The sequence below is a fragment of the Tursiops truncatus genome, chromosome 10 (assembly GCF_011762595.2).
Source record: "Tursiops truncatus isolate mTurTru1 chromosome 10, mTurTru1.mat.Y, whole genome shotgun sequence".
In the NCBI taxonomy this organism is placed as follows: domain Eukaryota; kingdom Metazoa; phylum Chordata; class Mammalia; order Artiodactyla; family Delphinidae; genus Tursiops; species Tursiops truncatus.
In genome coordinates this window covers 20,598,879-20,727,190 of record NC_047043.1, presented here as the reverse complement: position 1 = coordinate 20,727,190, position 128,312 = coordinate 20,598,879, and the positions used below count along the sequence as shown (strand labels likewise).

General features: G+C 38.7%; 2 protein-coding genes across 2 annotated transcripts; both read left to right on the top strand.

Annotated features, from left to right (window-relative positions):
• Nucleotides 1-16,974: 16,974 nt before the first annotated feature.
• On the top strand, nt 16,975-33,578 carry SLC17A3 (solute carrier family 17 member 3). Its single transcript, XM_033863908.2, is given in 14 exon segments — nt 16,975-17,086; nt 18,842-18,925; nt 21,104-21,220; nt 23,647-23,858; nt 24,059-24,292; nt 24,374-24,461; nt 27,156-27,242; nt 30,730-30,848; nt 30,972-31,133; nt 31,412-31,538; nt 31,630-31,780; nt 32,074-32,164; nt 33,079-33,215; nt 33,377-33,578. Coding segments are annotated over 13 exon segments (1,638 nt in total). The 5' UTR covers nt 16,975-17,055; the 3' UTR covers nt 33,214-33,215; nt 33,377-33,578.
• A 13,239-nt stretch (nt 33,579-46,817) lies between these two features.
• Nucleotides 46,818-117,066, top strand: SLC17A1 (solute carrier family 17 member 1). The gene is made up of 11 exons (XM_033863647.1): nt 46,818-46,924; nt 73,512-73,722; nt 83,627-83,860; nt 83,947-84,034; nt 84,376-84,462; nt 90,594-90,712; nt 90,816-90,977; nt 91,979-92,111; nt 92,198-92,345; nt 109,078-109,168; nt 116,932-117,066. The coding sequence occupies exons 1-11, from the start codon at nt 46,818-46,820 to the stop codon at nt 117,064-117,066; spliced, it is 1,515 nt and encodes a 504-aa protein (XP_033719538.1).
• Nucleotides 117,067-128,312: the final 11,246 nt, after the last annotated feature.

The window sequence follows — 128,312 nt, the reverse complement described above, 5'->3', positions numbered from 1 at the left end:
AGGACAAAATAAAAGAAGATGGAAAACAGCAAACGTTGGCAAGGTGTGGAGCAACTGGAATTCTCACACCCTATGACTGTAAGTATAAATCAGAACTCGGGGATATCTTCTTAGCAATATCTCCTAAAGCTAAATTTAGACATTCCAATGACTTGGACATTTCACTTAGAAATGTACATAGATATTTGGAAAAAGATGTACAACAATGTTCATAGGAGCACTACTTATAGTAGCCCAACAGCAAACAAATTGTCAAGAGAACAATGAATAAAAAGAAATTATGGTGTATTCATACAGCAATGAGAATAAATAGACCACAATACACAACACCATGGATGAATCTCATAAACACAATTTTAAATGAAAGAAGACAAAAAAACTTATTTAAGAAGTTTAAATAGTTTAAAAAAAAACAAAAACAGACAAAACTAATCTATCCTATTAAAAATCAAGTTAGGAATTCCCCTTGAGTAGGAGTGGAAGGGGCACTTCAAGGCTCCTGAGGTGCTGGTAATGACCTATTACTTGGGTGCTAGTCACATGGGTGTTTTTACTTTGTGAAAAGTGTATATTTATGATTCGTACGTTTTTGTGTATATAAAAAGTAAAACATTTCCTTAAATTCAGTGTTTCATCCACTTCAAAGTTTCTCCTCTCTTTTCAGCTTAGGTCTGACAAATGGAGCAGTTGGGAAGGAGGCGTGGTCTCTACTTTCATGTGCTCCCTGATCGTCTCTCGCCTCCTCCTTTGCCCGACCCTCCAGCATCAGAGCAGGAAGGAAGGCAGCAGGACAGTCTGTGTTGCCAGCTTTTGGATTAAAGTGTAAGTTCCCAAACAGCAAAATGAATGCGCTTGGGCTTCCTAAGAAACCCAGTCCCTGGAAGCATTGGTTGTCATCGGTCGTAAAGGTAAGAATGATGGCTCAGCACTTCTAGGCTTTCTGATCACCTGCTATGATCGATTCCTGACAAATAACATGTGTGTCAGAGACGCTTCAGTTATCTTTCTCCATTTGATGGTTTGAAAAAGTTACCATTCACATTTCCTAACGGCTTCAGAATAGATGCATTCTGAGTTGATAGGAAGCATCTCTAACCCATCTCCCCCATCCTAAAGAGTTGTTTCTGATTTAACAATTCTTTTCTAACATTCATTTCTAACATTAATGTGAGTTAGTTCGCTTTTCTTGAATAGCTTATTGACATCTATTGAACAATGAGATGATCTGCTTTTTCTCTTTTGACTGTTAAATATTATGAGTTATATTAATATAGTTCTTAATGTTGAGCAGACTCTTCCTTGAGTATCCTTTCGATAAGCCAGAGGATTTGATTCACTGATAGTTTATTTAGGACTTTGGCTGCTGTATTGGTATATGACACTGGCTCTGTATGTGTGCGTGTCATATCTAGATATGGGGCTTATGCTGATTTCAAAAAAAGAAAGGGAAACTTTCCTTATTCCCCAGTACTCTGAAAAAATTAACTAGAACAGAAATTTTATCATTGTTATTATTATCTGAAGGATTGAAAGCATTGGTTTGTAAACTTATGCAGGCTTAAAGCTACTTTGAGGAAAGTTCTTTGATAAGGTTCTTAATTTACTCATTGGTATGGGCCTGTTAAGGGGTTCTGTATTTTCTTCCATCAGTTTTGACAACGTAAGGTATCTTGGAAGACCATCCATTTTATACACAATTTAAATTATATTTGCAAAATATAATTATCAATTATGTTTTATCAATTATCTTTTTACAATATATTCATTTTTTCTGTAGCTGAGGTTTGAGCTTCTTTTGTACCTCTAACATGATTCATGTGCTTTTTTCTGCTTCTTCATTAGACCACTTATGATTTATTTATTTCTAAGAGATCTTGTCTTTTATTTTCTAATATATTAGCTTTATCTTTTGTCATTCTTACTTCCTATTTCCCTTTGTTTTACTTCCTGTAAATTTTGTTTTGAATATTGAGTTCATTTATTTTTATTTAATTATGAAAGAATTTAAAGCGTAGAGGAAGAATTCTGCTCCAAGTCCTCTTGTGTGGGAAGATTACATTTTACTGTTTTGTGACCCCAAATTTATTGTTTTCTAAACGCATTATTTCTTAAGTTAATAACCTGTGGAGTAAAAGAGCAATTGTTGACTCCTACCTTACATACAATGAGGAAACTAGTTCACTGAGACATCCGAATATCTCACCTAAGTACAGTCCCTTGTTTTCATTGCTGTTCTCTGAAATTTTGCTCTAACTTGTTGCAGTTAATGTATTAGTGTTGCATTAAGTACTTTGCATACAAGAACTGCATTCTATCGGCATCATAATTGTCACTGTTACTTGGATATAATTCAAGGGTCAGTAGGGTGAGGCAAGCCAGGTGCCCAGGGAGGCACTCTTCCTCAGGCTCATTTCGTGCAAGCACAAGATTGGCACATGAGAGTGAGTATCTCCTTAATTTTGCACCGTGGACACCTCTCGCTTACCTTAGCCTAGCCCTAGCCACTGACACTTCTTTTCATGAACACCCCCTCCCACTTCTCAAAATATTTCAGTGGAGATTGTTTTGGAACTTGGTACTTGGATGAATCCCATAATAGTGGAGAATTTCTTTTTTCATATGCCATATTATCATTATGGGGCCTTAATACATTAAAATATTAACTTAGCCAGTATTGACTTCCTGCAAGTCTTTTCTGGTGTCTAACATAATAAGGAAGTCTGGTTAGCCAGCTAACTTTTGTAGGAGAGATATATTTAGGCTCAGTGGTACAGGATTCGCTGTTTAACCTGGAATTCCATACTTTCCCCAAAATGTTGTAAAGTGTAAATTACTTTCAACTAATGTTGCCTTGAACATTATGAATAATTTGCTTTTCAGCTAGTGGTCTTAAGAGTTTCTTTCCTTGTATCTTTTTTTCTTTTCTTTTCTTTTACTTTGCTTTCTTCATGGACTTCTCAGTGCTGAAAGCACATGAACACATTTCCCAAGGTCTTCCCCGACTTCCATAAGTTCCAACTTATTTCCTAAAATTGCCTGAAAATATGCCTATGTTCGCACTATCCCTCTTTCCATTGAAGAAGAAAAAGGCATCCACACTTTATTGTGGAACAGTACCTAGAATGTAAACAAATGGTTTCCAAATATTGGTTTGGGGATTACCTATTAATGATTAATATTCATCTGGCTTTTGGTTTTCCTGCCTTTCCTTGTCTGCTGTGTGTGCTCTTATTAGAGATTGGCCAGAGTTGGAATGTTCTGAGTTCAGAACAACTGAAACAAGGCAGGTTAGGGAACTGGTTCTTTCAAATGAAGTTGGAATCTTTTCCTAAAGTACAAAGTTTCAAGATATATTCGATAAAATCTTCAGACAAAAAAGTTATGTGATTTCTTCTAGATTTGCTATAAATTATACAATAAGATGGTTAAAACATTTTTATTAAAACCAAATCATGTCATGAAATATTTATTCTAATTGTAGTCATTCCTCATTTTATGTTTTATATTTTCTTTTATTTACAAAGCAAGTCATTTCTGTTTTTGATGAAAAGTTTTAGATGTCAAGTTTAAAATATTCAAGGGAGTACCTGAAGTTTTCAAAATTCTTTTATGTGGTACACAATCAAAAGAGTTTGAAAACCACTTCTCTGTACAAATTGTCTATTTTTAAGCAGTAACCATTCTGATATTTACTATTTCCAGTTTGCTTTAAAAATTTGCCATAGCATTATTTGTTAATTAAAATCTTTCTTCAATACTATCAGTTTCTTTTTCCTCTCAGCGAGTATCATATTTTAATTTTTATAACTTGCCTCAGACAGTACATATTTGTTCTGAGTTATTTAAAAAAGTTTTAGGAATTTACTTACTTCCTTGAGAAAAATCTCAAGAAAAATGTGCCCATCATCTATACCCCATGATGGTGATTTCCTTTTTCTCATATTGAGAATTTTTAAGAAATGTTTTCATCAATGAGGCTGGATTGTTTAAGCCATAGTGGATTTACTCAAAGAAATTGAAGGAGGGGCTGCTCCAAGAAACCTGAAGCGAAACCTCAAGAAGGAGGCAGCCTCAAAAGGTCTGAGCTACAGCAGCTCACTCCATTGTTAAAATATATGGTTTACCCTATGTTCTCCATTCTCCTGTCCCTCTCCTCAATAGTTAAGGTCTCAGGAGAGAATTTAATGGGTGGAATTTAGGTAAAGTGCTCACTCCTTGGCTTTAACAGAGCCTGGAAAGCTGATGAGCAGAGTCTTAACTGACCCTTTCAGCTTCCAGAAGGAGATCAGAGCACCATGATTCACTATCACAATATGGTTACACACAACGGGCAAGAGATAGTTCCCCCAAACAAAGTTGTGATGCAAGTGAGAAGGAGTAAGAAATATTGGAAATAGATTTATATAAAATCTATTTTTTTTCCTTTTTATTATTGTGGAATAGAACTAGTTCTACCTAAGCCAGCTGTTTGCCCAACTAAAGTGGGGATGGTTTCTCCTTGGGAACCCCCCTTGCTGCTCCAACCGCCACTACGATTCTTAAGACCTGAGCTCTTTGCCAAGTGATATCAGTTTATATGATGCACAATTCATTTAAATGACTCAGTTGTGCCAAGGGAGCAGAGGCGTGGACATCCCCAGCAGGTGAATGTAACGGCTTCCCTTAGTTTGTGTTGAGACCACTTTCAGAGTGGTCATGTCCTGTTGTTTTTCTTAAACCAGGGGAGTGCCCACTCCCTGTTTATATGTAATTCTTTGGTTCCAGAAAGCACTCCCTAGTTTTAAGGGTGAATTATCCCCAATGGTCCAGCCCTACATACCCATCTCCACCTCTAATCCTGGCCCCTAGGGAACCAGAAGAGAAATTGGGTACCCTAGACATAGTCTCAGTAAAGCAGAGAGGCTGAACATCACTGAGATTAGTGGACAGTAGCCGTACTTACAACTCTGTTATCACCCAGGAGCTTGAGAATTCCAGCCATTTTGGCAACTGAAGCTATAAATTTTGTTGAGGTTCTTGGAACCAATCCTGAGGATGAGCTGTTTAGCCATTTCAGGGTATGGTGTATGTTGATGCTGCCATCCAGAAGTTGTATGTAAAGGGGTCTTTGGCCTCACATACAGGTATAGGGAAGAACCAAAATGTGTCAAACAGGTTCAGATTGGTGGCCTAGAATATTATTTACATGTGAGGTACAATAAAATTGAGGAACTCTTTCTTTTCATGCAGGTATCATCATTATTCATATATTTCTTCAAAGTCAATTTTTATCAATCTTTATGAGTTCTTTAACTCTTTCAGTAATTCAATAGTTTCTTCTCAAGATTAGTCTTTAGTCTTAAGGTTGAACCTCTCCATGTTAGTTCATAAAACAATTGGTTGCTCATGATGTATCCTGGCCTCCAGATGGGATTCTCCTGTTTTGTTGTTCATTTATCTATGCTTTGAGCCACTTCTGGGTGACTGGTGGTGAGGTGCTGGAGGTACAGTGATAAGTGATGCCATTGTTGTTCTCACCACAGAAGTCAACATCCTAAATGAGGGCTTATACCCCAGTTCCAAAAATACACGTCACATGCCTGCCATGTAACCTACTTGGGCGAAAGTAGTGACAGGGACAGACACACAGTCCCTATCCATGTGAAATGGAGGAAGACATTAAATAAACTGCATATTGTATACAAGTGATAAATGCTAAGGAGAAAAACTTAAACAGGGAAGCAGGACTCATTAAAAAGGTGACATTTGGGTAAAGTCCTAAAGAGGGGAAGGGAAGGAGGGGAATTGGCTTTGGGGGAAGAGCACTCCAGGCAGAAGGTTAAACAGTGGATTCTAAATCAATCACATATTACAATTAGGGTGAGAACTAAGGGAATGTGATGAAGAAGAATTAAAAAGATTGGAGGGAGAAGAGGGTGGCCAAGGAAGACCTCACTGAGAAAGTGATCGTTGAGTTGAGCTGAGCTCTGAAAGTTAGTGAGAATTACTAGATAAAGGAAAACGGTAAGTACGTTCCAGGTAAAAGAACCAGCATGAATAAGAAGAAAAATGATAAAAATAATAGTACAATAGCCAGCATTTTTGGAGTGCTTGTTATGTGTCAGTTAATTCTTACAACAATCCAACAGGTAGGTAGGATTTTTACCCTCATTTTTTAATGAGGCAACAGAGGCAAATAAGATATTACATAACGGGATTTAGAATCCTGGCAGTCAGGTTGGATCTTAATGATCAAGAAAATTTGGAAGATATGAAATGGTTCGTTTCAGAAACTGAGGATAACAATGATTTTGAATAAGTTGACACCCTTCTGGAGGTTACTGGTTTATGATACTATGCAGGGTGCTGAGAGCCTTCTTAGTGTGTAACCAGTGTCTTAAGACACCTTGTAGAGAAATAGCAAACAGTTGGGAGAAAATTTAATCCAACTTTAAGCCTTGCTTTAGTTAAAATGGCTCCACTTAACAAGACAGAAGGTTATTATCTGGCATTTGACTTCCAGTGAAGGCTAATAAGACTAATTAACGAAAAGCTTTCAGAACACAACAGAGTACAAAGAAACCAGAACTTCTATGGTGTGCATAATAGTTCTGCACCCCACAGTGTGCAGAACTCCACGTGTTCATGCGTGGTGTGCACAGAGGCAGCCTGAGGTTAACACCTGCTTATCTTGTAGGTTGCCCATTTCTCTCCTAAAATCAATGTTCCCAGCTGATCAGCTTATCAAGAGCCCTAACTAAACACAGCAGCAACAGTGGGAAGGGGTTGCTTTTGGTAGGCGGTTGCCTGACTATGCTGTGTGGTGAACATGCTCTACCTGGATCCATCATGTCCAGGTCTCCTGGTTCTCCAGTGTTCCTGGTGCCTGGAAGGGACCCCGGTACCCTCATAAGCTGAGTGGGTTCTCCTGTCTGCTTTACTATTGAAAACTCTTCTCTAGGTCTGGGCTTTTGTCCACTTCTATTTGATTTGTTTTCCAGCACATGATTTGGCACTGGATATGTCACTGCTGCTAGCTCAGCAATGCCAGGGTCATTGCCCCATTGCCCCATAAAAGGATTTCATAGCATCTGCCAGCCTCCTCCTTCTTTATACTTAGATTTCAGCATTGCCATTTCTCCCCTCAGGTGTTACAGCTCTCTTTTCCCCCTCCCCATGTGTTATTGGCTTTCCACTAACTCCTCCTTTCCCTAGATTTGTGTTTTCCTTGCTCGTAATCATCTCACCTATCCAGAAGCACCTGCAAACTTTAATTCTTTGGAGGCATCAAACCCTAAGACTCTCCACTAGTCATAATATAGACTTCCCAATTCCCAAGCCAGCACAGTCTTTTATATATATTCTCCATTGTACATGCTTTCCCACCTGGAAAACTCTTATGCCAACACTCCTTCCCCTAGGAAGTCTTTTAAAATATTCCCAAGCAGTCAGTCACCCTATTTGGTCCTTTTCATATCTCATTTTAAAGCTCTGCACTTTTATTTGTTCTATTTGAATGAAATCTCCTGGAGGGTGGTAATCATCTTTTTCTTTTCAGCTTTTAACAAATAGCCTGATACAAAATTGATGTGTGATAATAACATTTTGAATGGTAGGTACATAATTGAATGAATATTTCAAGATTCCCTGGTGCTCTCAATGTTTTGTAATATAACAGAAAAAGAAACATCTTGAAGTACTTGTCTTAAATTTTATCTACACTGTGATTTCCAACCAAATGAAAAAATAAGTAGAGGTAAAAAAAAACCAACAAGGAAAATACATATAACTGAAATTTAGGGGTAGGGGTGAGGATGATGAATCTTGGGCACTTTTCCTGTTTCCCAAATTTATTTGAAATAGTATTAAAGTTTTTTTAATGTATACTAATTTATTTTAAAAGAGGTAACCTGTCATCCTTTCTGTTAACAAGAAAAAAATATGTTAAAAAATTGTCTCTGGAAGGATACGAGGAAACATTACTCTGGTTTTTTTCAAGAGGGAAATGAAGGATTGGAAAACATCGCTAAGCAGAGTTTTTTAATTTGTTTTAATTTTGTTTGCTTGCTTTTTATTATCTTATTTTATAGGTTTAAATTTCAAACCAAATGAATGTGTTACATGTTCAAAATAATGTTATGTTTCAGGTAGAACTTTTGAGAGTTCCCTGGTGGCCTAGTGGTTGGGATTCAAAGCTTTCACTGCCAAGGCCCAGGTTCAATCCCTGGGTAGGGAACTAAGATCCTGCAAGGCACATGGTGCGGCCAAAAAAAAAAAAACTTTTGTTTCAAAATACGCAATATTTAGTACTAAATAATTCTGAATTTTAGAGTTAAAAGTACTTAGGGGACAGTTAATAACAATGATCTCATTTTAAATGATTTTTACTGAAGGATCATTTATAACAGGAAAGTTACACATATCAACAAGCTAAATTTTCACAAAGGACAGGCTCATATAATTAGTTCCCAGATTAAGAAGAAAACCACTACTACCATCTAATAAGACCCTTCAGGCTCCATTCCAGTCCCTAGGCCTCTCAAGGTGACCCTTATCCTGACTTAAATTAGCATACAATTTTTTATTTTGGAGTAATTTTAATTTTCAGAAAAGTTGCAAAGATAGTACAGAGAGTTCCCATATACTTCTCACCCAGTTTCCCCCCTCGTTAGCATTTTACACTATTGTGGTACATTTGTCAAAAATAAGAAACTAACACTAATACATTAATATTCACTAAACTCCAGAGTTTATTTAGATTTTATCACTTTTTCATCAATATTTTCTTTCTGTCCCAGGGTCCAATCCAGAGTACCACATTGCATTTAGTTGTCATATTTCTTTAGCCTTTCTTGTTTTTCAGAACCTTAGCAGTACTGAAGAGTCCTAGCTAGGTACCTTGTAGAATGTTCCCCAGTCTGGGTTTGTTTGTTTTTCTTATGATTGGAAACAAGTTATGGATTTTTTGAAATAATACCAGGGAAGTGAAGTGCCCTTCTCATTTCATGATATCAGAGAGTAGATAATATTCACATGACATCATCGTGATGTCAACCTTCATCACCTGGTTGAGGTGATATTTGCCAGGTTTCTCCCCTGTAAAATTATTATCTTCCTTTTCCTCACTCTATTCTTTGAAAGTGAGTCACTAAATCTAGCCCAGCCTCAGCTTATCAATTTTTTCCCCCATGGATCATGCTTTTGGTATTATAGCTAAAACTGTGTGCCAAATCTCAAACTATAGCTAAAACTGTATGCCAAATCTCAAACCATACATATTTTCTCCTATATTTTACTTTAAAAGTGTGATGTTATGTATTACATTTAGGTCTATGATCTATTTTTAGTTAGTTTTTGTGTAAAGTGTGAGGAATGTCTCTAGGTTCTTTTATTGGCATATGCACATCCAACAGTTCCAGCACCATTTGTTGGAAAGATTATCCTCTCTCCATGTCATTCCCTATGATCCTTTGTCAAAAATCAGTTGATAATATTTGTGGAGGATTATTGACTCCAAATTGCCAAAGCAGTCTTGATTTAAAAACACAAAACTGGAGGTATCATGCTCCCTGACTTCAGACTATACTACAAAGCTATAGTAATCAAAACAGCATGGTACTGGCACAAAAACAGACACATAGATCAATGGAACAGAATAGAGCGCCCAGAAATAAAGCCACGCACCTATGGTCAATTAATTTATGACAAAGGAGGCAAGAATATACAATGGAGAAAAGACAGTGTCTTCAACAAGTGGTGCTGGGAAAACTGGACAGCTACATATAAAAGAATGAGATTAGAACATTTCCTCACACCGTATACAAAAATAAACTCAAAATGAATTAAAGACCTAAATGTAAGACCTAAGACCATAAAACTCCTACAAGAGAATATAGGCAGGATGCTCTTTGACATAAATCATAGCAATATTATTTTGGATCTCTATCCTAAGGCAAAAGAGATAAAAGCAAAATAAACAAATGGGACCTAATTAAACTTAAAAGCTTTTGAACAGCAAAGGAAACCATGGACAAAATGAAAAGACAACCTAAGGAATGGGAGAAAATACTTGCACATGATAAGACTGAAAAAGAGTTAATTTTCTAAGTATATTTACAGCTTATACAACTCAATATTTAAAAAAAAATCAGAAAACGGGCAGAAGACCTGAACAGACATTTTTCCAAGGAAGATATACAGATGGCCAAAAGGCACATGAAATTATGCTCAACATTGCTAATCATCAAAGCAATGCAAATCAAAACCAAAATGAGATATCACCTCACACTTGTCAGAATGTCTATCATCAAAAAATCTACAAATAACAAATGCAGGCAAAGATGTGGAGAAAAGGGAAACCTATTACACTGGTGGTGGGAGTATAAATTGGTGCAGTCACTATGGAAAATTGTATGGCAGTTCCTCAAAAATCTATCAACCATATGATAGAATTCAGCAAGATGGCCAAATACAATATTACAGCACAAATTATCAGTAGCATTCCAACACAGAAAAGCAATGAAAAATATAATGGAAAAATTCTTTATTATATTTCCACCCAGATAAGTTAATTTTATATCAGATAAGGTAACAGATATTTTAAATAGAAAGGATACGAGTTTACAAAGAATGTCAACTTTACAGGACCCTGGACAATTCACAAAGAGGTAACACAGATACTTATATTAGAAATATAAATTTATTGTGATAACTATTAAATGAAAATGTTGATGGCTCTGAAAAGTGCTTTTGTCTTATGCTGTTTAAATCCTCCTAACAGCAGCTTATTTGGGTAGAACTGGTGTACTTGATGATGGCCTTGATATCATCAGATACAGCATGCTTAGTCAATTCCCTGGGCAGGAGCAGGCTCACAGACAATCGGATCTCCCTGGATGGTCCAGAACCTGTAACAAGGAGCCAGGTAGGAAGCACCTCCTACTAAGTGCTTGAAGGTATCTTTGGCAAAATACTTCTCAATACACTTGGATGAAATGCTCATGTTGGGGTATACCTATTTCAAAAGGTTAATAAGGTAGATGGACATCTACTTGTCTCTAAGCCATCTCTCCTGCAAATCTGAGTTTTGGTAAAAGTTTTCTTAGAGTCGCTTTTAGAGACAGCAATTTTTCTTAGAATCATCTATGGAGATAGCAAAATCCTTAAGGGAAGACCCAGGTATAATATATCCAACCTTCCACTACTTCAAGGTAAAGAAAATGGCAGTTGGGACAAAGTGGGACCTATTTACAATTGCTGTAGTCAAATGAGGTGTTGGGGCAACCCAATCTTTGATTGGATGAAAAGTAGAAAAAAGAATACATGTAAATGAGCTGCTTGAAGTTCACCCTGGTTGGATAGTATTAATACTTGGCATCAACCACTCAGGAAGCAAAGTCAACCAGACAGCCTAGTAGCTGACTGTGGCCTCTACCAAGAGCACTTTGAAATGATTCTCTCTACAGCACCTACATTTTGTAGATTTCAGTTTCAACCACTTGAGAGAGACTGACCCCCTTAATCTAAATCCATGAGGAATACTGTTGGCCTACTTTGGGTCATATATCCACCCACCCACAATCAACTGTTGTTAGACTGGACAACCCCTAGCTTTAGCAAGAACTATTTGACCTGGGGGAGGAGAATGATCTTAGAAAACATGGCACCTGGGCGGAGGCCACAGTGTCTCCAGGACTGACTGAAAACCTCAGTAAGTTGGAAATATACTAAACAATTTATAGAGAAGGAGTTGGATTAGCATATTAGGTAACAGATTAAATCAAGGCACCATCAAAGATTGAGAACATTATGAAGATGGTATTTAAACACTGAAGAAAAGCTTTAAACATGGCATGAAATGACATTTAAAGCCTCTAATCAAAAAGTAAAAGATGGAGGATATCATTTCATAACTGGTACATCAGAGCACATGCACACAGTACTATACCACCTTGGAAACAAGAAACTGCAAAAGACCTATTTTATTCATAAGGAAAGGTGTCAATGCTGAGAGAAAGATTAAACTGCCTTTTTCCCCTGCCGTGTTAACTTACTAGTTGACTGGGTGATTCACAACCAATGAATTATTAGCAAAAACACACGCTAACTAGAACTTTAATGTTAAAAGCTAAGCTGGCTCTTAACAATGTCTTTGGTTTATGATATTCAATTCTGGTTAAAAACAACTCGCCGCTGGTGTAATTGTTGACGGCTTTGGCCCCTCAGACACAGTGTGCTTGACCACTTCTCCAGGCAGTAGGATTCATAAATGTCTGCACATGTGGTAGAAGTTAGTCTAACACTTGCTTTTATTAAACCTAACGCTAGACTACCTTAAGCTTCTTTAACAGCTGCCATTGTCTGACAACCAGAACGTAAGGTCAGTTCCCAGACTGGACTGTGGAATAGAGTCTGATCTGGAGTGAAGAATGAGGCACACCTGCAAACCTTTGACCTTGGAGTTCAGAGGAGAAGTGGGTGTATATTGTCATTAATCTCTGTAGAGTAATGAAAAGTGATTATGTGATTAAGCAATCATTTTCTTTTCTTTTTTTTCCTGTGGAACATCAAAAGCACAAATTGTAATTTATTATCCTAATTGTAATAGAATTTCCTGTGTTTTGGTCTTTTCTTTCCTATGACTGCTATCTTCAATAGCATAAGATTTTGCAGTTTGAGTTAGGCATTCCTGTTACTGTAGTTGCAGAAGTAAGGGGCATTGAAACTAGAAAGTAGAGTAAAAGAAAGCCATATCTAAGGACAAAAGCAAGGAGTATTTGCAGTATGGCAATCTAGCACGTACTTGAATGTGTTGTGTAGATAACAAAAGACATGCCATTCTGATCAGCTGATGAAAGTCAGAATAATAGAGATGGTCTTCCAATATGAGCTTGATGACCGGATTGACCCCATTTGTTCATAGCGATGGTGAGGCAAACAGGAGTTTGACTTGAACTTGGAGAAAAAAGGATTTGCCAGTACCATGATGCGGACTTTAGATTCTGAGCAGACATGACACATCATTTGGGTTCATGGTTTCCGACCTTTCGAGTGTGTGTGAAAAAGCAGCCAAGCTCCAGAGAGTGACCGTTACCATTTAGTCAAGTCATTTCAGGATTCAGATTCATCCGATGTGATTTCTCGACAGCTGCCCCTGAATCACTGCTAGACATTATGAGGGTTGGGGCAGAGTGTGCACATGAGAGGTGCTTCCTCTGCCGGAGCCTCCTAGACTAGGAACAGCAGGCTCTCTGTGATTACAACAGGACTGTACACTGGTGCCCTCTGAAACAGCAGCCAGAATCAGAGCGCACATCTTACCGAGCTGTCAAGTCTAATCATTTTTTATACCTTATTTTTTTAAAATAAATTTATTTGTTTATTTATTTTTGGCTGCGTCGGGTCTTCGTTGCTGCACGTGGGCTTTCTCTAGCTGCAGTGAGCAGGGGCTACTCTTTGTTGCGGTTCATGGTCTTATTGCAGTGGCTTCTCTTGTTGCGGAGCACGGGCTCTAGGTGCACGGGCTTCAGTAGTTGTGGCACTCAGGCTCAGTAGTTGTGGCTCATGGGCTCTAGAGTGCAGGCTCAGTAGTTGTGGTGCATGGGCTTAGTTGCTCCGCAGCATGTGGGATCTTCCCGGACCAGGGCTCGAACCCGTGTCCCCTGCATTGGCAGGTGCATTCTTTTATTTATTTATTTTGTGGTACGCAGGCCTCTCACTGTTGTGGCCTCTCCCGTTGCGGAGCACAGGCTCCGGATGCGCAGGCTCAGCAGCCATGGCTCACGGGCCTAGCCGCTCCGTGGCATGTGGGATCCTCCCAGACCGGGGCACGAACCCGTGTCCCCTGCATCAGCAGGCGGACTCTCAACCACTGCGCCACCAGGGAAGCCCGGCAGGTGCATTCTTAACCACTGTGCCACCAGGGAAGTCCCCGTGTGTCTAATTATTAATGACAGTTGTTCACAGTCTTATGAAAACAGCTCTGAGGATAACTTCAACAGTTACCACAGGAGAAATGTGCACCCTGTCCTTTCTAATAATTCTAGTGACTAAAAGAAAGCAATTTAAAAACCAACCCTTTTCAAAAGGAAAACATAAAAATTTTAAAAGGTAGATATCACAATCTAAGTCAAGATAATATTTCTATCTGTATTCAAGTGTTTGAAAATTAATTATAGAAATGAAGCAAAGTTGGATTTTTTCCCACACAGAGACAACTTACGTCTATTTCTACCAAATCAAAGCAAGTTGAATGCAAGAATGCTCCAAGTTGAGCATTTGAAGATGAAGTTAAAAATTAAATTGCAAAACCAAGTCACATTTTCTGACTTGGATAATAATTCAGGGTTAGATGTATTTGAATTCTAATGTTGTTGATTATTTATCGCAGGGTTCAGAGTCCTTCAAAAAATGACTCAGGGAAAAATCTTTTACACAGGAAGGTGAAATTTTCATCCCTTTCTTCTATATAATGGACTTAGATTATCCATGCTTAAATTCCCAAAGTGCAGATGGAACAGATTGGTTTTTTTCTCTTCTTATCTCATAATGAATATAATAAAACTTACCTGAAAGAATTGTGAGGAGGACGTATAATAAATGCTTGAAAAATAGTAGCTTGGAGGACTTCCCTGGTGGTGCAGTAGTTAAGAACCCACCTGCCAATGCAGGGGACATGGGCTTGATCCCTGGTTTAAGAAGAACTCACATGCCACGGAGCAACTAAGCCCGTGGGCCACAACTACTGAACCTGTGTGCCACAACTACTGAAGCCCGCACGGCTAGAGCCCATGCTCTGCAACAAGAGAAGCCACCACAATGAGAGGCCCAAGCACCACAACGAAGAGTAGCCCCTCCTCGCCACAACTAGAGAAAGCCCACACACAGCAATGAAGACCCAACGCAGCCAAAAAAGAAAAGAAAAATAGTAGCTTGGACTCCCCAAGACCCAGGCACCTCCTTCAGAATCCTTGATCTCAGTAATAGACTTTGCCAGGGTCCCACTCCTCCACCAGAATGCTGGGAGGGGATTTACTCTCCCATGATATAGTCCAAATAGGTATAAAGAGTCAAACTCAAAATCAAAAGGAGATCTCCTCAGGGGCCATAAACTAAGAACTAAGAAGGAACTTAAAATCAAAGTGACGAGCCAGAGCTTAAGCCAGGAGAGCTCAAAGAAATGCAGAACCAGGTTTAATTCTCCATGGCTGGAGACTGACTCTCATGCTCACATAGGGAAAGGTGTCTGGGTTGCAAGCACAGAGCGTGCAGGGAGCTGGAAATGAACTATCTACATAAAGCTGGAGATCTGAAGACACTGCTTCATCTCTGAGACAAAGACAAGCAGAACCATATGCAAACTTGGAAAGCAGTGAGGATGTTTTCAACTGCATAGGCACATAGTTAAAAAGAAGTCAACATAAACTGAGAGAGGTTGGCTTCCACTGTGCCCATGTGGGTGTTCCAAATACATGTTGCTTATTCTCCAAAGTGAGTTATAGTGTGGCCCATACCGCATGATAGCATGTACACAAATTTAGAAATGATACAAAGCATTATTTCATATAGTTTGTGAACATACCTATAGATAGTAAAAATAGAAAAATGTGGAGAAACCTCACTAAATTTATGTGAGACATATTATTGTTCGTGTGTGTGTGTGTGTGTGTGTGTGTGTGTGTGTGTGTATAAAAGAGAAAGGATCAGGGAAAGCAATAGAGTGAAGTTCAACTTTATCTGTTATAGTTCAATATTTCAAAGAAAAAATTAAAATTTCAAAGAGAAAAAAAACAACAAAGAAGGGAAAAAAGTACTAAACTGCATTTAATTATAATATTCTCTTTCTTTTTTTAACCTTTTCAAAAGAGAACTAAAGTCATCGAAGACACAGTAAAGCAAAGTAAAAACCACACGCAAATGTCTGAACTAGAGAACGCATCTGAGGTTTTGAGGAGATACACCTGAGGAGAAAGGTCGAGAATCACAGGTTGGCAGAGAAGCAGGCAGAACTGCAGAGGGGGTTCAGATTCCGAGTACTCAAGTCACACTTTTCTGAAAATTTCCCCAAAGGCCACTTGGCAAGAAGCCTTCTCATTCAACTTCTAGTTCGATGAATCTCATTAATGATTACCGAGTCAAGCCCCAGGTGGCAAAGCATCTTCAGCTGCCTGCTGGCAAAGCTGTGGAGGGAGAGAGCGTGAAGGAAGAGCAGGTTCTAAGTCGAAGTCCTTCCTCAGACACTAAGTAAGTCACTTACCTTGGTGTTGCTACGAAAGCTCTCCAAGTGTCCTTTCTGTGTAACAATTGGCAATTTTTGTATACCCCCCAAGTCGCAGGTTTTCTCATATTGACTTTTTTTAAAAAGTGAATGAAGATGTTAAAGCCTTATCTCCGTAACAAGGCAGAGAGAAGAGAGGTAGAAGCAGGAAGCTGAAGTATTGTCCCCGAAGAGCCATAAGCTTTGAGAAAATGCCAACTGTGGAAGACATTTCCAAGAAACAGGCGCCCTAGGGAAATGTTTCAAGGCTGAGTTTCGGGAGTTCAATTTTGGGGCTTGTAAGCAAACATCAACTCTTTCATTTACCAACGGGATGAGCTAGCTGAAAAGGGTCAGTAATAGCTCCATCTGGGGTTGATGTAAACTGCCTGGGTTAGTAGTTAATAACAGTAGCTATCATAATTTCTGTTGCAGCAACAGCTGGTGGGAGAAGAGCTGCAGAGTGGTTGTGAAGGAACACTTCAGATAAGAAAGCCTTGGCAGTCACAGCGTCGTCTCTTACATGAAGGTTCATTGCCCCCGCGAAGGTTGTGAGGGGCTTTTCTCCTGGGCAGATTGACAGCAGCAACAGGACTAGTGCCAGTGTCCTGAGGGACTCCATCCTTTTGTAATCAAGTTCGTGGCCTTAGTTTCCCACCCAGATCAATTAGGGTCCAGGGCTTTGACACAAGACAGGGCTGGGGGTGACTCTAGTCTAAGACAGCATCTAGAAGAATGCTGAGTAGGAACCAGTGAGATGGTGTGAAATTTAACCAAACTAAAATGGCCGGGGATAGAAGAAGAAATGTCGAGATGAGGCAATGGAACAGTCACCAGGGCCACCAGAAAACGGTAGGTGGGCTGAAGACAGTTGGAAGGAGGTGATCAGGGAGAGTCCTCAAGGCAGAGATGTAGAAGTTACAACTTTTTGATGACACTTGTGCCCTCACAGATGTATAGGGAGGGTACTATTGGTTGCACACCCCCAGCCTTTAAACCCAGTGGTCTCTGCAGGAAGGTAAACCTCAGTATAATTCCTTGTGAACACTGCTTTGAACCAGAAACATCTCAGGATGCCATATAGTCTCTGACTCAGGCAACCAGCAGCGTTTTCTGGACCAATAATGGAAAATAAGGTAGCTGTTAAAAAATATGTGTGCGTGTGTGTGTGTATACACACACATATACAAAACATATATAATATATAAATATATGTATGTAGTTTCTTTTGTATAGTCCTATCCCTTGGAGGCTAGCGGGAGTGGAATTGTATTACCCTTGCAACCTCACTGCCGGGGCATCCAGCCAGAAAACTTTCTTGAGGTCACCAGCCTTCCCTGGAATTCAGATGTTCCCTGGGCAGCCACTTGCTCTCTGAACTTTCCCTTATGTGGATCCCTGTTTGTTGCCTGTACTCAACCACCTGTTTAGCTGTGCGAGCGAATGCTTGTAAAACCTCCTGGGAGAACGATCTCTGTGTATTGAATATATGGTCACATCTGCTGGGACTGGGCACTCAGGTTTCCGAGACAAGGCATGCCTTGTTGTCTAGAACAGAGATAATAGAAAACTGGAAGTAATCTAACATTCAGAATGTTCCAGTCCAAACAGTCCCACAGCAGGGGGATGGTAAAGTCTCACAGCCACAGAGTTACATTGACTGACATCATAACAGAACGTGGAAGTGAGAATAAATATCACTTATAGGGAAAAGGTGTTAATAAAAACAACATATTCCTGTTCAGCATTGCCGGGTTGTGCAAGACAACGCAGGTGGCCACATCTTTGTCTTTAATAAAGTATCTCCCAAGCAACGTTTGCAATTCAAATCAGGGCAATTTCCCTGGGTACAAAAGGCCTAGTTTTTTCAATTGAAGTATACTTGATTTACAATGTTGTGTTAGTTTCACATTTAAAAGGCCTATTTTTGAAATGTTCTGGCCACACCAGGGAATTAGAATGCCCAGTGCCAAGATCTGAAGAGACACCTCTCCAAAGAAGATATATTGATACCAAATAAACACATGGAAAGATGCTCAACCTCATTAGAGAAATGCAAATTAAAACCATGATGAGATATTACTATGCATCTTTTAGAATGTCTAACACTAAAAAGACTGACCACATCAAATTGTTGAGTATGTAGAGGGTCTGGAACTCTCTCATACACTGTTAGTGAGAGTGTAAAATGGTACAACCACTTTGGAAAACAATTCATCATTTTCTCAAAAAGTTAAACGTATACTTACCATATGGTATTTATCCACTCCTAGGTACCACTCGTAAGTATTTATCTAAGAGAAATGAAAGCACATGTCTAAACAAAGACCTGTGCATGAATGTTCAGAGCATCTTTATTTGTAATGGCCATGAACGGCAAACAATACAATTTTCATCAAAAGATGAATGGATAAACAAATTGTGGTATAACCGTGCAATGAAATATTACTCAGCAATAAAAAGGAATGAAGTATTAATGTACACAACATAGATGAATTTCCAAATAATTATGCTGAGTGAAATAAGCCAGGAAAAAAGTGAGGACATACTATATGATTCCATTTCTATCAAATTGCTAGAAAATGCAAGCTAATCTCTTGTTTCCAGGGGTAGAAGAGCAGGATGAATGGGCAGGAGCTGGGAAATGCTTCCGAGAAGTATTACAAAAGGACAGGATGAAACTTACAGGGGGTAATGTATAAGTTACTATTCTGATTGCATTGATTGTCTCATGGGTATACATCCTTCAAAACTTATGGAATTGTACACTTTAAATAAGCATAGTTCATTGTCAGTTATACCTCAATGAAGCTGTTTAAGAAAAACAATGTATAAAAATAGAGAGGAGACATCCAAAGGCCACACTCTGAACTTGACCTGCACCCAAGTAGGATAATTATAACATGAAAAGAAAATAGAATTACATTGAAATGGAATCGTTTTAAAACCATGATTCCATAATAACTCTCTAAAAAGAAGGTATTAATGTAAGAAATGCTCATATAATAGTTACAACACAAAGAAGGATAGCATTATTAGGGATATTTTAAAAGTAAAATTTCAATATGTAGAGGGGAATAGACAGAAGTTTGCCCCATTTTTTAAAGGACATATGTCTTCCTACAAGGTTCGTTTATACAAAGGATGGTTGGATTTGGGTCCTGAAAGTAGGGCAAGCAGTTGAGGGAAAGTGGGATCAGGAATAGGAAAGACCAATCAACACTGGTAACCCCACACTCTCACAAAGTGAGACAGAGAAGCAACATTGCTGGCCGTGTGCCACCAGAGAGGGTCTAACTTTATATCCTAAGGGGGCAGCCTATGGCACGTGCAGTAATGAAACTTTTACTGCACTAATGAAACTTTTAATTTTTATAAATGCTAAGAAGCCATGCCTTAGTTTGCAACACTGCTTTTAGACCGAGTCTAGTTAAGTGCCAGTGTTTAAATGTTTAAGAGGATATTATTTATTGAACCAACAACTTTGATTTATTAGTGGCATAAATAGTTACATGTTTTGAAACTTTTCCTTTAAGAGGTTTAACATTAATAAATTGAGCACTAAACATAGCACAAATATTGTAATTCTACACACAGTACCATACAAGAATCCCCTGGGGTATTAAAGATCTTAATATTGTATGTAGGAAAGATGTTTTACTTCTCTTATAAGCAGAAAGGTCAAGATCTCGGTGTTAGTTTTTTTTATAACACTGTAGACCTATCATCAACTTGTGGCCAAAAATGATCAGGGTTAGAATTGTATCATCCTGTATATATACACAATGGCATATTATTCAGCTATGAGAAAAAAGGATATCCTGCCTTTTGCAACAGCCTGGATGGATACTGAACACATTATGCTGAATCAGATAAGCCAGACAGAGACAGACAAATACAGCATGATATCACTTATACGTGGAATCTTTAAAATGAAACATGTAAAAAAAACACAGAGAGTAAAACAGTGGTTACCAGGGGATGGAGGGTAGGGAGTAACATTGGTGGTATTTAAGGGTACAAATTTGTACCAAGTACTAAAATACCCATAGAGATTTAATGTACAGTTTATTGAACATAGGTAATAATATTGTACTAAGTATATAATGTGATAAATATCATCACAACGGCAACCGTTTTACAATATATAAATGTATCAAAGTAACACAAGATGTACACCTTAAATTTACACATTACATGTCAAATTTATCCAGTTAAAACTTGTATCATCTCATTATACAAATTTGGTCTCCAATTATCGATGACACATGTTAGCGACACTCACAGTGGGTCAAACGGGGAAGCGGTGTGGGAGTCATCAGGGGTACCAGAAGCCAGGTTCTCAGGTGCAGTAGTGGATGCCAGAAGGAGACAGCTCCGCGGTGACCCACATCTGTAGTAGCTCCAACAACGATGGCAATAAACCACATAGCAACCACTTGCTGAGCGCCCAGCACGTGCAGTCTATTGAATCCGTACAGTCCTTGATGAAGGTGCTGCTGCCGCGCTGTTGTCGTCATTGTTCTTATTAACAGCAGATGGGAAACTGAAACACACAAATTTGTTCCTGGTAGCACTCAGCACATTAGGTAAATCACAAGCCTGGATTTCAACTTAGAAATGCCTAGCTCCAAATCCAGCGCTCTCAAATTGGCACACAGTGAGTACTCCAGATCCTACATGATAAACAGTTCCACGCCGTAGGCACAGAACACCTGTTGTATTGAGCCAGGACTAGGTAATGATCCTCCTTATACCCCATCCAGATGGAACGGCCCAGCTTCTGTTTGCCTGTTGCCCACTTTTTAAATGTTTCAAAGAAGTCTCATTTCTCGTGGCTGACACCTTGGATAACATATCACCCTGTAGGTGAAAAACAGTCATCAGGAGAGAAGAACGCAATGGCCACCATGACAGAATTGAGTCCCACGGCAGGGAAGTACTCCCAAGATGTACAAGGGGATGAAAAGCTCAGTCCTGGGAAAGGTAAACTCAACCTTGACTATGTGGTTTTAGGATTTTATGGTGGATTTTTACAATATCGTAATACAAAGAAATGAATTCATGTCTTTTAAGGTGTTTAATTGTTTTTTAAAAATCAAGTACTATTAATGTACATTTCTAAAAAGGTATTTTATTTTTGATGATTACCTCCTAATCTTAGTCCATATGCACTTGCGTTCTTGACAAATGCTACCAAATCGTCTACACATAGTATTGTGTATTCTGTTTGTTATTGCATGTAATATTGTAAGCATAATTGTATTGCTTAAGTAAAGTATAAAAAATTATTTACAGAAACCTCAGAAAATCAAGATATGAAAAAAGATGTTACTAAGCTTAATGTAACCACTGTAATTTGTTTTTATTGCCTTCGTTTACATGTATATTTTATATAGTTCTGTGCTGTATATATTATGTTGTATGTTTTGGACCACACATACTTTTCAATTTGCTTTATAATACAATCATTATTCTTAAAGGATACATATTATTATTCCAATATATCCAATAGATAAAGTATTATTTACCTGAAAAATCCCTGTAGTTGGATATTTAAGTTGTGGAGTTTTGGGGGTTTTTGCTTACCTATCATACAGATAGATTAATTGATAGATATAGTTATATAGATATAACATATTGTATATGTTATATATAACATATCTATCTATCTATATATATATCTTATGATATCCTGTAATATAACACTTGTCTACATTTGGAATTATTACTTCCTCAGGGCTTTTTCCTAAGAAAAATAAAAATTTTAAGCAATGGTTATAAATACTTCATTTCCATTGGCCACTAAAGAGACCTTAGTTTTTAATCTGAAAAATAGTGTGGCCACATAGAGAATTTTGAGCAGAAAATGGCGTGATCAAATTTATGGTATGACTAGAGCACTCCAAATGCTGTAATGAGAGTAGACTGGAAGCAGGAAGTCAAGTTGAAGGCTATTGCAATAAAAGCCACTGTACACATGCAGTGCAGTGTTTAAGAGCATAGACACTTGAGCTATACTATTAGCTGACCTCTCTGCACCTGTAAAATTGGAATAGTAGTAGTAGCTGCTTCATAGGATTATTGTGAGGATTAAATGAGTTAATTCTCAGTCATCACGTTACATAACCTATCAGAAACATCTGACACACCTACTGACTCCCTCCTCCCTGTAGCCCTTTTCCCCTTGGCTTCCAGGACACCACACTTTCCTGGTTTTCTTCCCAGTTTCCATTGACAGTTTCTTCCCATTTATCCAACCTCTAAGCATTGGAGAGCCCTAGAGTCAGTCCTTGGTTTTCTTCCCTATTTATTCTCGTTTCCTAAATACCATGGCTTCAAGTATCATCTTGAATGTTATTAACTCCCAACGTTTTGCCTCAGCCTCTATTCTAAACTCTAGAGTTTTATATGCAACAATATTCTCAAATCTCTTGGGTGCTTAAAAGGCATCTTTGTCTTAACTGTCCAATAATAAGCTCTTTATCATCCCACTGCCCCCAAACCTGCTTTTTCTGCAGAACTCTCTTCCTCATTGAACAGCAACTCCATTCTTCCAGCTGTTTAGAACAAGAACCTCTCTAATGCCCTTCCCTCACCCATCTGTAAAATTGAAACCAAGATTCAGTTATTCCCCTACTGCAATCTATCTGGGATCTTATCACATCTTAGTTCCTCTACTGCTACCACCCTAGTTCACGGTTCTTCACTTCTTTTCTGGATTGTTGCAATAGTTTCTTCCTGGCAATAGCCGTCTTTCCTGGAAGTACAAAAACAGATTATTTTAATTTTGTGCTCATTTCTTTTTCTGTTATTTTTTCACTTTCACTATATTTTTTCATAGTTTGTCAGTGTCAATTTTTCTCTAATGAGAAAATCTTTCTAGAGATTTAATTTCAAAATTTAAATGAAAGTTTGCCCTCACTGACTGAGACATATGAGAAGAATAAGAAATCTATACCAATGAACAACTCCTTCAATGTTTAAAATTTACATTATATATGTATATAATATAGTACATATAATATAAATTATATAATTTAAATATGTATACTATACATATTTCATTTATACGTATATATTTACTTTTACTATATATATTCTATATATCCATATCTATATATATTTAAATATGAGTAATTTCATCAACCATAGAATACAGTAACCTAGGAATGGGAGAGACAAAATTGCAGGAAGAACAGAACACCCCAGAGCAAGTCAGGGTCTACAAAGCTGTGGTATAAAACACGCTTTGACTCAACTCAGTCATTTTCTGCTTTTGGAATCTTTCTTTCCCAAAGCCGATAGAAGTGCCACTTAAATCATCAGGTGATGCCTTTCTGTATTATAACGTGAAAAATAAATGATGGTTCAGTAAAGAAAGCACTAATATAATGTCATAATATTTCCAGCTCCAAGCTTATGTTCCACTCGCTATGGAATAGCCTTCATCACACATCTCTGCAACTTCATAATAATGGCAGAAAATATTATCATGAACATCACCATGGTAACCATGGCCAACAGCACAAACCATCAGTCCCAGCTTAACAACTCCACTGAGGGGCTGCCTGTTGACTCATTTGATGACCCAAATAATTCCCCAAAAAGTCTTCCTGCGGGGGTAAGCCATGCAAGATTTAAGTTGTGTTCTTGTTTTTGCTATTTGTTTGTTTGGATATTTTTTTCTAGAGTTTATATGTTAAGAAGTTTTAATTGAGGCAATAGTGATTTGAAAGCCAGTGGAAGATCTAAAGAGGCTTCTTAAGTTATGCAGCAGCCTTCCTGTAAATGGCTTGCCAAAGCAATCTCTGTTTCTTTAAGGCCCCTGTGTATGATTGGAGCCCTCAAATCCAGGGCATCATCTTTAGTTCTATCAACTATGGCGTGATCCTGACACTGGCTCCCAGTGGATACCTGGCTGGAAGAGTAGGAACAAAGCGAATGGTTGGTGCTGCTCTGCTTGGATCCTCATTTCTCGTTCTCTTCACCCCTCTGGCAGCTGACCTTGGACTAGGTTTCCTCATTGCAACTCGAATACTTCAGGGCGTGAGCCTGGTACCCAGATATTTTATAAATATGCGCCGGATATGAATTTCTCTATGGGACCACATATCAAGAACTCTATTTTTATTTCAGGGGTTAGGATATGGGGGTCATTTTGCACTCTGGGAAAGATGGAGTCCTCCAAATGAATGAAGCCGACTCTGCAGCATTGCTTTCTCAGGTAAAAACATATAACGGAAATGAGTCCACTACAATCCAACATTCTTTCACTGAGTTCTTCAACTTTTTTTATTGAAAGGTTCTTTGTCTTCTGCTCAATGTCAATCAAGTATTTATAAATTAGGGGGATGGGTCCTTTGTGACATGACTTTTAGTTATTTTCCCCAAGTTGTCATGTGTGATTTGACTTTGCTTATAATGCCTTTTGCCATTTTTTAAAAATACATTTTTATGTTGTCAAATTGATCATTCTTTTCTTTTATGGTTTCTGGGTTTGAGTCATAGTTAGAAATGTTACAAAAGCATCCAACCTGGCTTTTAATGAATATGTATGGTTTCATTTTTTATATTTAAATTTTTGACATATTGGAGTTTATACTAATGTTCAGTGTGAGGCATGAATCCAACTTAATTTTCTTTGGAATTGCTCTCAGTTGTCCTGAGAACTGCTTTCTGATAATGATCTGTCTGGACAGTGTACTTGGAATGAATATTCTGGAGGAAGAAAGCTTCAGTTACATTGAGTCAAAATGAAAAATGGGAAGAGTAGGGCTAACAAACTGGAAATTGCCAAAGTATGGGTGCTGGGTAAGGAGAGAAGGGTAGGAGAGCCAGGGATTCTTCAAGGCCAGAAAATGAGTCACGTGCACACACATACACACCCTGCCTGACCTTATGCCTCTCTAGAGCCCTTCACAACCCTGGACGATTAGTCTTTGTCATCTGAGCTCATGTCCACTGATAGGGGAATGGAGGCTGCAGTTTGGACTAAGGAAACTCACTTTGGTTATCAGAGCTGACTAAGGGATATCCTCAAATATAAATAAGGATTGGCTGGGCTTCCCTGGTGGCGCAGCGGTTGAGAGTACGCCTGCTGAGACAAGGGACACAGGTTCGTGCCCCGGTCTGGGAAGATCCCACATGCCGCGGAGCGGCTGGGCCCATGAGCCATGGACGCTGAGGCTGGGCGTCCAGAGCCTGTGCTCCGCAATGGGAGAGACCACAGCAGTGAGAGGCCCGTGTACCGCAAAAAAAAAAAAAAAAAAAAGGATTGGCTTTTCCAAATCCTCAAACATTTGAAGGAAATCAAGGGCATGAAAGAGAGAAATCAAGGGCATGAAAGAGAGAAACCAAACTCAAAAACTGCAAGAACTAACCCCAATGAAAAAGGAATTGAAAGCAGATTTTAAATAATTAACAAATAACATCAGAGATCCACGGGAATATGTGTAGATGATATTCATTTTAAAAGAACACACTGCTATAAAAAACAGTTGCTGAGACTTCCCTGGTGGCACAGTGGTTAAGAATCCACCTGCCAATGCAGGGGACACGGGTCCAAGCCCTGGTCTGATTTTTTTTTTTAACTGTGAGATCAGGAAAGCCCTTTTAAGCAAAGTAGTAAATCTAGAAGTCATTACAGAGGAAACTTACAGATCTGACCCCATGAAAACTCACAACTGCTAGATTACAAAAGACACCATAAACAAAGTTTAAATCGGGAGAATAGAATTGCAGCCAGCATGACAGACAGAGGGTTATTATTCACAACACATAAAGATTCTATAAATTGAGACGAAGTTAAACAAGTGAAAAAAACAAAAAAAAAAAGATTATGAACAGTTCACAAAAGAAATAAAAATGAAAAAAATGTTCAACTGCACTATAAAAAGAAAAACTTATATACTGTTTTGCATTCATATTTGGAAAACTGGGAGCTTTGAGGATGTCCAATGTTGTCAAGAGATGAGGAAAACAATCTTTGTTGGCACTTTAATTTAGTATGGCCTTTTAGCAGCATACTTCAGCTGTTCTGTCAAAAAATGCACAGTCTTTGGTTTAGCAAGCCTACTTCTGTTATTTTACTGTACAGAAATAAATTATGTTTAAGTTCAGAAGTGATAATTAAGTTTATGTTCATAAGTAACAACTAGGTAGCATCTGCAGTGACATGGAAATATTTACAAGCCCAATTGTTAAATAAAAAATAAATGTCACAGGACAATAGGTACATTATGGTCCTGCTTATTTAAAATTAAATCTCACATACATATATATAAAAGTTGACAAGTTGATGTTAATGTTCATCTGGAAAATTTAAAAAAACATAATAGTCTAGTTTTGAAGAAGTTGTAAAAGGGATATGTGCCTCAGTATATATGAGAATACTCGGTAAAGCCATGGAAATTAAAACAGTGCTATTAGCACATTAATAGGCAAATCTATCTAACTTTCTGTCTACATATTACATAAATGCATTTACCAAGAGATGCGTGTATGTATAGATATACATTATGTATGTGTGCAGAGAGGAAAATGTATGCAATTATACATCATATAATAAATTGTAGCTGTTGGTTAACATTCGAGTGGGGATGGATTGGGGGGCACGTGAGGGGAACCTTGGTTCTTTGCAGTAATTTACTTTTACAATAGCATATGTTATATGAATTGTGTAATTAAAAATTAAAATAACATAAAAGGAAGCATGGTTGTCATCTGCAATGTTACTAGGGAACTGCCAGAAAAATGAGTCCTCAGGAGAACATATGAACTCAATCACAAGTTTGAAGTCCATATATTCTACTATGCTTATCTCTTTATGGTGATACTGCTCTGTAACATGTCATCTGTCATTCTGTAGGCATCTATCAGGTGGCAGTCCAGAGCCCCACAGCTTGTTCTCTCTTTGCAGGAATGATGCTGGGAAGCTGCATTGCCATCCTCCTGGGTGGCATCATCAGTCAGGCCCTTGGGTGGCCTTTTGTCTTCTGTATCTTTGGTAAGCTGCTGTCTCCCCACTCCTAGGTTTTCATATTCAGGGAGATTCTTCTGAGTATCTATCTGTGTGTACTTTTCTGGAGGAAATGAATCGAGACAGAAAGATCCTAGTAAAAGAAAATGTCTTAATATAATAGTAGGGAAGAATTAACTTATACCATCAAAGGATTTGGAAGTCCTCCTGCCTATGATGCTGTTAACCTGCCATGATGCATTATTAACACCAAGTGATTTGGCAGAATCTGCTGCCCTAGCAGGCAGTAGGGGACAGGCTTGCAGAGTGGTGGTTTGTGAGAGACAGAAGTATCAGAGTTGAGGAGATGGAGGTAAGAGCCCTGAGAAAGTAAGGCAGGTAGAGCTCACAGGAAAGAGTGCCTAACAGGAGACAACTGCACACAGAGAAAACCCTGGCTATCTGCAGAGTCCCCCTTGATACTCACCAGAGCACTGATTAGAATACCTGTGTGGAGACATCATCTGAGGCCGGTGGGGGGCAGGGGTGTGTGTGTGCCGGAAATCATTGGAAAAATTTAAAGAATAGTGCCCAGTACTTATAGAGAATCAGGGATAGTGCCTGTTTCCACATGAAAGAATGGAAAACTGTATAATTCTTGGGCCATTGGGCAGAATCCTAATAAATGTCTTTCCTCAATAGTGAGAAATAATTAGCTCGAGAGGACACACTATTGTGGATCCCTCTAACAAATGATGATGACCAGACCCAAAGGGTCAGTGTTTCCATGTAATTTAACTGTACCCCAAACAAAGCTCAAAAATACTTATAGGAATACAAAAGTATTCAGCACCCAGCAAGATATAATTCGTAATGTCTGGCTCTAGGCATAGGTTACCAGGTATGGACAAAGGCAGGAAAACACAATCCATAATAGGGAGAATAATCAATCAATCAAAACCAGCCCAGAGCTGACACAAATGTTAGAATTAGCACACAAGGATAGTTACTATAACTATAACTTTATTTGTTCAAAATTTAAGTAGAGACATACAAAATATATTTTTAAAGACCCTAAATCAAACTTCTAGAGATAAAAACTACAATATAAGGATTGAATTAATGACAGATGATACAACAGAAGAAAAGATTAATGAAATTAAAAGTAGCAATAGAAACCATCCAGAATGACCTACACAGAGAAAAAAGTAATAATAAAATGAGAACATAAGTAAGGTGTGTAGTATCCAAAGGAGAGGAGTGGGATAGGGGAGCAGAAAGAAACCTTTGAAGAAATGATGACTGAAAGTTTTCCAAGTTTGTTGGAAACTATAAACTCACAGATCCAAAAAAGTCAATGAATCTCAAGCAAAGGAAATATGAAGAAACCTGTACCAAGTTATACCATAATAAAATGGCTCAAAACCAGTGATAAAGATGAAATCTTAAAAGCAGCCAAAGTTTAAAATTAGAGAGAGAAGAACAAAGATACGATGACTGCAGCTTTCCCATCAGAAGCAATAAAAGCAAGAAGGCAGTGGAACAACATCTTTCAAATACTGCAAGAAAAAAGAAAATAAATCTGTTAACATAGAATTCTAGAGACAAAAACAACTTTTCAAAAACAAAGGCAAAATAAGGACATTTTTAGACATACAAAAGTTGAAAGAATCAGAAATTTAAATTAAAGAGAACAGTACCATTTTCAATAGCATCAAAAAATAGATAACAGTGCTAAATTTGACAAGAGATGTGAAACATGCACTGAAAACTAAATTATCATGAAAATAAAAAGATCCTAGAATAGCCAATTTTGGAAATTAATGACAAAGTTGTAAGACTAACACAGCCTGATGTCAAGGTATATTATAAGATTACAGTCATCAAGACATTGTGGTATTGGCATAAAGACAAACAGATCACTGAAACAGAATACAGTCATAAATAGACTTACACATTAATGATAAACTGATTTTTGACAAAGATGCAAAAACAATTCAATGGAGAAAGGATAGTCTTTTTAACAGATGGTGCTCAAAAAAAAAAAAAAGAATTTTGATCCATATCTTGCACTCTATACAAAAACTCAAAACGAATGTTGGATGTAATTGTAAGATCTGAAATTATCATTCTTTTAAAAGAAAACATATGAGAAAAGCTTTGCTCTTTATTTAGGCAAAGATTTCTTAGCTATGACACCAAAGAAAATACTTGCAAAACACATATACAATAAGGACTTTTATCCAGAGTGTGTAAATAATTCTCAAAACTCAATAACAAAGCAAAAACCCAATTTAAAAATGGGCAAAGACACCTCACTAAAGAGGAGAGGGAGAGGGAAAATAAGTATGTGAAAAGGTGGTCAACTCAACATCCTTAGTCATTAGGGAAATGCAAATAAAAACAATGAGCTACCTCTGCACACCTATTAGAATGGCTAATTGTGACATAATAAGAAATATATAGATATGGTTTCTGCCACCAGTTCCTGACACAGAGCTAAAACTCTTGTAATTTTGTGGTGAGTGGTGGGGATGATAGGAGCATCTAAGCAGAGTTCCTAAATCCCTTGGAATTTCTTGAGTTATAGGAACATCTTTTGTCTAATGAGGTGACTCTTGGTATCCTCCTGGATAGCTTCAGGCTAGAGGCCACCAGAAAGACCAAGCGGTGATTAGAAGCTTGGAACTTTTAGCCCCAACTTCCATCCTCCCAGGAGGAGAGGGTGCATCAGATTGTGTTAATAATCAATTATGACGACATGATACAGCCTCCATAAAAATCCCTAAACTATGGGGTTCTAAGAGCCTCCAGGTTGGTGAACACATCCACGTGCTGGGACGGTAGCATATCCCCAACTCCACAGGGTCAGAAACTCCTGCACTCAGGACCGATCCAGACTTCACCCTATGTATCTCTTCATCTGGGTGTTCATCAGTATCCTTTATCATATTTTTGATAATAAACCAGTAAACATAAATGAATATTTCCCTGACTTTTGTGAGCTATTCCAGCAAATTAGCAGACTAAGAGGGAGTTGTGGGAACCTCTGAATTTGTAGTAAAGTTGAACAGAAGTGTGGGTAATTTGAGGACTCACTACTTGCAATTAGTATCTGAAGTAGGGGGCAGCCTGTGTGACTGAGCCCTTACTCTGTAGGGTCTGTGCTAAGGCCAGATAGTGTCAGAACTGAGCTAAACTGTAGGATGTCAGGTTGGTGTCTGTAGAGAATTAGAGAATTTCTTAGTGTGAAAACCCCACACATTTGATGTCAGAAGGGTTGTGAGCAGAGAAATCGTTTTCCTTTATTAGTATTAAAAAGGTTGAGATATCAAGTGTAGTGCCATTTTTGTGTACACAAATAATCAAGAAATCTAAAGGAATGGGTTCTAGAAAGCTGTGATATTCATGTGAGTATTTTGAGAAATGGGAAGAAGATATTAAGAGCAAGAGCTTTTCCCAGGAACCACACCAGAAAATAACCCAATGTAAAAATATTCACACAGAAGTTTACCAATTTTACCTCTGCTGGCAGGAGGTGTTGGCTGTGTCTCCTGCCTTCTCTGGTTTGTTTTGATTTATGATGACCCTGTCACTCACCCATGGATAAACATCACAGAAAAAGAATACATCATATCCTCCTTGGCCCAACAGGTACACATAAAGACTCTGACCTTCTCCAGAGATCTTGTATCAGCATCTGGATTTATCAGGGTGACTAAGAACCTGTGAGCATGTCTCAGATCTTACTATTCTAATCAGTAAATTTGTTTTCAGGTCAGCTCTTCTAAGCAGCCTCTTCCCATCAAAGCTATGGTCAGATCTCTACCCCTCTGGTCCTTGTGTTTTTGCTGTTTCAGCCATCAATGGTTAATTAACATAATGGTTGTATACACACCAACTTACATCAGCTCTGTGTTCAATGTTGATATCAGAGATGTGAGTATATTTCCCTCCACCCGTTTCTCCTGTTTGCATGACTCTCGAATTACTCTGCCTTCACAAATCATCTCATCTAGAAAAATTTATCTTTTATTACCAAGAGAAAACGTAACAGTCATGTGCGTAGCTTTTCTGAGGGTATGATGGAAGAGGCTGCTGATTTTCTTAGCAAAGTATGATTTCAGAGTTGTCGGTATGATTATTAGTGCTTTATCAATACAAGGTGTGATCTCACAGCCTTTATTATGATGGTTTACTCAAGTTTTTCCCCTCAGAGTGGCTTCCTGTCTGCCCTTCCTTTTATTTTTGCCTGGGTCGTTGGCATCCTGGGAGGTTACCTGGCAGATTTCCTTCTGACCAAGAATTTTAGGCTTGTTACAGTGAGGAAAATTGCCACAGTTCTAGTTAAGAATAGGACCAAAAGCTCTGATAATTCGTAAGGCATACAACAGCCAAAGATGTATCTTGGTAAATTCATCTGTTCCTCGTTCCATAGGAAGTCTCCCCTCTTCAGCATCCCTTGTGGTTCTGCCATACGTTGCCTCCAGCTGTATCACAGCAGTGAGCCTTCTGACGCTCTCCTGTGGACTAAGCTTGTTTAGTCAGCCAGGGATCTATATCAATGCCTTAGATATTGCTCCAAGGTAGGACTATAATTTCCACTCTCATTATCATATTTCCTGAAAAAGATTTAGCCTGCAGCCTTCCAGGAGCCCCAAACTTTGTGAAATTATAAATCATGGGCAAGGACCACTGATAGCCTGTGGCCATTTTTTCAAGTATGTGGGAGGAGGGTGTTGTTGATTTGTCTCAGTACCTTTCATTGAATATACACAGAGAGAGTCCTTTTTGACATAATTACTATATGATGGATTCATATGCTAAGCAGGGCTGAAGTGTCTATGGATCTAGCCTGGAACATTCCTGTCACCCACAGGCATTCCAGCTTTCTCATGGGAGCCTCGAGGGGGTTTGCACAGATATCTGCTATCCTGGCTCCCACTGTCAGTGGATTTCTTCTCAGTCAGGTGAAGTTTTCTTGTTAAGGATTCTTAAAACACTCTGCTGAATCCATTCATAAAGGTAATAGCATAAAAAAATGTTTTCACATTTTGGATAATAAAATTAAATTGTGGGTAACTTTGTCATGAAGATCAACTTGGCAAAGAAAAATATAAAAGGATTTCCTTCATGACCTCAATCTTTACTTATTCTGAAACCAAAGCACTCACTAGTGATCCACTGGTAATATCCAGTCTTTGAAATCACACAGCCACATAGATGTCCTGTGAGAAGATGATGAATCCATGCATATATGCAACTTGCCGTGTCTTCTGCAACACTTGGAAATTTTCATTTGCATAACCATGCAAAAGCAAAGAGATAATAAAATCAAATATGTTTAAGTGCCTGATACATGCAGGTATTATTATAGGTATTTCATATGCAGTAATCTCATTTAATTATTGATTCTCCCACCAATTATGAAAATGAAACATTATTGTCCTCATTTCCTGATGATTAAAATCTGATAGAATATGTCTTTCCACTAAGAGGGTGTAGAATTGGAATTCTCCTAACTTAGACCTATCTAGCTCCAAAGCCCTCAATCTTCTTCTTGCAAGATTCTTCTTGCACTGCAAGAAGAAATATTATCAGCATATGTATAGTCATGATTCGCACAAAAGAGAAAATGTACGGCACTTTGATAAATAGGGACAAATACAATTCTGGAGGTTAATTGCAACGGTCCTTAAGTCCATTTTATGAAGAACATTCTGAATCCATTTTGAAATTCTTTCCATCAAACTATTAAGCTGTGTTCAGGAAATGAATTTCTACATGAAAACCCACTGGTGAACATTGTCTTCTAAACTGTTAATGAGTTTCATAGAAAAAGGGATGAAAGGGGTAATATTTACTTGAAGTTTTGTCTCCTCAGGACCCCGAATTTGGATGGAGGAATGTCTTCTCCTTGTCATTTGCCATTAACACATTAGGACTGATCCTCTACCTTATATTTGGAAAAGCAGATGTCCAAGACTGGGCTAAAGAGAGGAAACTCACTCGTTTATGAAGGTAAAGAAAAATGATTTCATCTATGGTTATAACCAGAGAAGCACTATTTAATTTTTTTAAATTTTTATTTTATATTGGAGAATAGTTGATTTACAATTTTTTTAATTTTTATTTTATGTTGGAGTATTAATTTTTAATTCTATGCCATTTTTCCTTCTTAGTTACCCCACCTTGGATGGAAAATCATTAGGCACCTTATTTCATAAACGAGAAGCCTTCAGTGATGAAAATACCAACAGAAAATATTTTCTTTGCTGTAGCTCTTTTCAAATCTGAGATCAGTTCTTTATTTTACTCAGATTTCATTTTGAGAAAAATATAAGATGAATGAAAATTCAAATAAAATGATAGCCAAGAACATGTCATCTTCATAGAGTTAACAATGAATTCAGAGGAGCTGCTCTATGGGAGCCAGCAGGCTAGATTCACAGTTTTTGAATCTCTAAACAGGAAACTATGTTTTGAAACTCTTAATTGAGGGCAGTAACCTCCCTAGGGCAATGATTCCTCCTACTTGTGAAAATGAATATTAATTTATGTATTTGTTGGGCTGGATATTGTCCATGTGTTCCTCCCTTTGTGTGCTCCACTCTCCTGCATCCTGCTCGGGCCCCAGGAGGCTGACCTGAGTGGTTTGCATCCCACACTTTCTTGTCCACTGCCTCCTGCTGGATTTTCAGTGGAGGCAGACGAGTAAGGATAGGGAGCATTTATCTCTAAAGTTCCTCCTCGTGGGGACTGCAGGTGGCTGATCCTTCCTGTATAGTTCACAGCTCCTAGCAGACAGCCCTCTCCACATAGTCTGGTAATTTCTCTCTTCCCATGTCCCATCAAACCTTTTTTGGCCTTTATGTTGCAAGTTCTGGGATTCTCAAGAATTATCTTGTGGTTTCCTTCCCACCTTCCCAATCCTGTGTAAATTGTCTCATTTAACACTGTCCTCAAATTACCCAGTGTGAGTCTCTTATGTTTCTCCTTCTAGGATCCAACTAATTTCAGTAGTTAAGTCATATATAAAGCTCAAAACATGAAATGGTTCAGTATTTCTTTATAATTTGTAGGTGTCAGTGGGTCATAGCATGTTCAGAGGGGCCAAAACTATGTTCTAGGTTGCTCCCCATGGTGATCTCTACTGTGTTGAATAGAGATTATAGCCATCAAGTTATTTTGTATAGAAGTGATGTGATGGCCACTAGTTCTGAGTGTAAAATTAGGGCAAGGATATAGAAGGTCAAATTTGAATAAGCAACAACAATTACTGAGATTTTGCATAGTCTAGAATCTAGGCCCTTGGAACACTAGAGTAAATTAGACACAGTCACTATTGTCCATTCAGATGTGGCAGACACACATAATAATACATGGCAAGTGCATTGTCTTAGCTACAATAGCAGGGGGACATGCAGGTCATTACAGGAGACCAGATGAGGGGTTCCAATCCTAAGCTGAAGAGCACAGGAGAGATCTCCTTCTGCAAGTAATTCCTGAGCTAAATGTTAAAAGAGGAGTGTTATGGTAGAATTTTCCACACTGGAGCCCAACTTGTACAAAAGCATGAAAAAAAAAAAATTTCTGAAGGGAATCACTTGCCTACATGGTCAGTTAGGGAAGGGCAGAAGATTAAGTTAGGGAGGTGGGTGTGACCCTAACATGGAGGTCTTGTTCGCCATGTCAGGGAGCTACAAGCAATAGTGACATGGGCAGATTTTCTCTCTAGATAGGACACTCTGGCCCAATTCCAGAATCAGGAAGACTAGTCAGTGGTCCACACAGCAGCGGTGAGGACTGGACTAGGGCTGGAAGAGCTGAGATGGAAAGAAGAGAGATATGAGTAACGTTTAGGAGGCAGAAGTGAAAGATCATGGCATTTGGTTAGATAGATGCAGGGGAAGAGAGGAGTTAGGAGTCCTGGGCCTCTAACCTGAGATACTGAATAGAGAGTGGTCTGAATAACTAAGCCAGAGAATGCAGGAAGAGTCCTTTTCAGAGGGAAGATAATGAGTTGACTTTGGACATGTGTTAGCAGTAATACTGGGATAAACAAGTGGGTGTGTGTATTAGTTTCATGGGCTGCCATAACAAAATACCACGAGCTTGTGGCTTAAGCAATAATAATTTATTGTCTCACAATTCGAGAAGTCCAAAATCAACATGCCAGCAGAGTTGGTTCCTTCTGGGGTTTGTGAGGGAGAATCTGTCCCATGCTTCTCTGCTGGTAGCCTCAGGCATTCTTTGGCTTATAGATAGCTTTCTCTCTGTGTCTTCGTCTCATCTTCCCTCTCTACATATCTGTCTCTGTGTCAGAATTTCCCTGTTTTATAAAGACACAAGTCATATTTGATTAGGGCCCACCTTAATGACTTCACCTTAACTTGATCATCTGCAAAGACCGTATTTCCAAGTGAGGTGACATTTGGTACTGTGGGTTAGGACTTCCGCATCTTTTTGGGAGACACAGTTCAATGCATAACAGCAAGCCCAAAAAAAGCCAGACCATAAATCTGAAACTTGTAAAAAGACCTGGGATGGAGACAAAGATATAAAAGAACAGACGTTCAGTACTAAAGACATGAATATTTAATGCTCAGGAGGAGCCTGTGAATGAAAAAATACCAAGCCAAAGACAGAATGCCAACATTCAAGGAGTGGGCAGAATAAGAAATGCCCACACATAACAGAGCCAAAAGGGTCAGGCTTGTACATGCGAGGAACAATGGGAGGACACAACTCTTATAGAAACGCATGAACATGGCCTTTAAGAAAGATGACAGATCAGCAATAAGTACACTGCAATTCAATTAGATGAGGTCAGGAAAGGAACATGGTCAACTTGTGATTAGAAGTTCACTGGTGGCTTTTTCATGACACATTTAGCAGAGATATGGGTGTGCAGGTCACTTTGCAGTTTGTTGGTGAGTGAATGAGAATGAGAGAGTAGAGAAAGCAAGAAAAATATTTTCAGGAATGGATGGGAATATAGCCAGAGGAGAATAGAGAGAAAGGAAGAGTGACCTAAGTGGGAAAAGGACTGGCCCAGGGGATGCTTTGGGGAAGAAACAGTGGAGCGGGAGCGAAGATATGGAAGGACAGGGTGAAGAGATGGAGCAAGGTCTTTGAAGACACAATAAGGATTCAGGTACAGGTTTGCCTTGAACATATAGAAAGAAAATATGAAATCAAAAACATGAATTTTCTCTTTAAGAAAGGGAGTCCAGGAAACCAGCAACAAACGAAAAAGCAACCTACTTAATGGGAGAGAATATTTGAAAATCATATATTTGATAAGGGGTTGAATATTTCAATATATTGAAAATACATAAAGAACTCATACAACTCAATAACAAAAAAAAGCCAATCTGATTTAAAAATGGACAGAAGAACTGAGTAGACATTTTACAAGAGAAGACACACAAACGGTCAACAAGTACATGAAAAGGTGCTCAACATCATTCATCATCAGCGAAATGCAAATCAAAACCACGAGATATCATTTCATACCTATTAGAATGGCCATTATCCAAAAGACAAGAGATAACAAGTGTTTAGAAGGATATGGAGAAAAGGGACTCGTACAATGTTGATGAGAAGGTAGATTGGTGCAGTCACTATGGAAAACAGTATGGCGGGTCCTCAAAAAATTAAAAATAGAACTACCTCATGATCTAGCAATCCCAGTTCTGAGAATACATCTGAAGGAAATGAAAACAGTATCTCAAAGAGATAGCTATACTCCTATGTTCACTGCAGCATTATTCACAATAGCCAAGATATGGAAGCAACCCATCAATGGTAAATGAATAAAGAAGATATATATATACACACACACACACACACACACACATACATATACATATATTTCAGCCATGAGAATGAAAGACATTCTGCACATGGATGGACTTTGAAGGCATTATGCAAAGTGAAATAAATCAGATAAAGACAAATACATATTACTTATATGGGAAATCTGAGAAAGCCAAACTCATAGAAACAGAGATTAGAATGGGGGTTACTAGGGGGTGGAGGATAGGGGGGAAAGGGGAGATGTTCGTCAAAGAGTATAAACTTGCAGTTATAAGACAGATAACTTCTGGGCATCTAATGTACAGCATAGTGATTATAGTTAATAATACTGTCTTATACACTTGAATGTTGCTAAGAGGGCAACATTTTAAATCTTAAACTTTTAAATCTTAAAAGTTCTCAACACAAAAAAAGAAATGGTAATTATGTGACGTGATGGAGGTGTTAGCTAACACTGTGGTGGTAATCATTTTGCAATATAAGTGTTTCTAATCAACACAATGTATACCTTAAACTTATACAATGTTAAATGTCAATTATATCTCAATGAAGCCAGGGGGGAAAAAAAGAAAAAGAGTCCATTTTTTTCCTCAGTAAAATGCCTGCTGACTATACATGTTGAACTAAATTAAGGAGCTCCAAAGTAGATACATTTTTGTTTGATGAACCCTCTTTGTTCCCTATGATATTGATGTCCCCAAAGAAAAAGAAAATCCAGTTGGTGCTAATGAAACCTCTAAGCTCTCCCTGTTGGGCCGTATAACCTAAAGGCTCCATATGCTTGCATCAGCTGCAAGATCTTGATTATTAAATATATTAGTAAAACATTTACCTTGAAAATGAAAGATGACTTAAAATTGAATCAGTTGATTAAAATGATTCTACCTTTAGGTGTATTATTTTTTTACAAGTTACAGACTACACAGTGAAAGTTCCTAAAATTTAGGATGGCTATTTTACTCTTCCTATTGCAATCAAGTTTTTAAGAGTGATTTCTGCTGTCTTTTCTGAAATCCAGAACACATACAAAAATATTTTCCCCATCCCGTTGTTGTTTTGTTTTTTGACTCTAATCTTCCTTAAATAGAGGAGGCACACCTGTATTGCTTGACAATAAAGAAGAAGAGGTAAAAATGGGTGCAGTGATGATTATGAGAGAGGGAAGACATTGGATGGGATTATGGTGCCGCTTTGCCTTTGTGAGTGAAAGGTTGATCTGGGCACATAGCAGTTCATTCATGCAAGTCCACATGTCAGTGTCGTGGTGGGTTAGATGGGAGTCCATACGACAATATATTGGGTTATACAGGCCTGAATCACAGTACAACAAGGGTTGGTAACTCCATATGAGACGATACTGGGTATTAAAATGTCCATGTGGGAGCTTACTGATGGGTTTGTAGGTCTAGATGACTATACATTGGGTGTTGTGTGATATTGTGATTTATAATAAGAATTTTATATTTGGTCTTTGTCCCTTCCTAGCTTCCTAGCTCCTAAAAACCTCGGAATGTCCCAAGTGGAGAGGTATCTTTTGTTATGTTAACGTGGTTACTTTTGGAATGTACCAAAAGATGGGGGCTGCTTGCCAAGGGAATCCAATCTGGATTAGGGGGTGGAATTTTCAGTCGCACTCCCGTGACCTTTGGGGAGGGGAGAGAGGCTGGAAGTTGAATCAATTGCCAACGGCCAATGTTTTAACCAATCATATTTACATAACGATGCCTCCATAAAAGCTCAAAGGAGTTGAGTTCAGAGAGCTTTCGGGTTGTTGAACCAGAGCATGTCCATGTGCTGGGCTCCCAACCCCATAGGGAAGAAGCTCTTGTGTTTGGGACCCTTTCGGACCTCACCGTATGTATCTCTTCATCTGCCTGTTCCTTTGTAGCCATTAATGTCCTTTGTAATAAACCAATAATCCAGTAGATAATTGGCTTCCTGAGCTCTGTGAGCAACTCCGGCAAATTAATTGAACCAGAGGAGGGGATCGTAGGAACCTCTGATTTACAGCCAATATGTCAGAAGCACAGGTAACAACCTAGGTTTATGAGGAGCAACTGAAGTGGGGGCAGCCTTGTGGGTTTCAGCCCTTAAGCTGTGGGATCTGATGCTACCTCCAAGTAGACAGTGTCAGAATTGAGTTAGATTGTAAGACGCCTGGTCAGTGTCCATTGAGAACTGGAGAATTGCTTAGCAGTGTGTGAAAAAAGCCCACGTTGTACCTTGTGCATATGACAGCGTGCGAGAGGAAGTAAGCCCACTTGGAAGCATATCATGTGTTGATTTATTCATTTGTCAACACATCGGGTGTTGGTTGCATATGATAGCACATTATTTGACAGGGCATTATTTCAGCACAGCCATTGTAGAATTTGTGATTTCATGAGAACTGTTCATCCTCTTCCTTGGCTCTAGATGAACCCACAGGTGTGAGGACAATAGTGCAAATGGGTGTGTGTGTGCCGATCTCCAGTACAGCCCAGTATTTGCGGCAGCCTCTCTGAGTCAGAGTTTTTCAAGAAAAGGGAATTGATTTTTCTTGAGTAATAACAGTAGTGGACATTTTCTAAAAGTTGCAGAATGGTTAAGTTGCTTGTCCAGGGTCACAGCAGTGAGTAGCAGAACTGAGATCCAATCTCAGGCAGTCTGACTGAAGAGTGTGTGCCTGAAACTTCTACGCTAAACTGCCCCTTAAAAGTATATTTTGGGCTTCCCTGGTGGCGCAGTGGTTGAGAGTCCGCTTGTTGATGCAGCGGACGCGGGTTCATGCCCCGGTCCGGGAGGATCCCGCATGCCGCGGAGCGGCTGGGCCCGTGAGCCATGGCCGCTGGGCCTGCGCGTCCGGAGCCTGTGCTCCGCAACGGGAGAGGCCACAACAGTGAGAGGCCCGCGTACCGCAAAAAAAAAAAAGTGTATTTTACTTGGATCAGGAATAGCTACCAGCTATCAAAAAATTATAAAATTTAATATGAACTATTTTATTAAATCTTCACAACCTTATGGATTAAGAAATTATTTCCATTTCCTCACAGGGAAGAGATTGAAGGGCCGGAAGGTTAAATGGCTTCCTCAAATGCTATTTGCGTTAGGGGCAAGAATTTTACAGCGGCCAAAATTCCACTGTATAGATTGATATAAATGTTAATCAAGACTGATATTTCTGTTGTTCTTCAAATACATTGTTGAGGTTGCACTGAGCACTTCATCATTTTATCCTGCTGGGTTGCTATCAAAGACTGTTTACCATAAGCTATAAGTTTCATCTGCTGGTCCCCATTAGCTCAAGTCTCACCCCAGAACTAAGTGCCCATCCATCAACCTGCTGGTCCTTCTACACACACATTCCATTAGTTGCTATTTCACCACCAGAGTAAACTCTGAATCAGAAAGCAGGAAGGCCAACTTAGGTCAGCCATCGAGGTCTGACTCAACCTCACGGAGGAGGTCTCTTCTCAGACACTAGGTCTTAGAATTGTTCCAATCAAGGGCAAGAGAGTCTTACCCTTCTGCTCTTCGTATGTGCTCACCTTTATCATTTCTGAATTCTTCAATTTGGGTCATTTGGGCAGAAGTGACCAGTGTCCTCCATAAAGGCTTCAGCCATCTGGCCTCCCCATTTGAGCACAGATGTGACCAGAGATGTGCTAAGGATGGATTTTTGTTTGTATTCTGTATCCTTGCCTTCAGCCTATACACTCTGATCTCCCTTCTCATCACTCTGTGTGCAAACAATTCATTACCAGGCATACACACAGCCTCTAGTACAACATCTTTCTTATAGTAGTTTTAACGTGAATTTTTTTTTTAACGTGTATTTTTTTTTTTTTTGCGGTACACGGGCCTCTCACTGCTGTGACCTCTCCCATTGCGGAGCACAGGCTCCGGATGCCCAGCCTTAGCGTCCATGGCTCACGGGCCCAGCCGCTCCACGGCATGTGGGATCTTCCTGGACCGGGGCACGAACCCGTGTCCCCTGCATCGGCAGGCGGACTCTCAACCACTGCGCCACCAGGGAAGCCCTAACATGAATTTTTAAGTAGGCATAATTTACATGATACAAGGAGCGAGCTTTTAAGTGTAAAACTACTGAGCTACTTTATTAAGATCAGACGTTTACAGGTGATATTCAAAAAATAATGACGTGTATTGTGAAACTTGTTTTCCCAGGCAACACCAATCTGGGGCAGAAGTGGGGGGAAATGATTCACACTTACAGGGGAAAGATTGCACTGATCTGACTCCAGCCACAACCTGCTCCTACCAAGACTTCACCCTCCAATAAAGCTCAAATCTTTCTGAGAATCCCAATGAGGGACTTATTATCATGAGTTTTGTATTATCATTGCTATGTCAATATTTGGTGTCAAACCAACAAGAAATTTAAAACCATTTCCAATATGTTCATTTGATTCACTCCTTTTCATTATCTGTAATTCCCATTACACACATGAGTAGTCATCGTGGACGATATACGTATCCCAGGAAGCTGTTCCTATACCAGATTAGCTAGCAGTAATTTAACTCTATCCATTTTTGACCCAAACCACATAAATGTAGCCTAATTTTTAGCCCAAATTAAGTATATTCCCACTTAAGCTTTGCCGTAGCAATATTAAACCATTCCCTCCATTACTTCATCACCCATCACTAGGGGGAGTCCAACAGAATGGTGATGGATAGTGGCCTTACACAATTGTGGTTAAAACTGGTTAAAATTTTCAAACACCTAAGACTATGTGAACACATTTCTAGTGCCCTGTCCCCCTCCACCGGAAGCTTGGAAACAGCCCATGCAAATGACAGGTTCTTAATCTTGTCACTGAGAGTACTATATGGATATGACTGACTGCTGAAGGCCCTGACATGGCTGTACCATGCTTCTTTGAGTCTTCAAAGTAAGCACATAATGAATATCCAGTGAACTGAACTGAAGCACCAGTGTACGGTCGGGCCACTCCGGATGGCTGTTCTCTTGCTCTCTGTACATCTCCTGCTCGACCTACACCTGCTTCACCTACGCCCTACTCACAGGAACGTGCTTTCCCCCTGCCCCTTAGGCCAGAATGGCTTCACCTGCTAGTTTATGAAAGGGAAACAGCTGTCCTCAAGATGGTCGTTACCCTGAGGGGCTGTGAGGGACGTGCTCCAGCTGCTGGTTTCCCTGGTAACTGATGAGCCAACCTGACGTCATTCCCCCTATAAATGGTAGCCTCTCCACGCCCGCCCCCTCCATGGCGAAGGCTGCTGCCGCGTCCTGGAGACTGGCTGCCGCACACGGTGGGGTGCTGCTCCGGGACCTGGTTTCAGACATGTAAGATCCCCTGTCCAATAAGCCATTGACGTCTCTGTCGCTGTCGCCAAGCTATTTCTTCGGTCTTGAGGCTGGGCAACTACAAGGCTTGCAGGCCTGCGGGGTGCAGACTGGTGAGTCAGCCAGAAGGCCAGGGAAACTCCTGTGAGCGCCACGGTGTTGGAAAAAAAGGACAAGGAATGGAAAGTTGCGGGGAAAGACGTGGCTGTCCACTTGCATGTGGGGGCCTGTAGCAGCTGTCTGCCATGAGAGGTAGCTTGCTCTTTCCATTATATTGATGATATCCTGTTAACCTCAGAGTCCCTTTCTAGTTTAAAAGTAGCAGCCCTGTGCTAGTGACTCGTCTGATTGCACGGAGATGGCTGGTGAATAAGCCACTGTTTGGGGTCTAGAAGAGCTGTGTGTGAACTCTAGGACCCCCATGGACATCAGTAGTGACCAAGGGATCCACTTTGTCGGCCATGAAGTTCAGGAATGGGCCGATAAGAATGCCACACACTGGCATCTCCCCCCGCCTCACAACCCCACTGCTGCTGGGCAGTGAATGAGCTGCTTCAACAACAGCTGAGATGGGAAACCCGCTCCTTCAACGTGTGGACACATCCCAGGAGCTGAGGCCATGTTAACCCAGAGGCCGCTAGTCAACACCATTCAGGTTCAACTGTTGACCACCGAAGGACCGTTGCCAACTGCTGGCCAGGACGGTAACTCACTTTTGCCCTCGCCACAGGCTCTACCCCCAGGGGAACACATAACATGGCCCTGGGACCGGCAGGTAAGTCTCTGTGGTTTGGGTTTGCTGCCTCATGGAGAAGAGGATTAGAAAGAGAGTTAAGAGGTTTCACCTGTCTCCTACCCAGCCCCACCTAAAAGCACTAAGGTAATTAATCCGCGCCCCCGACTGGAGAAGGGCACCATTACACTAACCCTGCAGTCTGTTATATGGCCTCTCCAGTATTCGGCACTGGCTGTGGGGACTGAGGGTAGACAGGCCGTGGGGTCCTGCAGGCCAGGACAGAAACCACGGGCAGGGGTGGTGGTATCTCAATGCCGTTACTGCTTGTATTTTGCTCAATGGTCGTCATCTTCCCTGTATTGTGCCTGTTAAACACCTTACATTTCACCCCTCGTCTGAGTAGAGGGAATCTGTTCACAGACTGGGCGACAACAGTGGCTTCACTGTGAAATGAGTTTGATGGCTGGGTCTACAGGGAGACGCCGTCATGGTCCTCCTCTGGCCCCTCCATGACCCGATAAGCTCCTGACTCCATAAGTTTGCCCACCTCTTGGCCTCCTGATTCTCTTTCGCTGCTGTTGTCTGTATTGCATTTGTGGTAGCTGGTTGCAGTTTGCCTCTGTGCACCTGACCCCTCGGACCCCTCACTCCTCACAGTGTGAGGGGACAATGCGGAAGGTGGGGGGGCAAGATTGTAAGGGTCATGTGGGGTGTGTAGGGGTGGAGTATATGGAGGCTGCCCAAGATGGCTGTTCTCTTGCTCTCTGCCCATCCCCTGCTCTACCAGTGCCTGCTTCACCTCCACCCTGCTCACATGACTGACCTTCCTATGTACTTGCCCCGGCCTCAGCTAATCATTGTTCTAGCTTTAAATCAGGACGTCTCCATCATAATAAGTTATCAAAGGGGCTGTGAGGGGCATGCCCCTTTGCTGGTTCTGCTGGTAACCGATGAGCCAACCTGACATCAATTCCCCACATGAACGTGCTTTCCCCCTGCCCCTTAGGCCAGAATAGCTCCACCTGCTAGTTTATTAAAGGGAAACATCTGCCCTCGTGATGCTGTTAACCTGAGGGGCTGTGAGGAAAGTGCCCCCACTCCTGGTTTCCCCTGGTAGCTGATGAGCCAACGTGACGTCAAATCCCCTATAAATGGTCGCCTCCCCCTCCCCGTCCCCCCGCCCCCAGCGAAGACTGCTGTCATGTCCTGCCTGCCTTCCGCCCCACATGGTGCCACTGCAGGACCTTGCTTCGAACATTTAAGATTCCCTGTCCATTACACCATTGATGTCTGTCACTGACTCCAGGCTCTTTCCTCGGTCTTGAAGATGGGCAAGTACAGGGCTTGCAGGCCTGAGGGGTGCAGCCCAACCAGTGTCTTCCAAATGTCCTGTTCCACTTCATCATATGAGTTTCCAAGCAGAACTACCTTGTCCACTATGTCTTAAAGAAGTTTTGGTAAAATTGCTCCTTTAGTTTTTACCTGCAAACCCCTCGGAACCCTCTTCCCTCAAAGTCTGAGGGGCTGAACCACACTCACTTTTTCTCTCCCAGTAATCGCCTCTCTTTATTTCCTATGTAATTGTTACTGAATCAGCAATATTGAAATTGTGTGCCTCCCTGCATCATCCCTTAGGGTAAGGTTCTTTCCCCAATTTTCCTCATTCCCAGGGGCCTTTAGTCACTTATGAAGAGGTTCCCATCGGATTCCTCCATAAACCAAGCATATTAGGATTTTACTGATTATTATCAATAAGAACAGTTTAGGTTCATCCTGAGACAATCTCTACCTTAGCTGTATGTGTGATTAAAAAAACAAAATCAATGTAGAGGTTCTTTCCCATCAAAAATTAAGAAGTCTTTCAATTAGTAACTGCAGTACACATTCTCAGTTCCCTTTGCCAGAACTACCTACCAATTTGCAGTGAGCTTTCATTCCCAACACCTGGCACCTGTTTGCCTTATTGGGTTTTGGGAGCCTGTTTTGCCTGCCAGCATGAATGTGCCTGGGGATTTATGTCCTCCTGGGAACAGGAGACCAGTAATCCATCGCCACAGAGATATAAATACTCCAGCTCCCTTGCTCCTACTGGGGACGTCTCTGAGGCAAAACCTGCACTGTCTCCCAAACTCCTAAGAATTGATCTGGACCTTACTCGATATCCCTTCTAGATCTTCTCTTCTCTGCCAGTTTTTCCTGGGAATGTGTCCTAACAGATCATTTTCACAGGAATCCTCATTTCAGGATCTGGTTCTTGAGAATTTGATCTAAGACAGTTGTTTCTGCAAGGGAACCTGGGATGCAGACTCTCAGGATAGACTTCTGGAGTTAAATCACTCACAGGCCAGATGGCACAAGGACCCTCTTGATGTTAGTAAGAGCAGTGGTAATAATCCTGGCCTACTGTAGCAGTATGATTACGAAGACCGTCTCCTGTGGGACACTGGGATGGGAAATGGGGTACTGGTGAAAGGACATGCACTGGCTTGGTTAATACTTCTAGTGTTGAGAGATATGGGGAAATAGCAATTATAACAACTTCGAAGCTGGCTCTTTGATGGTCAGTACCACTGAGGGCCTCGAGCAGGAGAATTACATCAGAGCATGACATGAAAGTGAGAAAATCTCCCTGGCAGCATTTAAAGATACACGATCGCCAATAACCAGAAGGAAGACCTGTTCCGAAGATCAGACTCAGGATTTGATGGTCAGACTAGCAGAAACACAAAGACTGGATTTAAAGGCACAAAAATTATACTAAAGACAAGTTTGGGGTAAACCTGAAACTTATCCTGCAGGAGTGGCCATACCTGGTGCTGGCAGACAACAGCCTCTTTGTCTGAAGACCACATAGAAAGCACAGTTGACACAGATGCCTTGCAAGAAAAAGCTTACTTGGTCAGTTTCTGTTATAGTTTCCTCTAATATCTGACAAATAATAAACCTAATGCTAGACAAATAACTAGGTCAGGTCTTAGTATGTCCTAACTGGTATAGTACTGGTCCCACTAAGGGAGGGAAGGGATTTTTCACCAATAAAGTGTCAGGAATAAGGAGAGTGTGTCTGGAATATGGGACCAGGCTTTTGGGGCAGAATGGAAGACTGGATAAGGGAGACTTTGTCAATACGGGGATACAATGCTGTGACTCAGGACTTAACGTTATATAAGCCTAAATGGAATGCCTGAAATCGTCCATTCGTGGAAAATTAGTAACTCAAAAGCAATACTAGGGCTGCCCCGGTGGCGCAGTGGTTGAGAGTCCGCCTGCCGATGCAGGGGACACGGGTTCGTGCCCCGGTCCGGGAAGATCCCACATGCCGCAGAGCAGCTAGGCCCGTGAGCCATGGCCGCTGAGCCTGCGCGTCTGGAGCCTGTGCTCAGCAACGGGAGAGGCCACAACAGTGAGAGGCCCGCGTACCACAAAAAAAAAAAAAAAAAGGCAACACTGCATGCCAGGTGGAATGGCGGAGAGTAATGCCATTTTAAAAGATTTATAGGATGCTAGGATGATGGCCTCTATCATATTCCCATTCAACTCACCATTTTGTGGCCCCAGCAAAAATGGATTGTAACAGAAGATGAAGGATTACCATAGACTTAACCCAATGGTAGTGTTAATTGTGTGTGTTGTGCCAGATGGCGTATTTTTAATAGAACAACTTTATTTTCAGCATGTATAGAAGTCCTAGTTCCCAGAAGAGAGGAATGCTTCCAGGAACGGGCTTAGTAAGGCTTCCAATAAGCCTAAAACTATGAATGCTGACTTGTCACGTTGGGATCCTCTTGCTGGTAGACCGAGAGTGAAAGAAAGAAGTCGCCATGCTGGCCGGGAGTATTTAACCCTGATCATTATGAGACGGTTGGTTGCTACCACATAATAGGGACAGGGACAAGTATGTCCAGAGCTCAGGGAATCCCACATTTTAACTATGAAAAGGTAATTACAGCACCTACATCAAAGTTATGGCATCAAACCTTCAGAGATGAATTATTGGGTTACCCCACTCTGCAGGCAACGCAAAGCAGCAAAGGTGCTGGCCAAGAGAGGAGACCTGTAATGGGTAGATGAAGAAAGATCATGAATATCAGTTACGTCCTTGGGACTGATTACGGCAGCAGGGGTGTAAATGTTTCATTAATCTTTTCTTCCTGAAGAATCAGTGCTATGAACTTAATGTGAAGGGAGAATGGAACTGAAGAGTGTGAAGGACAACAGAAGCTGTTGGTGCTCTGCCCTTATCTCCTGGGGTCCTTTGTATTTTGGAGCACACAAATTCCCCTTGTGCCTTCACTGGCAACAGCCAGCACACCCATCACTTGGTTTGAGGGCTGCCCTTGGGCTGCTGGAACCTACTTGATCTGTGCTCACTGAAAGGTAAAATTGTCTGGGGAGTTAGGACCTCCCAGAGGCAGCCCTTAGCCTGGGATTAATGGGTGCTGGCATATACACACTCCAACTTCTTTAGCTTTGGTTAGGAAAACTCTGAGGTATGGTTAAGGCTGTGCCCACTGCTCCCTTGCAGAATGAACCCAAAATTGCCTTCCTCCAGGTTTAGCTTGTTACCACACACTTGTTTTGTCTCCTTTATTTTTCTGCCCACTTCCCTCCTTCCCTGCTGTTTTTTTTTTTTTGTTGTTGTTTTTTTGTTTTTTTTTGAACAAATTTACCATTTATTTGGGAAACATACTGTCTTGTTCAGGGCATGAATCTTATTACCGTACATTTGTCTTTGTAAACATAGTGTCAGTATATCTAAGAACAAGAAATAATTTTGTGTCCACAGCCTCAGATGAATATCACCCTCTTTTTTTTTTATTGGAGTGTAATTACTTTACAATGGTGTGTTAGTTTCTGCTTTATAACAAAGTGAATCAGTTATACATATGTTCCCATATCTCTTCCCTCTTGCGTCTCCCTGCCTCCCACCCTCCCCATCCCACCCCTCTAGGTGGTCACAAAGCACCGAGCTGATCTCCCTGTGCTATGCAGCTGCTTCCCACTAGCTATCTACCTTATGTTTGTTAGTGTATATATGTCCATGCCTCTCTCTCGCTTTGTCACAGCTTACCCTTCCCCCTCCCCATATCCTCAACTCCATTTTCCAGTAGGTCTGTGTCTTTATTCCTGTCTTACCCCTAGGTTCTTCATGACATTTTTTTCTTAAATTCCATATATATGTGTTAGCATACAGTATTTGTCTTTCTCTTTCTGACTTACTTCACTCTGTATGACAGACTCTAGGTCTATCCACCTCATTACAAATAGCTCAATTTCGTTTCTTTTTATGGCTGAGTAATATTCCATTGTATATATGTGCCACATCTTCTTTATCCATTCATCCGATGATGGGCACTTAGGTTGTTTCCATCTCAGGGCTATTGTAAATAGAGCTGCAATGAACATTTTGGTACATGACTCTTTTTGAATTATGGTTTTCTCAGGGTATATGCCCAGTAGTGGGATTGCTGGGTCATATGGTAGTTCTATTTGTAGTTTTTTAAGGAAACTCCATATCCTGCTGTTTTCATTGTTTTTCTGAAAATACTGCCTATTAAATCACTTTTACAGGAATCTTAATGTCAAGGTCTGCTTCTAGGAGAGGCAACAAATTTATTTTGGTAATAATATTAGTGTTATTTTGATGCTAATATGGGTATATTATAATAAAGCAAGAAAAGTAATTATATTAACTAAGACGTTCAACATAAGGGGAAAATGCAAGAGTATAAAATTAACGAACTTTAAAAGAAATCACTCTAACATTCAATTTGAATTGGAAATATTAGAATTTATGATTTTTCTCTTAAAAACTGTTTCCAAATTCTTCCACTGAAAAGGCCTAGGTGCAATGAGCACCCCAGTGCCCAGTGTGTGGTCTCCAAATGTTATTTCTTTCTGAAAGGAACCAGCACTCCTTAAAGTCCAGGTCTGGGAAGAGAAAATATTTGGGGACGCTGGAATATAATTTGTGCTAGAAAGGAAGCTAACCAAGATCATTAGGGTCATGTCATAATGACATAGAAGCCAGCTTGAAGGGACTCTTGCTGGCCAAAGAGGAGACAATCTGAGAATCAAAATAGAGTAAGGACTGTGATGGATTGAAACACATCAAGTTCCATGAGGTCATAATTTTACTTGGTCATCTTTGCTAAGGCACTAAATTATTATTCTGGAATTTTATAAAGTATTTATCCTGACTTTCCCATTATTTGATTAGGTATATTTTCCAAATATTTGATTAGGTATATTTCCTGTTTTGTAGAAAATTCCAGCTCATAAACGAAGGCATGACAGAATTACAAAATCACCATTTTGCAACTTCTAATGAAATAACAGTTCTAGGTAACATTAACAACAGCTAAAATCACAGGTGAAAGGTTAAGTACTTTATTAGTGAATAAGTCAGAGAATATCTGAACCCCCTGATCAGTCTTACTAAAAGTGAGACAACCTGCTATGGTGAAAGCATCCAGCACCCCTACGAAGTATTCATGTCCTGAATCTAACCAAGTCTCTCTATATACTTAGTAGTTCCCAGGATATAAGGGGATAAAGAAATATATCAAATGACACAGGAAGCAATTAGCCAAATCAATTATGAGAGTCATTCTGCAAATGACTCTTGTATTATTGTTGTTTTAAATAACAGCAAGTAGAAAACAGGGGGAGGAATTGTTAGGAAATTAAAGAGAGCCGAGAGCCATAACAATTGAGTGTCATATGTGGATCTTGTTTGGATCTTTATTTAAATAAATCAAGTATAAATGGATAACCTTGAAGCAATTAGGAAAATTTTCATAATGACTGGATATTAGATGATATTAAGGAGTTATTGTTTATTTATTAGATATGCTGATGGCATGTTACGTTTTCAAAAGTCCTAATGAACTATGTAGTCATGCTGTACTTTTTGCAGGAGTAATGACATGATATAATACAGAAAACAACCTTTGGGTATATGGAAACTCAAATGGCCAATTATTGAAAATTGTGGAAACTGGTTAAGGGGTACATGGTTATATTAGACTGGTCTACTTTTTTTTTTTTATGTTTGAAACTTTCCATAATAAAATGTTAAACTTAAAAACTTAATAAGGAAAACACAGAATCCAGATGTGGAATCCAGAAGTAATTTCAAAGGGTATGACAGAGCAGTGTAAAGCTTTGGGGCCAGCAAATAGAATGATGGTTCCCTCCTGGGTAATCAGTACCTAGAACTGGGGATATTGACACCAGATAGGAAGGTTGTTTACTTAAAACGTGGACATTAAACAGCTGCTGACCTGGGACTTTCAATCAATAAAAGGGCCCCTTCCCAGAAAATGTCAGAAGTTGCCAGCCTTCGTGTCAGACAGGACAAACAGCACAAACATCCTGGAATAGCCAGATGAAAATCAGCAGAACCTAGACTTCAGAAAAAGAAAACAAAACCCAGCTGTATATGACAAGACATCAAAGTCTCTTGGGCAAATGGGTTAAGGTTTTCAACATTTTAAAAAACTTTTTATTGGAGTCTAGTTGATTTACAATGTTGTGTTATTTTCAGGTGTACAACAAAGTGAATCAGTTATACATATACATATATCCACTTTTTTTAGATTCTTTTCCCATACAGTTCATTACAGAGTATTGAGTAGAGTTCCCCGTGCTATACAGTAGGTCCTTATTAGATATCTATGTTATATATAGTAGCGAGTATAGGTCAATCCCAATCTCCCAATTTATCCCTCGCCCCCTTACCCCCTGGTAACCATAAATTTGTTTTCTACATCTGTGACTCTACTTCTGTTTCAACATTTCTTGAGAGAGAAAATAACTTGTTTAATTTATAGAGCATCTTCTATGTGCCAAACATTTATTGGGCACTTTAAAAGCACACTAAAAAAAATTTAAAAGCTTAAGTATGTAAGAAACTATAGTGCACAATTTTTTATTTAAGGGTTTAGATGTCCCTATCTGCTCAGTAGTTTGCCTTCAAAGGGTTCCAAGGTAAAGTGCTCCCAAGTACTGCTATAGATAGGAGGCTGAACCAGCAGAACTTACAGTCAATGCAGGAGAAGCCACAAGGGAATTCATACTCTTCAGAGGACACAACTCAATAAAATGTACCTCATTCTGAGTAGCTTGAATATTAAACAGATGTGACCTTTGGAAGAGATGGCAAAAGGAGTGTGGGGGGAGGAGGGATGAGACGGAGGGAGAGGAAGGGAAGAGGAAAAGAGAGGAGCGGCAGAAGGGAAAGGAGGGAAGAAGGAAGGATGGAAAGGAGGGAGGGAAGAAGGGGGAAAAAGCCAATAGGTCATTTATAAGGCATTTAGAAAGCCATAGCATGCCTGTAAAAATAGTTCTGTACACACAGAACCATCCTCAATAGAAAAATCCTGGAAATTCTTATGGGGCAGGCAGGTTCTACTTCCTGGTAGGGACAGAGACTGGTGGTGTCTGTCTGTCATGGTCATGAAATTATTGGCAAATTTCTAGGAGGTTTCTGGTCCATTGGATGACTTTAAGACTTGCACTCCTCCCCTGAAGATTCAAGGCAAGAATGTAAGTGAAGTTAAAAATTAAGTTTTCAGCTTTGACCTAGGGAGATCAAAAGATATGAAGAATTTAAATGGCTGAAATTAGCAAATCCTGTAATTCAGTATTTTTAAAAGTTGAGAGGAAAGTCTGCACAGGGGAAGAAGGAATCGCTTTTCTGTCCTGAATCAGGTTAGTGACTATACGCTTATCTACTATTCATTAAATGAAATTTACAATTAATTAATTCCCCAGGAGGATTAATCAGGAGGGCTCCGTTGTTAGAGATCTGATCAAAGGTATTTAGCAATCTGGGGAAATCTGGGGGGAAAATATGTATTTTCGCAAGTCTTTCACAAGGGAAAGAAAAAAAATTTGTAGGGATGAATGTGAGCTGGACAGTTATGTGGATAGACAAGGAAAGAGAAGTGTGTGTTGTGGTGGATGGTGCTTGTGTATTTGTGAGTGGTGTGTATGTGGTGGAGAGTACATGTGTGTTCATGATGTATGTGATGGTGGTGGTGGTGTGTGTGTGTACTGAAAAAACAGCAGGCAGACATTCCAATGTGTAATAATGGTAGTTGACAAACTGCTCATTTAAATACACTTTGCAAATCCAATCTTAGGAATTTTAAGTGTCTTTTGAGCATCTGCTGTCATATATGCTGATATGGTCAAAACTCTTTTGTTTGATTCACCCACTTTTCTGAGCTTCCTACCAACAAAGGCAGACCTGGCAGCAGGAGTCCTTTTGTCCAAGGTAGTAGGGAGAATGATTTGCCTCTCCTTATAAGGGTGCTATTAAAAAGCAGATCTTTAACTCTATGAAGATATAAGAAAAATAAAGGAATTTATTTCACCTTTAATTCCTTTTCTGACATCTTTCCTTTCTTTTTGTACGTCCAAGTTTCTGACCTTTAGCAATCTCCTTCTGTCTGAAAACTTCTTTTCATATTCCCTGCAGGGTAGGTTTCCTGGCAATAAATTCCCTCAGGTTTTTTGTGTTTATTAGTCTTTATTTCTCTTTCACTTTTTTTTTAAAAAATTCATTCACATTCTTGCATGTAGCTCAAGTTTTTTTCCAACATCTTTATTGGAGTATAATTGCTTTACAGTGTTGTGTTAGTTTCTGCTGTATGACAAAGTGAATCAGCTATATGTATACGTATATCCCCATATCCCCTCCCTCTTGCGTCTCCCTCCCAACCTCCCTATCCCACCCCTCTAGGTGGTCACACAGCACAGAGCTGATCTTCCTTTTTTCAGAACCTTTTTTTTTTAATTTTAGATTCCATATATATGTGTTAGCATACGGTATTTTTTTTCTCTTTCTGACTTACTTCACTCTGTATGACAGACTCTAAGTCCATCCACCTCACTACAAATAATTCAATTTCATTTCTTTTTATGGCTGAGTAATATTCCATTGTATATATGTGCCACATCTTCTTCTTTTTTTAAACATCTTTATTGGAGTATAATTGCCTTACAATGGTGTGTTAGTTTCTGCGTTATAACAAAGTGAATCAGCTGTACATATACATATGTTCCCATATCTCTTCCCGCTTGCATCTCCCTCTGTCCCAACCTCCCTATCCCACCCCTCTAGGTGGTCACAAAGCACTGAACTGATCTCCCTGTGCTATGTGGCTGCTTCCCACTAGCTATCTATTTTATGTTTGGTAGTGTATATATGTCCATGCCACTCTCTCACTTTGTCACAACTTACCCTTCCCCCTCCCCATATCCTCAAGTCCATTCTCTAGTAGGTCTGTGTCTTTATTCCCGTCTTGCCCCTAGATTCTTCATGACCTTTTTTTTTCTTAATTTCCTTACATATATGTGTTAGCATACGGTATTTGTTTTTCTCTTTCTGACTTACTTCACTCTGTATGACAGACTCTAGGTCCATCTACCTCACTACAAATAATTCAACTGCATTTCTTTTTATGGCTGAGTAATATTCCATTGTATATATGTGCCACATCTTCTTTATCCATTCATCTGTTGATGGACACTTAGGTTGCTTCCATGTCCTGGCTATTGTAAATAGTGCTGCAATGAACATTGTGATACATGACTCTTTTTGAATTATGGTTTTCTCAGGGTTTATGCCCAGTAGTGGGATTTCTAGGTCATATGGTAGTTCTATTTTTAGTTTTTTAAGGAACCTCCATACTGCTCTCCATAGTGGCTATATCAATTTACATTCCCACCAACAGTGCAACAGGGTTCCCTTTGCTCCATAGTCTCTCCAGCATTGATTGTAGATTTTTTGATGATGGCCATTCTGACCACTGTGATGTGATACCTCACTGCAGTTTTGATTTGCATTTCTCTAATGATTAGTGATGTTGAGCATCCTTTCATGTGTTTGTTGGCAATCTGTATATCTTCTTTGGAGAAATGTCTATTTAGGTCTTCTGTCCATTTTTGGATTGAGTTGTTTGTTTTTTTGATATTGAGCTGCATGTTCTGCTTGTAAATTTTGGAGATTAATCCTTTGTCAGTTGCTTCATTTGAAAATATTTTCTCCCTTCTGAGGTTTTCTTTTGTCTTGTTTACAGTTTCCTTTGCTGTGCAAAAGCTTTGAAGTTTCATTAGGTCCCATTTGTTTATTTTTGTTTTTATTTCCATTCCTCTAGGAGGTGGGTCAAAAAGGATCTTGCTGTGATTTGTCATAGAATGTTCTGACTATGTTTTCCTCTAAGAGTTTTATAGTATCTGGCCTTATATCTAGATCTTTAATCCATTTTGAGTTTATTTTTGTGTATGGTGTTAGGGAGTGTTCTAATTTCATTCTTTTACATATGGCTGTCCGGTTTTCCCAGCACCACTTATTGAAGAGGCTGTCTTTTCTCCACTGTATATTCTTGCCTCCTTTATCCAAGATAAGGTGACCATATATGCGTGGGTTTATCTCTGGGCTTTCTATCCTGTTCCATTGATCTATATTTGTTTCTGTGCCAGTACCATATTCTCTTGATTACTGTAGCTTTGTAGTATAGTCTGAAGTCTGGAAGCCTGATTCCTTGAGCTCCGTTTTTCTTTCTCAAGATTGCTTTGGCTATTCAGGGTCTTTTGTGTTTCCATACAAATTGTGAAATATTTTGTTCTAGTTCTGTGAAAAATGCCATTGGTAGTTTGATAGGGATTGCATTGAATCTGTAGATTGCTTTGGGTAGTATAGTCATTTTCACAGTGTTGATTCTTCCAATCCAAGAACATGGTATATCTCTCCATCTGTTTGTATCATCTTTAATTTCTTTCATCAGTCTCTTATAGTTTTATGCATACAGGTCTTTTGTCTCCCTAGGTAGGTTTATTCCTAGGTATTTTATTGCAGTGGTAAATGGGAGTGTTTTCTTAATTTCACTTTCAGATTTTCATCATTAGTGTATAGGAATGCAAGAGATTTCTGTGCATTAATTTTGTATCCTGCTGCTTTACCAAATTCACTGATTATCTCTAGTAGTTTTCTGGTAGCAGCTTTAGGATTCTCTATGTATAGTATCATGTCATCTGCAAACAGTGACAGTTTTACTTCTTTTTCACTTTTGAGGGATATCTTCACTGGATTTAGAATTATAGTTTGGCAGGATCTGTTTGTTTTCTATAGTTTTCAGATTTTCTCTATATTTAGTAATCAACAAATATATCATAAAAATGAAATGTGAAAGCAAGAACGTGATAGAGTTGAAAGGGGTACTGGTATGACAAAGCAAATTTCCCTTGGATTAATGTTTTAAATCAGAGAGGCGTGTAGGTGGATTTTGCTCAGTTCCTCCCTGAGTTATGCTGACATCAGTGTGTTTTGCACTTGCAGTGGATAGAGAACAAACCCTTCAGCAAGAAGAGAAGCAACCGGAACACTCTTATGTAAATGGATAACCAGGTCCCTCCCAGGAAAGGTAGAAATTATTCTCTGTTCTGTCACATAGGTTTTCTCCTTCTCAAATATGACACCATAGATTCCATGTGAGAGGCTTTTGTCCATAAAAGTATGTATGGGGTCTTAGAAATGTTCAGGAAAGGAGGTGAAAGAAAAAAAAAAGAGTCCTGCTATGGTTTTCCATTAGAAAAACCCTAAATAAAAAAATCCTTGTATCTAGATTGTTTACACTTTGTTATTTTGATTCTTATACACTTGTCAGTTTATCACTTGGTGCAGAATATCAGAAAGAGGTGCACTATTTTGGTTTTATCTCAAGGAGAAAGAGACAGATCCATGGATGCAAGTGAGGCAGGATGAATGTTCTTGAGTCACTGCACCCTTGTATATCAACAGGTGGATATTTACAGAATATTTTTTTAGACTAACTGTTTATCTCAAGCAGGGCAGGGGAAAAACAATAAGGAATTACTGCTATCAGATTAGTGTTAGGTCCATGTCATAGTGGACAAAATTCTAGAAGAGAGGGTGGGCAACAGATTACATACTCTTTCAATTTATATAAATGTTAGTGGGCTATTAAATTTTATATTTCTTGTATCAATTTTGATATTTTTATATTGTTCCTTTGAATTTGAATCTATATTCAAATTTATACATGAACATATAAAAGATAGAAACATGTATAAGACATAAGCATATATACATATATATATATAATTGATTCCTGCCTTTATGCTTAACATATTCTCCCTTTTAGGTTCTTTGGGTTTGTCCCTTTGTTCATTTTCCAAGTCTTTGAGTTCTCTCTTCTTTTCTGATAAATATGTTTAGGAGTGTACAATTTGCTCTAACTTTCCATGAGTTTGACATGTAGTGTCTTACCGTTACTCGGTCCCAAGCACTTTAGAACACCCCTTGTGACTTTTTTTTTTTTACATCTTTATTGGAGTATAATTGCTTTACAGTGGTTTGATTTTTAGATTTTTAAATATTTTATTGAAGTGTAGTTGATTTACAATGTTGTGCTGATTTCTGCTGTACAGCAAAGTGACTCAATTATACACATATATATATTACACATAAATATACACATATATATATATTCCTTTTCTATATTCTTTTCTAATTTCCTATGATTTCTTTAATTCAAGACTTAGTTAGAAGTAAAGCATGTTCTTCCTGGAGCAACGTAGAGGAAAACAAAAAAAAGGGCACCCCTAAGTGACCATGACAAGCCCTCCTCCATACATGGTGAGGATTAGGTTGTTTAGAAAGCTTTGGAGCAAGTCATCTTGGTGTATGTGTGTACATGCGTGGTTTGAGATGTTTTTCAGATGACCCAAGGCCAGTGAGTTTAAAATGAAAGGAAGGGCTCGGTAATGATTAAATTTCTGAGGCATTCTTTTCTTCCTTCTGCTCAGTTCCAAGGTTCAAACAGGGCAAAAATTTTTGCCTGTCTCCCTGGAAAGTTAGGAGGCAGTGTATTTACCCTTCACTGCCTCAGTAAGTCTTTGGCATCTAAACGTTTAGGGAAGGGGTCTCTTACTAGACCTTCCCACTGCCGGGGCTTTGGTGTCTGACTCCTGTTGTCCCCATTCCCTAGGAATCCAGAAAAACCCCTGAGATCAAATGTCTTCAGGGTAAAATCTTCCTTCAACGATCAGTTTATGCCCTGAAGACTGTCTTCACAAAATCTTTGGCCTGAATATCTCATCTTTCCTGCCAGATCATCCACACTTTCAATGAAATGTTATTTTAAATATATTTTATCTAATATTCTTATCTGTTTACAAAGGGAATCAGTCCAGAAAGCTTATTTTCCGGGCACTAATGTTTCTCTTTTCACTTAATATATCTAAATAGTAACCCACATTTGTACCTAAAGAGCTTCCTCATCATTTTTTAGAGTTGCATATGAATTTGGTATGAATATATTATAATTTATTTAACTAATTATTGATTTATCTAATTTGTTTAAAATCTTTTACTGTTGCTTCAAACAATTCTTCAAAAATGGATAATGATATAAAATTCAATTCAGTGAGATTACTGAAAAAATATTTATGCAACTAAATAAAATAGCCTCAAATATATAAAAGCAAAATTAACAGTACGTTAAAAAGATACAAAAATCCTAATAAAATATTAGCAAAACAAATTGAAGAATTTATAAAAACATTTTTAAAAATCATGAACACTAAGTCCAGCTTAACATAGGAAAGGAAGAATCGTTTTATATTAGAAAGTAGATAACTGTCATTCAACACAAATTAAAGAGAAAAACTGTACGATGATCTCAATAGATATACAAAAAATATCTTTATGAAGTTAACATTTATTCCCAATGAACACTATTAGGTAACTAGGAATATGTAATGGACAGAACTCTAAGATGGCCCCTTTGCATTCTTGGGTGGAACCAAACTGCAAAGGACAAAGCAGAGAGCTCAGAGGACAGAGCCAAGAGCCACAGGGATTATCCCCAGGCCTTGAGAAAGATCCAACATTTGTCTAGCTGAACTTCAAAACTCTTATGGATCAATGACTCCTTTTTACTCTCCATTTTTACCCTTTGGAACTAGAATGTCTGTATCAGTTATTCTGTGCCTGTCCCACCACTGTACAGTGGAAGTTTTGGGGGCATGTAACTTGTGTCCTTAGTTTCACAAGTCCACAGATAGTTACTGCACCGAGGGTGGTTTACTTTTAGAAGCCTCATCCACACCTGTTTTAGATGATTTGGATCATGAGATTTTGGAAATTTGAGCTAATGAGATTTTGATGAGGCTTTGGACTTGAGTTGATGCTATAATGAGATGAGACCTTTAGGAACCTTGGGAATGGGGTATGTTTTGCATAAGGGATGAACATGGATCTTCCAGGACCAGATGGTGAACTGAAGTGGGTAGAAATCTAAGCCTGCCCACAAGATCCTGGCCCCTGGTATACATACACCTTCCTCCAGTTTTTGAAGCAAACACTAACCTAGGTGCTGCTTGAAGGGATTTTGCAGATCTAATCATGGTCCCTAATCAGCTGATCTTAAAATAGGGAAATTATCCAGGTAGGACAGATCTAATCATGAGAGCTCTTTAACTCTGTGTCTAGAGGTCAGAGAGCAGTTAGAGAGGTTCAAAGCATGAGAGGGATTCAATATAAGAGAGATTTACAGTAGCGCAGAGATGGAAACAACCTAAGTGCCCATCATCGGATGAATGGATAAAGAAGATGTGGCACATATATACAATGGAATATTACTCAGCCATAAAAAGAAACGAAATTGAGCTATTTGTAATGAGGTGGATAGACCTAGAGTCTGTCATACAGAGTGAAGTAAGTCAGAAAGAGAAAGACAAATACCGTATGCTAACACATATATATGGAATTAAAAAAAATAATGTCATGAAGAACCTAGGGGTAAGACAGGAATAAAGACACAGACCTACTGGAGAATGGACTTGAGGATATGGGGAGGGGAAGGGTGAGCTGTGACAAAGCGAGAGAGAGGCATGGACATATATACACTAACAAACGTAAGGTAGATAGCTAGTGGGAAGCAGCCGCATAGCACAGGGATATCAGCTCGGTGCTTTGTGACCGCCTGGAGGGGTGGGATAGGGAGGGTGGGGGGGAGGGAGACTCAAGAGGGAAGAGATATGGGAACATATGTATATGTATAACTGATTCACTTTGTTATAAAGCAGAAACTAACACACCATTGTAAAGCAATTATACCCCAATAAAGATGTTAAAAAAAAAAAAAGATGTGCTGTTAGTGTAAAATGCCTATCAGATTTCAAAGACTGAGTAGTAAAATAATAAAAAATTGAAAAAAATTAAAAAAAGAGAGATTCTACCCTGCTGGCTTTGGGGATGGAGTGGGCCATGTGAGAAGGAATGTACACAGCCTTTTAAAACTAGCAGCTCTTAGCTGACAGCCAGCAGGAAAATGGCAACATTTGTACTACAACCATGGAAAACTGAATTCTTCCAATAGCATGAATGAGCTTGGAAATAGATCCTTCCTTAGAACCCATGTTGGCTGATCCCTTGCTATTGGCCTTTGAGACCAGGAGTGGAATATCCAACCACATCATGCTAAAACTTCTGACCTACAGAACTATGAGCTAATAAATATGTGTTGCTTTAAGCCATCATGTTTGTGAAATTTTTTTGCACAGGAAAGCTAGCTGGGTATAACGTCAATATTTAAAAGTCAAATTTATTTCTTTATACCAACCACAGACAATTTAAAAACATAACCTTCATCGGGTTGTAACTATGTAGGTTCACTCCTCTTTTCTTTCAGCCTGGCCAACAAATGTCCTTTTGGATCTATGCCAATCTGACATGTCATCATAGTTTCTCTCTCTACACAAATGTTTTTTGGTGTGTGTGGGGCCGTTATTCTGCTTACCACACATCCCATAACAGTTATTTGAGTTATAACAAGTTCAACCCACAATAAAAAATTCTACTTAATTTAAGTTATAATTTTATTTCTAGAAATCTAATTGGCACAAACTTTTCTGGAACATATTTATAACTTAGACATTAAACCACATAATTTCCTACAGATATTTTTCTTCCTTCCTTCCTTTCTTCCCTCCTTCTGTCCTTTCTTATTTTGTACTTCCTTAACCCATTTTTTGTACCACCCCCCTCACCGCTGGCAACCACTAATCTGTTCTCTGTATATACAAACTTGATTTCTTTTTTTTTAAGATTCCATATATAAAAGAGATCATACAGTATTTGTCTTTCTCTGTCTGACCTATTTAACTTAGTGTTAATGTCCTTGAGGTCCATCCATGTTGTCCCAAATGGCAAGATTTCATTCTTTTTAAATAAAAACACTAATTCAAAAAGATACGTGTACCCAATGTTCATAGCAGCGTTATTTACAATCACAAAGATATGGAGGCAAACTAAGTGCCCATCAACAGATGAATGGATAAAGAAGATGTAGTATATATGTACAATGGAATATTATTCATCCATTAAAAACTCAAATTCTGCCATTTGTAACAACATGGATGGACCTAAAGGGTATTATGCTTAGTGAAATAAGTCAGACAAAGACAAATATTCTATATTACCACTTATATATGGAATCTAAAGAATAAAACAAATTAATGAATATAACAAAACAGAAACAGACTCACAGATAGAGAACAAACTGGTGGTTACCCAGTGGGAAGACGGAAGGGGGGAAGGGGCCAGATAGTGTTAGGAGATTAAGAGATACAAACTACCATGTATAAAATAAGCAACAAGGATATATTGTACAGTACAAGGAAGTATAGCCATTGTTTTGTAAAAACTTTAAAAGGAGTATAATTTTAAAATATTGAATTGCTGTGATGTATACCTGAAACTAAAATAATATTATAAATCAACTATACTTCAATTAAAAGAATTTTATTCTTTTTTAAGGCTTAATAATCTTCCATCATATATATAACCACATTTTCTTTATCTATTCATCCATCAGTAGATACTTAGGTTGTTTCCATATCTTGGTTATTGTAAACAATGCTGCAATATACATGGGGGTATAGATACATTTTCAAGTTAGTGTTTTCATTTTCCTTGAATAAGTACCCAGAAATGGAATTGCTGGATCATACAGTAGTTTTTTTTTCTTTTCTGTAATTTAATTTTAATATTTTTTAATTTAATTTTATTTTTTTAATACAGCAGGTTCTTATTAGTTATCTGTTTTATACATATTAGTGTATACATGTCAATCCCAATCTCCCAATTCATCCCACCACCACCACCACCCCACCTTCCATGTTCCCTCCTTGTGTCCATACATTTGTTCTCTACATCTTTGTCTCTATTTCTTCCTTGCAAACCAGTTCATCTGTACCATTTTTCTAGATTCCACACATATGTGTTAATATATGATATTTGTTATTCTCTTTCTGACTTCACTCTGTATGACAGTGTCTAGGTCCATCCACGTCTCTATAAATGACCAAATTTCATTCCTTTTTATGACTGAGTAATATTCCATTGTATATATGTAACACATCTTCTTTATCCATCTCTCTGTCAGTGGGCATTTAGGTTGCTTCCATGACCTGACTATTGTAAATAGTGCTGCGGTGAACATTGGGGTGCATGTGTCTTTTTGAATTGTGGTTTTCTCTGGGTATATACCCAGTAGTGGGATTGTTGGGTCATATGGTAATTCTATTTTTAGTTTTTTAAAGAACCTCCATACTGTTCTCCATAGTGGCTGTATCATTTACATTCCCACCGACAGTGCAAGAGGGTTCCCTTTTCTGCACACGCTCTCCAGCATTTTATTGTTTGTAGAGTTTTTGTTGATGGCCATTCTGACTGGTGTGAGGTGATACCTCATTGTAGTTTTGATTTGCATTTCTCCAATAATTAGTGATGTTGAGCAGCTTTTCATGTGCCTCTTGGTCATCTGTATGTCTTCTTTGGAGAAATGTCTATTTAGGTCTTCTGCCCGTTTTTTGACTGGGTTTTTTTTTTTAATATTGAGCTGCATGAGCTGTTTATATATTTTGGAGGTTAATCCTTTGTTGATTTGCTTGCAAGTATTTTCTCCCATTCTGAGGGTTGTCTTTTTGTCCTGTTTCTAGTTTCCTTTGCTGTACAGTAGCTTTTAGTTTCATTAGGTCCCATTTTTAAATTTTTGTTTTTATTTCCATTACTCTAGGAGGTGGATCAAAAAAGATCTTACTGTGATTTATGTCAAAGAGTGTTCTTCCCATGTTTTCCTCTAATTTTATAGTGTCCAGTCTTACATTTAGGTCTTTAATCCATTTGAGTTTATTTTTGTGTACGGTGTTACGGAGTATTCTAATTTCATTCTTTTATATTTGGCTGTCCAGTTTTCCCAGCACCACTTACTGAAGAGAGACTGTCTTTTCTCCATTGTATATCCTTGCCTCCTTTATCATAGATTAGTTGAACATAGGTGCGTGGATTTATCTCTAGGCTTTCTATCCTGTTCCATTAATCTATATTTCTGTTTTTGTGCCAGTACCATATTGTCTCGATTACTGTAGCTTTGTAGTATAGTCTGAAGTCAGGGAGTCTGATTCCTCCAGCTCCGTTTTTTCCCCGCAGGATTGCTTTGGCTATTCAGGGTCTTTTGTGTCTTCATACAAATTTTAAGATTTTTTGCTCTAGTTCTGTAAAAAAAAAAAAAAATGCCATTGGTACTTTGATAAGGATTGCGTTGAATCTTTAGATTGCTTTGGGTAGTATAATCATTTTCACAATATTGATTCTTCCAATGCAAGAACATGGTATATCTCTCCATCTGTTTCTGTCATCTGATTTCTTTCATCAGTGTCGTATAGTTTTCAGAGTACAGGTCTTTTACCTCCTTAGGTAGGTTTTTTCCTAGGTATTTTATCCTTTTTGTTGCAGTGGTGAATGGGATTGTTTTTTGTTTTCTTTTTTTTTTTTTGCGGTACGTGGGCTTCTCACTGCCGTGGCCTCTCCTGCTGCGGAGCACAGGCTCCGGACGCACAGGCCCAGCGGCCATGGCTCATGGGCCCAGCCGCTCCGCAGCACGTGGGACTCTCCCGGACCGGGGCAGGAACCCGTGTCCCCCGCATCGGCAGGGAGATTCTCAACCACTGTGCCACCAGGGAAGCCCGGGATTGTTTTCTTAATTTCACTTTCTGATCTTTCTATGTTAGTGTATAGGAATGCAAGAGATTTCTGTGCATTAATTTTGTATCTTGCAAGTTCACCAAATTCATTGATTAGCTCTAGTAGTTTTCTGGTGGCATCTTTAGGATTATCTATGTATAGATATCCTGTCATCTGCAAACAGTGTCAGTTTTACTTCTTTTCCAATTTGTATTCCTTTTATTTATTTTTAATATCTGATTGCCTGACTAGGACTTCTAAAACTATGTTGAATAAGGGTGGCAACAGTGCACATCCTTGTCTTTTTCCTGATCTTAGAGGAAATGCTTTCAGTTTTTCACCACTGAGAATGATGTTTGCTGTGCGTTTGTCATATATGGACTTTATTATGTTGAGGTAGCTTCCCTCTATGCCCACTTTCTGGTGTAATGTGTTGTTGGATTCTGTTTGCTTGTATTTTGTTGAGGATTTTTGCATCTATATTCATTTCATCAGTGATATTGGCCTGTAATTTTCTTTTTTTGTAGTATCTTTGTCTGGTTTTGGTATTGGGGTGATGGTGGCCTCGTAGAATGAGTTTGGGAGTGTTCCTCCTTTTGCAATTTTTTAGAAGAGTTTGAGAAGGATGGGTGTTACCTCTTCTCTAAATGTTTGATAGAATTCACCTGTGAAGCCATCTGGTACTAGAATTCTGTTTGTTGGAAGATTTTTAATCACAGTTTCAATTTTTTGTTTGTTCTTCTTTCTCTAGTTCCTTTAGGTGGAAGGTTAGATTGTTTATTTGAAATTCTTCTTGTTTCTTAAGGTAGGCTTGTATAGCTATAAACTTCCCTCTTAGAACTGCTTTTGCCACATCCCATAGGTTTTGGATCGTCATGTTTTCATTGTCATTTTTCTCTAGGTATTTTTTGATTTCCTCTTTGATTTCTTCAGTGATCTCTTGGTTATTTAGTAACGTATTGTTTAGCTTCCACGTGGTTGTGTTTTTTACCCTGTAATTGATTTCTAATCTCATAGCACTGTGGTCAGAAAAGACGCTTGATATGATTTCAGTTTTCTTAAATTTACTGAGGCTTGATTTTTGACCCAAGATGTGATCTATCCTGGAGAATGTTCCATGTGCACTTGAGAAGAAAGTGTAATCTGCAGTTTTTGGATGGAATGTCCTATCAATATCAGTTAAATCTATCTGGTCTATTGTGTCATTTAAAGCTTCTGTTTCCTTATTTATTTTAATTTTGGATGATCTGTCCATTGGTGTAAGTGAAGTGTTAAAGTCCCCCAGTATTATTGTGTTACTGTCAATTTCCTCTTTTAGAGCTGTTAGTATCTGCCTTATGTATTGAGGTCCTCCTATGTTGGGTGCATATATATTTATAATTGTTATATCGTCTGCTTGGACTGATCCCTTGATCACTATGTAGTGTCCTTCCTTTCCTCTTGTAACATTCTTTATTTTATAGTCTATTTTATCTGATATGAGTATTGCTACTCCAGCTTTCTTTTGATTTCCATTTGCATGGAATATCTTTTTCCATCCCCTCACTTTCAGTCTGTATGTTTCCCTAGGTCTGAAGTGGGTCTCGTGTAGACAGCATATATATGGGTCTTGTTTTTGTATCCATTCAGCCAGCCTGTGTCTTTTGGGTGGAGCATTTAATCTGTTCACATATAATGTAATTATTGATATGTATGTTCCTGTTACCATTTTCTTAATTGTTTTGGGTTTGTTTTTCTTCTCTTGTGTTTCCCACTTAGAGAAGTTCCTTTAGCATTTGTTGTAGGACTTGTTTGGTAGTGCTGAATTCTCTTAGCTTTTGCTTCTCTGTGAAGCTTTTGATTTCATAACTTTAAATATATCGTGCCACTCCCTTCTGACTTGTAGAGTTTCTGCTGAGAAATCAGCTGTTAACCTTATGGGAGGTCCCTTGTATGTTATTTGTTATTTTTCCCTTGTTGCTTTTAATAATTTTTCTTTGTCTTTAATTTTTGTCAGTTTGCTTACTATGTGTCTTGGTGTGTTTCTCCTTGGGTTTATCCTGTATGGGACTCTCTGTGCTCCCTGGACTTAGGTGGATGTTTCCCTTCCCATGTTAGGGAATTTTTCAACTATAATCTCTTCAAATATTTTCTTGGGTCCTTTCCCTCTCTCTTCTTCTGGGACCCCTACAATGCATTTAATGTTGTCCCAGAGGTCTCTTAGACTGTCTTCACTTCTTTTCATTTTTTTTCTTTATTCTGTTCCACAGCTGTGAATTCCACCATTGTGTCTTCCCGGTCACTGATCCATTTTTCTGCTTCAGTTATTCTGCTATTGATTCCTTCTACTGTATTTTTCATTTCAGTTACTGTATTGTTCATCTCTGTTTGTTTGTCCTTTAACTCTTCCAGGTGTTTGTTCTTTAATTCTTCTAGGTCTTTGTTAAACATTTCTTGCATCTTCTCGATCTTTGCCTCCATTCATATTCTGGGGTCCTGGATCATCTTCACTATCATTATTCTGAATTCTTTTTCTGGAAGGGTGCCTATCTCCACTTCATTTAGTTGTTTTTCTGGGGTTTTATCTTGTTCCTTCATCTGGTACATAGCCCTCTGCCTTTTCATCTTGTCTACCTTTCTGTGAATGTGATTTTCATTCCACAGGCTGCAGGATTGTTGTTCTTGCTTCTGCTGTCTGCCCTCTGATGGATGAGGCTATCTTTGTACGTTACTTCTATTTTTATTTTTTTAAGGAACTGCCATATTGTTTTTCAGAGTGGCTGCCACAATTTATATACCCACCAACAGTACACAGTTCCTTTTCTTCACCTCCTTTCCAACACTTATTTCTTGCCTTTTTGATAATAGCTATTTTAACAGGTATAAGTTGCTATCCCATTATGGTTTTGATTTGCCTTTCTGTAATGATGAGTGATGTTGAACATCTTTTCATGTACCTCTTGACCATATGCATGTCTTCTTCGGAAAATATCTATTCAGTTCTGCCCATTTCTTAATTGGATTTTTTCTTTGTTTTTCACTGTTTAATTGTATGAGTTTTTTTATATTTTGTGTGCAAACCCCTTATCAGATTTATGATTTGCAAATATCTTCTCCCATTCAGTAGGTTTCATTTTGTTGATAATTTCCTTTGCTCTGCAGAAGTCTTTTAGTTTGATATAGTGCTCTTTGTTTATTTTGCTTTCATTGCTTTTGCTTTTAGTGTCATATTCAAAAAATTATCGCCAAGGCATATGTCAAGGAACTTACCACCTATATTTTCTTCTAGAAGTTTTATGTTTTCATGTCTTAAGTTTGTCTTCATTTTGAGTTAATTTTTGTATATGGTGTAAGATAGTGGTTAAGTTACATTGTTGTGCATGTGACTGTCCAGTTTTCAGAACACCATTATTGAATATTTTAATATTTATTGAGGTATAATGATATAAAATAAAATATGGATCTTAGGTGTATATATAGATGTGTTTTTTTAATTTTTGAATTTTATTTTATTTATTTTTTTATACAGCAGGTTCTTATTAGTCATCAGTTTTGTACACATTGGTGTATACATGTCAATCCCAGTTGCCCAATTCAGCACACCACCATCCCCAACCCCCTGTGGCTTTCCCCCCTTGGTGTCCATACATTTGTTCTCTACATCTGTGTCTCAACTTCTGCCCTGCAAACCGGTTCATCTGTACCATTTTTCTAGGTTACACATACATGCGTTTATATAAGATATTTGTTTTTCTCTTTCTGACTTAATTCATTCTGTATGATAGTCTCTAGATGCATCCAGGTCTCAACAAGTGACTCAATTTCATTCCTTTTTATGGCTGAGTAATATTCCATTGTATATATGTACCACATCTTCTTTATCCATTAATCTGTCGATGGGTGTTTAGGTTGCTTCCATGATATGGATATTGTAAATAGTGCTGCAATGAATATTGGGGTGTATGTGTCTTTTTGAATTATGGCTTTCTCTGGGTATATGCCCAGTAGTGGGATTGCTGGATCATATGGTAATTCTATATTTAGTTTTTAAAGGAACCTCCATAATGTTCTCCATAGTGGCTGTATCAATTTACATTCCCACCAACAGTGCAACAGGGTTCCCTTTGCTCCACACTCTCTCCAACATTTGTTTTTTGTAGATTTTCTGATGATACCCATTCTAACTGGTGTGAGGTGATACCTCATTGTAGTTTTGATTTGCATTTCTTTGATAATTAGTGATGTTGAGCAGCTTTTCATGTGCTTCTTGGCCATCTGTATGTCTTCTTTGGAGATATGTCTATTTAGGTCTTCTGCCCATTTTTGGATTGGGTTGTTTGTATCTTTAATATTGAGCTGCATGAGCTGTTTATATATTTTGGAGATTAATCCTTTGTCCGTTGATTCGTTTGCAAATATTTTCTCCCATTCTAGGGTTGTCGTTTCATCTTGTTTATGGTCTCCTTTGCTGTGCAAAAGCTTTTAAGTTTCATTAGGTCCCATTTGTTTATTTTTGTTTTTATTTCCATTACTCTAGGAGGTGGATCAAAAAAGATCTTGCTGTGATTTATGTCAAAGAGTGTTCTTCCTATGTTTTCCTCTAAGAGTTTTATAGTGTCCAGTCTTACATTTAGGTCTCGAATCCATTTTGAGTCTATTTTTGTGTATGGTGTTAAGGAGTGTTCTAATTTCATTCTTTTACATGTAGCTGTCCAGTTTTCCCAGCACCACTTATTGAAGAGACTGTCTTTTCTCCATTGTATATCCTTGCCTCCTTAGTCATAGATTAGTTGACCATAGGTGTGTGGGTTTACCTCTGGGCTTTCTATCTTGTTCCATTGATCTATGTTTCTGTTTATGTGCCAGTACCCTATTGTCTTGATTACTGTAGCTTTGTAGTATAGTCTGAAGTCAGGAAGTCTGATTCTTCCAGCTCCGTTTTTTTCCCTCAAGATTGCTTTGGCTATTTGGGGTCTTCTGTGTCTCCATACAAACTTTAAGATTTTCTTGTTCTAGTTCCGTAAAAAATGCCGTTGGTAATTTCATAGGGATTGCAATGAATCTGTAGATTGCTTTGGGTAGTACAGTCATTTTCACAATATTGATTCTTCCAACCCAAGAACATGGTATATCTCTCCATCTGTTGGTATCATGTTTAATTTCTTTCATCAGTGTCTTATAGTTTTCTGCATACAGGTCTTTTGTCTCCCTAGGTAGGTTTATTCCTAGGTATTTTATTCTTTCTGTTGCAGTGGTAAATGGGAGTGTTTCCTTAATTTCTCTTTCAGATTTTTCATCATTAGTGTATAGGAATGCAAGAGATTTCTGTGCATTAATTTTGTTTCCTGCAACTTTACCAAATTCATTGATTAGGTCTAGTAGTTTTCTGGTGGCATTTTTAGATTTCTCTATAGTATCATGTCATCTGCAAACACTGACAGTTTTACTTCTTTTTTTCCAATTTGTATTCCTTTTATTTATTTTTCTTCTCTGATTGTCGTGGCTAGGACTTCCAAAACTATGTTGAATAATAGTGGTGAGAGTGGACACCTTGTCTTGTTCCTGATCTTAGAGGAAATGCTTTCAGTTTTTCACCACTGAGAATGATGGTTGCTGTGGGTTTGTCGTATACTGCCTTTATTATGTTGAAGTAGGTTCCCTCTATGCCTACTTTCTGGAGAGTTTTTATCATAAATGGGTGTTGAATTTTGTCAAAAATATACCCACCAATATGGTTTTTCTTCTTCAATTTGTTAATATGGTGTACCACATTGATTGATTTGCGTATATTGAAGAATCCTTGCATCCCTGGGATAAATCCCACTTGATCATGGTGTATGATCCTTTTAATGTGTTGTTGGATTCTGTTTGGTAGTATTTTGTTGAGGATTTTTGCATCTATATTCATCAGTGATATTGGTCTGTAATTTTCTTTTTTTGTAGTATCTTTGTCTGGTTTTGGTATCAGGGTAATAGTGGCCTCATAGAATGAGTTTGGAAGTGTTCCTTCCTCTGCAGTTTTATGGACGAGTTTGAGAAGGATGGGGGTTAGCTCTTCTCTAAATGTTTGATACAATTCACCTGTGAAGCCATCTGGTCCTGGAGTTTTGTTTGTTGGAAGATTTTTAATCACAGTTTCAATTTCATTACTTGTGATTGGTCTGTTCATATTTTCTATTTCTTCCTGGTTCAGTCTTGGACGGTTATACCTTTCTAAGAATTTGTCCATTTTTTCCGGGTTGTCCATTTTGTTGGCATAGAGTTGCTTGTAGTAGTCTCTTAGGATGCTTTGTATTTCTGCGGTGTCTGTTGTAACTTCTCCTTTTTCATTTCTAATTTTATTGATTTGAGTCCTCTCCCTCTTTTTCTTGATGAGTCTGGCTAATGGTTTATCGATTTTGTTTATCTTCTCAAAGAACCAGCTTTTAATTTTATTGATATTTGCTATTGTTTTCTTTGTTTCTATTCCATTTATTTCTGCTCTGATATTTATGATTTCTTTCCTTCTGCTAACTTTGGGTTTTGTTTGTTCTTCTTTCTCTAGTTCCTTTAGGTGGAAGGTTAGATTGTTTATTTGAGATTTTTCTTGTTTCTTGAGGTAGGCTTCTATAGCTGTAAACGTCCCTCTTAGAAGTGCTTTTGCCACATTCCATAGGTTTTGGATCGTTGTGTTTTCATTGTCATTTTTCTCTAGGTATTTTTTGATTTCCTCTTTGATTTCTTCAGTGATCTCTTGGTTATTTAGTAACATATTTTTAGCCTCCATGTGGTTGTGTTTTTTCCCTGTAATTGATTTCTAATCTCATAGTGTTGTGGTAAGAAGAGATGCTTGATATGATGTCAATTTTCTTAAATTTACTGAGGCTTGATTTATGACCCAAGATGTGATCTATCCTGGGGAAATTCCATGCACACTTGAGAAGAAAGTGTAATCTGCTGTTTTTGGATGGAATGTCTTATCAATATCAATTAAATCTATCTGGTCTATTGTGTCATTTAAAGCTTCTGTTTCCTTGTTTGTTTTCATTTTGGGTGATCTGTCCATTGGTGTAAGTGAAGTGTTAAAGTCCCCCAGTATTATTGTGTTACTGTCAATTTCCTCTTTTAGAGCTGTTAGTATCTGCCTTATGTATTGAGGTCCTCCTATGTTGGGTGCATATATATTTATAATTGTTATATCGTCTTCTTGGATTGATCCCTTGATCACTATGTAGTGTCCTTCCTTTCCTCTTGTAACATTCTTTATTTTATAGTTTATTTTATCTGATATGAGTATTGCTACTCCAGCTTTCTTTTGATTTCCATTTGCATGGGAGATCTTTTTCCATCCCCCCACTTTCAGTCTGTATGTGTCCCTTAGGTCTGAAGTGGGTCTCTTTTAGACAGCTTATATATGGGTCTTCTTTTATGTCCATTCAGCAAGCCTGTGTCTTTTGTTCGGAGCATTTAATCCATTCACCTTTGAGGTAATTATTGATATGTATATCCTATAACCATTTTCTTAATTGTTTTGGGTTTGTTTTTGTAGGTCCTTTTCTTCTCTTGTGTTTCCCACTTAAGTTCCTTTAGCATTTGTTGTAGAGCTGGTTTGGTGGTGCTGAATTCTCTTAGCTTTTGCTTGGCTGTAAAGCTTTTGATTTCTCCATTGAATCTCAATGAGATCCTTGCCAGAGTAGAGTAATCTTGCTTGTAGCTTCTTCTTTTCATTACTTTAAGTATACCATGCCACTCCCTTCTGGCTTGTAAATTTTCTGCTGAGTAATCAGCTGTTAATCTTGTGGGAGTTCCCTTGTATGTTATTTGTTGCTTTTCCCTTGCTGCTTTCAATGATTTTTCTTTGTCTTTAATTTTTGCCAATTTGATTACTGTGTGTCTTGGTGTGTTTCTCCTTGGCTTTATCTGATATGGGACTCGCTGTGCTTCCTGGACTTCAGTAGCTATTTCCTTTCCCATGTTAGGGAAGTTTTTAACTATAATCTCTTCAAATATTTTCTCTGGTCCTTTCTCTCTCTCTTCTCCTTCTGGTACCCCTATAATGCGAATGTTGTTGCGTTTATTGTTGTCCCAGTGGTCTCTTAGGCTGTCTTCATTTCTTTTTATTCTTTTTTCTTTATTCTCTTCCACAGCAGTGAATTCCACCATTCTGTCTTCCACGTCATTTATCCGTTCTTCTGCCTCAGTTATTCTGCTATTGATTTCTTCTAGTGTAGTTTTCTTTTCAGTTATTGTATTGTTCATCTCTGTTTGTTTCTTCTTTAATTCTTCCAGGTCTTTGTTAAACGTTTCTGAGTCTTCTCGATCTTTGCCTCCGTTCTTTTTCTGAGGTTCTGGATCATCTTCACTGTCATTATTCTGAATTCTTTTTCTGGAAGGTTGCCTGTCTCCACTTCATTTAGTTGTGTTTCTGGGGTTTTATTTTGTTCCTTCGTCTGGTACATAGCCCTCTGCCTTTTCATCTTCTCTATCTTTCTGTGAATGAGGTTTTTGTTCCACAGGCTGCAGGATTGTTGTTCTTCTTGCTTCTGCTGTCTGCCCTCTGGTAGATGAGGCTATCTAAGAGGCTTGTGTAAGTTTCCTGTTGGGAGGGACTTGTGGTGGGTAGAGCTGGTTGTTGCTCTGGTGGGCAGAGCTCAGTAAAACTTTAATATGCTTGACTGTCGATGTGTGGGGCTGGGTTCTCTCCCTGTTGTTCTCTCCCTGTTGATTGTTTGGCCTGAGGCAACCCAACACTGGAGCCTACCTGGGCTCTTTGGTGGGGCTAATGGCAGACTCTGGCAGGGCTCGCACCAAGGAGTACTTCCCAGAACTTCTGCTGCCAGTGTCCTTTTCCCATACGGTGAGCCACAGCCACCCCCTGCTTCTGCAGGAAACCCTCCAACACTAGCAGGTAGCTCTGGTTCATTCTTCCCTGGGGTCACTGGTACTTCCCCTGGGTCCTGAGGTGCACACTACTTTGTGTGTGCCCTCCAAGAGTGGAGTCTTTGTTTCCCCCAGTCCTGTCAAAGTCCTGCAGTCAAATCCCACTAGCCTTCAAAGTCTGATTCTCTAGGAATTCCTCCTCCCATTGCCGGACCCCCAGGTTGGGAAGCCTGACGTGGGGCTCAGAACCTTCACTCCAGTGGGTGGACTTCTGTGGTATAAGTGTTCTGCAGTGTGTGAGTCACCCACCCGGCAGTTATTGGATTTGATTTTACTGTGATTGCGCCCCTCCTACCATCTCATTGTGGCTTCTCCTTTGTCTTTGGATGTGGAGTATTTTTTTTTTGGTGAGTTCCAGTGTCTTCCTATCGATGACTGTTCAGCAACTAGTTGTGATTCTGGTGTTCTCACAAGAGGGAGTGAGAGCATGTCCTTCTACTCCACCATTTTGTTTCCTCTCCCAATGCCAGTTGTGGTTGTTGTTGTTGCTGTTGGATAATCTTAGATGTGTTTTGAAAAATGTATAAACTTACAAACAAGACTCACAGAACACTACATTAAAGTCCCTTCATGTCCTTTTGCCCTCCTCACCAAGAGGTAATTGTTATTGTAATATCTAGCCACATAAATTAATTTTGCCCACTTTTGAAATTCATAGAAATAGTATGCATAAAAATAGTATGCACTCTTTGGTGTCTAGCTTCTTCAGCTGACCATATTTTTGTTGAGATTCATCCAGATTGTTGAGTGTATCAGTGTTTCCTTACTTTGTATTTCTGAGTAATATCCATTGTATTAATTCACTATGGTATGTTCATCCATTCCAAATATCCAGCTATTTTGAATAAAGCTGCTATAAACATTTCAGTACAGCCTTTTGTAGACACATATTTTTATTTCTCTTGAGAAAGTGCCATTTGTTGAAAAGACTGTACTTGCCTCCATTGATTTGCATTAGTATATTTATTCAAAAGCATATGATTATTTATACTCCTCTCCTTCTGGACTGCCTACTTTCTCCTATTGATGAATTTGTTTGGCCTTACACCAAAACTACACTGATTACTCTAGCTTGAAACTATTTCAAATACATTACATTTTTTTAAGTGTTGTTTTTCCCTGCAATGTGCACATATGATTTTCTCAACCAAACTAATCATATAAGTTTTGAGAATAAAGCAGTTTACTTGAGGGAAGGTCTTTTTTGTTGTTCAGGGGACTTACTTCCAAGAGTAACTCAGGGTATTTGTAAATGGTCCCTTTAAAATAGACATGAGCCAAAGTCCTTCAAGGACTGGCTCAATTTTCTGGGATGTTCTATTAGGGATTATATTTTAGGGGGTATGAAATTATAAGGTCAGTCCCACATCTTCTTATTGTGTCATGAATTCTCAAAAGCCAGTTAGTACAATAAAATTTTTAATTAATATATAGGGGTCCAAATTTCTAAGTGGCACTTCCTAAAGTTAAATTATGTTTTTACCTCAGATGTGTTAATGATGAATACTTTCTGTTCTACATTCCAGTTCCAAATTTTTGTTCCATTCGTTATGGAATTGCTCTCTTACTGCTCCTCTGTAATGTTATAGTAATGTCACAGCGCGTGTGTATGAGCCTCACAATGATAGCCATGGTGAACAGCACAGAGCCACATGGTTTGTCCAACACCTCCACAAAGGAGCCACAGGAGAACATAAAGGTATATCAAAAATATTATAGACAATCATAAGTTTAAAATCCTATCTTGCTAACTGATTTGTGGAGAGGTTGAATGTTATCATAATTGATATGACAGTAATTATTAAAGAAAGAAGCTCACGTCTTGATCTGTCTTGCCAGTAGTAACCTAAATAAACATGTCCCACAACTAAAATATCTCAGTATTTGTAAAGGGCAAGAGAAGTTTGGACAAGAGAGAAAAGGAAAGCATCTTAAATGAGAAGTAGAAGTCAAGACACTTTTTCTTTCTTATTTACATTTTTAACATACAGTACATTTACATGTTTCATTAATTTCATCTATGTAAGGTAATGAGTTGATACCTTTCAGAAGATGTAGTACAGAAAAAAATGAAAATAGGTGGGAAAAATATTTTCCACTATACTCTTCCTATGTCCCTTTATGAATACACAGGCAAATAAGAAAATATTTTCTTATTATCACCTCTATTTACATTAAAAATAACACTATATGAAGTGTACTGCACCCTGATTTTTTTTAACATAAGCATCAGAACCAGGCTCAGATTTGACACATATGTAGGAATTCCTAGACAGGGAATTTAAAATAACTATAATTAATATGTCAAGGGCGCTAATGGGAAAAAAATGACAACATACAATACCACATAGGTAATGTTAGCAGAGAGATGGATATTATTAGAAAGCATAAAAAAGAAATAGTAGAAATCATGGCAACTGTAACAGGTACAAAGAATGCCTTGATGGGCTTATAAGTAATCTCAACACAGCTGAGGAAAGGATCAATGAACTTGAATATAGGTCAATAGGAACTTCCCAATCTGAAATGAAAGAGAATTTAATAAATAAATAAATAAACAAACAAACAGAACATCTCAGAACTGTGGACAATACCAAAAGTTGTAACATATGCATGACTAGAACACCAGGAAGAGTAGGAAAAAATGGGAAGAAGAAATATTTGAAAAATTAATGGCTGAGAACTTTTTGAAATTAATGGCAGACACCAAGCCACAAATCCAAGAAGCTCAGAGAACACCAAACAGGATAAATATTAAAAAGAAAAATAATCATCAACAACAAGAACAACCACCCAGACATACATATTTAAATTGCAGAAAACTAAGACAAAGAGAACTTCTTGAATGAAGCTAGAGGCAAGAATCACCTACAGAGGAACAGGATAAGAATTATGGAAGACTTCTTATCAGACACCACTCAAACATGAAGAGAGAAATGAACTCTTTAAAGTATTGAAAGAAGAAAAAAAGACACCTGCCAAACTAGAATTCTATATCCAATGAAATTACCTCAAAAGTCAAAGAGAATACAGACATTTTCAAGCAAAGAAAAACTGAGGGAGCTATATTAATTTCAGACAGAGCAGAATTTATATCAAGGAAGATTATCAGAGACAAAGAGGGCACTGTCTGATGATAAAGGTGTCAATTCTCCAAGGAGACATAATAATCCTAACCATGTATGTCTCTAACAGCAATCCTAAACATGTATATCTCTAACAAAGCAGCAAAATACAGAAGGCTAAAACTGCTAGAACTAAAAGGAGAAAAGACAAATATAAAATTGGTAACTGTTTTCTATTTGTTACATCTGTTCTTTGTTACGTTTCTTTTTTCCACTCCATTTTTGGCTTATCTTGGTATAATTGAGCATTTTATATGCTTCAATTTTTTGTTGTTGTTGTTATACGCAGGCCTCTCACTGTTGTGGCCTCTCCCATTGTGGAGCACAGGCTCTGGTCACGCAGGCTCAGCAGCCATGGCTCACGGGCCCAGCCACTCTGCAGCATGTGGGATCTTCCCGGACCAGGGCACGAACCCATGTCCCCTGCATCGGTGGGCGGACTCTCAACCACTGTGCCACCAGGGAAGCCCTATATGATTCAATTTTATTTCTTCTCTTGATGTATCATTTATACTTAAAAAAATGTTTTAACAGTTTCCCTAGGGTTTACAATATACATTTTTAAATAATAGAAATCCACCATCAAATAACACTTTACTGCTTCATGTGTAGTGCAGGCACTTTGTAACAGAGTATTCTTAATTCTTCTCTCCCATCTTTTGTGACACTGCTGCTATTCATTTCCCTTATCCATATGCTATAAATACCCAATACAGAATTACATTATTGCTTTAAACAAGTAGGTATCTTTTGCATCAATTCAAAATAAAATAAATTACCCCTTCATTTATTCTTTCTTCATGCTCTTCTTTTTTAAATGTAGATACAAGTTTCTGAACTATATAATTTTCCTTCTGCATAAAGAACTTCTGTTGGTTTTACCAAAACTTCTTCTGGCTTTATATCTAATAAATCTTTGCATAGCCCAAAGTAAAAATATCTGTTATGTTTTCTTCTAGAAGTTTTATAATTTCAGGTTTTACATTTAAATATTCATTTTTTTCAAATTTTGTATGTGTTGTGTTGAAGATCCTTTTTTACATATGTGTATACAACTGTTCTAGCATGATTTGTTGAAAAGACTTCTTTCTCCACTGAATTGTCTTTTAAGTTTGGCAAAAAATCAATAGTTACAGGAATAACGCTACCTACCTGATTTTAAGACTTTGTTATAATGCTACAGTAATCAAGACAGTGTGTTATTAGCATAAAGACAGAAAAGTAATCATTGAAATAGAACAGTGTCCAGAAATAGACTCACACACACATATGAACTACTGATTTTTTCATGATTCACAAAAGAAGAAACAAAAAAATTGGACTTCACCAAAATTCAAAAAAACACTGTTAAAAGACTGAAAAGACAAACCAGAGACAGTGGTAAATTTTTGAAAATCATATCTAGTAAAGGAAGTTTATCAAAACTCAATAATAAATGAAACCAACAACGCAGCACAAAAATGGGGGAAAGATGTGAATAGACACTTCATCAAAGATGATACATGGGCCTTCCCTGGGGGCGCAGTGGTTGAGATTCCGCCTGCCGATGCAGGGGACACGGGTTCGTGCCCTGGTCCGGGAAGATCCCACATGCTGTGGAGCAGCTAGGCCCGTGAGTCATGGCCGCTGAGCCTGTGCATCCGGAGCCTGTGCTCCTCAACAGGAGAGGCCACAACAGTGAAAGGCCCGATATGACTACACACCAATTCAAATGGCCAAAATTATAAAGATTGGACATAAGTGTTGTAAGAATGTGGAGGAACTGGAAGTCTTCTACACTGCTGGTGATAATTCACAGTGGTACAACCAGTTTAGTTAAGCATATAGCTACCGTATGATCCAGCCATTCCACTGCTACTAAAGAGAAATGAAAGCATGTGTCCATATAGAGATGTATATATAGATTCTCATTGTAGCTTTATTTGTAATAGCAAAAAATTGGAAACAACCAACATGTTCATCAATAGGTGAATGAATGCACAAACTATGGCCCATCCATAAAATGGAGTACTGCTTAGTACTAAAAAGGGATGGGGGGCTTCCCTGGTGGCACAGTTGTTGAGAGTCCGCCTGCCGATGCAGGGGACGCGGGTTTGTGCCCTGGTCCGGGAGGATCCCACATGCCATGGAGTGGCTGGGCCCGTGAGCCATGGCCACTGAGCCTGCACGTCTGGAGCCTGTGCTCTGCAATGGGAAAGGCCACAACAGTGAGAGGTACGTGTACCACAAAAAAAAAAAAAAGGGATGAACTATTGATACACAGGCCAACATGGATGCCACTCTTATTATGCTGAGTCAACTAAGCTAAATAAAAAGAAATAGTACATACTGTATGACTCCATTTATATATAAAACTTCTAGGAAATGATGACAAAGCAGATCATTGGCAGTGGAGGAGCAGAAGTGAGGAATTACAAGGAGTAAGAAAACTTTTGGAGGTGAATAATATGTTCATCATCTTGATTCTGATGATGGTTTCATGAATGTACACATTTAAAAATTTAGCAAGTTGTACACTTTATGACAAAGATTAAATATACAGTTTATTGTGTCAATTGTACGTCAAAAAATCTGTCAAAACCTATTCAAAATTTTTTTCTTTAATTCTTAAATATTTGTAGTATTCCATTGCCTTGGTTTAAATATCGAGAATCCCATTCTCTAGAGAGATGACTACTCACAAAGGCTGTACTTCATTTCCTTCGCTGTAGCAAAAGAAGAGGCAGCTCAAGCTGTGGAGCTTGGAACATTTCTTTGGCACATTCACCCCCACCCCCACCCACCGTGGAGCCTGCTGCTATAATCCAGGACATTTGATCTTCAAATATGAGTCACAGGAAAGGATTTCAGTTTGCTGCTCTACAAAGGTACTAGATGAAGAAACAGAGCACATAATTATTCTCAAGTATGAAAACTCACCAGGATATCATTTTCCCAAAGCAGATCTAAAATGTAACCTGAAATTACAAATGAACCTAAAAACTAGGAAAGCAACTCTAGCTATGGAAGGAACACTACAGTGCAGCACATCCAGGAGCTCAAAGCAGAGATAGCCAGGTGGTAGCAGTCTATGCTCAGACAGAAGATGAATGGGGAAGAAAAAAGGAAATTAACAGAACTCAGAAAAGGATTATGATAAAATGAGACAGAACATTTTACGAAAGAAGACAAAATAACAAGGAAAACAGCGAATAGGAACCACAGAGACCACAGTAAGGGACACTGAGTATAAAAAGGAAAAGGAAGGAAGATGAGAAAAAGTGTGACACATAAATGAGGAGTATTCTCTATCAGTCTTCCCTCTGCCACAACAGCCAAAGAATATGTATAATTATTCTATTTAAAATTTACTAATCCAATAGAAATTCTGCCATAACTTTAAATTTTTTATTATTAATGAATGTGCACATTTTTATATTTCTGTGACCTATACTTATTGATCATTTCCATTTTTCTCTCATAAATTATCTATTGATACCCTTAGTCCATTTTACAAGTAGATATTATCTACTTGCTCATTTATATGACTCATACAGATGTATATATATTTATTCCTAAGATTTATATAGGATAATTTAAACATTTATATATGTAGCACTTTGTTTAATGACAACTAGTTAATGCAACTTAGGTTTTATCCTTCTGGTGTGGGGAGTTTATGAGTTCAGCAGTTTTAATTCAACTATGGTGGGATTTTTTTCTTTTTTTTTTACATCCTGCTGTGAAGAGTGATGGCTTTATGCCATTAGAAAAACAACCCAATATTCTGAATAATCTGCACCGGGAGAGTTGAACAAATGTGTGCTGGACCACCTGATGTGGGTAAGGGTGAATATTGATTTCCTTGGCGAAATTCCTGTGATTTAGAAAAAAATGGCAGACCATCTTGTTCCATCCTCTGAGTAGCTTCCAACCCATGGAAGAGATCTGGAGCTTCCATGCTCCCTTGGCTACTCTATGGATGCCTCTCACTATTCAATATTCTCAGAGTTGTACTCCTACCAGATCTCTCATGAAAGTCCTTTCTATCAGGAAAAGACATCACTGTACAGAGGCCACAGCTACAGGATGACAGAGATTTGAGAAAGGGAGGGAAAAAAAAAGGGATGAAGGGTGAAAGTAACAGTGATGAGAGAACAAACACATGGACTCCTACCTATTTCATTATTTCAGTCAGCCAAAAATTTCATTAAGAACATTCATTCTTTATGTAACAAAAATCTTCATTTCTTAATATAAAAACTAATTATGCAAGTGCAGAGAAAGTTCAGAGAAGCAGACTATCATACACATAACCAAAGAGGCTTTATCTTCTCGTCACCTACTAAAATTAAGGCTTCTCCCTGTTCAGTGGGTCCAAAAATAGCACAGCCTCCTCATGGCCCCAGGTATAAGTTCAATGTTCAGAATTTCTTATATCAACTTTAATAATGCAACAAATTTATGCAAGACCACCTAGCCTAAGAATTGACAGGAAACCACTCCCAAGACAGACAATAAAACATGCCACATCAGAGCCAAGCAAAAGAAGAGAAATGGTCTTTTTCCTTCACTATCCCATTCAATTATTTCCATAGTTCAGCCTGAGAACTCCTCTTCATGATTTGATATTCTCTCAATTGCTGCTTTTCTCTCTGGGGTCATGTGTGTGGAGGGAAAATGTTGTTTTGTGAATGAGGTTAACTGAATAGAGAAATTAGAGGGTGAGAAGGGACAGGAGGAAATTAATGATTGCAGTAAATGTAGTATTACATGGCACTCTACAGAAGAGTTTACATGTTTTTTACAAACATTCAAGAAACAGGTATTAGAGATGTTGAAGATGGAGAGGTAGAAAAGTCTGGACTCACCTCTTCATACAGACACACCAAATATACAGCTACATATGGAACAACTTCCTCTGGAAAAAAAATTGAAAGCTGGGTAACTCCTACACATCAGGCGAACAAGAAAAAGCCCACAACCAAGAGGAAATGCTGAGACACAATCTCACTGTAAACCCCACCCCTGGCAAGGCGACCCAGCAAGGCAACCCTGAGGAGTGAAGAGTTTGAACCCCACAATGGGCATGCCAACTTTTAAGACCTGTGCCTGAGAGATACGCCACCCACATATCTAGCTCTGAAAGCCAACAGGGTTCATATACCCAAGTCCCACAGGGTATAGTGAACTGAGAAATGGTTCTTAAAGGGCTTGCACATGAACTCACCTACCCTAGAGCACAGAACAGAGGCAACCATTTGAAAAGCACCAAGATGTTCTATGAAAGAGGCTTATTTGCTTACCATAAACTGTTGGCCTGAGGGGCGGGCATCTAATTTAACACACATCTAGGGCCTGCTGGATTTCTCTTTGGGGATGGAGACCAGCAGATGCCATCCTTGTGTTCTCTCTTTGCTGTGTTCTGGAGAGCCAGTATCTCCCAAAAGAGAGCTTTTACGTTCATCTGGCCTCTTGTTCTGGCACCCGATTTCTTTTTCTTTTTAACAGCTGACGCCTTGATCATCTGGCTCTGGTGACCATCAGGGTTTGATAAAATTAATATCCAAAATTCTAAACAAGTGAGTATAGAGGGAATGTACCTCAACATAATAAAGGCCATGTATAACAAGACCACAGGTAACATCATACTCAATGGTGAAAATCTGAAAGCTTTTCCTCTAAAATCAGGAATAAAACAGTGATTCCCACTCCCACCACTTTTATTCAACATAGTATTGGAAGTCCTCACCAGAGCAATTAGGCAAGAAAAAAAAAAGGCATCCAAATTGAAAAGGAAGAAGTAAAATTGTCACTATTTGCAGATGACATGATATTATATATAGAAAATCCTGAAGACTCCACTAAGGAAACTGTTAGAATAAAAACGAATTCAGTAAAGTTGTAAGATACGAAATCAATATACAAAAATCTGTTGCATTTCTATACACTATTAACAAACTAGCAGAAACAAAATTAAGAAAACAATTCTAATTGCATCAAAAAGACTAAAATATACAGGAATAAATTTAACCAAGAAGGTTAAACACCTATGCACTGAAAACTGTACGACGCTGATGAAAGAAACTGAAGAAGACACAAGTAAATGGAAAGATATTTTGTGCTCATGGATTGAAAGAATTCATATTGTTAAAATGTCTACAGATTAGATGTAATCATCAAAATTCCGATTGCCTTTTTCACAGAAATAGAACAAACAGTACTACAATTTGTATGCAACTACAAAAGGCCCAGAATAGCCAAAGCAATAATGAGAAAGAAAAACAAAGCTAGAGGCATCAAGCTTCCTGATTTCAAACTACATCCCAAAGCTATAGTAATCAAAAAAGTATGGTATTTGCATAAACTCAGACACGTCAATCAGCGAAGCAGTGTAGATAGCCCAGAAATAAACCATACGTATTTGGGCAATTAATCTATGACAAAGGAGGCAAGAATATAAAATGATGAAAAGACAATCTCTTCAATATATAGTGTTGGGAAAACTGAGCCACTATCTTATAATGCACACAAAAATTAACTCAAAATGAATCCAACATTGGAACATTAAGACCTAAAAACATAAAACTAGAAGAAAACATAGGTGAAAAGCTCACTGACATTAGTCTTGGCTATGATTTTTTGGATTTTACATCAAAATCAATGGCAACAAAAGCAAAAATACACAAGTGAGACTACATCAAACTAAAAAGCTTCTGCACGGCAAAGGAAACCGTCAATAAAATGAAAAGGCAACCTACTGAATAAGAGAAAATATTTGCAAATCATATCTGATAAGAGATTGGTATCCAAAATATATGAAGAACTCATACAACTCTATTGCAAAAAAAAATCAAAAAATGGGCAGAGGGGTTTCCCTGGTGGCGCAGTGGTTGAGAGTCCGCCTGCCGATGCAGGGGACACGAGTTCGTGCCCTGGTCCGGGAAGATCCCACACGCCGTGGAGCAGCTAGGCCCGTGAGCCATGGCCACTGAGCCTGTGCGTCTGGAGCCTGTGCTCTGCAATGGGAGAGGCCACAACAGTGAGAGGCCCACGTACCAAAAAAAAAAAAAAAAATGGGCAGAGGATCTGAATAGACATTTTTCCAGAAAAGACAGACAAATTGTCAACAGGCACATGAGAGGGTGCCCAACATCATCAGGGAAATGCAAATCAAACCCACAAGGTATCATCTCATACCTGTCAATATGGCTATTATCAAAAAGACAAGAAATATCAAGTGTTGACTAAGATGTGGAGAGAAGGGAACCCTAGTGCACTGATGGTATAATGTAAATTAGTGCAGTCACTATGGAAAACAGTATGAAGGTTCTTCAAAAACTTAAAAATTAAATTACCATATCCAGCAATTCTAGTTCTGGGTATTTATCCTAAGAAAATAAAAACAGTAACTTGAAAAAATATCTACACCCCCATGTTCATTGCAGCATTATTTACAACAGCCTAAGGATCCATCCAAGGATGAATGGATAATGCAAATGCACTGTATATATACAATGGAATATTATTCAGTCATAAAAGTAAGAAATCTTGCCATTTGCGACAACATGAATGGACCTTGAGTGTATTATGCTAAGTGAAATAAATCAGACAAAGAAAGACAAATACTATACGATCTTGTTTATATCTGTAATCTAAACAAACAAATGAATCTGAGCTCCTGGTTACAGAGAACAGGCTGGTGGTTGCCAGTAGCAGGGGGTCGGGGGTGGGTGGTGTTGGGCAAAATGGGTAAAGAGAGTTAAAAAGTGCAAACTTCCAGCTATAAAATAAGTTATGGGGGGACCTCCCTGGTGGTCCAGTGGTTAAGACTTTGCCTTCCAGTGAGAGGGTGTGGTTTCAATCCCTGGTTGGGGAGCTAAGATCCCATATGGCTGGCAGCCAAAAACCCAAAACAGAAGCCGTGTTGTAACAAATTCAATAAAATATTTTTAAAAATGGTCCACATCAAAATAAATCTTTAAAAAAATTGTTATGGAGGTGTAGTATATAGCATGGTGACTATAGTTAATCATACTGTATTGTATAGTTGAAAGTTGCTAAGAGAGTAGATCTTAAAAGTTTTCATCACAACTATATATATGGTGATGGATGTTAACTAGACTTATGATCATTTCTCAGTATATACAAATATCGAATCATTGTGTTGTACACCTGAAACTAATATAATCTGCCAATTATATCTAAAATTTTTTTAAAAAACAAGTATTAAACGTCTATGCTGTGACAGGTATGGGTGGTACAAATGATGCCCTTGACTGCAAAGACGTTTCGTTATAGTTGAGGGTACCAATGATAAAATGTAATTACACACAGATAATGATGTTATTAGGAATAAAGAAGTCCCATAATAGAGGATGTTAGGCAGAGGACAGCTATTTTACATGGGGTAAGCTGGAAGACCAGTTTTCCCATATTCCTGAACATCATAGGAAATCATCTGCAGAGTGGCTAGATGTGTCTCCTTTTTCCTTTCAGAACCCTGTGTATAACTGGAGCACTGAAATCCAGGGGATCATGTTAAGTTCCATCTTCTACGGTATTCTCATCAGCCAAATTCCTGCTGGATATTTCTCTGGAATATACTCCTTAAAGAAAATGGTTGGTTCTGCATTGTTCCTCAGCTCTCTGTTTACTCTGCTCATCCCACTGGCAGCTGAATTTGGAGAAGCTTTGGTCATCATATGCCGAGTAATCCAGGGACTATTCCAGGTATTAAGATAATACAAAAACTGAACCAAGAGTTTAAATTCACAGAAAGTGTCAGAGATCAAATGTTCTAATCATTCTTCTTTCAGGGGATAGCATTAACAACTCAGCAAGTAGTATGGGTCAAGTGGGCTCCTCCCTTGGAACAAGTCCGACTTACCTCTCTGAGTTTATCAGGTAATGACTAGGGGCCTAGAATGTTTAATCTCATTGTCATCTCATTGTAGCATGTGCTGCCCTAGAGCCATAAGAAACATGTATGTTTTGAACTGTCAAGGGCTTTGGAAACCATCCTCACTTTAAAGATATGGAAATTGTCTGGGATGGAGAAGAGGCTTCCTTATCTCAAACAACAGAGAAAAGAGAGAAAAGCAAATATTTTATTATTTTCTTCTGTTCGGTGTTATACATTATACAAATATTTCACTATAAATTGTTCACTGCTACCATGAGACTACATTATTTCTACTTCCAGATGCCTGCATTCATTGGGGGTGTTCTTTGTGCCTTCTGATTAGGACTTCTGCTAGGACCCTGTGTGGTCCTACTTATAACAGGATTCATCTGTGACTCCCTGGGATGGCCTATGGTCTTTTATATTTTTGGTGAGTCTCTTTCTATAAAAATCCCAGCCATTATTCAGAATTTTTAAAACTTAAAACTAAAAATGGAATACAGTAGTTTATATGAAGTCAGCAATATTAAAACTCATAAATCCCATTGAAGGAAAAAGAGCAGTCAACATTCATGAATTTCTTATTATAAGCGAGACATCATGCTCAGAACTATACGTGCATTACTGTATATAATTTCACAATTCTACAACATCGATGCTACAGATATATATCCCTTACCTGAAACTCTTGGGGAAAGGGATGATCAGAATAGATCAAAGATAATAGGAGTATACTATTTATACTTAACATCCCAAGCAAAATTTAGAGCATCATCTCATAATCAAACACATTAATTTCTGAAGTGAAACATGAAATTCTCATAAATTGGAATAAATGAAAAACTATAAAGGATTGAGGTTTCTAAATAAGTTAGAAAATCACTTTTGACTTTCAAATCTTTGTTTCAGATTTGTGGATAAGGGACTGTGGATGGGTGCTATTGTGCTTGTTTGATACGTAAGGAAAATTACAGAGACTTAATTCAAAAGGATCTATTACAAAGTGATTCTTTAAAATGGTAAATAAAGATGTGACAGAATCAAATGGATAGAGCAGTAATCAGGTGCTAGCAAAATGGAAGCTAATACCATCCCCAGGTCCAAAAGGGCAAGCAAGGGTGTAGTCGATAGGAATCTACTAGGAGAGAGTCCTGTAGAGATGGCTGCCTTGAGAGGACCCATGACTTCTCATAAAAGAGCATATAGACTGAGGCAATGCTAGGGAAGGTGATAACTAGAGAAAGAGACACCCTAATCTCATTCAACTCTCTCCGTCTCATCTTCTGCTCAAGCTTTCTGCTGCCTAAATCTATCTGGAAAGCAGAGAACATAGGGGCCGGTTGATATTCATTCAAGTCAGCCATCTGTGGCCAAAGCAGGGTAAAGAAGTGTGGAGAGTGGATCTGGAGGGACAAACAGGGAACCCCCGATACCCACAGTGAGCAAATGACAGAGGCATGTCTTCCATCCTCACAATTTCGTTGTTCTTCATCACTGCATTAGTCATCAGTAGTAAGTAATGGTCAGTATAGTGATATTACACAAACCCTATGTCAGGAAGGGGCTGGAAGACTTGGAACTGTCTAACCTGGTGAAATGAAAACTTGAGCAGGCATGCCTTGCAGGACTCTCATGTAAGAGAAATGCATACCTGCTGTGCATTACAAAACTAAAATTAATACGCAGGTAATTATAGGGAGGTGAAGTTTCGGCTCCATGTGAGAAAAACTTTTCAGTAATTAACGCTGCCCAACATTGCTGATCAAAAGTTGGGTGAGCTCCAATATTCATGATGTATTCATATTTCAACATCATGCACATGTATACAGCAACATTTGTCATTTGCAATTCTCATGGGTGGCTCTATGAAGCGCAAAGAAAGGGACTGTGCATTATACTATGATAACAGCTTTACCATGAATTGCCCCATCTGCTTTTTCTTATCACTTAGAGTAGGGGAAGAGTGCCATCACTTAGATGGCAGCAGTATAGGGATTTAGGTGTTACTGCCACAAGTCTTACAATGAGTCATACGGTGCCCATAGATGTGAAATAACCTGCCCAAGTTAGTGGCAGAGGCAAACTAAAACCAGGATGTTTTGTGGTTCCATTTGAATGCTCTTCTCAATAAAGTTAAATAAATCTAATCAATACTATTTTAAAGAACAAAATAATACCTGCTTTTAAGCAGCTGATAATTGCTGGGGAAAATTACCATACAGAACAAATTGAACCATACACTCACATTTGCACTTAAAAGGGCCTGACTGTCCTGCCATGTTTCTCTCCATAAATACTATTTCAAACTTCTCAAAACTACTCTCCTCAAATCTCTAAAATGGCTCCCTTTCCCTGCTGTCTCTTTCAAGTTACCTCCCTTTTAAGAGTCAAAATTATTGAACAACCTGTCTACACCCACTGCCCCCCCATTTCCTAGCCACCCACTGTCTCCTCAACTTATATCTGACTATAAGTGTCTGACCCATTCTACTATCAAGAGAGCCCTTGCCAAGGTCACTTATGGCTTCCATAAGAGCTAGAGCTGCTCTGAAGCCCAGACAGGAGGGGCCTTGCCTTGGATTCTACATTGTAGTGAGCCCATTCTGGCCCCCCTCCAGCCAAGCCTTCTTCATAGGGTAGAAGTCTATGGCATCAAAATTATAGGCTCATCAGAGCCCATGACTTTCCTTCTAATGATCACTCCCAGAATTTTTTTCTCATATACGACCAAGGCTTTTTCGGAACTGTCAGGACTCTTCCCCACATTCACTGAATTGAGGCTGGGCCGGGAGGTGACAGGTAAAACTATTTGCAGAGAATGTAGATGGAGCATGATGGGGAAGCCAAGAATTTCTATACAGAGCCATTCAAAACCCCTAGTGGTGTGGGACTGGATCTGGGTGGGAACAGAAGAGGTCAAGTCCCAGATCAGTGACCAGGGATTTGTGACCAGTGGAATCTAAGAATTCTAAATTTAAACCCGACTACCCGGGTCATTTTCTTTCCTCTGGCTTCTTTCAAAATTTTCTCTCTTTTATTTTCTGCAGTTTGAATATGATATGCCTACGTGTAAACTGATTGATTGATTGATTGATATTCATCCTTTTTGTGTTCTCTGAGCTTCCTCTATCTGTGGTTCTGTGTCTATCATTACTTTTGGGAAATTCTCAGTAATTATTGCTTCAAATATTTCTTCTGTTCCTTTCTCTTACTTCTCTTTCCGATATTCCCGTTACACGTATACTACACTATTGTAATTGTCCCACAATTCTTGGATATTCTGTTCTTTTTTATTCTTTTACTCTATTTGCAATTCAGGTTTGGAAGTTTCTATGGACATTTCTTGAAGCTCAGTGATTTTTCCTCGACCGTGTCTAGTCTCTTAATGAGCTCGTTAAAGGCATTCTTCATTTCTGTTACAGTGTTTTTGATTTCTAGCATTTTCTTTTGATTCCTTATTAGCGTCTCCATCTCTCTACTTACATTACTCATGTTTTTGTATGTTGTCTGCTTTTTCCATAAGCATTTTAATCATAGTTGTTTTAAGTTCTTGATCTGATCATTCCAGCACCTCTGCTATGTCTCAGTCTGGATCTGATGCTTGCTCTGTCTCTTCAAACTACATTTTTTGTCTGTTAGTGTGCCTCGTGTTTTTCTTGTTGAAAGCTAACAAGATATACTAGGTAAAAGGAACTGAGAAAAATAGCCCTTTAGTGTGAGGTTTTATGTTTTTCTGGCTAGGGGTTAGGCTGTGCTTACTGTGTGCTATAGTTGTAAGTTTCAGAGGCTACAACTTCCTCTGGTGTCTTTGTCTTTCCTTGTCTTTGAGTTTCTCTAGAGACTTCTTAAATAAGGTTTGTGATGTGCAGTTCTTCCAGGTGGATTCCCAATAACGTGCAGGACACTTTTGACGTGGTGGTAAGGTGTGTACATGAGGAGACAGTGTTCTATAGTGCTGTGATTAGGTATCAGTATTTTAGTGAGCCTCTGCCCCGAACTTGACCTTCACAAGTCTTTCTCAGTTTTTTTTCCCCCCTTAAGTGAGCCAGGAGGAAGGGGCTGGAGTTGGACATTTCCCTTCCCTTAAGTTGGTTAGGCTCTGGCAAAACAGTTTCCCTTTGAGCAGTTTTTGTTAAGAACAGAATGCTCTAGACATAATTCAAAATAGCTACTTTTCCCTTCCTCTCCTGTAAGGATGGAGGGATTTTTCTCTTCTATTCACTGTGAGAACCCGGTAGGTGTTCTGGAGATAAAACTCACAAAAGTGTGAGGGGTCTTCTTAAGACTGGGCCCCCTATCCCCAGACTTTTCATCTCTCAAACTTGTCTACACTGAACCTAAAGCAAGCCATCAATTGCTAGGTTTTCCTACCCTAGAACTGACTGGTTCCAATGGAGTTTTCTGATTCTGGGCTTCTGTTCTGGGAAGTTGTCATTCTCTGTATCTGCCTGTCTGTCTCTCTAGAGACAGGAGGGCAGTGGTTTGCCCTGTGACCTCAATTCTCTGATGGATCAAAGAAGAGTTATTGATTTCTAGTTTGTTCAACATTTTCCTTGTTGTAAGGATGGGAGTGATAACTTCTAAACTCCTTATATGCCCCCCAAATGCTGGCCAAGCTCCATGCCCATAAATCAAGTGGAAGTTTTTCAGTCCACATTTGACCTGAACTTGCAATCATATTCAACAATACCATTCTTTCCCTTGTGCCTTTGCCTCTGACTCCATGCACTGAACCTCAGTGACTGGACATTTCCTTCTCATCTCAGTCTCTCTGACCCTGTTCTTCCTACAATGGACTTTATCCTTCTGGCCGTTCCCGCTCAGTCTCCTTTGCAGACTTCTCCTCTTCTACTTGCCATTAACTGTTGTCTTTCTTCCAGGCTTTTCTCCAGCCTCCTCCTCTAGGGCTATTTTCCCTCCCTAGACAATGTAATCCGTGCTTAAGTGTCAGTTACCACTTACTAATCATGTGTCCCTGGGTAAGCAAGCAGATCGTTCTGAGCATCAGTCTTCTTATTTTGAAAAAGAGCTAATAGTATCAAATGTATTTTCTGAGGGTCGAGTACAATAATATAGAGAAATATATGTATTGCGTGTGTATTTATTAGGTGCTCACTTTTCTTCATTTACATTTTGCCTTGGGTTTGGGCTCTCAGGTCACAGAATGAGGTGGAAATGGTATGTTGTCAAAGTATTCTTTTAATGTTGTCTTAAAGTGTGTTGTAAACATCTGAGATCTCACAGTGGCTCCAGGTTTCCACATGGTCTGGTCTCATTACCTCTCATCCTCATCCATTTCCACCCTCACCTTGCTCCCTGCCCAGTGACACTGGCCTCATAACTCTGGGCTTTGGTACTTATTCCTCCCTCTGCCTGGAGTGTCTGTGCCCCATCCACGTCCTAGCCTTCCCTGAACATGGTACTCCTTCCTTCCTCCCCCCATAACTCTCCTCCATAGCTCTTTTCACTGACATTTACTACCTTTTATTTAATTACTTTTCATTATCTTTGTCTCATCCATTAGAAACTAAAGTCTGTGAAGGCAGGGCTTTGTCTGTTTTATTCACTGTTGTATTCCCAGGACCTAGAATGGTTCATGGTACATAATGGACATTTAACCAATGTTTTTCAGACGAATGAATGCAATTCTGGAAGGCTGACTACTGGGTACTACATACTCCCTGTCCTAACAGAGGATTCCTTATGATCAGATCATTAGTATAAAAAACTGAAAAACAACAAATAATTTGGCAAACTCTTATGGGACTTGGACAATCCCTAAGGCCTGGTCTGCATCTTAGGAGCATAGCTAAGGCCTAACTCTCAAAACTGGGTGATTGGGGCTTCCCTGGTGGCACAGTGGTTGAGAATCTGCCTGCCAATGCAGGGGACATGGGTTCGAGTCCTGATCTGGGAAGATCCCGCATGCCGCGGAGCAACTAGGCCCGTGAGCCACAACTACTGAGCCTGCGCGTCTGGAGCCTGTGCTCCACAACAAGAGAGGCCGCGATAGTGAGAGGCCCACACACCGCCATGAAGAGTGGCCCCCGCTTGCCACAACTAGAGAAAGCCCTCACACAGAAACGAAGATCCAACACAACAAAAATAAATAAATTAATAAACTCCTACCCCCAACATCTTTAAAATAAGATTGATTTAAAAGTAAGATTTAACTTTAAAAAAAAAAACAACAACAACTGGGTGATTGTCAAGCCCTGTGTGGGCTCAGCTATGCCGTACTCTCACAGTAGAATACATTAGGAATCTGTAGAGATGATGGCCTAAGAGCTGGGAGGCCCAGCTGTCCTGCGTGGAGAAAAATAGAGGCTAGGAGATCAGGAGAGGCCAGAGGGTTTACCGCCATTTCTGTAAAATTCATTCTGTTGAGAGAGGCAGCTATGGATACAGAGAAAACTATCAAAATGTGAGCATTGTTGCAAAGTTCCAAAAAAGAAAAGAGGAGGTCTAGGTTCTCAGACCAATAATGAAAAATGCCAGTTTGGAAAAGAAACTCACTATAGACAGAAGCAATTCCAATTCTAACTTGTCCTGTTCCAATAGGTGCTTGTGGTTGTGCCTTAAGTCTTCTCTGGTTCGTTCTTTTTTATGAGGACCCAAAGGACCACCCGTGTATAAGCAAAAGTGAGAAGGAATACATCACGTCCGCCCTCACCCAGCAGGTAGAACACGCATGCTCCACTTTGGTATCTCCCAGATTCTGTGCTAAATAAAATGTGCTCCATCTTGTCCTAATGTGCTAATGATTAATGGGTTCCTTTCCAGGTCAGTTCAAGTGCACCATCTCTGCCCATCAAGGCTGTGCTTAAGTCTCCTCCACTCTGGGTCATTTCCCTCTGTAATTTTGCTTTTTTCTGGGCAAATAGCTTCCTGAGTCTGTATACACCAATGTTTATCAACTCCAAGTTTCATATTAATGTAAAAGAGGTAAGTACACCTTCTGTTCTTCACTTTATGAAGGACTTTGCACCCATTTCCTTTTCGCCCATGACTCTAGTCCTAGCTCTTGCCCACCCCTATACTACTTAGCTGATGTTTTTACCTGGAGATGTCACTGTTTCCAATTATTAGGTCAACATTGCCCAGAATAAAAGGTGTAGACATGATGTCTAGCACTCCCCCAACAATACACACTCACCCACATTCCCACAGATTCCCTATCTCCCATTCCCTGTATAATCACCCTTATGTATTCCTTAAGGCTCAACACCATTGCTCCCTGCAGGGTCGGATCCTTTCCTGAAAGTCAGTTGGCCAGGCTCTACCACCCTTTCCAGCTCATACCAATCCTCTCCCCTGGGGAAAGGCAAAGAGTCCTGGGTTGTGAACCCATGACTCACAACTTGCTCTGAAAGGACTGACACTTTCATTGGTTGTCTGACTTGGAGAATTACTGATGCCTGGAACCTTCTGTTGTATGATGCCATAGTAACCAGAAAAGACTCCTTTAGAAATGGAGTCTGGGCTTGCCATTTTGAGACATTCTTTCAGTAACCCAGCTTAGTGACCAGTGTAACAGTGAGGTCACCTAAGCTCTCTAAGATTCAATTTTATCTTCCATGAGATCATGGATTTGCTGCAAGGATTAACAGCAGCTGGTCCACAATAAGCATCATATACATGTTTTCAGTTATTATCATTATCATCTCTATCACTTTCCCCACAGACAGCATTTCCCATTCCCAACATAGTTTTCCTCTCTACCATCTAGGACTTTCAGGTCCCAACAGAAAACTAGGCAGATTGTGATGACTGTTTCTGACGTCCAAACGATTTTTCTCTTTCTCTTGGGTAGTGTGTCCCCAGAAGTAACTCTGGGATTGGACGTTGATGCTTTCCTATATGACAATACAAATTTTAGATACTGAATTTCAGTGTAGGGCTTATACTGTTTCTCATACTCACTCACAATAACATTCCTTCCTCAGAATGGGCTGCTGTCTTCCCTCCCCCATTTGTTTGCCTGGATTTTTGCTATCCTAGCAGGTCATATGGCAGACGTCTTCCTGTCCAGGAATATTCTCAGCTTACTCACCATCCGGAAACTCTTCACCTTGCTAGGTAAGGAGCCAGGACATTCAAGCACTTTGGGGCATTTCACCCCCATCTTTGGGATACACCTGACTGTTGTCTGAATCACTCCCCAGGACTTCTCCTGCCCGCCCTCTTCAGCCTGTGCCTGCTTTACCTGAGTTCCAGCTTCCATGGCACTATGATTTTCCTGATACTTGCTAATGCAACAGGAAGCTTTTGTATGGGTGGAATATTAATAAATGTCTTGGATATTGCTCCCAGGTAGGGTTTTAAAAATCGCTTTCTTTCTTGGATCCAAGTTCTCAAAGTTTTAAGATTTCAAGTATTTTGGATGGTCAGCATCCAAAATTTATTTTTCAAGTATTTTGATGGTCAGCAGGCCAAAAGTTCTGAAGAAGCATCTGTGTAGGTCAGACATATAACTTAAATAATATTTATATACCAAATGATATATGCAAATGTATGCAACTCTCACATGTGTATGAAGAAGTATAGTCCAGTGATCAGGAGAACAGATTCTAGAGTCAGACTATTGGGTTTCATGACCATTTTCCTCAAGCCAATTACTTACTTTCTCAACACCTGTTTCTCACCTATAAAATGGGGGTAATAAGAAAATGCTTACCTCATAAAGTTATCCTCACAAGAGGATTAAACAAGTTAATATAGTCAAGTACATAGAATGGTGCCTGGAACATAGCAAACATGTATAAGGGTTAACTGATCCATTAAAATTATTATACCATGCTTATATATTATTACTCATGAAGAAAAGCCATCAGTTAGTAATATTTATTTTGTAACTAAGGAAACTGAGTTTCAGATACTTAATTTTCAGCCTAAGATCTCATTACTGGCTTGGATATTAGCTAGGACTTTAATCCAGATCTCTGTGACAAAGAACTTGTCTTCTTTTTACTATGTTATGCCTTTTTTTAGATATAATAAGTGTGACTAATGGAAGCAGTTCTGTCATTTGCACAATTCCAGGCGACACTCTTCACATTGTACTTTATTGGGCTAGCAGTCTCTGGAGAACATAGATCCAATATGAACAGAATTATTTGAAGCTTTGTAAAGCAGTAGCCTGGGGTAGAAAGGCAAAAATAAACCAAGAATAATCTACTTTGTCACAGTTCTGTAAAGAATCTGGCCCATCAGATCTACACTAGGTGAAGGCCAGAGTAATGAAGACATGTATCCATTTGATATATTGAGTCCTGAGACCCTCCTTAAAAATGCCTGCAGGTATTCCGATTACTTGGAATTATATAAAGACATAAACAGATTATTTGATATAGAATACACAATGCCACCTGAGCCATATGCACTCTGAAAAACAGGTAAATTAAGAATGTATATACAAATAGATAAAGGAAATTATAAATAGCTACCATTTATTGAGTATTTTTTATGTGCCTGTTATGCCCCAGTGTGAGATAATATTGTCCACATAGTGTGGGTAAGGAAACAAAAGACCAGGGAAATGAATGTATATAAAGTCACATGATTAGTAATAAGTAGAGGGAAGGTTCATACCTAGAATGTCTGCCTCCAGAGCCGTCTAGATGTAGTCAATGCCTCACTAGTGTTATTTACCAGTACCTGGTCACTAAGATGGGAAATATCTCAGCCAGCAATGGCTTGGATAACATAGAACTTGACCTGAGTTGCATCATTCTAATGGGCCCAAATACCATGTTAGTCAGGTAATTTTGTAGTATCAGAGAAGATATACTAATAGACAATTTGGGAATATTCTTAGTCTCTTAAGCTAATTCATCTTCAGTATTTAGGGCATATGTGCATTATGTCACAAACATATTAATTTATAATGCTTAAACTTTTTTTTTAACATCTTTATTGGGGTATAATTGCCTTACAATGGTGTGTTAGTTTCTGCTTTATAACAAAGTGAATCAGTTATACATATACATATGTTCCCATATCTCTTCCCTCTTGCGTCTCCCTCCCTCCCACCCTCCCTATCCCACCCCTCCAGGCGGTCACAAAGCACCGAGCCAATATCCCTGTGCCATGCAGCTGCTTCCCACTAGCTATCTACCTTACTACGTTTGTTAGTGTGTATATGTCCATGATTCTCTCTCGCCCTGTCACAGCTCACCCTTCCCCCCCCCCCATATCCTCAAGTCCGTTCTCCAGTAGGTCTGCGTCTATATTCCTGTCTTACCCTTAGGTTCTTCATGACATTTTTTTTTCTTAAATTCCATATATATGTGTTAGCATACGGTATTTGTCTTTTTCTTTCTGACTTACTTCACTCTGTATGACAGACTCTAGGTCTATCCACCTCATTACATACAGCTCAATTTCGTTTCTTTTTATGGCTGAGTAATATTCCATTGTATATATGTGCCACATCTTCTTTATCCATTCATCCGATGGTGGGCACTTAGGTTGTTTCCATCTCCGGGCTATTGTAAATAGAGCTGCAATGAACATTTTGGTACATGACTCTTTTTGAAGTTTGGTTTTCTCAGGATATATGCCCAGTAGTGGGATTGCTGGGTCATATGGTAGTTCTATTTGTAGTTTTTAAAGGAACCTCCATACTGTTCTCCATAGTGGCTGAACCAATTCACATTCCCACCAGCAGTGCAAGAGTGTTCCCTTTTCTCCACACCCTCTCCAGCATTTATTGTTTCTAGATTTTTGTTTGTTTGTTTCTAGATTTTTTGATGATGGCCATTCTGACTGGTGTGAGATGATATCTCATTGTAGTTTTGATTTGCATTTCTCTAATGATTAATGATGTTGAGCATTCTTTCATGTGTTTGTTGGCAGTCTGTATATCTTCTGTGGGGAAATGTCTATTTAGGTCTTCTGCCCATTTTTGGATTGGGTTGTTTTTTTGTTATTGAGCTGCATGTGCTGCTTGTAAAATTTGGAGATTAATCCTTTGTCGGTTGCTTCATTTGCAAATATTTTCTCCCATTCTGAGGGTCTTTTGGTCTTGTTTATGGTTTCCTTTGCTGTGCAAAAGCTTTGAAGTTTCATTAGGTCCCATTTGTTTATTTTTGTTTTTATTTCCATTACTCTAGGAGGTGGGTCAGAAAGGATCTTGCTGTGATTTATGTCATAGAGTGTTCTGCCTATGTTTTCCTCTAAGAGTTTGATAGTTTCTGGCCTTACATTTAGGTCTTTAATCCATTTTGAGTTTATTTTTGTGTATGGTGTTAGGGAGTGATCTAATCTCATACTTTTACATGTACCTGTCCAGTTTTCCCAGCACCACTTATTGAAGAGGCTGTCCTTTCTCCACTGTACATTCCTGCCACCTTTATCAACGATAAGGTGTCCATATGTGCGTGGGTTTATCTCTGGGCTTTCTATCCTGTTCCATTGATCTATCTTTCTGTTTTTGTGCCAGTACCATACTGTCTTGATTATTGTAGCTTTGTGCTATAGTCTGAAGTCAGGGAGCCTTATTCCTCCAGCTCCTTTTTTCGTTCTCAAGATTGCTTTGGCTATTCGGGGTCTTTTGTGTTTCCATACAAATTGCAAAATTTTTTGTTCTAGTTCTGTGAAAAATGCCAGTGGTAGTTTGATAGGGATTGCATTGAATCTATAGATTGCTTTGGGTAGTAGAGTCATTTTCACAATGTTGATTCTTCCAATCCAAGAACATGGTATATCTCTCCATCTATTTGTATCGTCTTTAATTTCTTTCATCAATGTCTTATAATTTTCTGCATACAGGTCTTTTGTCTCCTTAGGTAGGTTTATTCCTAGATATTTTATTCTTTTTGTTGCAATGGTAAATGGGAGTGTTTTCTTGATTTCACTTTCAGATTTTTCATCATTAGTATATAGGAATGCCAGAGATTTCTGTGCATTAATTTTGTATCCTGCTACTTTACCAAATTTATTGATTAGGTCTAGTAGTTTTCTGGTAGCATGTTTAGGATTCTCTATGTATAGTATCATGTCATCTGCAAACAGTGACAGCTTTACTTCTTATTTTCCAATTTGGATTCCTTTTATTTCCTTTTCTTCTCTGATTGCTGTGGCTAAAACTTCCAAAACTATGTTGAATAAGAGTGGTGAGAGTGGGCAACCTTGTCTTGTTCCTGATCTTAGTGGAAATGCTTTCAGTTTTTCACCATTGAGGATGATGTTTGCTGTGGGCTTGTCATATATGGCCTTTATTATGTTGAGGAAAGTTCCCTGTATGCCTACTTTCTGCAGGGTTTTTATCATACATGGGTGTTGAATTTTGTCAAAAGCTTTCTCTGCATCTATTGAGATGATCATATGGTTTTTCTCCTTCAATTTGTTAATATGGTTTATCACATTGATAGATTTGCGTATATTGAAGAATCCTTGCATTCCTGGAATAAACCCCACTTGATCCTGGTGTATGATCCTTTTAATGTGCTGTTGGATTCTGTTTGCTAGTATTTTGTTGAGGATTTTTGCATCTATGTTCATCACTGATATTGGCCTGTAGTTTTCTTTCTTTGTGACATCCTTGTCTGGTTTTGGTATCAAGGTGATGGTGGCCTCGTAGAAGGAATTTGGGAGTGTTCCTCCCTCTGCTATATTTTGGAAGAGTTTGAGAAGGATAGGTGTTAGCTCTTCTTAAATGTTTGATAGAATTCTCCTGTGAAGCCATCTGGTCCTGGGCTTTTGTTTGTTGGAAGATTTTTAATCACAGTTTCAATTTCAGTGCTTGTGATTGGTCTGTTCATATTTTCTATTTCTTCCTGATTCAGTCTTGGCATGTTGTGCATTTCTAAGAATTTGTCCATTTCTTCCAGATTGTCCATTTTATTGGCATAGAGTTGCTTGTAGTAATCTCTCATGATCTCTTTTATTTCTGCAGTGTCAGTTGTTACTTCTCCTTTTTCATTTCTAATTCTATTGATTTGAGTCTTCTCCCTCTTTTTCTTGATGAGTCTGGCTAGTGGTTTATCTATTTTGTTTATCTTCTCAAAGAACCAGCTTTTAGTTTTATTGATCTTTGCTATTGTTTCCTTCATTTCTTTTTCATTTATTTCTGATCTGATTTTTATGATTTCTTTCCTTCTGCTAGCTTTGGGGTATTTTTGCTCTTCTTTCTTTAATTGCTTGAGGTGCAAGGTTAGGTTGTTTATTCGAGATGTTTCCTGCTTCTTAAGGTGGGCTTGTATTGCCATAAACTTCCCCCTTAGAACTGCTTTTGCTGCATCCCATAGGTTTTTGGTCGTTGTGTCTCCCTTGCCATTTGTTTCTAGGTATTTTTTTATTTCCTCTTTGATTTCTTCAGTGATCACTTCATTATTAAGTAGTGTATTGTTTAGCCTCCATGTGTTTGTATTTTTTACAGATCTTTTCCTGTAATTGATACCTAGTCTCATGGCGTTGTGGTCAGAAAAGATACTTGATACAATTTCAATTTTCTTAAATTTACCAAGGCTTGATTTGTGACCCAAGATATGATCTATCCTGGAGAATGTTCCATGAGCACTTGAGAAAAATGTGTATTCTGTTGTTTTTGGATGGAGTGTCCTATAAATATCAATTAAGTCCATCTTGTTTAATGCATCATTTAAAGCTTGTGTTTCCTTATTTATTTTCATTTTGGATGATCTGTCCATGGGTGAAAGTGGGGTGTTAAAGTCCCCTACTATGAATGTGTTACTGTCGATTTCCCCTTTTATGGCTGTTAGTATTTGCCTTATGTATTGAGGTGCTCCTATGTTGGGTGCATAAATATTTACAATTGTTATATCTTCTTCTTGGATCGATCCCTTGATCATTATGTAGTGTCCTTCTTTGTCTCTTTTAATAGTCCTTATTTTAAAGTCTATTTTTTCTGATATGAGAATTGCTACTCCAGCTTTCTTTTGGTTTCCATTTGCATGGAATATCTTTTTCCATCCCCTTACTTTCAGTCTCTATGTGTCTCTAGGTCTGAAGTGGGTCTCTTGTAGACAGCATATATAAGGGTCTTGTTTTTGTATCCATTCAGCCAATCTGTGTCTTTTGATGGGAGCATTTAGTCCATTTACATTTAAGGTAATTATCGATATGTATGTTCCTATTCCCATTTTCTAAATTGTTTTGGGTTCGTTATTATAGGTCTTTTCCTTCTCTTGTGTTTCTTGTCTAGAGAAGTTCCTTTAGCATTTGTTGTAAAGCTGGTTTGGTGGTGCTGAACTCTCTCAGCTTTTGCTTGTCTGTAAAGGTTTTAATTTCTCCATCAAATCTGAATGAGATCCTTGCTGGGTAGAGTAGTCTTGGTTGCAGGTTTTTCCTCCTTCATCACTTTCAGTATGTCCTGCCACTCCCTTCTGGCTTGTAGGGTTTCTGCTGAGAGATCAGCTGTTAACCTTATGGGGATTCCCTTGTGTGTTATTTGTTGTTTTTCCCTTGCTGCTTTTAATATGCTTTCTTTGTATTTAATTTTTGACAGTTTGATTAATATGTGTCTTGGCGTATTTCTCCTTGTATTTATCCTGTATGGGACTCTCTGTGCTTCCTGAACTTGATTAACTATTTCCTTTCCCATATTAGGGAAGTTTTCAACTATAATCTCTTCAAATATTTTCTCAGTCCCTTTCTTTTTCTCTTCTTCTTCTGGAACCCCTATAATTCGAATGTTGGTGTGTTTAATGTTGTCCCAGAGGTCTCTGAGAATGTCCTCAGTTCTTTTCATTCTCTTTTCTTTATTCTTCTCTGCAGTAGTTATTTCCATTATTTTATCTTCCAGGTCACTTATCCGTTCTTCTGCCTCAGTTATTCTGCTATTGATCCCATCTAGAGTACTTTTAATTGCATTTATTGTGTTGTTCATCGTTGCTTGTTTCATCTTTATTTCTTCTAGGTCCTTGTTAACTGTTTCTTGCATTTTGTCCATTCTATTTCCAAGATTTCGGATCAACCTTACTATCATTATTCTGAATTCTTTTTCAGGTAGACTGCCTATTTCCTCTTCATTTGTTAGGTCTGGTGCATTTTTATCTTGCTCCTTTATCTGCTGTGTGTTTTTCTGTCTTCTCATTTTGCTTATCTTACTGTGTTTGGGGTCTCCTTTTTGCAGGCTGCAGGTTCGTAGTTCCCGCTGTTTTTGATGTCTGTCTCCAGTGGCTAAGGTTGGTTCAGTGGGTTGTGTAGGCTTCCTGGTGGAGGGGACTAGTGCCTGTGTTGTGGTGGATGAGGCTGGATCTTGTCTCTCTAGTGGGCAGGTCCACGTCTGGTGGTGTGTTTTAGGGTGTCTGTGGACTTATTTTAGGCAGCCTCTCTGCTAATGGGTGGGGTTGTGTTCCTGTTTTGCTTGTTGTTTGGCATAGGTTGTCCAGCACTGTAGCTTGCTGGTCGTTGAGTGAAGCTGGGTGCTGGTGTTAAGATGGAGGTCTCTGGGAGATTTTCGCCATTTGATATTATGTGGAGCTGGGAGGTCTCTTGTTGACCAGTGTCCTGAAGTTGGTTCTCCTACCTCAGAGGCAGAGCCCTGACTCCTGGCTGGAGCACCAAGAGCCTTTCATCCACACGGCTCAGAATAAAAGGAAGAAAAAGTAGAGAGAATTAGTAGAAGTATGAGGAAAGAAAGAAGGAAAGGAGGGAAGGAAGGAAGGAAGGAAGAAAGAAAGAAAGAAAGAAGCAAAGAAGGAAAGAAAGGAGGGAGGGAGGGAGGAAGGAGGGAAAGAAGGAAAAAAGAAAGAAAGAAGATACAGTAAAAATAAAATAAAGTATAAAGTTATTGAATTAAAAAATACTTATTTAGAAAAAAAAAGGGACGGATAGAACCTTAGGACAAATGTTGGAAGCAAAGCTATACAGACAAAATCTTACACAGAAGCATACACATACACCCTCACAAAAAGAGGTAAAGGGGGAAAAATCATAAATCTTGCTCTCAGAGACCACCTCCTCAATTTGGGATGATTCGTTGTCTAAAGGAGGGAAGGAAGGAAGGGAGGGAGGGAGGAAGGAAGGAAGGAAGGAAGGAGAGAGAAAGAAAAAGAAAGAAAGAAAGAAAGAAAGAAAAGTATAATAAAGTTATTAAAATTAAAATTAATTATTAAGAAAAAGAATTAAAAAAAAAACCATGGACGGATAGAACCCTAGGACAAATGGTGGAAGCAAGACTATACAGACAAGATCTCACACAGAAGCATACACATACACATTTACAAAAAGAGGAAAAGGGAAAAAAATCATAGATCTTGCTCCTAAAGTCCACCTCCTCAATTTGGGATCATTCCTTGTCTATTCACGTATTCCACAGATGCAGGGTACATCAAGTTGATTGTGGAGCTTTAATCTGCTGCTTCTGAGGCTGCTGGGAGAGATTTCCCTTTCTCTTCTTTGTTCTCACAGCTCACAGGGGTTCAGCTTTGGATTTGGCCCTGCCTCTGCGTGTAGGTCGCTGGAGGGCGTCTGTTTTTTGCTCAGACAGGACGGGGTTAAAGGAGCCGCTGATTCGGGGGCTCTGGCGCACTCAGGCCGGGCGGGAGGGAGGGGCACTACGTGCGGGGCAGGCCTGCGGCGGCAGAGGCCGTCGTGACGTTGCACCAGCCTGAGCGCCGTGCGTTCTCCCAGGGAAGTTGTCCCTGGATCCCGGGAACCTGGCAGTGGCGGGGTGCACAGGCTCCGCGGAAGAGGGGTGTGGAGAGTGACCTGTGCTCGCACACAGGCCCCTTGGTGGCGGCAGCAGCAGCCTTAGCCGTCTCCCGCCCGTCTCTGGGGTCCGTGCTTTTAGCCGCGGCTCGCACCCGTCTCTGGAGTTCCTTTAAGCAGCGCTCTTAAACCCCTCTCTTCGCGCACCAGGAAACAAAGAGGGAAGAAAAAGTCTCTTGCCTCTTCGGCAGGTGCAGACTTTTCCCAGGACTCCCTCCCGGCTAGCCGTGGTGCACTAACCCCTTCAGGCTGTGTTCCTGCCGCCAACCCCAGTCCTCTCCCTGTGCTCCGCTCCGACCGAAGCCCGAGCCTCAGCTCCCAGCCCCCGCCTGCCCCGGCGGGTGAGCAGACAAGCCTCTCGGGCTGGTGAGTGCCGGTCGGCACCGATTCTCTGTGCGGGAATCTCCCCGCTTTGCTCTCCGCATCCGTTGCTGTGCACTCCTCCGCGGCTTCGAAGCTCCCCCCTCCGCCTCCCGCAGTCTCCGCCCGCGAAGGGGCTTCCTAGTGTGTGGAAACTTTTCCTCCTTCACAGCTCCCTCCCACTGGTGCGGGTGCCGTCCCTATTCTTTTGTCTCTGTTTTTTCTTTTTTTCTTTTGCCCTACCCAGGTACGTGGGGAGTTTCTTGCCTTTTGGGAGGTCTGAGGTCTTCTGCCAGCCTTCAGTAGGTGTTCTGTAGGAGTTGTTCCACGTATAGATGTATTTCTGGTGTATCTGTGGGGAGGAAGGTGATCTCCGCGTCTTACTCTTCCGCCATCTTCAAGGTTCCCTATAATGCTTAAACTTTTTAATGGTTGGGGATAAAACTTATTCCTAATATTCCTAACCATATACTTCCCTTGCCTATTAAAAAGAGTCCCCTTAGAGGATAAATTACTCAACTGTCCTTTTAGGGGAATTTGGTCTTTGCTAGAACTGAGGAATAGGACAAGTGATTATATTTTTTGAGCATAACGAAGGCGTCAAGGAAGAAGAGGAGACACAGGTGTGGTTCTGTGAGAATATTGTTTGGGAAATGAAATTGAGTGAGACAGAGAAGACCTGGGAATGTAGTGACCATCTCTTTGGTGGGTAGCGTGAGTACAAAAGCACAGAGGATTCTAAAGATGCTGTGTGATGCATTAAGCAGGCACTGTCATCCTCTTGACATTCTTAAAGGGAGGCTCCAAACTTTTTTTAATTGCTTTTAATTATTTTTGACTGATGGATGGGTCATGCACCCTTGAATTTCCCCCCATGTGGGACTGAAGTATAGTTCAGGTATCTGAATCTTATTTAGGTTTTACTAAATCATTATTACACCAAAATATAAAATCAATTAAATTGAAAGTCAACTTCAGCAGCTATTTACCCTTCCAAAATGCTTTTACCATGGGTTATTGCAGCTGAAGAATAAACAATTTTAGAGCTAATAGCTTTCCAGGAAACTGTCCGGCATTAAAATAATCTCAAGGTTGTTTTCATTCCCCATATCAAATACCTATTGTTTGGGATTTGGGTGGCATGAGGTATGGAGCACATAAAGCTCTCACCTTGCTACTCTCAGATTAGTGAACTGCTCCATACTGTGGATGTGTAATGATTTTCAGAGTAATTGTCCTGGCACTCAGGACTCTTGACACTGGGGATTTTGTTTATATCTCTAATTATGGAATGAAAGCACCTCTTTCAGTAAAAATAGGTTAAATCCTTTCCCACCACCACAGCACGCCAAAGACTTCTGAATCTGAAAAGAGAGCATAGTCATTAAAGGTGCTATAGTTACTGAATATATAATAGGATAAATAAAAAGAAAGCCACACCTAGACTTGTTATTGCACAACTGTGAAAAAAGAGAGAACTCTTAAAAAACAGCTGTATACAAAAGACACATTACTTTCAAAGGAGCAATAGTAATACTGACAACTGTCTTCTCAACAGAAACTATGAAAGCTAGAAGCCAATTCCTAACATGTTACAAAAAAAAAAAAATCATTGTTAACCTAGAAGTCTTTGTCCAGCAAACACTTCCTTCAAGAATTAAGGTAGGGGCTCCCCTAGTGGCACAGTGGTTAAGAATCCGCCTGCCAATGCAGGGGACACGGGTTCAAGCCCTGGGCCGGGATGATCCCACATGCCGTGGAGCAACTAGGCCCGTGATCCACAACCACTGAGCTTGCGCGTCTGGAGCCTGTGCTCCACAACAAGAGAGGCCGCGATAGTGAGAGGCCCGCGCACCGTGATGAAGAGTGGCACCCGCTCGCCGCAACTAGAGAAAGCCCTCGCACAGAAACGAAGACCCAACACAGCCATAAATAAATAAATAAATAAATTTATTTAAAAAAAAAGAAGGTAATATAAAAACATTTTTCAGACAAACTGGGAATCCATCAGCAACAGACCTCCAATGAAAGAATTATTAAATGGGAATTCTTCAGGCAGAAGTAAAATAATCACAGATGAAACATAGAGGTATAGAAATGAAGAGAGATGGAGAGGAAAAATATTAGAGTAAATCCAGTAATTACTGAATTCACAAAACAAAAACAATAATACCCTATAGGGTATAAAATATATAAATTAAAATGCATAACAATAAATAGCACATAAGATGAGAGGGTATAAGTGAATTGAAGTGTCCCAAGGTGCTTTCATTAATGGGAATTTTTTTTTTTACTTTTTTTTTTTAAAGTTTTTTTTTTTTATAATAGTGTTTATTTATTTTTACTTGTGGACAGTTTGCTTTATTTATTTATTTATGGCTGTGTTGGGTCTTCGTTTCCGTGCGAGGACTTTCTCTAGTTGTGGCAAGCGGGGGCCACTCTTCATCGCGGTGCGCGGGCCTCTCACTATCGCGGCCTCTCTTGTTGCGGAGCACAGGCTCCAAACGCGCAGGCTCAGCAATTGTGGTTCACGGGCCCAGTTGCTCCGCGGCATGCGGGATCCTCCCAGACCAGGGCTTGAACCCGTGTCCCCTGCATTGGCAGGCAGATTCTCAACCACTGCGCCACCAGGGAAGCCCTAATGGGAATTTTTTAACATTAATTTATATTAGAGCATAATAAGTTGAGGATACATGTTTTACTCTCTAAGGTAACTACTGAGGGATAATAAAAGTGTAAAGGGAATGATATTTAAAAAAACAATTAATGAAAAAGAAATCAAGTGAAATTATAAAGGAAGATAGGATAGAAGGGAAAAAAATAGAATGATGATCATTTTAAGTCAAATGTGTCAGAAAAACGTGAAATATAAAAGAACCAATTCTTCCAAATTTTAAGTTAACCTTGATTGAAATAAAAGCAAAAACAAAATTAAAGTAGATTAAAAGTAAAATAAAGGAAACTAGATCAGCCAATGTAGATTTTAAGACAAGATACATTACTAGAGATAAAGAAGGATATTTTATAATTATGTTAATCCACTAGAAGATATTTCTATGCATCTAACATTTTACAACCATAAAGCAAAATTTGAGAAAACTCGTAAACCTCCTCATGGGATTGAGCAGCTTGTGTATGACTGATATTCTGGCTGGGAAAAACTGGAAAAGTCCAGATAAAATACCATGAGTATTCACTAAAAGGTATCAGACAGCAGCAGAAGCCAGTGGGACCAAAGACATCAGAGGCTAGCACCTCTGAGAGGTGAGCTGACAATCCCCACCATTTTTTCCTTGGGGCTACTTGCCAATTCAGGAGATTGGCAAAAGGCTGATAATCCAGCTTTGGCCCTGGTAGAAGCCTGCAGCTCTGGACGTAGAAATTAGCCAAGCATTTGTCAGTTGCACAGGGCTAGAGTGGCAAAATTGGAAATTAAGGGAACTTAAACACAAAGTCAGTTGCTCTCCTTGAGATGTTTTTTGAATTCTGAAGTTTAATAGGGTAAGGGGCAAAAAAAAGTCTAAGCTAACAATCAATAAGAAACATGGCAGAATTTCCCATACCATCTGTGCTAAGGAGACAAGCTCTACCAGGGCCTGGTGGGACCCAGCTGAGTATGCCAAGCTCTCTATTTAACACCATGGAGGGCTATATTCAGGAACGGGGGGTACCAGAGGTAAACTGAGTCTTATCAGAATTGAAGCCTAGCCTCATCTCATTTCATTCCCTATTTAGGTTAGAGTGTTCGATTTCCTCCCCTCCAAATCTATCTATTAGAGAAAAGAGTAAATCTTTTCTGGCAAAATACAATATATTCTAAAGTCTATAGCTTCTTTATTTAGTGACCATCATTAAATAAAAATTACTAGGCATGCCAAGGGACAGGGCCATTGATTAATAACCATAAAATGCCATTAGAAATAGTCATACAAATGATACAGATATTAAAGTTATCAGGTAAGGGCCTCCCTGGTGGTGCAGTGGTTAAGAATCTGCCTTCCAATGCAGGGGACACAGGTTCGATCCCTGGTCCAGGGAGATCCCACACACCGTGGAGCAACTAAGCCTGTGTGCCACAACTACTGAGCCTAGAACCCATGCTCTGCAACAAGAGAAGCCACCGCAGTGAGAAGGTCCCACTCGCTGCAACTAGAGAAAGCCTGCACACAGCAATGAAGACCCAATGCAGCCAAAAATAAATAAATTAAAAAAAAGAAACTCTCAGATCTTTATTAAAAATAAATAACTAAATAAAAATAAAGTTATCAGGCAAAATGAACTTCAAAATATCTATGAAAGCTGAAGAAAATAGATGAAAAGATAAACAATTGACCAGCACTGGAATCTATAAAAACAATCAAATGGAAATTCTAGAACTGAAAAATAAAATGTCTGAAATTAAGATCTTCATAGATAGGTTTAAAAACAGATTAGCCACAAGAGAATATAGATTGGTAAACTGGAAAACATTAAGAAAATCCAAATTGAAACATATAGAGAAAAGAATAGAAAATAAAGAAATAAGCAGGAATGTGGAATTAAATGAAAAGGCTAACAAATCTGTACTTAAGTCTCAGAAGGAAAAAACAGATAAAATGTGACGTAAGCAGTATTTTAACAGAAAACAGCCCCAAATAGCTCAAAAGTAATAAAAGACCATAAGCCACACATGCACAAAGCTCTGCAAATTTAAATCATGACACAATGTAAATTTATATATATATATATTATATCTATAGTAAGAATGCTGAAAGTCAAAGACAAAAGTCTTAAAAGGAACTAGAGAGAAAAGACATGCTACTTTCAAGTAGCAAGAATAAGCCTGACATCTGACTTTTCAACAGAAACTATGAAAGCCAGAAGATAATGAAATGAGTTCTATAAAATGCTGAAACATAAATGCCAACCTAGAATTTTATGCCCAGTGAAAATATTCTTCAAAAATCAAAGCAGGGCTTCCCTGGTGGCGCAGTGGTTGAGAGTCTGCCTGCCGATGCATGGGACACGGGTTCGTGCCCCGGTCCGGGAAAATCCCACATGCCGCAGAGCGACTGGGTCCGTGAGCCATGGCTGCTCAGCCTGCGCGTCCGGAGCCTGTGCTCCACAACGGGAGAGACCGCGACAGTGAGAGGCCCGTGTACAGCAAAAAAAAAAAAAAAAGCAAAATAAAAATGTTTTCAGACAGGCAAACAGAGAAATTTTCATCAGCAGATTTTCACTAAAAGAAATATTAAAAGCGATTTTTCAGTCAGAAAGAAATTATCCCTGATGAAACCTGAAAATGCAAGACAGACTGAGGAGCAATAGGGGGGTAAATATGAGTGTAATTAGGAGACCATTGATCTTTAAAACAACAGAGTATCTTATGAGTTGAAATGCATATAGAAATAAAATACACTAAAGAATGAAAATACAGGATGAACTAATGCAAAGAACTAAAAATTCTAATATTCTGGCATTATGAAAATAGTAAAAGTATAATTCATAATAAACTTAAGTAAAGTGCATGTTATATCTTCAGTGCTGAAAAGAATAGTGAAATGTCATAGAAGGAAAAATGAAATGAAAATGGATTAATCTAAAAGAAAAAAGTGCAATGAGAAAAAGGATAGGTCAAATAGAAAATAAATAGCAGATAATCACAAATACATCAGTAATTATATTAAATTAATATGGATGAAATACTCCAAGTAAGTATCAAGATTTTCAAGCTCAATAAAAAAGGAGATGCAGCTCTATGCTGCAAATAAAAGACAAATTAAACATGAGGATACAGAAAGGATGAAATAAAAGGATGGGTAAAGACATGCCAAACAAATATTAACCCAAAGAAACCTGGAATAACTATGTTAATATCAAATAAAATAGACTTTAATTCATGAAACATTACTAGAAATAATGATATTTCATAATGGTAAAGAGAAAAATATAGAATTCTACTTCTTTTGGAACCCAATCATACAGCTTTAATTTATACTCATCATGAATTGAGCAAACTCAAAGAACTAGAAAGATTTACAATGAAAGAAGAGACTTTCACATACTTGTTTCAATAGCTTATACCAAAAAAGAGGTAGACAAAAAGATATGGATGATTAAACAACAACAACAATGAACAGAGTTGACCTAATTGACATATGTAGAACACTGCACTCAATAAGGAGAGAATTCACATTCTTTTCAGTTGCCCATGGGACATTTTTCCTGAAATTAACAATATGCTGGATCATAAAGCAAGCTGCAATTCATTTTAAATGACTAAAATCATTCAGAATACATTCTTTAATCACTGTGAAATTAAGGTTGCTATCAAAAGCAAAAGATAAGTAACTTCCATTGCTTTGAAACTAATGTTTAGGTCAAAGAAGAAATCGCATTTGAAATTAGAAAATATTTTAAATTACAATGAAATATGACATATCAAAGCATGTGGGATGCATTTAAAATCATGCCCAGAGAAATGTATAGCTTTAAACATATATACTGAAAGACAATTAAGTCTTAATATCAATAATCATGTTTGTATCTCAGGTATTATAGGTAGGGGGAAAAAGCAGCAAATTAAACCCTAAGAAAGTAGAAGGAAAGAAATTATGATGAGTAGGACAAAAAAGTGATATGTAAAGCCAACAATATCAAAAGTTGCTTCTTTGAAAATTAATAAAATTAGTGAAATGAAGATTGATCAAGAAAAAGGGAAAAATTATTAATATAAGTGATGAAAACGGGTCCATTGTAATAACTCTTAGCACATAATAAAATAACATAATATTATAAACAAGTTCATACCAATAAATCTGACAATTTAGATGAAATTGAAAGTTCCACAACACATAGAGTCATAAACTAAAATTGTAAGTATTTTTTGTAGTGGAAGGTGATTATGAAGGCAAAAGTAACAAGGGCTCCCAAAGGCGTAAGTGGCCCTATTACCACTGAAAACCCAGGGGTTCTATTGCTAAAATGAAAAAGGAAAAAGTGAATACTGGAGACAAGTGATGGTTTCTGCCCCAGTCTGCACCTGTGGCTGCTCATAACCATAAATCTTCTTCACACATTAAAAGACACTTTCCAGCTCCCCCCAAAAAGAGCCAACTCAAATTTCCACCATGTGACTGCATACAGCTCCACAATCCAAGGACTCTAGGTCCAGATGTGATGCTTCTCTGACCCAGGACCCATAAACTAATAAACTATACACTCCCTCCCATATTCAACAGGTAAAGGCAGAGTAAGAATGGAAAAGACCCAAGGAAATAAAATAAGAGACAGAGCAAAACAAACAAAAAGCCCTCACTCTCATAAAAGGCAAGAATTGAAAACAGGGAACATTTTATGGTGAAATCTGTTGGGCAGGAAAGGCACAGACTCCCTGTCCTGGAGTGAACTAATTTCTTGATTAGACACGTGTTCTATTCTGCAAGAGGCACTTCCTTGTTCTTTATGGCTGATGGATTTGAGCCCTACTTTATCTATTATTCTCTGTGGCTTCCCTGCTTTTGTAGCTCCACTTTCTGCTGAAGTTGGTTTTGGCGCTCAGGAATGGCCAGTCACAGTTGCTTGTAAAGAAGCTTCTGGTTTCCTTGCCTGAATAATGGGAGCAATCATAGCGGCCAGTAGTTCTGGGACTGTGAGAATAGGTCAGGTGAACAGAGCCCTTCAATTTTGTATTAATCCCAAACCTGTTCCTATTACCAACACACATCACCTTTGGAATTTCTCAACTGTATTTATAGATTTCCTAACTCTGTTGGCTTTTACTCTAATATGGCCTCATTTTCTCAATATATTAATATTCTTTACTGCTAAAGCCAACCTTTCTGGCTCTGCAGTGCAACCAGAAAGTTACTTATATCCATATACTTTTTCAGACATTTTTAATGGAATTTGAATAGTGGAAATGGGAAATTTAGGAAGTTAACAGTTATCTTAAATCTCATTTCATTAGGTTTTTCCTGCAGCACTTGTATTACTTTACATCTGTGTATTTTCATTCATTTTTGTATAGATATTATGGATTTCTTAAAGGATTTACAAATGTAATTGGACTAACAGGAGGACTAGTTGCTTCCACTGTGACTGGAGTGATCCTTAGTCAGGTAAGGAACACCCAGACATGGGTAGTTATTTTTCTCATATTAACTGTACAGAAAAAGAAAGTGTAAGGCATACAAAAAGTTGCAGAGGAGACATCAGCAAGAGGTGAGTTATGAGTTTTTGTGTCATATTAAACTTGGCGTTCCCTCCAAACTTACAGAGGATACAAGTTCTTTCTTGCTATATGTCAATTAGTTGTGCTGGTAACTCTTTAATCATTGGTTATTGAAACAGAAGTGGACCTCTGTGATTTTTAACAATTAATGTGTGCCTTTATCAAAACAGGTAGTTGACTGGGTGAATGGTAATATAAGTAAGAAGTTATAGTTTTGTCAGGAAAGGAATGAAAAATCAGGAACAAATACAATTTTAGAATGACCAAAAGAAACAATTCTATGAAGGCTGGCTTCTGTTCCTATGGACGAGGTTACCTGAAATTCTCCTCTTAAAAATACTTAAAATGCCTTATGTGGTGCTGAAGGAAAATAACTGCTAGTCTAGAATTCTACAATCCATCAAAAAAAATCCATCATAAAAAATGAAGTTTAAATTCATCCATTTTCAAACAGAAACAGAATTCATCAGAAGTAGGCTAGCACTGAGAAAAAAAGCTAGTTTTTTAGGGAGAAATAAAATTAACCCAGATGGTAGATTGGAGATACAAAAAGGAAAAGAGGCAACAGAAATGATCAATACATGGATGATTCTACAGGAATATTGTATAAATTGATAGTATTATGTAAAAAACCCCAGTTCTCAAAGCTGGTTACCTAGTGGAGGCAAAACCACTATCATCACCCAGGTGGTAACTGGAAACACGTGCACGTTCCTCAACCATCACATTTATTCTGACTTTTCTTCTTAAGCCACAGATAATTTACCTGCTAACCATTAATACTAAGTTTCTTTATTATTTGTTACATTAGTTCATCTTTGACCAGGATTTATTGATCTGTTATGATGACTCTGTTCTCATACACCTGAACATGCTTTCTCCAACACACTATATTGCAAATGGCTGTACAATCTTTGCCAACACATTTTCATGAATTCTGTGGTCCCAGAATCTAATAATATATATTCAAAAAATTTTAAATGCCTTATCAAATTTTAACAATCATGTTAAATGCATGCCTGATCTTGAGAAAAAAAAAATAAGGGAAAATTTCAGAGATTGAACACAAAGGAAGAGCTTGATTCCAGAGAGGTAAATGACCATCAAAGCTACTGGCTGCCTTGGAGAAATTGCCCATCCTGGGTGTTATAATGGACAGCCAATTATAATGGACAGAGCATAAGAGATAATATCCCAAAACCACTCATAAAAGAAGAGTCAGAATGAAAATGCTGATATATATCTGTAACCACTAAGGACTACAACCTCACACCACTACTACCATGTAGCTCATATATAAACTTGGAGGAAAGTTTTGGAGGAAAATGTCCAAGCTGAGAGGTAGCAGTGTTCAGGCAAATACTCCAATTGCTCCTTGTCCCACAACTTTGGCCAAGGAGAGACAATTTGTACTCACCGTGGCCAAATTTCCCATAGAGAGGAGCCCCCCCACCATCATGTGCTAGGACTTATGGTATCAGAAAGGCTAGAAACATCACTATAAGCATGGAAGCTCCCTGATCAGAGAGGTAGCCTTATTAAAAAAGAACTCCAGGAGACCAGGGTGTGTTTTCTCCCCCTGAGCATGGAGCCCACTCAGCCTGTTCTTCCAATGAACTCATTCAGACCTGCTGAGCTGACTTCCTCCAAAGGTGGCAGGAAACATGGCTCCAGAACTGTCCGAAGTTATCTCTGCCCAGTGAGGAAACTTATCTACTTCAGCCTCAGCTACAAAGGGAGAGGAAAAGCTGAATAAAGACTCTTCTGAACGTTTGAAACAATAAACCAATCTTCACAATGGTTTGAGGCCCTAATTCAAATTCTATTGTGTCCAAATGCCATAAGCCAAGAATTGAATTTCTAGTAGTCCACAGATGCCTAGGAAAAGTAAATAATTTTTTTTTTCTGGAGAAAGTCTAAATTCATACTCCAGAATTTCCTTATGCATAAAGTTTTGGTGAATATGATTTTACAGTCAATCAAAAATTATAAAATGCTTGAGGAAATAATGTGTTATGTGAGAGATGAATAAAAACCACCGAATCAGATCCTCAGAGATATTGGACATATATGTATATATTTAAAGAAGTAAAAGAGAGGATTGAAAATATAAATAAAATATAAATAAGAAAAAAATATAAATATAAACTTAAGAAACATAAGTTTAGGGCTTCCCTGGTGGGGCAGTGGTTGAGAATCTGCCTGCCAATGTAGGGGACACGGGTTCAAGCCCTGGTCTGGGAAGATCCCACGTGCCACGGAGCAACTAGGCCCATGAGCCACAACTACTGAGCCTGCGCATCTGGAGCTTGTGCTCCACAGCAAGAGAGGCCACGACAGTGAGAGGCCCACACACCACGATGAAGAGTGACCCCCTCTCACCACAACTAGAGAAAGCCCTTGCACAGAAACGAAGACCCAACACAGCCAAAAATAAATAAATAAATAAATAAATAGCGTTCCCTTTAAAAAAAGAAAAAAAGAAATATAAGTTTAGACAAAGAACTAAATCTAACCTCTGGCATTTAAAAATATAAAAATTAAAAATTCAGATTAAGTACAGCTAATAAGACAATTAGTGAGGCTTCTGCCTCCATTAATGGGAGGGTAAGTAATTTGGACAAATTCTCTTAAGAAAGACAATTTAAAAGCCTGAAAAAATGTATAAACCTACATGCACAACAATTTTACTCCTTCCATAAGGGGGTCAACAGACATCCAAAGTCCCACCTAGTTATGGCATCAAGTTCAAAGTGCAGAATGTATCACCCTTTACTGGGGGATAATGCAAAATGGCCCTCTATATCAGGAATTATGTGCTCCATCACATAATATATACATTGTATACAGCAATGTATACATTGTATACAATGTATACAGCATTGTATACAATGGTAGCATAGCAATCCAATAGCTGCGATAAATACTTCCTTTCAGAAAAGGAGGATTGGAAAGGAAACAGCAATCATTTGTCCTTAGTAATGCTGACACACTGCTAGGCAGACATTTTGAGAGTCACATCCTGATGAATGTTTGAATGTTCTTCAGTCAGGCTCTGAAACAGATGAAGGTAGGGACTGGAGGGTCTTTGGAGTGGTCTCTCTTGATTAGTGTGTTTGGCATAGAGGAAGGTGAGTGAATCCAATGTTTGTGGAGCAGAGGGCAGGCTGGAAAGTAACTATTGCAGATACAATAATTTTTTGGTTCTCCTCTTGGGCATTTCCCCACTTCCTTGAAGTTAGATATATTTATATAACTTATTTTGGCCAGTGACACATGAGAGAAAGTGATATGCATTCATTCTGAAGAGAAGCACTGAGAACTAAGAGGCCACTCTCTTGGACACAGCAACTGGCAACAATCAGAATGTCAACTGCAACTCCGTTGACCAGGATCCAGGAATGAAGAGATGTGGAGCATAACCTCTAGCCAACTTGCTATGGACATTTAGTTTAAACAAAAACCAAATCTCTGCCATTAAAAGCCACTAGGAATTGCGGGGGGCTGGGGGGTTATTGGTTACTGTAGTATAACCTACTCTATATTGACTGGTCAGGAGGATCTATCCTCCTGACCACATGAATCACCACATGAATGAATCACATTAAGAAAACAGTTATAGAAAGTACAAAATATGTGGACTCAGTGAGAAGGCCCAACATACATTTAACTGGAGTTCCAGAAAGCAGAATAAGGCAGAAGTTAAATTTGAAGAGAAAATGATTGTTTTCTAGTTTTTCAGAAATATAGCAATTCATATCTTTAAGAAGTCCATAATGACAAGTAGGATAAACAAAAGAAATCCACAGTTGCACACCTCATAGAGAATTTACAGAAAAATCAAGACAAAAAGAAAGTCATACAAGCAGTAAGAGAAATAAGAAAGGTTGCCTTCAAATGAACAACAGTTAAACTAATCTCTGACTCTTCATCCACAAAAAAGGAAGTCCAGAAGACAGTAGAATGATATCTTCAGTATACTAAATGAAAATAACTGCCAACTTAAATTTTTAAATGCAGTGAAAATATTTTTTTAAAGGAGATAACATATTTCAAGCAAACAAAAATCAAGGAAGTTCAATTCATTAATGGGCATTTAAAGAATGTTTTTAAGCATAAGAAAGTTGGAGGTACAAACAGGAATGAAGAACAGTAAAAGTGGTGTGTGCAAATCCACTTATTTACTTATTTGTTTTATTGTACAAAATAATAAAAGTGTCTTGTGGAGTTTTAAAAAAAACTACGTGTATGGAATGTATGAAGTAGAGTAGACAGTAACAATAATAAATTAATCAGGAGAGGATAAATGGAATAAATTATTCCAAAGACTTCATGTTCTCTTGCCATAGGATAAAAGTATTAATAGAGTTTGGTGCACCAAGGATACATGTTGTAATTTCTAGGGTAATAATTTTTAAAATACAGAAAAATGTGTATAAATTTCAAAGTAACTGGAAAATGAAATAAAAAGCACTTTCTTTAATAAAAGAGGGCAAGACACAAGAGAAAAAGCAATATAGACCAGGAGTTGTCAATGTAAAGACAACAAAATAAGTAGGTAAATTAAGATACATCACTATTTATTCAGAGACTACAGAATTATTCTCCAGCTTTCATTTTTAAATTGCATAAGTGTGTGTGTTAAAATAAAAACCACATAAATTTACCCTCTTAAAAAATTTTGAGTGTACATTACAATATTGTATAGTTAGTATTGATAACTATAAGCACATCGTTGTATAATAGATCTTTAGAATTTTGTCATCTTGCATGATTGAAGCTCTATACCCACTGAACAAGAACTCCCTGTATCCCCTCCTCCTGGACCCTCTAATTTTTAATACATAAAGATTAGTATTAAATTTGGGGGGTATGTGTATTAAAATTCCAAGACGTAGAGTGTGGAACTTTCAAACCAGGAGAGAGGGGAAAACATGGAATAAAAAAATTTTTTAAAAAGGAAGCAAAAGCCCCTCAATATGAAAGAAGGTAAGAAATGGTGTGAGGGTTGGGGGTAGGACTATAGGTAGAAGACAGGACAAATTGAAAGCACAAAGACAGATGGTAGAAATAAATCCAAATATACCAAAGATCGCAATAAATATAGATGGACTAAACTCTGCAATTAAAGGACACATTTTGTAAGACTAAAAACAAAAGCCATTCATATGCTATTTATATATAAAATACATACCTAAAATAAAGACATAGAAACATTGAAAGTTGTAAGGACAGCATAAAAATGAAATAAACATTAACCAACAAAAGAAAATATAATTATATTATCAGGAAAAAAGTTTTTCTTTAAGCAAAAATACTAGAAACAATGAGAACCAGCTACTTAGTAGTTTACAGTGTATATTTCCCCAGCAAAACTATCTTGTTCAAGTCTTAGCTCACCTACTTATAAGATATGTGACCTGGAAACGTTTCTTAATCGAAGTCTCAGTGTCTCCAGCTGTAAATGGCTAAGATGACATAGAAACCTCATGGGGTTAAGGTAATTACCAAATCAGATCATGTATGCAAGTATCAGATGTTTATGTGTTCAATGCATAACAGCTATAAGTATTTTTAGTCTCATATACTTTTAAATCAGGAAAAATAAAAGTGTTTGCTATCCTATTGTTTAGCATTCTGAAAATGTTAGCAAACACAACTGTCAAGAAAACTTAATTACGGATATATACAATGTAAGTGTAGAGGAAAAATATAACATTATGTACAGAGAATGCAATTGTCTTCCTGGGAAAAAAAATTAAAGTTAGGTAGCATACTGTGGAAAAATCTAAAGCACAGTATCAACCAATATTGCAAAATACCTGTGGGTATTTTGAAAATTGTACAAAGTCCACAAGAAGTCCAAATTGTACAAAGTCCAAAAAGTTGCTGCACACCTATTGAGCAACATCAGTGAAAATATTAGACGGGAGAGGCACGTCAAGTTTCTAGGTTGGAAATGTATAATATCGCTTATATGTGGAATCTAGAAAAATGGCAGAGATTAACTTATTTGCAAAGGAGAAATAAATCTACAGATGTAGAAGACAAACTTATGGTTACCAAGGGGGAAGGGGGGGTAGGATGAATTGGGTTATTGGGATTAACATATATACACTACTATATACAAAATAGATAACTAATGAGGACCTACTGTATAGCACAGGGAACTCTACTCAGTGCTCTGTGGTGACCTAAATGGCAAGGAAATCTAAAAAAAAGTGGATATATGATTCACTTTGCTGTACAGCAGAAACTAACACAACATTGTAAAGCAACTATACTCCAATAAAAATTAATTTTAAAGAAGTTTCTAGGTTGGACTTCAATTCCAAATCGCAATAGATTCTATTAACTTAAAATTACCACAAACTTTATTATTTATCATTAAATTTCTAAGCACATCTTGGTTTTTTCCTCCACTTTCTGTTTGCCTACTACCTGTCAAATTTGTCGAATTTGGCATGTTTGATTATAGAAATCACTATGATTAAATATATTTAATGTCTAGTTCGTCAGGAAACATTGTTTTATTTTTTTCAGTGTCTACTCTTAATTATATTTTAAATGAAATTGATGATGATTTAATAATGGTCAAGTTCTGAAAAGAATACATTCTATATAATAAAGTTTCATTTCAAACCAGAAGGAATGGATTGGTTTTTTAAAAAACATAGTGGCAAGCCCACCTGAAAAATACAGTTACACTCTGTTCTCATATTTACCCCCAGGTTAATTCTAGGTGATTAAAAAATGTAAATGAAGAAAGGAAACAATAAAGATACTAAAGTAAAATAGGAGTTAATAATTATTTAAGCTTTAGGCAGGACATCCTTGAAAAGCATGGCACCAGAGACCAAAACCCAATCACAATGCGTTTTACGTTTAACTACATAAAATTTAACCTCAGCTGATGAAAAAGTAAAGGGCAAAGTGGTAAAGAAAATCTGAAACATAACTGAAATTTAATGTCATCTTTGAATATGGATTCCAAAAATAAATTACCTGTGCACAGAATCCACCAACATATTAAAATATATATGACACCATGATTATTAGGCCATTTTCTGTGAAAGTAAAAGTGACTCTATCTATTAATAAAATCTGTTAATGAAACTGATCATATTAATAGGCTGAAAGAGAAAATGTGTCAACAATTTTTATAAATAAGGAAAGCATATTTGACAAATCTTATTCAAAAGTATTGCTGTATATGTAATTAACCACCAATATATTCAAATTTATATCAACAAAAAGTGAAAAACAGCTTTAAAGAAATAAGGGATGCTTTTGTAAATTTTATAAATCTAAACTCTGGATTACTAATCAGTCAGTAACAGTTATGATATAGTCAAATATTTCCTGATATGCAAACATGTTTATGAGATATTTCTAAATGAAAAACCATATGCATTCTTGGCTTTAGCACTATATAAATACAATGTCCTTTTCGTACATGAAAAATTATATATAATCTAAATCAAAACATGGAAAGATAAATAATGATTATCTTTGTAGAGTGAAATGGCTTTTTCTGTTCCTTATGATAGTGTTTTGCTGTGTTTTAGTGACCTGTATTGAGCCTATATTAATTTTAATATTACATTTTAAATGTTACAAAACACAATTTTTTGCACTTTAATTCCTCAGGATCAAGACTCTCCTTGGCTTAAAATCTTCTTCATGATGGTAGCCAATAATGTGATAAGCCTAATCTTCTACCTTATATTTGCTAAAGCAGAAATTCAAGACTGGGCTAAAGAAACACAAAACACTTATCTCTGAAGGTAAGAAGTGATCCGATTAAGGGCAGATTTTGAAGCTGGGGATGCAGGCAATAGAGGAGCTAAAGATGGCCCCTGAGCAAACTGTGGTGTTGCTGACTGAGATGGGAAAAAATATGGGGTGCAGGTTTGGGGGAGAAGAGGGAGCCATGTAAAGTCTGAAACTATTTGACATCCTGATGAGATGGCATGCAGCCCAGCGGATATACCAGTCTAGAATTCTTGAGAGATACTGGGGCTAGAGATATAAATTTGTGAGTCTGGGCCTCTCTAACAGCTAAAGGTGAGGAAGAGAGGGGGATGCTTGCAAGGGAAACTGGGAAGGGCCTTTGGTGAAGTAGGAAAGACAGTTGAAGAATGTGGTGTCTAAGAAGAAAAGTGAAAAAGGTGGGAATGAGTACCCGTGGTAAATGCTATCAAGGGGTCAAATTATATAAGGTCTGTGAATTTATTAATGGGTCTGGCAAGAGTTACTTTAAAGGTGATCCTGACTAGAGTGGTTTTCAAATGAATGATGGAGACAAAGCGTCCATTAAAGTTCAAAGGTGAATCTGATATTGTGCCTTTCTTCTCTAAACTCTGTCAGTGGTAAATAAATAAATAGGAAAAATGTATTTTTGTAGAATTAGTTCAGCTAGTACACAAATAAGAATTGATAGATGTAGAAAATGCCCATTTTGCAAACCCCAGTGAATTAAGGGATCTAGGGTTGAGCATCAGTGGCTGATATCACAAAGAGAGACATAGAGACATTGTGTACATCCTGGGGAAAAAACGCACCACCATCAAGGTCTTGCTAAAAAGATCAAACTGAATGTGATCAAGCCTCAGGATACAGCTACTGTTTTCTAATAAATACAGAAAATAGAGAATATGTTGAACTAAATCCTAAGGATATCATCAGCAAATCTAAACTGTCTTATAATTGTCTTTAACAAATGAATTATAAGGAAAAAGAAGAGTGATGGAGGGGGAGTCTCTGATTCAAAGAGACTTAAAAGACATACAAAATGGGGCTTCCCTGGTGGCGCAGTGGTTGAGAGTCCACCTGCCGATGCAGGGGACACGGGTTCGTGCCCCGGTCCAGGAAGATCCCACATGCCGCAGAGTGGCTGGGCCCGTGAGCCATGGGCACTGAGCCTGCGCGTCCGGAGCCTGTGCTCTGCAATGGGAGAGGCCACAGCAGTGAGAGGCTCGTGTACCGCAAAAAAAAAAAAAAAAAAAAAAAAAAAAGACATACAAAATGTTTAAAAACTGGCAAAACTAAAGTCTACAGTGATACATATGTGGGTAATAAATCTACAAAGACATGCACAGAAGACGTTACACTAAATGTCAGGATAGTCATTACCTGTAGGGGGAGGGAGAGGTTGTGATTAGGAGAGACCACATGGAAAACTGCTGGGATCCTGGTGATAGTCTGTTTTTCATATCCAAAGTTATGATTAAAAGAGTGTTCATTGGGTGGAGACTTTAGGGTTCTCTATATAGAGTACCATGTCATCTTCAAATGATGACAGTTTTACCTCTTGCCTTCTGATTTGGATATCTTTTATTTCTTTTTCTTGTCTGATTGCTATGGCTAAGGAAGTGGAGACAGCAAGAATAGACAGCCCTATAAAGGAGAGCTGAGAAACGTCATGGTACAGTGGGGAGTTTTTTATATGTTTGTTGTTTTAGAATTAGATGTAATAGTATATAAACTGATGGTATAATCTAATAGTGAGGTTTCACAATATTGGAGAGAAAATGCACATGCAGAATTAAACTACTTGATTTACCAGGACTTGTTCATACTGTGAGACTCAGGTTGAAGCAGCATCTGAGGCCCTGTCCATAGGGAACTTAGAGAGCATGGCACAGAGGATGGAGGTGTGCCTCAGTGGGCACTTGCAGTATAGCTCTCGTTGAAGACTGTGAGCTTCTGCAAGGTACAGCCTAATGGCTTCACCCACTGAAAATCATCCCAGGTCTTCACCCAGGTCCCCTCTTCCTCTCCCTAAAAAACCATCATGATAGAGAGAGAGTCAGTCTGGTGAAGGGGCTCTGACCACCATGCACATGTGTACATCCGCAGAAAAAAAAAGGGGGAGCAATGCACCAGACTGTAGAAGTCTGGAGAGTTCTGCCTTTCTTGGTCAGGAAGTGCTGCTGCTACTGATAACAGCAATTTTATAGGCTAAGAAAATATTTGTGCTCAAGCAAACTTTTATTACACAATTATGTACATATTAAAAAATGGTGTGTATGATTCCTCGTTTAAAAAAAATGTCCAGAGGGGATGAAATCCAAGCACAGTGCAGAGGCTGGCCTTGGATACAAACCTAGAGTTTACCCATAGTAGCTGAGAGAAAGTAGGTTTATGGACACAGACTTGGTAGGTCAACACATAGGTTGGCATTTTCTCTGTGCAATAAACAGTGAGGTTTTCACTTAAACTGTCCTCACTTCTTTTTTCTTTTTTTTTCTGTTCAGTGACAGTGATTTCTCCTACTCTGTTTTCCAGCTTACTGATCTGTTCCTCTGTATCATTTAGTCTACTATTGATTCCTTCTATTATATTCTTCATTTCTGTTATTGTATTCTTCATCTCTGTTTGGTTGTTCTTTTATATTTTCTAACTCTTTGTTGAAAACTTCTAATTTCTCATTCTGTGCATCCATTCTTCTCCCGCGTTCTTTCATCATCTTTACGATCATTACTCTGAACTCTTTCTCAGGTAGATTGCCTATCTCCACTTCACTTAGTTCTTCTTCTGGGGTTTTATCTTGTTCCTTCATCTGGGACATGTTCTTCTGCCACCTCATTTTGTCTCAGTTGCTATTACTATTTTTATGTATGTAGTTGGTTAGTTATATTTCTCGACCTTGGAGAAGTGGCCTTCTGTAGGAGAAGTCCTATGCATTCTTGCAGCATACTCCTCTCTTGTCACTCAAGGTATAAGCTTTAGGGATTCCCCCTAAAAGGGCTGTGTGTTGTGGTCCTTCTGTTGTGGCAGTCTGCCTATGTGGGTGATCTGGTAGGCTTGGTTGGCCCCTGGCCCAGTTGGTTGCCAGGCCTTGCCTTGTGTGGCTGCTGTTGCCTAGTAGGGCCTGGTCACAGGTGGCTGACTGCAGAGTCCCTCCCAGGGCCCCAGGGTTAGTGCTGGCTCACTGGTGGGTAGAGTAAGGCTCCAGAAGGCTCCAGTGCTGTTCCCCACCCCTGCCATTGGTGGGTGAAGCCAGGTCCTAGTGTTAGTGATGAACTGCTGGCAGGCAGAGCCAGGTCCTGGAGTCTGGCTGCAGGGCCCAGGGATCCCAGAGCTGCTTTCAGATTGCTGGGGGAAGGGGTGGGGTTCCTGACACAGTTGCATATGAGGTCCTTCATGTCCCTGTGTTGTCCTGCTAGTGGGCAGGGCTGGGGCCCAGCTGGTCCCAGGGTAGGGTGTGGCCTGCTACGAGTGTGCTGTGTGGTGCTCAGGCTGTGGGACTGTGGTTTTCCTGTGTCTGGTGTCTGCCTCCTGGTGGGTGAGGCTGGTCTGGAAGCGAGTGCAGGCTTCCTGGAGGGCAGGATCAGTGCCTGCCCACTGGTGGGAGGAGCTGGGTTTTGGTCTTCTGGTGGGCAGGGCTGTGTGTAGACGCCATGTCTAGAGGCAGCTGTGGGCTCAGGAAGTTTTTAGGCAGCCTGTCTGCGGATGGATGGGGTTGTGTCCCCACCCAGTTAGATGTTTGGTCTGAGGCATCCCAGCATTCCAGACTGTTGGGTGGGGCCAGGTCTTGGTGCTAACAGGCCAGAGAGAGGATCCCACACAGTGGCACCCACCAGCATCAGTGGCTCCCAAATATGTATGCCACCAGTGTCTGCGTCCCCAGGGTGAGCCGCAGCTGCCCCTCACCTCTCCAGGAGACTCTCCAAGACCAGCAGGTAAGTCTGGCCCGGGCTTGTATCAAATTACTGCTTGTGCACTGGGTCCTGGTACATGTGAAGTTTTGTGTGCACCCCTTAAGAGTGAAGCCATGAAGCCTCTATTTCCTGCAGTCCACTGGGACTCCTGAAATTAAGACCCACAGGCCTTCAAAGCCAAATGCTCTGGGGGCTTGTCTTCCTGGTGTAGGACCCCCAGGCTGGGGAGCCTGATGTGGGGCTCAGAACTCTCCTGGGGAAGTTCTGTACTATAATTATTCTCCAGTTTGGTTGCCCACCTGAGCATATAGGACTTGATTATATTGTGAGTCCTCCCCTCCTACCCATCTCATTGTGGTTCTTCTTTCTGCCTTTAGTTGCAGATCTTTTTCTGATAGGTTTCAGTCATTTTCATAGATGATTATTCTGCAAGTAGTGATTCTGATGTGTTTGTGAGAGGAGGTGCACTCAGGGTCTTTCTACTCCCACATCTTGACCAATCTCCAAGGTTTTTACTTAAGAGACAGGAGCTGAGAGAAATGGAAAGAAAAGGAATCCACGTTGGAAAAGGGTAAAATTACCATTATGAGTAGATGATATGATTGTTTACCTAGAAAATATAACTGGGTTGGCTGGAAAGCTACAGAAACAATAAGTGCACACAGTAAGTTTCCTGACTAACCTATTAATACAGAAAATTTTTTCATGTTAAACAATAACTAGTTAGCAAATTTATTGAAAGAAATGATCCAAATGATGGTTGCAGGGAAATCTGATATGATCAGTCAAAACTTTATTTGACTCAGTTTGCCAGCACCAAGAACTTTCCAAAATGGTGCACTCACAAAACTTCACCAGGATGCATTTATGCTCAAGATTGCTGATTAGAAATGACAAAGATCTGGATCTGGAATTGAACATGTCTATCAATGGTGTCTTCGTTAATAAATTTTGCAAGTGAATGGAATATAACCAGCAGCTGAAAAATATGGGATCTCATACAAATATTTTAATATAGATATTACTGAGGCCATTGTTATGAATAAGCACATAACAACACTAGGAAGTATTCCATAGGTGTTAGCAAAAGTTCATCTTCTATTTCCAAGGTACAGAGTTGGGCACAGCTATGGAAGCAATCACACTACTTTATTCAGACCCTATAAATCTTACTTGTTTCTATATATTTGACCTATTTAAATACTAAAAGTTTTTAGTTTAGTTTTCAGTTTAGTTTTATACTAAAGTTTTCCATGATTGTTATTTCTATTCATTTCTGTTTATGTCCAAGCAGTCATTATTGAATATTCTGATGTTATATTACAATTTCAAAAAGATTTTGACAAGTATATCTTAATTGAAAATTTAATTTTGATTTTGTAAATTTATCAGCCTTTTCCATTTTTTGATTTTTACTCAATTGACTTTCTGATATTGCATCCTCAAATTTTATGTGTGTGCGTGCTCGTTTTAGATTCCCAGGAACACTTTTTCATAGCCTTTAAATTCCGCCTTTCTGAGTCATTTCATTTAGTGTGTGTTCCTTACAAAGTGTATATATTTGGGTTCAATAATTTCACCCATTCCGAGAGTTGTCTCCTATGTTAGCTGAGTTTAACCCAACTGCATTCATTATGTTTACAAATATACTTCATTTCCTGTCATTTTATATTCCCTTAAAACAAAGTCCTCCTCCTCCTGCCCCCTTTCCTGCCTCTAGTAATTTGGAAGGTTTATGGAATATTGTAAGTTTGGGTTGCGCTTACACTCTAATGAAATCTTTGAAAATGTGTTCATTTTCCATAACCATGCTACATTCTTTTCCTGCCAAAATATTTAACATATTCGACTTTTCTAATTACTTTTCTCTGGCTAGGACCAATTCTCTCTGAGCTTGTAATTCCCCAAGCATGGTGTGGGTAGAATTTCCTCAGTTCTCCTATTTACCTGGTTGCTGTATCCATCTTCCCATCAGTCTGCAGCTGGAGGTCTGAGAGTTTGAATCCACTTTTCAGACCCTAGGCAAGAGGACAGCTCAGGGAACACCAGCCCGGGTAATGGGGTAGTTCCGGAGACGTTTTCCTTAGCTTTGCTTTTTGTTTTGATGTGCTGATGGTTGTTTCTTCAGTCATCTGCGTCTTCAGGGCTGTCAGCCATAATCAGCGGTATTTTTCCCTGTCAGTCAAACTGACACACTGTTGCAAAGGTGATCAATCCCAACTTCCTATCTTTATTTAAGAAATTGGGGGAAAACAAGAAAGGGCTGAGTCACAGCCACGTGTTTCGCCTCCAGCCCAGAAGCCATTGCCAAAGGGCCTGGGACGCCAGAATTGCAAGTGTCCACCTGGTTCCCAGATGCCCTGGCCCTGGGGCATTACCCTCTCTTACTTCCAGAGGAATGTACCAAACTTTTGAGTCTGGTAGGCATCGTGAGTTGATTTCCAATGTCGCTTTTTCATTTGATCCCCATTGTTTTGAATTTAGCAAATAGTCCTTGTTGTTTTTGGCATGGTGTAGTGCTCTAGTCTTTGTAATTTTCTGATTTTGCTTCTTTGAATTTATTTCAGTGGGTTCCAGACATAGTAGTTGTGTAAAGGGGCATACATTTCTGCCTGTGAAAGTTTGTTTAGAGCAAGGCTTCTCAACTTTTTTGTGATAGACCTCAATTCACAATATAATGCCCAGAACTCCAAAGGAGAAAGATTATAGTGAAATAGTTATCAAGGTATTTAAAAAACATATTTATGATCATATATATGCTCCTTTATTAATTCATTAAATAATGAGAACTAATTACAGATCTAATAGATCCATTGTAATTTCAAAACAGTGTTGAGCAAAACAGCATATTTTGCGATATTGGTAATAACTGTAATGACACAAGAAGGTATCTGTGATTTCTTATGCTGTCAGTCATCAGTACTGCTAATATTACTGTGGTTTGTTACCTACATTCATAATAGATAGAAATGTTAAATTTCAGCCAGAGGTTGGGGATATAAAGATGTAATTTTTTTTCTATAAAGGTGGCAGATCCCAGATTAAGAACCCCTGCTTTCTAATATTCAACCAGATTTTAAAAAATACTTTTAAAGCATTTTTATAAGTGCTGAGAAGAGAGCTACATCGTCAGGACTTCTAGTCCTAAAGGAGATTTATGTTTTGTTGTGTGTGGTAGGGTGTGTGGGGAGGGGCGTATAGGGAAAGAAGATGAATGATATCTATAGTTTAAAAGTTAAGACAATTCCAGGTACAAATAGCCCATAAAGAACATGAAAGAGGGTAACGTGATAGAGAGAGTCCAGGAGAGCTGCTTTAGTTGCAGATATAGGACGTGACATTTGTGTTGAGACTTCAGTGATGAGAAGGAGAGCCTCATGACAATCAGGGGAAAGAGTGCTCCGAGCATCAAAAATTAACAAGAGAAGGACCTAGAGATGGGAATGAGCTCAGTCTACCTAAGAGGGAGAGCAGAGGGCAGTGTGGTTGGAATCTAGTGAGTGACGGAAAGTGAGATTGGGAACTAGTTAAGGGCCAGATCCTGTAGAGCTTGAAGATCATGGTAAGAGCTTGGTCTGAATTTAATTCTATTTATAATTGGATCAATTAAATGCTTTTGAGGAGGGAGGTGACTTGCCTAATTAATGCTGTATAGAGATCCTCTGGCTACCTTCTAGAAAAGGGTCTCTAGGAAAACAAGAGTGGAGGCAGGGAGACCAGACTGAGGCTGTTTCAGAAGTTCATGTCAAAGATGTTTGTGGAGTGGGCTAAGATGGAGGCAGAAGGAATGGTGAGAAGCAGTTAGATGTAGACTCTGCGGGTAGAGCTGGGCAGACATGGCAGGGAGATTATGCATTGTGCAGGAGAGAGAAGAAACAAGGATGGGACCCAGATTTTGGTTTTAACAGCTAAGTGAATAAGAAAGTACATTACACAGAACTCTCAGCATTTCATTCATGGTGTGTTGTCATACTTGCCTTTGCCACCTAACTCTTTTCCATAGCGGCAGTACCATTTTACATTTCCACAAGCAATGTGTGAGGGTTCCAATTCTCTGCATCCTTGCATTTGTTATTTCCTGTTTTGTTGTTTTATTATAGCCATCTATTGCGTTTGAAGTGGTTTTGATTTGTGTTTCTCTAATGATTTCTTTTAACATCTTTATTGGAGTATAATTGCTTTACAATGTTGTGTTAGTTTCTGCTGTATCACAAAGTGAATCAGCTATATACATATATCCCAATATCCCCTCCGTCTTGTGTCTCCCTCCCACCCTCCCTATCCCACCCCTCTAGGTGGTCACAAAGCACCAAGCTGATCTCCCTGTGCTATGTGGCTGCTTCCCACTAGCTATCTATTTTACATTTGGGAGTGTATATATGTAAATGCCGCTCTCTCACTTCGTCCCAGCTTACCTTTCCCCCGCCTGATGTCCTCAAGTCCATTCTCTATGTCTGTGTCCTTATTCCTGTCCTGCCCCTAGGTTCTTCAAACCATATTTTCTTTTAGACTCCATATAAATGTGTTAGCATATGGTATTTGTTTTTCTCTTTCTGACTTACTTCACTCTGTATGACAGGCTCTAGGTCCATCCACCTCACTACAAATAACTCAATTTCGTTTCTTTTTATGGCTGACTAATATTCCATTGTATATGTGTGCCACATCTTCTTTATCCATTCATCTGTCGATGGACACTTAGGTTGCTTCCATACCCTGACTATTGTAAATAGAGCTACAATGAACATTGTGGTACATGACACTTTTTGAATTACGGTTTTCTCAGGGTTTATGCCCAGTAGTGGGATTGCTGGGTCATATGGTAGTTCTAGTTTTAGTTTTTTAAGAAACCTCCATACTGTTCTCCATAGTTGCTGTATCAATTTACTTTCCCACCAACAGTGCAAGAAGGTATGCTTTTCTCCACACCCTCTCCAGCATTTACTGTTTGTAGATTTTTTGATGATGGTCACTCTGACTGGTGTGAGGTGACCCCTTATTGTAGTTTTGATTTGCATTTCTCCAGTGATTAGTGATGTTGAGCATCCTTTCATGTGTTTGATGGCAATCCGTATATCTTCTTTGGAGAAATGTCTATTTAAGTTTTCTGCCCATTTTTGGATTGGATTGCTTGTTCTTTTGATATTGAGCTGCATGAGCTGCTTGTAGATTTTGGAGATTAATCCTTTGTCAGTTGCCTCATTTGCACATATTTTCTCCCATTCTGAGAGTTGTCTTTCCATCTTGTTTATGGTTTCCTTTGCTGTGCAAAAGATTTTAAGTTTCATTAGGTTCCATTTGTTTATTTTTGTTTGTATTTCCATTTCTCTAGGAGGTGGGTCTAAAAGGATCTTGCTGTGAATTATGTCATAGAGTGTTCTACCTATGTTTTCTTCTAAGAGTTTGATAGTGTCTGGCCTTACATTTAGGTCTTTAATCCACTTTGAGTTTATTTTTGTGTATGGTGTTAGGGAGTGTTCTAATTTCATTCTTTTACATGTAGCTGTCCAGTTTTCCCAGCACCACTTATTGAAGAGGCTATCTTTTCTCCATTGTATATTCAGGCCTCCTTTATCAAAAATAAGGTGATCATAGGTGCATGGGTTTATCTCTGGGCTTTCTATCCTGTTGCATTGATCTATATTTCTGTTTTTGTGCCAATATCATACTGTCTTGATTACTGTAGCTTTGTAGTATAGTCTGAAGTCTGGGAGCCTGATTCCTCGAGCTCCATTTTTCTTTCTCAAGATTACTTTGGCTATTCAGGGTCTTTTGTGTTTCCATACAAATTGTGGAATTTTTGTTCTAGTTCTGTGAAAAATGCCATTGGTAGTTTGATAAGGATTGCATTGAATCTGTAGATTGCTTTGGGTAGTATAGTCATTTTCACAGTGTTGATTCTTCCAATCCAAGAATATGGTATATCTCTCCATCTGGTTGTATCATCTTTAATTTCTTTCATCAGTGTCTTATAGATTTCTGCATACAGGTCTTTTGTTTCCCTAGGTAGGTTTATTCCTAGGTATTTTATTCTTTTTTTGCAATGTAAATGGGAATGTTTCCTTAATTTCTCTTTCTGATTTTTCATCATTAGTGTATAGGAATGCAAGAGATTTCTGTGCATTCATTTTGTATCCTGCTACTTTACCAAATTCATTAATTAGTTCTAGTAGTTTTCTGGTAGCATCATTAGGATTCACTGTGTATAGTATCAGTTCATCTGTAAACAGTGACAGCTTTACTTCTTCTTTTCTGATTTGGATTCCTTTTTTTTCTTTTTCTTCTCTGACTACAGTTGCTAAAACTTCCAAAACTATCTTGAATAATAGTGATGAGAGTGTACAACCTTGTCTTCTTCCTGATCTTAGTGGAAATGGTTTCAATTTTTCACCATTGAGAATGATGTTGGCTATGGGTTTGCAACATATGGGCTTTATTATGTTGAGGTAAGTTCCCTCCAAGCCTAGTTTCTGGAGGGTTTTTTATCATAAATGGGTGTTGGATTTTGTTGCAAGCTTTTTCTGCATCTATTGAGATGATCACATGGTTTTTCTCCTTCACTTTGTTAATATGGTTTATCACATTGATTGATTTTCATATATTGAAGAATCCTTGCATTCCTGGGATAAATCCCACTTGATCATGGTGTATGATCCTTTTAATGTGTTGTTGGATTCTGTTTGCTAGTATTTTGTTGAGGATTTTTGCATCTATGTTCATCAGTGATATTGGCCTGTAGTTTTCTTTCTTTGTGATATCTTTGTCTGGTTTTGGTATCAGGGTTACGGTGGCCTCGTAGAATGAGTTTGGGAGTGTTCCTCCTCTGCTATATTTTGGAAGCCTTTGAGAAGGACAGTTGTTATCTCTTCTTTAAATGTTTGATAGAATTCGCCTGTGAAGCCATCTGGTCCTGGGCTTTTGTTTGTTGGAAGATTTTTAATCACAATCTCAATTTCAGTGCTTGTGATTTGTCTGTTTATATTTACTATTTCTTCCTGGTTCAGTCTCAGAAGGTTGTGCTTTTCTAAGAATTTGCCCATTTCTCCCAGGTTGTCCAATTTATTGGGATATAGTTGCTTGTAGTAATCTCTCATGATCCTTTGTATATCTGCAGTGTCAGTTGTTACTTCTCCATTTTCATTTCTAATTCTATTGATTTGAGTCTTCTCCCTTTTTTTCTTGATGAGTCTGGCTAATGGTTTATCAATTTTTGTTTATCTTCTCAAAGAACCAGCTTTTAGTTTTATTGATCTTTGCTATTGTTTCCTTCGTGTCTTTTTCATTTATTTCTGATCTGATCTTTATGATTTCTTTCCTTCTGCTAACTTTGGAGTTTTTTTGTTCTTCTTTCTCTAATTGCTTTAG

What these genes read in the sequence shown, in the direction of transcription:
- SLC17A1 (XM_033863647.1), top strand. Translation starts at nt 46,818, where the DNA reads ATGAATGCTGACTTGTCACGTTGGGATCCTCTTGCTGGTAGACCGAGA. An exon ending in TAATCCAGGGACTATTCCAG is followed by an intron (nt 83,861 to 83,946) that starts GTATTAAGATAA and finishes TTCTTCTTTCAG; the next exon opens with GGGATAGCATTAACAACTCA. An exon ending in TATGGTCTTTTATATTTTTG is followed by an intron (nt 84,463 to 90,593) that starts GTGAGTCTCTTT and finishes CTGTTCCAATAG; the next exon opens with GTGCTTGTGGTTGTGCCTTA.